The sequence below is a fragment of the Pristiophorus japonicus genome, chromosome 8, assembly GCF_044704955.1.
Source record: "Pristiophorus japonicus isolate sPriJap1 chromosome 8, sPriJap1.hap1, whole genome shotgun sequence".
NCBI lineage: Eukaryota > Metazoa > Chordata > Chondrichthyes > Pristiophoridae > Pristiophorus > Pristiophorus japonicus.
The window spans coordinates 76,876,030-77,020,208 of NC_091984.1; the positions used below are offsets into that span (position 1 = coordinate 76,876,030).

General features: G+C 43.6%; 2 protein-coding genes across 3 annotated transcripts; both read left to right on the forward strand.

Annotated features, from left to right (window-relative positions):
- Nucleotides 1–3,738: 3,738 nt before the first annotated feature.
- LOC139268106 (uncharacterized) lies at nt 3,739–10,156 on the forward strand. Its single transcript, XM_070886123.1, has 5 exons — nt 3,739–3,900; nt 4,819–4,859; nt 7,076–7,150; nt 7,955–8,153; nt 9,438–10,156. The coding sequence occupies exons 1-5, from the start codon at nt 3,834–3,836 to the stop codon at nt 9,896–9,898; spliced, it is 843 nt and encodes a 280-aa protein (XP_070742224.1). The 5' UTR covers nt 3,739–3,833; the 3' UTR covers nt 9,899–10,156.
- Nucleotides 10,157–11,447: 1,291 nt separating this feature from the next.
- On the forward strand, nt 11,448–118,870 carry mysm1 (Myb-like, SWIRM and MPN domains 1). Of its 2 annotated transcripts, none has more exons than XM_070886942.1 (20): nt 11,448–11,518; nt 12,825–12,903; nt 25,475–25,545; nt 27,081–27,158; nt 34,606–34,635; nt 56,107–56,182; nt 69,410–69,508; nt 71,159–71,994; nt 74,305–74,435; nt 77,851–77,957; nt 79,369–79,446; nt 82,222–82,310; nt 83,664–83,718; nt 83,825–83,875; nt 85,967–86,041; nt 86,549–86,737; nt 88,342–88,474; nt 97,927–98,032; nt 108,567–108,624; nt 114,279–118,870. In XM_070886942.1, the coding sequence occupies exons 1-20, from the start codon at nt 11,463–11,465 to the stop codon at nt 114,441–114,443; spliced, it is 2,562 nt and encodes an 853-aa protein (XP_070743043.1). In that variant the 5' UTR covers nt 11,448–11,462; the 3' UTR covers nt 114,444–118,870. The 2 variants fall into 2 exon arrangements, with proteins under 2 accessions (XP_070743043.1, XP_070743044.1); XM_070886943.1 differs by having other exon boundaries at nt 108,570–108,624.
- The last annotated feature ends 25,309 nt before the right edge of the window (nt 118,871–144,179 follow it).

A 144,179-nucleotide genomic window follows, 5' to 3' on the forward strand; every position in this document is an offset into this window, starting at 1 on the left:
AGTGGTGGTTGAATACCATGATTTAGTTAACCTATAATGAAGCCATTACCCAGAAAGTACAATACTTATGGACATCTATACAAAATTATATAGTTTGGGGGAAATAGGCATAAGTTGTGACAATATATTTTATTAAATTTGAATGTAATTCTCACTGACACAAGCAAAAAAAGGGAAACATCAATACAATTTACCATAAAACAGAATAATAAGGTAAGTGGAATAAATAACTAGAACATGGCAGTCTTGTAGTGTTCATGGGAAGGGATATTTAAGTCAAACCTGTGGTGGTCACCTATACATATCTAATTGCAATGCAGCTCAGCAGAAGACCCACTGAAACCCCAGAAAAGAGGCATAAAACACCTTTTACGTCATTTATTGGGGATTTACATAACTTTCCTGCTGAAGTTATGATGGGACAATTCAGAGAATTGCCATGAAGATCCAACCCGTATATATTTTGACATGTAAGATGACCAAACAATCTGATTTAAATAATACCTCAGAAAGACATAAGTCTAATATGGTTAATAAAGTAATGTGAAACAACCTGTTCCTACTAATCCATTCAATATCAAAGTGCCAGAGTGGGTATTGACCTGTACATTGCAAATATATTGATTTTGCCTCTGTTTACATGTATGCCTGTGAAAGCTTGAAAAATAAATACTATAATTTATTACTTGATTGATACAGTATAAGATGTCTGTAAAAATATTCGGAATAAAATGGAATAAAAAGGGTGAATTTAAACTTTGGATACAGCCTGTTGATCTATGTTATATTCATGGAGGGTTTGAATTTCTGTGGGTTTTCACCGCTCATTCATTGTAATTTGGGTAGAAGAGATACTGAAACCCCTAGTGACAGTGGCAATCCAGATCGATGCAGCCTGAAAATATCAGGAAATGTCTCAGAGGGCATTTGTTATTTTGAGGGAGGTAGCAATGACTGCTTCCATAGATGCCCTGAAGAATCCCTCAGGGATTTCAGCATTTAATTCAAACTATTCTGCCTGATCTTATGCAAACCATTAGCCCAACACTAATGGCAGTGACAATACGTTGTCATTAATGCAATCCTCTTCAATGCCAGCATAGAAGGGAGCTTGTGGTCTGGGCCTGGTAGGCATTGGACACACACGTGACATGACACCAGGAGCAAGTCCCTTAAGGATATCGGCATTACTGAGACAAGTACCACCTCATTTATTGAGGGCTATATCGTTACCAACCCAGCCACAAGCCTCACAACCTGATACTGAGGTGGGTTAGCATTATGAGTGAAAAGAGTTTTAGGCACAAAGGGTGATGAGTTACCGTGCTATCAAGCAGCAGTAGCAATAAGGCATAATGAAGGGACAAAATGGTGTACAGATGCACATCTCTCGCAATTCATTTATGTTTATTTTTTTCCAGGGAAGTATTCTGTTATCCCATTTATGTGATGATTAATGCAGCAAACTACACTTCTGAAAATCATTACAGGATTCCCCCAAACCTGTTCAGGCACTGGAAATGGCATTTAAGAATTCAAATGATCTGTTCCACAATGATACTCTGTCCTTGGATGCTGAAAAGGTGACATCTTCCAAGGCTCAAGCAGGTACCCCAATCTCCTCTCAGCCACCCTCTTACATTGCTCTGGTTGAACAGTGCAGATATCCTGCCAAGATTGCCTGCAAATAAATGAATCATGGCTACTACCGAGGTAGCATGCATTGGCATGCATAATGAGCTAAACAGTATCACTCAATATCTCTACATTCATGGAATGAAATCCCTCTGTTGACCTCCATTCCCCCTCTCTTCCCCATCCCCCATTCCCTCGACTCCCTCTCTTTCCAACCCCCCATCCCCAGCTTCCCTCTCTCCAAACCCCATTCCCAAGTTTCACTCTCGCCTCCATTCCCAACCCCCATTCTCTAACTACCTGAATCTCATTCTCTATTCTCCCTCCCGCCATCCCTCGCACACTGTCATTCCCGAGTCTTTCTCTTCCACCTTGGCCCCCCGTGATTATTCCAGGCACAACAGCTGTTTCCAGGAGACCAGCTGATTCCGGCGGGTGGGGGTGGATTATGTCACTGAGCCAAGATTTTCTTGTGCCAGCCGCTGGTGATGTCAGAGTGGCTGGAAATTTAAGGCACAATAATCTCATGGTAGCAGCAGGGCCTGGAGGATCCATGTCCCATTCCAGGGTACCATACCACATCCATCCCAAAAGTTCCATACCCGTTCCGGGAGACCAAGGCCCCATTCAGGGAGATCCATGCCCAATTCTAGAAGATCTATGCCCTATCCTGGGACATTCATGCACATTCTGGGAGATCTATGCCCATTCTGGGAGATCCATGCCCCATTCCTAGAGATCCATGCCCATTCCAGGAGATCCATGCCCATCCTGGGGGGGTTGACGATCCTGCAACTCACTCTATTTTCAGTGTCAGGGCTGTTTTAAAGTTGTCAGGTTTGTCATTTGAGGCACCTGGGCAGCTTTTGCCACTTTTCCCAGTTGGTATGTATGCACTTCAATAACAGAAACCTCAAACTATCATTCAATGCAGCAAATAACTGAACAATAGGCAGTTGCAACCAATCAGCACATGTTCTCAACCCGGCTGGTCTTGCACACCCTCCACTTCGCCATGGCGCACCGGAGGAGGGGGGTCTCCAATGGAGGGTTCTCTATCTGGGAGGCCTCCCTTTATCTATTGGGGACTTGGCCAAGGTTTTAATTCGGTTCATGGACTCCCAGGCTGCCTGCATTTTCTGCGGTCTGAAGGAGTCCGTGTTCCATGTCTCATCATCATCATCATAGGCAGTCCCTCAGAATCGGAGAAGACTTAGCTTCCACTCCTGAAATGAGTTCTTTGGTGGCTGAACAGTCCAATACGAGAGCCACAGACTTTGTCACAGGTGGGACAGATAGTCGTTGAGGGAAGGGGTGGGTGGGACTGGTTTTCCGCACGCTCTTTCCGCTGTCTGCTCTTGATTTCTGCATGCTCTCGCCGTTGAGACTCAAGATGCTCAGCGCCCTGCCGGATGCACTTTCTCCACTTAGGGCGGTCTTTGGCCAGGAACTCCCAGGTGTCAGTGGGGATGTCACACTTTATCAGGGAGGCTTTGAGGGTGTCCTTGTAATGTTTCCGCTGCCCACCTTTGGCTCGTTTGCCGTGAAAGAGCTCCGAGTAGAGCACTTGCTTTGGGAGTCTTGTGTCTGGCATGCGGACCGCGTCTATGTACAATGTGTGAGGTTGCAGCCCCTCTTCCATTATTTGAAGGGGCTGCTCCTCGATTTCTGGCTGCACTTCAGTGCCACGCTCCTGATCTTTGGGCACCCGATGTGGTGGGGAGCAGGCAGGTTGGAAGGCCTCCTCGTAGGACTGCTCCTGAGCCTAGATAAGGGGGCCACTAACCGGTCCAGGCAGAGGGCAGTCGAGGGGGTCGTTCAGCTCGACTGCCTGCCTCTCTTCCACGGCTACGTTCGCGCCCAGGTGTACCTGGAGATGCAGCACGCAGTGTCCACCGGTACGCTCGCGGCCTTTAATTTAATTTGTTATGGTTCGTTTCAAATTTAAGTTAATTTACAGTCGTTATTCGTTGTGCCCCTTTAAAAGGGGGCAGATGCTTGACTTTTAACTGGCACTTGCCGGCCTTTCAAAGAGTCAGAACAACCTGGCACTACTGTCACGTGACAGGAGCGATTGCGGGACGTCACGAGGATTCTGGGAAACAGGAGGAATCGGTGGGCCCGGAGGATCCCGGGACGGTGGAGGACCCGGCGAGCCCGGGAGCGGTTGCCTGATTGGTGGGCTGGGTTTGGCGGTGATGGCCCGCAATGAAGAGAAGCAGCTGGGGAAACTGAACCGGCTGTGGCTGCAGAAGGAGAAGGAGGGTAAAGGATCCTGCTCCTGTATCGCCGCCTGGGACCGTGCTGGGCAGTAACTTGGTCTGTGAACTGCGGCCGGGTGACGAGGAGCTGGCAGTCGCTGCCCGAGATTCCCAAATCCTCACTGGCCGCCAGTCACCGACCGCAGGGCAGCTCCCTCGGCCCGTCACTGTTCGCCCATTATTGCTGGGGTTCCGTTCCTCGACCTCCCTTTTCCCCCTGTGGATCAATGTACAAACCAACTGCAGTGAGCGCCTCCGTGCTGAGTCATTGCTGGCAAAATAACAACTGACAATATCATATAACCTCACAAACTGCAATAAACACGTTAAAAAAACATGATTACAACATTGGAATGTTATTTTTTGGCTCAAATGATGGCTGTAAACCACTCTAACTTCACATAACATCTAAACTGGTTCTAACTCAGATTATTGTTGTCAGTCCTAGACACTTGTAACTACAGAGCATTACTGCAGTAGAAGGGTATGGTATAATTTTAGTGATTGCTGTGCTCACCTTTGCTCGGTGACCTACGTTGACTCCTGGTCCAGCAACACCTCAGTTTTAAAACTTATCCTTGTATTCAAATGCCTCCATGGCTTCGCCCCTCCCTATCTGTAATCTCTAGCCCTTCCAATCTGGCCTCTTGCAATCCCCAATTTTCATTGGCGGCCATGCTTTTAGCTGCCTAGGTCCTCAGCTCTGAAATTCTCTGCCTTTCCTTTTTTTTTAAGAAGCAACTTAAAACCTACCTCTTTGACCAAGCTTTTGGTCACCTGTTCTAGTATCTCTATGTGAAGCCCTTTGACATATTTCACTCTTAAAAGTTGGATTATAAATGCAAGTTATTGTTAGGAAGTAGAGTATTAAATGATTTAGTCATGCACTACAGTTTTTAATCACTATGTTTTTGTGCAATAGAGGGTCGCCTGAGAGAGATTCATCAAAACCGACCCAAACTGGTGAGTATGCACCATTTTTCTGAAGCTGCAGTTATATAATTGATCAACTTCATGTTTGACTGGGAAAGTGAATTCAGACTGCTGTGGTCCAGCTCGTGCAATCACTTCCTGAAAATGCTGAATGTTGGCGTCATACCACTTAACAATAAGACTCAAATACTGGTGGCGATTTCAGTTTTGACACTTGGGATTCTAAATATTAACCTTTTGTTCAGTTTCTCTGCATAGCAGAGATCAGCAACATGGTGCTGGTTGGGGAAGAGGGATGGATGGGGGGGCAGAAGAAGGATGACATTTGCTTTCTGCTACTGTGCCACACCTTTTCTTCTTTTTAGTGTGATCTTTAATCTGTTGGTAGTGTGTTACTATATTACAATGCAGACAAAGAACAATAAACATAGAAACATAGACATAGAAAATAGGAGCAGTAGTAGACCATTCGGCCCTTCGAGTCTGCACCGCCATTCAATATGATCATGGCTGATCCTCTATCTCAACACCATATTCCTGCTTTTTCCCCATACTCCTTGATGCCTTTTGTTTCGAGAAATCTATTTATCTCCCTCTTAAATATATTCAGTGACTTGGCCTCCACAGCTTTCTATAGTAGAGAATTCCACAGGTTCACCACCCTCTGAGTGAAAAAAATTCTCCTCATCTCGGTCCTAAATTTTCTACCCCGTATCCTGAGACTGTGACCCCTTATCCTAGACTTCCCAGCCAGGGGAAACATTCTCCCCGCATCCATTCTATCCAACCCAGTCAGAATTTTATACATTTCAATGAGACCCCCTCTCATTCTTCTAAACTCTAGTGAATACAAACCTAGTCGACCCAATCTCTCCTCATATGACAGTCCTGCCATCCCAGGAATCAGTCTGGTGAACCATTGCTGTACTCCCACTATGACAAGTATATCCTTTCTTAAGTAAGGAGACCAAAACTGCACACAATACTCCAGGTGCGGTCTCACCAAGGCCCTGTATAACTGTATTAAGACATCCTTGCTCCTGTACTCAAATCCTCTTGCAATGAAGGCCAACATACCATTTGCCTTCCGAATTGCTTGCTGCACCTGCATGTTTGCTTTCAATGACTGGTGTACAAGGACACCCAGGTCCCTCTGTACATCGACACTTCCCAAGCCATCACCATGTAAATAATACTTATATTTTTCCTACCAAAGTGGATAACTTCACATTTATCCACGTTATACTGCATCTGCCATGTGTTTGCCCACTCACTTAACCTATCTAAATCGCCTTGCAGCGTCTTTGCATCCTCCTCACAACTCACAATCCCACCTAGTTTTGTGTCGTCAGCAAACTTGGATCAACCTGCCACTGTCCAAGTTTTCTCTGACATCTGGCAGTGCCAAAATAATCTATTTGAGGTTGAGATTGTTGTACAAAATCTTAGATACAGGGAGGTGTTCATGGTTGCATGCAAACTTCTTTGTACATATTTGTAATTTCTGTACAAATGGTCATTTGTTCCAATTTCCACCCTCCACTGAAAGATACAAACTACATTTGTATTCAAAAGCTGAGATGCATACTTCTTTCCTGCTCTTCAAACAAATACAGTGCGAAGAAAGGGAATGAATTTGCATTTATTTATATGACACTTTTCACAACCTCGACATTCCAAAGCACTTCACAACCAGTAAATTATTTTTGAAGTGCAGTCACTGTTGTAATGGTTCTTTTTCTGAACTTGTACAAGAGGTTTTAAAATAAACCATTGGTCTGTCGAGTAAGTACTTGCAGAAAATCTTCAAAAATGGCTGCCACTGGTGCTGCTGAATTGACTAACAGGTTCCTGGTTAGGACACAGTTTTGCTGCAGAATTCACCTCTACCTGCCACAGCAACAGCCAAAGTGATAGTGTATTATTTTTGATAATGCAATTGGTGAAGGGTATAATATTGCTGTTGGTGTTAAAGTTGCAGTGCATTTATTAATTATGATTTAGTAACGAGCTTATAGGTAGGTGTCATTGATTTAATCAAAGTGGCTCAAGTTGTCTGACTTCATGCATTTTAATTCACTGAGAAGTACATTTTCAATGCTGATCCAATATGATGGACTGTCTTAGTATTTTAGCCCTAAAACCAAGTATTTAATGCTTGGAGAAGATGGGTGTTACATGGTAGCTTCTGTTCAGTGATCACTTTACCTTTAGTAGTAATTTGAACCGTCTGTTTTTATTTGTAGTCTTCATTGAATTCAGCTGTTGGAGTTAAAAAATGGATTCCAAGCATCAAGACTGAGATTGAGTATTATCTGCAGGTGAGTTTATGATGTGATCGCTGAAATAATGTTTAATTGCTGGGGGAAATACCCCCCCATCAGTGTCAACTCATCTTGTCATGAAACTTTTGAAAGTATTTAACAAAGTTCATGAATATTTTCATCTTGCCTTAGAATAGAATTCAACTATAATTATTTGTGTTGCTAAGCTGCTCCTTTCGTGGAGCTGGGTCAAGATTTCTGAAGCCTATTTTACATTGGACTGTGAGTTTTTGAGATTTCACTGATGACATTTTTACTTTGGAATTGTGTCTCTGGAGTTTCTTTGTAATGAATGGTGCTGTCGGAATGCAGTATATAGTCAAACTTGTGCTGCAGACTTCTTGCTAAGAATGGGTTGATATTGCCCAAATTCATTCTGAGACCCTTCCAGCCAGCAACAAGATGAGACTTTCAACTCGTCAGTCTGCATTGGATTCAAAACCAACAAAAATCCTGGAAATGAAAGGGTTATCTCCTAAATTGCAGTACCCACTCCTTGTACAATGCAGCCCTTAATAGCTCAAATGAGTCGAATCTAAAGAAAGAAAATGCATGAAAGCAATACTGGTCATTAAACATTTGGTTAAGTAGTATGTTATTTTTGTTTGTCAGGATTCTTTGTTAATTAAGATACATGGGCCTTTGGCATTTATTAAAAAATATATATTTTTCAGATTGTTAAATAGGTAACCTAGGGCGTGCTCATTTTTTGTCTGTCTGGGTAAATGGTTTAATAAGAAATTAAAGTGTTAACAAAAAACAATCATGTAATAAAGAGGAAATGTTTTCACTGCTTTTCAGCAATCACAACTATGCCATTACTCTGAGAGGAAGATAAAGGAATTCCAGGATCATATTGAAGAACTTCAGAAGGAGTATCAGCGTTACTTGTGGAAGCTGCGTCGGTTAGATCCTTCCCACAAGGAGCACCCTTGGAAACCCCGTGCTTACACTCGGAAAAGACCTCCTAACTTAGCAACACAGACCATCAACGAACTGGGTATCAAAAATTAAATCTGGGGTTAATTTGATGTAGATAAGCAGTTGGGCCTTCAGTGCACTGCAACATACAATACAACAGTGCAAATATTATCTTCTATTGCACTCATTAAATTTAAAATCCTCATCCTTATCTTCAAATACTTCATGGTTTTGGTCCACCCTATCTCTGCAACTTCCTCCACCCTTTAATCCTCCACAGACCTAACATGAATCCCTCTTTTTTTTTTTCCCTCAAACATTCCTCCTGACCCCCAAATAATTGCTGGTGTAGCCTTCAGTAACCATGGCCTTTCTCACTGGAACTCCCTCCCTGAATCCTTCTCACCCCATGTTTAAAAACCCACTTAAAGTCCATCTCCCACTAAACTTTAATTTACTCTTAATCGCTCCCCCCTCCCCATCATGGTTTGGTGTCCATTCCTTCCATTATCTAGTTCTGTTTATCTTTCCTTGCTCTCTAGAGTGCCGTGGGACATTATTTTAAATGTAAAATGTGCTATTTGTTGATTAGTCTGTCATTGCTGGCAGAAATTTATAAGAGTTACTTTTAACAAAGCAAGCATAACAGGAAACACATTGGACAAAGTACAATTTATTTTTCCTCAAATAAGCCAAGTGGGAGCACTGAATCCAATCGTGAATGAGCCAGTCGTTCTTTAGAAATCCATTTCCTGTCACTTGAAGGAGCCCTACCTAATTCACTGTAACTAATTGCAAGCCTCTAATTATAGAAAGTAGATTTGTGTCATTCCATTATCTGTTATGAGGCTGTCAAGACCTATGCCAGTTTGTCTCCCAAGTCAGTTTTCCAAGCAATGCCATTATTTAGACAAACACATCTTTAAAAATGATTATTTTAATATTTGGTATCTACAAATATTGTTTTCTCATCTGTTCCACTATCCAATAATGTATCCTCCACTGAGCCTTGGCACTTCATTTAGATTTCCTCAAAATAATTTTTTTAAATGGTCTATGCACAGATTCAGTTTGTATAAATTCCAACTAAATCACTTTATATCAAACCTTGTGTGAAATGCCTTGCTATAAAGTGTTAGGAGAAATTATTTTGCCACAAAAATGAACCAAATAATTCCCTTTTGTGGAAAATTCAGAATGTAGATTATTTTAATTATTGTAATGTTTTTTTTTTCTTTCTATCATCCAATTTTTAAGCTCTGGTTGCCATGCAAATGTTTGTACCTATTTCTATCCAGTAATTCAGATTAATAGCCAGACGCACTAGTGTTCTGTTTTTGTAAATTATGATTGTTATTTACAGGAATATTGCACAATTTGAAACGACAATGCACACCTCTATCAAACAAAACAGAAGATGTAACTCCTGAGTGTGACTCTGATGAGGAATCTGATGAAGGAAGGGAAAGGAGCCACCGAAGCCCACGGATACCAGATGGTGTCCTCTATGACTGTTCAACGGTTAACCCTGATTTTCAGGACCAGCCCCTGACTTTTAATCCTGCTAGAGTTCCACCAAGATTTTCTTTGCACTTAACTCCAAAAAATACATCCGGAGAGGACTCGCACCATATGACCAAAGTTCTTCTGTCTCAGTTACCAAACTTACAAGCTTCATCTTCCTGTGGAACTGCAGCAGAGTTGAACAAAGAGGAAGACACATGTGCCTTAAAGATCAGGGAAGATTCCCAGGGGTCCCTTTTGCAAAGTGAATGCTCTGGAATCCTGGGATTGTCTTGCTATTCTTCAGATGAAGATACATAAGTGACGGGTAGAAGCTAATTCATGTACATAGCTCTTTATGCCTTTTAAGTACTGGAGTTGCTCAATGTATATAGATGCTAAATTTTAAAAATGTATGTTCCTCTATAGCTTTGTGTTGATTTGTATAGAGCTATTGTATAGTTTAATTATTGAATTTCAGTTTCGTACTGAGTAAGGAAACAAAGGTATCCAACACTGACTCTTCCAGTTCTCGTAATTGGTATGAATTTAAATCATTCAGAATAAAATGCTCTTTATTTCAAATGCATTTAGTTATAGTTTCGTTTTTGCCATTAGGGTATAATGCATTTATGAAGGTCATTGGCATCTAATGTCAGGGGAAACTCACTGTTCTGTTTGTGTTTTCACTTCTCTCCCTCCAACTGAACTGGTGGTACCCATGCTGATACAACAACCTCAGTCAGCCTGGGAAATAACTTGTCATTATTGTATTTGGCTTTTTAGGAACAGTTAACACCTTGACTGAAGTGCAGAGTTGAGGGAGATCCAATATGACTCATCTGACAATTTAAAAAATTGGAACTTGGGCAAGCCTCCATGGTTCACTTGTTAATGTGATACCTGAGACTGGCAGGTCCACAGTCCTCATTCATTCACAGACGGTCCCTCGAACGAAGATGACTTGCTTCCACAAGAGTTCAGATGTTTCAATGAAGGACCCGATGTTCCAGTCTTGAACTCCAATTGAGGGGGAGGAAGAGGCCTGTGCATGGATTTTTTTAACGTGTGGTGACTGTCATGTTTGTAACCTTCACATAACTGTAACCTTTATGTAACAACACTGTGCACTGTATACACCTGAGTAATGCACACCTTGACCACAGGGGGTGAACTTGTGGAAGACACTCCTCACCTGGTCATCCAGGTATATAAAGGGAGGTCCCACGCAGGGTCAGCACTTCTTGGTCCTGGGAATAAAGGTTCAGGTCACGTAGTGACCTTGTCTGCAGTACATGCCTCGTGTGATTCTATAGTAAGGTGTAAGGACACTACAGTGACCATTGCACATCAGCCACTACATGGGCTCGACAGAGCTAGGCCTTTATCCAGTGGCAAGGGTTGAACCAGGACGACTGGAGACTTGCTCTGCTGCATGGACCTAGTGTGCGCACACATCGCAGTGTGGGCTGGCCTGTGCTGCCCCTGGGCCCTCTGCTCTTCTGGGCCCCGTACCCTCATTCGCTGCACCTTCACCCACAGTCCTCCAGGGCACTGTTGATTGACCAGTCAGTCTGGCCAGCCTCGTACTCTGACATGGGCTTTTGCAGCTTTTAATACGTTTAAAAAAAACAAATAAAATATTCAGGTATAGTACCAATTAAAAATAAAGTTGAAAGATTGGGATTTTTTGATGGATTCTGGGGTGAAACGGCACATTTTTTTTAAAAATTCTATGAAAGTCCCTAAGTGAGTGAGGTGCGCGGACAAGGCTGCGAGTGCTGCAGTAAACCTGCGCGACGCGGCGGACAGCCTGTCGGGGGCGCCAGGCAAGCGCAGGGAAGTGACGGGCTGATGCCGGAAGGGACGTTGTTGCCGGGGCAATATGGCGGAGGAGGCGGAGGTGGATATTGAAGGAGATGGAGCAGAGCTGAGCCTAGGGTAAGAGGAGGCCGGGGGAGGCGCTGCTCTCCACTCGAACGGTCCGCGGGGACAGGCAGGCGAGAAGCTTCGGCCTGTTTGTAGCCGCTGGCTGGCCGCCTGTGTGTGTGTGTGAATGTGATAGCCGGGGTTCCCGTTTGTTGTGCTCAGTAAACGGCCTGTCACTGCCAGGGTTGTTCAACACAAACCACTGCAAGCAGCGGCTTTTTCACTGTAGGGGAAAACGATGTACGTTGCAAACTAATTCAAATGAATGGATGTGGATTTCATATTTTCAACAGTCAAACCCACAGGAAGAGGTTTGGATTTTCCCAAAGCGTTTCCCGGCCACTGAAGTGTGTAGTCCCTGTTTGTTGTGTACGAACTGCCGCAGCCAATTTGCGCACTGCGAGTTCCTACCAAAAGCAATGATTTAAAATGATGGGATAATCGGTTTCTGGTGCTGGCTGAGGAATAAATATTCACGGGAGAACATCCCTGAGTGCCATGGGATCATTTATATCCACCCGAGAGGGCAGACAGTGCCGCAGTTCATCCGAAAGGCCGCACAGCCGACAGTGCAGGACTGACTTGACAGCTCATGTTTGTGTTCAAGTCCCGGGTCTGGCTTCAACCCGTCTGACTCAGGCAAAAGTGGTATCGCTCAGCCAAGGATAAAGGTCAAGAAAGCAAGCAAGGGAATGAAATAAAGCATAAGTTTCAAGCAAAAAAAAAACCCCTTGTATCACAAAATACATTACTGTCACTGGAAATGTCATTGTTTGGGAACTGAGTTGTGTTCTGTAATTTGAGCCATATTGCAAAGTCTACACACAGATGACCACTGGGATTTCCTGCCAAAAATTGGGTCCAGGGATTCACAACTTTGGATGTAATCGATCACTAACCTCCTCTCCTCCCTGCCCCTGCCGAGATCACTGAACCCCCTTCCCATGATCATCATCACCACCCGCCCCCCAGTTTTGCCCCTGATGTGTACCCACACACCCCTTCGGGTTCTCTACTGCAGCAGCAGGATATCTACCTTCTTCTCGGCTGTGGCCTCTTCTGCAGCGTTCCCAAACAACAGGAAGCTAAGCCTGGCTGGCTTCCGGGCAGGTATCCTGTTTGGGGGGGCGGGGGTGGGGGGAGAAACAGTTGAATCTCCACAGCATTTGGGGAAACCAAGGCTTCTGACCAGAACACCACCTCTCCCCATCCGCTTAAAAATCCGTCCCAGGAAAGATTGGGGTCATTGATTCAGGATTCATTTTTTTAAAATTTGTGGTTCTGAATGAATCAAAAACTGATTTGTTTCTGTTTTAAGTGAGGACACTGGCACAGTTCCTGGTTTCCTGCAGGACCATTACCTGGATTCCTCCTGGAGGAGTAACAATGGCTTTTTGGTAAGTCTTAAAACTCAGCACTGTGGCGGATCGCTTTAAATATATACAAACTTTATAAGTATAAAAATTTAATTTCCTGTGAAGCACCAGTTTGTTTTCAACAAGTGCAACTTTTGACAAACCAAAGTTACCAAATTCAGCAATCCAGCTTGTATGCCAGTCTGAGAGTTGAGAACACCTAGGGCCTGAAATTGGTCGACATACCACCCGAGTACTGCCCAAAAAGGCGATTTTGGTCAAGAAACACCTACATACTGCTCTGCAGAATATTCATCATTGACATACCGCCGAGCGGTATGCATACCATCCGTCGTGCAGGACCGCCCGCATACCGCCCAAAAAGTCCGATTTTCATCGCATACCGCCGACATACCAGTGCATACTGTCCTGGAAAAGGTGGTTTTACACGATGTTAAGTGGGCAGAGTGCACGGAGCCGCCATTTTGGAAATTGGGAACTGTCAGCTGAAGCAGCACCTCTGTATTTCTGAGGTGAACAGGGATTTTACAGTGCAATTTAGAGTCGAAAAGGTATTTTCGTTATTTTTTTTCATCAAAAAATATTATGGAGATTTTTAAAACATGGGGCCTGTACTATCTCAGCCTGTATTGCTGACAACCTGTCTAATGGAGGAACCAGATGTGAGAAGGTTTATTGAACAGAGTTATAAGGGTAATGGAGGAGGTCGCAGACTGATGAAGAAGCGGAGGCCTTACCCCCAAAGGATTTTCAGGGAGAAGCGTTCATACTTGGACTTGACAGATCGACAATGTGTTCGATGGCTGTGCTTCCGAAAAGAAGTGATCAATGAGATTTTTCAGCTCATTAAGGCAGACCTGCAGCACAGTACTAGCAACATTACTGCACTCTCTGTCGAGATGAAGGTGACTGCGGCACTTTCCTTTTATGCATGTGGCTCTATTCAGGCATCAGCTGGGGACATATGCTCTATTTCTCAGTACGTTACTCATCGGTGCATTCGACAGGTAACCGAAGCACTGCATGCACGCCGGATGGAATTTATAAACTTCCCAATGACCAGGGAGGCACAGAGAGAGGGCTTTGGGATTGCATGAATTGCCGGTTTCCCCAAGGTGCAGGGTGCTGTTGACTGTACCCATATTGCCCTGCGAGCACCATTACAGGAAGCGGAGGTGTACCGAAACCGCAAGGGATTTCACTCCCTCAAGGTGCAGCTCATATGCGACCATACACAGCGCATAATGGCAGTGAATGCCAACTTTCCAGGGAGCATCCATGATGCGCACATCTTGCGTGAGAGCACTGTGTCTGACCTGTTTAAGTCTGAGCCACAAGGTAAATGCTGGATGCTGGGGGACAAAGGGTGTGGCCTCGCCACAGGGCTCTTGACCCCCCCTGCAGAACCCTCATGCAGAAGCCGAGCAATGATATAATAAGAGCCATATAGCCACACGTAATACCCTGTATAATCAAAAATACAATTGGAGTGCTGAAGCAGCGCTTTCGATGCTTGGACCACTCAGGAGGCAAGCTGCAATATCACCCTGAGCTGGTTGCTCAGTTCAAAGTGTGTGCTGCATGTTGCATAATTTAGCAATCATGCAGGGACAGGAATTGCCACAGGGGACTGTGGGACCGCCTGAGGAGAGAGTGCAGGGAACGGAGGAGGAAGAAGAGGAAAATGAGGGGGAGGAGGAGCTTTCAGATGAACCCATGACATATCCCCCTCCCCCCCCCAACACCACAGGGGAGGGCACGCGGAGCGTATGCGACTGCAAAATTGTTAAATCAGCAGCTCATAAATGAACGCTTTGCTTGAATGTGGAGAGCTGTGTTTTGGGACCCTGATGACTTACCCCAAAAGTTTGACACTACAAGAGTGCTTAAATTCAATTCAAACATTTATGTAAAAATCTCAAATATACAACAATTTTAAAACTTTGTAAAACTTATAACTATAAAACAACCATAACAACTTTAACAACTTTAACAATTTTAACAAAACCTTTACAACTTTAATAAACTTTTACAAATCAAACCAATTATTCAATGAACAAGTACAACAAAAAGACCTTTTACTGTCCTCGGCCTTGTCCTCGACCGCACGCTACACCACCCTTGGGACTATTCCCCTCCCCCCCCTTTCTTATTACCGCCCTTCCCTTTTCCACTGCCCCTGAGCCCGGACCTCCCCGTGCTGGTACAAAGCCGGCATGCAGTACCACACCCCGAGTGCTGTTGCTGTCGGGGGTCAGACATTGCAGGCGCAATAAATGGGGCCTCAGGAGAAGCTCGTGATGTGGAAGCCGCAGCTTCAGGGCTAGAAGATGATGTCATCTCCCCACCCTCAGGTGCTGTCGACCTGCCTACGATGGGACGGGGGACGGGGGGTCTGTGCCATGTCCCGTTCCCATCAATTGCCACATGGCTTCGACCGCATCGGTGGTCCGCTACATCGCGGTGATCATATGCGACATATCCTCTGACTGCCGCTCTGATAGAGCCACAATGTTTGTGGCTTTCGTAGTCATGGCCTTGAGTAGCTCGCGACCTATGTCAACGCTGGCCTGTGACAAATGCACCATGTCCTGGTACACGCCTACAGAAACCAACCTTTTCTGCACCAACCTCCGTCGCTGTGGCAAAGGCGCTGCAACACTGGGGGTGCCTTGCTGCGCACCGCTTGTTCCCACAGAATCAGAGGAGCTATGGGGGAATCCCCTGAATACAGACTCAGTGGTGGAGGATGTTCCAGCTGTCCCACATGGAGCTGGTGTATCCTCCTCCGTCTCCACCCCCACCTCCACCTCCACTGGCTGCAGGATCAGTGGCTTTTCTTCCTCTTCCTCATCTCTGCTAAGGGTGAAGTCGGGAGAGGGCTGGGTGACGCCTGAGGTGGAAACAGTGGGCCTGTCGTCTGTGTTGGTGTGGCCAGAATCATCTGAGTCTGGAAGTACAAAAAAACATTTTAAAAAGCTTGGCACCAGGGGAGGGGTCAGGGTTACATGAGTACATAGTAAGTGACTTATCGCAATCTTACTTAAATGTCCACCACTGCTGCAGTACTGCATTGCATATCGCAGAGAGACAATACATATATGCATTGCGTTACATGCCCCCAACATTGCAGTACATAACATGAGGCCAACATTACAGTGCAATAAAATTACATTACATTGCATTACATCAGGCCAACATTACAGTACAATAAACTTACATTACATCAGGCCAACATTGCAGTTACATTACATGACATGAGAGGACCACAACACAGACTGGATTGTATTCCACTGAACATTCTGTGTGAGTGGGTCAGCTCCAATGCCAGTGGTGGCACGGTTGCTATCCCTAACCAGGGACAGGGCACGGATCTCAATGTCAGTCAGAGGCCCCTGGGTTGTGAGTCCGCCCCCCCCCCCCCACCAAACCCGTACACCGCTGATCGACTGCTATTGCAAATGTCGTCTTCTGCAGAAAGTAAAGTAAATTGGAGTAAAAATCTTCAATCCGTTTAACATCGCAGATACACAGGGTCACACACACATTAAAAAAAAATACGGCGTTAAAGTGCCGCATCCTGCAGGGTTACGGACCTAGAGCTGGTAATTGGGACTAGACTGGATAACCTTTTATTGGCTGGCGCAGATATAATGGTAAGTACTGCAGGGAATCGAATACAGCCAGGGTGATCTCCTGGACTAGTTTCAATCGCCTGGATGGGTCGGAGAGGAATTTTCCCAGATTTATTTTCTCCCTAAACTGGCCTGGGTTTTTAATCTGGTTTTTGCCTCTCCCAGGAGATCGCATGGCTTCGATTGGGTGGAGTGTAGAATGTTTCAGAATAAGGAGTATCGCAGTTGTGTTAGGCGGACTGGTTAGGCTGGGTGTTCTTTGCCTATCCGCCATTGTTCATTGTTCATGGGTTTATATGTAACCTTTAGGGCCACTGACCGAGGGCTGTGCGGCTCTTTGTCAGCCGGCGTGGACATGATGGGCCGGAATGGTCTCCTGCGCTGTAGATTTCTATGTTTCTATCCTCTTGTCATTGCCTGAAAGCACGAATACATCGCCGTAACCTTAAGATAAATAACATCATCCATGTGACACGGAACCTACATTTACATGGTACATAGCACATGGGGAGGGGGGGGTGGGGTGGGGGTGGTGCGTAAATAAAATCATTACTTTTGCTACCCTCACCAGGTCGTTCCAGCTCTTGCGGCACCTTTCCCCATTGTATACCATGGTACTTTTGGAGGACACAGCCTCCCCAATCTCGTCCATATCCTGTTATACTCCTTGGGGGAGGGGAGGGCTTTCCACGACCACCCTTCGTTAGCTCGGAGTACCTCTATTATATGCCCGAGAAGGGCCGGTAAGTCCATCTCGTCGAAGGCGGGCGCCCTCAACCTCCCGTCCTTTTCAATATTCCTGCATTTTTATTTTTTTTAACATTTCCATTATATTTCTGTTATGATTTTTGCTTTGTAAAATATGTCTTATTCTTCAAACTGTAGAATTATTAGTTGTTAGGAATGTTTTTTAACTCTGCAATCTGTAGCTAACTACCCGTCGACTAGCTTGCTGCTCCTTCTCACAGTCTCTCTCTCGCCTCTTCAAGTCACTGCGCATGCGCTGGTAACCCCTGATCCCCAAAATCACGGGTAAAACGCTTCTGTGAAAAAAACGGGGGGGAAAAATCGCGCATGTGCAGTTCAGTGCCGCACTGTCCACCGAAGAGAAAGTCGATCTGGATCAACTACTAGGTTGCATATCGACCGCCGCAGACTGCTGGCATACCGCCGACATAACGCCGAAAAAATGTTGTCCTCTTCGGTCTCTGCAGTATGTCGGCGGTTTGAAACGATGCACCGCCGGCATACCGGCGAGAAATGGGCGGACCTTATGTATCGACCAATTTCGGGCCCCTAGTTCTTCAGTAGTGTTACAAATTTGGGTCTGCCATAGATAGCCTGTAAGCAGTTTAACTTTTGTGGGAGTTGACTCACAGTGCAATATGCCATATATCTACTTGTTTGAGAGGGTAATTCGAGGAGTGTCTCGTGTTCTTGACCGATAATCATGTCTTTTGCATGTTTGCTGCTTCAATATCTCAAAAGACAGCCTAAGTAAATGCTTGATGAGGCAAAGCCAGTAGTAGTTATTGGACTCACTTAATACAATTTATGCTCCTGTAATAATGCAAAATTAACAACATAACGCACTATCCCACAGCAGTGGGTTGTCTTAATTTAAACAAGATGACTTCTACCTATCTTCCAGCATCACTAACCTCTTCGTCTCAGTGAAAGCACTCACATGTACAAAAACATCCCAATAGTGGATAATCAAGAGGCTATAGGAAGAACGTAATACAATCACTATCACAAATAAAAATAGTACGAGGTAAAATAATGGGACTAAAGGCGGACAAGTCCCCTGGACCTGATGGCCTGCATCCTAGAGTCTTAAAAGAAGTGGCTGCAGAGATAGTGGATGCATTGGTTATAATCTACCAAAATTCCCTGGATTCTGGGGCGGTCCCAACAGATGGAAAACCACAAATGTAACACCCCTATTTAAAAAAGGAGGCAGACAAAAAACAGGAAACTCTAGACCGGTTAGCCTAACATCTCTCATTGGGAAAATGCTGGAGTCCATTATTAAGGAAGCAGTAGCAGGACATTTGGAAAAGCATGATTCAATCAAGCAGAGTCAGCATGGTTTTATGAAAGGGAAATCATGTTTGACAAATTTGCTGGAGTTCTTTGAGGTTGTAATGAGCAGGGTGGATGAGGGGGAACCAGTGGATGTGGTGCATTTGGATTTCCAGAAGGCATTCGATAAGCTGCCACATAAAAGGTTACTGCATAAGATAAAAGCTCACGCGGTTGGGGGTAATATATTAGCATGGATAGAGGATTGGCTAACTAATAGAAAACAGAGTTGGGATAAATGGGTCATTTTCCGGTTGGCAAACAGTGACTAGTGGGGTGTCGCAGGAATCGATGCAGGATCCTCAACTATTTACAATCTATATTAAATGACTTGGACGAAGGGACCGAGTGTAATGTAGCCAAGTTTGCTGATGATGCAAAGATGGGTGGGAAAGCAAGTTGTGAGGAGGACACAAAAAATCTGCAAAGGGATATAGACAGGCTAAGTGAGTGGGCAAAAAATTGGCAGATGGAGTATAATGTGGGAAAATGTGAAGTTTATCCACTTTGGCAGAAATAATAGAAAAGCAAATTATAATTTAAATGGAGAAAAATTGCAAAAGTGCTACAGGACAGAGAGACCTGGGAGGTCCCTCTGCATGAAACACAAAAAGTTAGTATGCAGGTATAGCAAGTAATCAGGAAGGCAAATGGAATGTTGGCCTTTATTGCAAGGGGGATAGAGTATAAAAGTAGAGAAGTCCTGCTACATCTGTACAGGGTATTGGTGAGGCCACAACTGGAGTACTGCGTACAGTTTTGGTCTCCGTATTTAAGAAAAGATATACTTGCATTGGAGGCTGTTCAGAGAAGGTTCACTAGGTTGATTCTGGAGATGAGGGGGTTGACTTATGAGGATAGGTTGAGTAGGTGAGTAGGTTGGACCTATACACATTGGAGTTCAGAAGAATGAGCGGTGATCTTATTGAAACATAAGATAATGAGGGGGCTCGACAAGGTGGATGCAGAGAGGATATTTCCACATCAGGGAAATTAAAACTAGGACATCGTTTCAGAATAAGGGGCTGCCCTTTTAAAACTGAGATGAGAATTTTTTTCTTCTCAAAGGGTTGTAAATCTCTGGAATTCTCTGCCCCAGAAAACTGTGAAGGCTGTGAATATATTTAAGGTGGAGATCGACAGATTTTTGAGCGATAAGGGAGTAAAGGGTTATGGAGAGCGGGCAGGGAAGTGGAGCTGAGTCCTTTATCAGATCAGCCATGATCTTATTGAATGGCGTAGCAGGCTCAAGGAGCCGATTGACCCTTTGTTAACTTATCTAAATACACTATGGGTGCAAAATTCCCCCTCTCAGCACCGGCATTTAAGGCCAGTTTTGGCAGAAAAATGGCGGCGGCCTCACTTATAGCACAGGTCGCACCAGTCGCCATTTTGGGCAGATGAGTAGCGCAGCCATTCCCTGCGTTCAGCAGAACAAGGCAAATGAGGCAGATCGTGATGTCAGTCAGTGTGTAATGCTGATTTGACACACAACCTGCTATTTTGGATATTGTCGCTCAACTGTACGCCCTCTCCAAAGCATGACAAAGCGGTACTTAAAGAGACACGCACAACTTTGAAGTAAGTTGCTTTTTGCTTTTGGAAATTTGCTGTGGAATGTATTTAAGTAGTGGTTTGCTGTAAGACATTTAAAAAGTTGTTAAAGTGTGCAAGGAGTGCTGCTGGACGTTTGTAAGGCGTTGGCTCTGGAAGGTATCTGAGAACACCACTTTCTCCCAGTGTTGGGGGATCTAGTTGCAGTCCCCCTTGGACTGCAGCATGACATGGAGATGGAGCAGAGACAACAGCTGCTGGCAGAGGAGGAAGGGAGGAAGCAGAAGAAGAAGAGGAGGAAGAGCAGAAGGAAGGAAGCTGCCCCTTTCTGGCCAGGATATCCAGGATCGAATCATCTGCTTGTACCAGTGAACGCAACCCCAATTCCCCATTCAACATTTGTCCCACACCTTACCTTCCTCTGTAACTGACCTCTTGGCCACAATGCTGAAATACACGCCACCACAAAGCAAACATTCCTATCCAACTTTATACATCTATCCATAAAAAAAATTAACTAACCATAGAATCATAGAAATTTACAGCACGAAAGGAGGCCATTTTGGCCCATCGCGTCTGCGCCAGCCGACTTAAGAGCTATCCAGCCTAATCCGTCTTTCCAGCTCTTGGTCCATCGCCCTGTAGGTTACAGTACTTTAAGTGCATATCCAAGTATCTTTTAAATGTGGTGAGGGTTTCTGCCTCTACCACCCTTTCAGGCAGTGAGTTCCAGAACCCCACACCCTCTGGGTGAAGAAGTTTTCCTTCATATCTCCTCTAAACCTCCCCCCAATTACTTTAAATCTATGTCCCCTGGTTGCTGATCCCTCTGCCAAGAGAAACAGGTTCTTCCTATCCACTCTGTCCAGGCCCCTCATAATTTTATACACCTCAATCAGGTCTCCCCTCAGTCTCCTCTGTTCCAAAGAAAACAGACCCAGCATCTCCAATCTTTCCTCATAGCCAAAATTCTCCAGTCTTGTAAATCTTCTCCGCACCCTTTCCAGTGTAATCACATCTTTCCTGTAATGTGATGGCCAGAACTGCACACAGTACTCCAGCTGCGACCTAACCAGTGTTTTATACAGTTCAAGCATAAGCTCCTTTCTCTTGTATCCCATGCCTCAACTAATAAAGGCAAGTATTCCATATGCCTTCTTAACCACCTTATCTACCTGGCCTGCTACTTCAGCGATCTGTGAACCTGCACTCCAAGGTCCCTTTGTTCCTCTACACTTTTCAGGGTCATACCATTTAATGTGTATTCCCTTGCCTTGTTCGACCTCCCCAAATGCATTACCTCACACGTATCCAAATTAAATTCCATTTAACACTGTTCTGCCCAATATATTGATATCTTCCTGCAGTCCGTAGCTTTCTTCTTCATTAACCACAGAGTCTATTTTAGTGTCATCTGCAAACTTCTTAATCATACCCCCAACATTTAAGTCCAATTCATTGATATATACCACAAAAAGCAAGTGACCTAGCACCGAGCCTTGTGGAACCCCACTGGATACAGCCTTCTAATCACAAAAACATCCATCAGCCATTACCCTTTGCTTCCTGCCTCCGAACCAATTTTGGATCCAACTTGCCACTTTGCCCTGGATCCCATGGGCTATTACTTTCATGACCAGTCTGTCATGTGGGACCTTATGAAAAGCTTTGGTAAAATCCATTTACACTACATCATACGCACTGCCTCATCGACCCTCCTGGTTATCTCCTTGAAAAATTCAATCAAGTTAATCAGACACGACTTTTCCTTGACAAATCCCATGCTGACTGTCCTTGATTAATCCATGTCTTTCCAAATGAAGATTTATCCTGTTCCTCAGGATTTTTTCCAATAATTTTTCCACCACCGAGGTTAGGCTAACTGACCTGTAATTACTCGGTCTATCTTGTCAAAAACGTATAAGATTATGAGTGGGCTTGACAAGGTGGATGCAGAGAGGATGTTTCCGCTGATGGGGGAGACTAGAACTAGAGGGCATGATCTTAGAATAAGGGGCCGCCCATTTAAAACTGAAATGAGGAGAAATTTCTTCTGGGGGTTGTGGATCTGTGGAATTCGCTGCCTCAGAGAGCTATGGAAGCTGGGACATTGAATAAATTTAAGACAGAAATAGACAGTTTCTTAAACAATAATGGAATATGGGGTTATGGAGAGCGGGCGGGGAAGTGGACCAGAGTTCATGATTGGATCAGCCATGATTGTATTAAATGGTGGAACAGGCTTGAGGGGCCGCCTGGCCTTCTCCTGCTCCTATTTCTTATGCTCTTATATCCCTTTCTCCCTTTTTAAACAAAGGTACAATATTAGCAGTCCTCCAGTTCTCTAGCACCACACCTGTAGTCAGAGCGGCATGATGGTTGGAAAATGGTGGTCAAAGTCTCTGCTCTTACCTCTTTTGCTTCTCTTAACAGCTTGGGATACATTTCATCCGGGCCTGGAGATTTATCCACTTTCAAAGCTGCTAAGCCTCTTCATACTTCCTCTCTCACTATGTTTATCTTGTTTAATCACCCTTGTGCATTCCCTTAGTGCCTGTCTTGTGTGTGCCTTGTGTATTCCTGGTGCTCCTATGCAGTGCTATGGCAGTGGCTGCAGCATGGCTGATGGAAGGCTGCTGACTCTCAGTGGCGGAGACTGCAGATGGCCTTGCAGGACGATTTTGAGGAGCTCTGGACCTAGTAGGCCCGGCTTCGGATTGCATCACCTCTGCATAGGCAACAGCAGTCTGGACAGACTGGATGGCTGTCTGACAGGTAACAGGAAGGGCAGGGGCAGAGTGACAGTGGAGGGAGGATGAATGCTGTCACCCTGAGAGAGGACAGCAAGGCTGTCCTCCACGGATCCGTTGCCACTCCCCCGGGGCAGTGCTTCAGCAATCTTAGTAATCTGCTGGAGTATAGACTGCTGCACTGCTGTAAAACTCTGCAAACCCCTTTCAACACTGGTAAAACCAGCCTTGATGGCAGTTGTCTGTGCTTGCGTGGCAGCAAGCTGAGCTTCCGTTGCAGCTATCGTATTTTGATTGGCTTCTGCTTGTGCTGTAATGGAAGTGGAGACTTTGGCTATCAAATGCGGCATGATGGTTGGGTCCACAAGTGCATTAATGGATCTGCCCACCCCTTCCACACTGGAAAGGATGGGGTCCAGGCTTTGCCCAAAGCCCTGTGCAAGGCTGGAGCTGGACTCCACCATGCTCCTTGACATTGCATTCTGGCAGGCCTGCAAATTCACCAAGTCTTCATCTGAGTCCTGTGCAGCAGAACAAGTGTGCGACCTTGCTGTCCAGGGATCTGGTAGCAACCCACTCGTGCCCGGTGCCTCACCTCGTGCAGAACTATCCTCTAAAGTACACGCAGTGTCAGTATCTGAGCTGGTGACTGAGAGTGTGAAATCGAGTGCCGGCGTTTCGTCTCCTTCACTCTTCTCTCCCTCTTGTTCAACTACTGGCTGGGCAGGCTGGATTTCTTGGGTGTCTGGAATGAGAAAAGCACAAGGGTAGGGTTGTGATGAGGGGAGGGGGGCGGTGGAAACACGAGGTGCAGGCTTACATCATGTGCAGCTTGTAAATCAGAAGAGATTGTGGGATGAGGGGAAGTGGGATGTGAGAAGGAAGATAACGTATGAGGATATCGGCATCTTGTATTCGTTCAGCCCCACCGCTGGCCAGGGGCTCAGCTAAGCCCCTGCCAAGAATGGCCAACACCGTCTCCTCCATGGGTGTGAGGTGATGCAGGCGTGCCTGTCCCCCGTGTTCTGCTGGCACTGGTTATTGCATCTTTTTCTGCAAGAGAAAGGGAAGTGTGTCAGTGAGTGTGGTGTAATGTTTTTTGGTGATGTGACTGTCATGGTTGAATAGCTGGCAGTGTGTTCAAACTGTGAGATGTGGGTGTGAGTCTTACAGCAGTGGTAAGTGTGTGAGGCTGAGGTGAAGCTAGGAATGTGAGGTGTGCTTTGTGTTTGGTAGGTGAGTGATGTGGGTGTGGTGTATTGAGCAGTGTGTGAGGCTCATGTTGCAGTAGGTAGGAGACGGCTTTTGAAGATGCACCCACTGACGACCACGGATCTGAGGTCATGAAGCTTTTTTGGGCATTGGAGCCACATCCGGGGTGATACTACTGGCAGTGACCACCTCGGCGATCTGGTCCCACATCCTTCTTGCAGTGTTTCTGGAGGGAATCCTGACCCCTGTGGGTAGAGGACCTCTCTTCGAGTATTCACCCTCTGCACAAAGATCTTGAGTGCTGCATCCAAGATCCTGGGTGCCCTTTGGCCTGTTGAGCCATTTTGGTTTGTACTGAAACAGTTGAAAAAATGTTGATCACCAGAAGACAGCTCACCTTTAAGAGGTGCAGGCTGCCTTTAAGAGGTGCAGGCTACTTTTAAGTAAAGCTAACCTCGCGTGAACATCATGAAAGTCTGCCCCCTGGTGAGCGCACAGCCAGTCAGCAGCGCGATCACCGCTGGGCTGTGTGCTGCTATAATTCTAATTACCAGGCAGCACGAATTTTACGTGATTCCTGCACCCGTTTTTGGGCCAAATCCAATTTCAACACTATGCTTTTAAAAACCCAACATTAAAAGTAACCCTATTCTTCCAATTTCTTTCTGTGTTCTGTGTTCACCCCCTTAAGTCAGTTCCACCATTCAATTAGATATAGCTGATCTGTAACTTAAATCCATTTACTACATTTGATCCATATCCCTTGATACCCTTACCTAGTGAAAATCTGTTGACCTCAGTCTTCAAAATTTCATTTGACCCAGCATCCCCCCCCCGCTTATGGGCAAGCGAATTCCAGATTTCCACTATTTGTGTGAAAAAGTGCTTCTTGATTTCATTCCTAAATGGCTTATTCTAGATTCTGCTATCAGAGGAAATAGTCTCTCTGTATCTACCTTATCGAATCCTTTTGTCATTGTAAACACCTCAACTAGATCACCCCTCAACCGTCTAAACTTGAGGGAATACAAGCCCAGTTCATGCAACCTGTCCTCATAATTGAACCCTTTAAGCCCTGGGAAAATGGTGAATAGATCCTGAAATGTGATAAACAGCAGAAAGAACTCAGATTTATATTAGCACATTTCGTGATCTCAGGACGTACCAAAGTGCTTTACAGCCAATGAAGTTGTTTTGAAGTGTAATCATTGTTGTAATGTAGGGAAACGCAGATGCCAACTTGCGCACAGCAAGCTCCCACAAACAGTACTGAAATAAATGACCAGATCATTTGGTGTTGGTTGAAGGATAAATTTTCTGAGTGTATTGTGTTTTAATCTATCTTTCTTTTTACAGTCCTGGACTTTGGATAGCACTCTCAGTGAAGAAAATAGAGCAGCAATTGAGAAAATGTTACAGGAAGAAGAGTATCCTTATCATTGGTGACATTGTACAGATTGATTACCACTAAAGTCAGATGTAGTTATGTTTGGAAGTTACTCTTTTTCCTTTAATACAACTACAACCTCTCTGCCTCTCCAATTTCAAACTTTGTATTTCTCTATTTCACCTCTGTACCTAATGATTCTAAATGATTTTAGCCGTCATCGTAAGTTCCCCTCCCCCTAATTTCCCATTCCTCTGCCTCACTTAATTCCACCCAGCATGTCAACTCTGCTTTTCCATGACCACCCTCCTGACCTCAGCATTAAATGTGAGCTTGACATCTCTGAGGTCTACGCCATTGAGCTAGTTATTTCCGAGCCCTTCCTCATCTCTCTTGCTATCCAAAACCCCTCTTCTGCCCCACCCCACTACCATCACCCTGCTCTGCTGGAAAAAATACTATCGGCTCAACCATCTCCAGCTCTCAACTCCCCCTCCTTTGGCCCTCCGTCCAGTAAGATGCTGCCATCTCTGTTGATCTGCTCAACAGCTTGCCACCGCTTTTAATGCTCTCGTGCCATCACAGTTTCCAACCCTGTCGCTTCCCTGTACAAAACCTCACTCTGAGAATCGGTGCAGATGGTGCAATAATGACCCGATCATGTGTTCGGAAATTTGGACTTGATAACCCAAAAAATTGTCTCTTTACCTCTTCAGCCAAATCATCATCTTACTCTAAATTATCTCTGTGAGCAAGGTAATCCCAAACTTCTTTCCTGCATTACAAATTATCTCCTTTAAGCTCCCAAAGTCCTCATATTATTCACTCCTACAAGTTGTTCCACAAAGTAGCCCTACTATGAAATGAAGCTGGAAGCATGTGGAATTTATTCCTTGGACAGATATCCACAGTATATTGGTTGGTTAGCAGCTGGCTTCCTGTCTGTTCATGACAATTTGTCTGTTCTAATGGACAATTTGGCAGTCTCGGTCTCATTTTCTGTTTCTCTCTTTCTTGCCAGTTTTCCCTTTCCTCCTTTTTCTGTAGTGATTGACTCCTTGCTTGTAGTATGGTTCCATGGACACGTTGTCCACCAGTACTTTACTCAAATGATTGTTCTTCGTGTGTAAGTCTGGGTAGTGAGTGTTCTCAGGCAATTCAACCATGGGGGTGGGGGGCGGGGATTGCAACCTGGCCCAATTCTATGCACCCCTCCTCCCATTTCCAACAGGAATTGCTGCATAGCAATCGGGATTGAGCATCCTGGTTAACTTTCTCCTCCCTAACCCAAGAGCATCAAGACTAATTTATCAGCTCTAGGTGGGATTACCTATCTCAGCACAGACTGGGGATTAAATCCGGTACCTTCCTGGGATCATTAACATAGATCTGTGAGGAATTAGTGAACTTTAAAAAAAAATGAACCGTATAGATGCAGACTGATAATCTAATTGTTCAGTGTTGCCACAAATGCAGTTTGTACATGTTGAAGTAGTGATCTTGAACCTCCGAAGCATATTTCTTCATAATGTAACTCATATTTTCCCCTATGTTTATTCCTTAACCATTTGATAGGTATTACCTAACAGGGAAAAAACATTCACAAAGCAGCTGGGCTGATCACCAAGAGAGAGAGAAAATACCTGTGAAAAGGTGAATTGACATGTATAGTAAATAGAGATCGATTTGTTAATATTTAATGCATGTAATGTCTTACTTTTTAAGAAAACTTTAATCAAAACTTTTCTTTTTTAAGCTGCTCAATAAAATGTACCAGAAAAAGTATTTGTATGAATACACATAGGGAGTGGAATTCAGTGCCAAATGGAATTCATTCTGGAGAAGTGTGAGGTAATACATTTGGGGAGGGCTAACAAGGCAAGGTAATACACATTAAATGGTAGGACACTGAAAAATGTAGAGGATTAAAGGAACCTTGGAGTGCATGTCCAGGTATTTTCATAGAATCATAGAAATTTACAGCACAGAAGGAGGCCAGGTAGATAAGGTGGTTAAGAAAGCATACGGAATACTTGCCTTTATTAGTCGAGGCATAGAATACAAGAGGAGGGAGGTTATGCTTGAACTGTATAAAACACTAGTTAGGCCACAGCTAGAGTACTGCGTGCAGTTCTAGTCACCACATTACAGGAAAGATGTGATTGCACTAGAGAGGGTACAGAGGAGATTTACGAGGATGTTGCCTGGACTGGAGAATTTTAGCTATAAGGAAAGATTGGATAGGCTGGGTTTGTTTTCATTGGAACATAGGAGGCTGAGGGGAGACCTTATTGAGGTGTATAAAATTATGAGGGGCCCAGAAAGAATGGGTAGGACGGACCTATTTCCCTTAGCAGAGGGGTCAAGAACCAGAGGTCATAGATTTAAAATTATTGGTAGGAGGTCTAGAGGGGATTTGAGGGGAAATTTCTTCACCCAGAGGGTGGGGAAAGTCTGTAACTCATGCCTGAAAGGTTGGTGGAGGCAGAAACCCTCACCATTTAAAAAGTGCACTTGAAGTGCCGTAACCTACAGGGCTACAGACCATTCCTTTCTAGCGTAAAAACACAAAAGGAAAAGTGGCCCAACCATGGCTAACAAAAGAAATTAAGGATAGTATTAGATCCAACGAGGAGTTATACAAAGTTGCTAGAAAAAGTAGCAAGCCTGAGAATTGGGAGCAGTTTAGAATTCAGCAAAAAAGGACCAAGAGATTGATTAAGAGGGGAAAAATAGAGTATGAGAGTAAACTTGCAAGGAACATAAAAACCGACTGCAAAAGTTTCTACAAGTATGTAAAAAGAAAAAGATTAGTGGAGACAAATGTAGGTCCTTTCCAGACAGAAAACAGGAGAATTTGTAATGGGAGACAAGGAAATGGCAGAACAATTAAATAAATACCTCGGTTCTGTCTTCACGGAAGAGGACACAAATAACGTCCCAGAAATGCTAGGGAGCCAAGGGTCTAATGAGCAAGAGAAATTAAAGGAAATGATAATTAGCAAGAAAATACTATCGGCTCAACCATCTCCTGGTCCAGGGGGGCTAGAAAGCGGTCGGGAAATCCCCAGGGTCTGAGTAGTATTTGGAATCACTGTTTCCCGCCCACAACCAGCCAGATGGAGAGGCTGGCTGGCTGTTGGGTGGATAGCCCTGCAGCACCAGGCTGCAGAGAGCAGGGAGGGATTGGGGCCGGAGGGTGAACGGGGTCCGGAGCGGGGAGGCTGGAGGGTTGTTCGGAGGGGGGAGGCTGGTGGTTGATTGGAGTCTGGAGTGGGGAGGTTCGGAGGCTGGGGGATTGGGGCCCGGAGGGGGGAGGTCGGAAGGCCGGAAAGGGGATCGGGGCCCAGAAGGGGGAGGACGCATCATGGAGGCGGAGAAGGTCAGAGGCCTTTTGGGGGTGGGGGTTGATCAGAAGCCTCGTGGGGGAGGTCGAGGGGCAAATCGGAAGGGTGTTCAATCACAGGGGCGTTGGCAAGGCAGGACCGCTGGATCCAGCAGGTAAGTGGAAAGGCACTTGCCTCCTGGATCCAGCAGTCCTTGCCTTCCTTTAGCTGGCGGGGTTCCCTGAGGCCTGGGAAAACCAGCCAGCCAGAGTTAAATTAAAATGGTGGATCACCATGAGGCAAGGGGCCTCATTATAATGTTTAAATATGAGACAAACCTCCTGGGAGTGGGTTGACTGCCCCCCCACCCTTCCCTCCGTTCCACCTCCATTAAAACCGGAAGTGGGCAGGTTGGGGTCGGGATTCAGTTTTTTAACTTTTTAATCTCCCACCCGACCCCAACCCACCCGATTTTTCAAAGGGAATTTTAACCCCCAAAATGACTCCATTGGTTTTAGTTCTGTAAAACCATTGCATTGAACTCTCTTCCGATTTTGACGTATTGCTCACGTAAATTTAATGTGTGGGCACTAACTAGAGTTGAAAAAATGTATTCCATCAACAAGCCTGGGACAAGGTACTTTATAGCTTTGAATTTGTAAGCAACACAAATATATGTATCCATCCATCTCCCGTTGCTTATTATTTATTCTGTACAACAATTGTGGTTTTATACTGTTCTTTCTTACTTTATTAACTTACTAGTAATCTATATGTTAATGTTTCATTTGATGTCATTGGAATTTCCTTTATATTCCTGTTAAAGTTTTATATTTTGGGGGCAAGGGTAAAAACTTAATTTGTGTAAGCTTTTAAAACAAAATTAAAAATGGACTTTGTGACCAAGGGTTAAGAAAAAACTGATGTGGAAAAGATCATGTCCTTTTAGTGTGACTGTAAATTATTTAATTAGTACTTGCTGTTGCTTCCTGTAACTGAACATTTTCTTCTAAGTTAAAATTGTTCCGTTACTTGTGCAAGCAGCAGAATGTTAGGCTCACTGCGCACCGGAATGTTTATTAAGAAATCAAACTTTGGATTTAGGCAACAACCTCTTATATGGGCAACATATTCCACTAAGGTCAGGATTTAACAGAAGGGGAAATTACTATAAGCTGAACTGAATGGCTAAAGTTGAATATTTACTGGCATCCTTGTAATCGTGGAGCTGTCACCAGTTAAAAATTCAGTAGCTGGTGGCGCAAACAATGGGAACTGTTTACTCAGACCAGCCACATAAATAAGCTCAAATCTTGTCTAGTGAACAAGAGGAATTAAAGGAAATGATTATTAGTAAGAAAATAGTGCTGGAGAAACGAATGGGACTGAAGGCCAATAAATCCCCAGGGCCTGATGATCTGCATCCCAGAGTCCAGAGTACTAAAAGAGGTGGCCATGAAAATAGTAGATGCATTGGTTGTCATCTTCCAAAATTCTATAGATTATGGAACAGTTCCTGCAGATTGGAGGGTGGCAAATGTAACTGCACTATTTAAAAAAGGAGCGAGAGAGAAAATGGGAAACTACAGACCGGTTAGCCGAACATCAGTAGTAGGGAAAATGCTAGACTTTATTATAAAGGATGTGATAACGGCACAATTAGATAATATTAACGGGATTAAACAAAGTCAACATGGATTTATGAAAGGAAAATCATGTTTGACAAACCGACTGGAGTTTTTTAAGGATGTAACTGATGGAATAGATAAAGGAGAACCAGTGGATGTAGTGTATTTGGATTTTCAGAAGGCCTTGATAAAGTCCCACAGAAGAGGTTAGTGTGCAAAATTAAAGCACAGAGAATTGGGGGTAATGTATTGGCATGGATTGAAAATTGGTTAACTGACAGGAAACAGAGAGTAGGAATAAACAGGTCTTTTTTGGGGTGGCGGGCAGTAACTAGTGGGGTACCACAGGGATCAGTGCTTCGGCCCCAGCTATTCACAATATATATAAATGATTTGTATGAGGAAACCAAATGTAATATTTCCAAGTTTGCTGATGACACAAAACTAGGTGGGATTGTGAGTTGTGAGGAGGATGCAAAGACGCTGCAAGGCGTCTTTGTACACCAGTCATTGAAAGCAAACCTGCAGGTGCAGCAAGCAATTAGGAAGGCAAAGGGTATGTTGGCCTTCATTGCAAGAGGATTTAAGTACAGGAGCAATGATGTCTTACTGCAGTTATACAGGGCCTTGGTGAGACTGCACCTGGATATTGTGTGCAGTTTTGGTCTCCTTACCTAAGAAAGGATATATCAAAAGGCTTTTGACAAGGCCCTACACAAGAGATTGGTGTGCAAAATCAAAGCACATGGTATTGGGGGAACTGGTTGGCAGACAGGAAGCAGAGAGTCGGGATAAACGGGTCCTTTTCAGAATGGCAGGCAGTGACTGGTGGGGTGCCGCAGAGCTCAGTGCTGGGACCCTAGCTATTTACAATATACATTAATGATTTAGATGAAGGAATTGAGTGTAATATCTCCAAGTTTGCAGATGACACTAAGCTGGGTGGCGGTGTGAGCTGTGAGGAGGACGTTAAGAGGCTGCAGGGTAACTTGGACAGGTTAGGTGAGTGGGCAGATGCAGTATAATGTGGATAAATGTGAGGTTATCCACTTTGGTGGCAAAAACACGAAGGCAGAATATTATCTGAATGGCGGCAGATTAGTAAAAGGGGAAGCGCAGCGAGACCTGGGTGTCATGGTACATCAGTCATTGAAAGTTGGCATGCAGGTACAGCAGGCGGTGAAGAAAGCAAATGGCATGTTGGCCTTCATAGCTAGGGGATTTGAGTATAGGAGCAGGGAGGTCTTACTGCAGTTGTACAGGGCCTTGGTGAGGCCTCACCTGGAATATTGTGTTCAGCTTTGGTCTCCTACTCTGAGGAAGGAAGTTCTTGCTATTGAGGGAGTGCAGCGAAGGTTCACCAGACTGATTCGCGGGATAGCTGGACTGACATATGAGGAGAGACTGGATCAACTGGGCCTTTATATACTGGAGTTTAGAAGGATGAGAGGGGATCTCATAGAAACTTATAAGGTTCTGACGGGACTGGACAGATGCGGGAAGAATGTTCTCGATGTTGGGTAAGTCCAGAACCAGGGGACACAGTCTTAGGATAAGGGGTAGGCCATTTCGGACTGAGATGAGGAGAAACTTCTTCATTCAGAGTTGTTAACCTTTGGAATTCCCTACCGCAAAGAGTTATTGATGCCAGTTCATTGGATATAATTCAAAAGGGAGTTAGATATGGCCCTTACGGCTAAAGGGATCAAGGGGTATGGAGAGAAAGCAGGAAAGGGGTACTGAGGGAAGGATCAGCCATGATCTTATTAAATGGTGGTGCAGGCTCGAAGGGCCGAATGGCCTACTCCTGCACCTATTTTCTATGTTTCTATACTTGCCATAGAGGGAGTACAGCGAAGGTTCACCAGACTGATTCCTGGGATGGCAGGATTGTCGTATGAGGAGAGATTGGGTCGACTAGGCCTGTATTCACGAGAGTTTAGAAGAATGAGAGGGGATCTCATTGAAACGTATAAAATTCTGACTGGGTAGGATAGAATGGATTCGGGGAGGATGTTTCCCCTGGCTGGGAAGTCTAGAATAAGGGGTCACAGTCTCAGGATACCAGGTAGGAAATTTAGAACCGAGATGAGGAGAATTTTTTCACTCAGAGGGTGGTGAGCCTGTGGAATTCTCTACCACAGAAGGCTGTAGAGGCCAAGTCACTGAATATATTTAAGAGGGAGATAAATAGATTTCTAGAAACAAAAGGCATCAAGGAGTTTGGAGAAAAAGCGGGAATATGGTGTTGAAATAGAGCATCAGCCATGATCATATTGAATGGCGGTGCAGACTCGAAGGGCTTACTACTGCTATTTTCTATGTTTCTATCTCTCTCTCTTCAACTGAGTGCTGCTAGTGAGAGGATGAAAATAGAGATTTCGCCAGCAGATTAGTGAGCTACTTAAATACAGGTATTTCTTTCCCACCTCCTCCGACTTTATATGGATGTGTACTGCACTTTAAAACGCTTCAAAAGTGTTTATTTTCCTATGCAAAAGTAGTGTTCTACTTTATACCCATATCAAATAAACTAAAAAAAAAACCAAAAGCACTTTACTGAAAACTATAAAATTCATACAAACAAGATTAACACTGTGGCAGTAAGGTTCAAAAGGAATGAGTCATGACATTGAAACTTCCATGAAACTGCAGCGTCAGTTTACATTTTGCAGTTTGTTCTTGCAGTGTTAAAGACTTAGGGGTCGAAATTGATCAAAGGCAAGTTCCGCCCATTTACCATCAAAAAGACCACTGAGATCCTGACGGTACGTTGGGCGGAACTTTGGTCAAAAAAGGAGGAAAAAAAGCACCCGACGGCAAAAATGAACGTTACACGCCGATTCTGGGCGATAGGGAGGATTCTGGGCGGCAATTGTAATCCTGGAGAAAGTTATGCCGAGGCTGGAGTCGGGTCTAGGGAGGGCGGAATGCACAAAAGAAAATGTTCAAAAAACAAAAAATCACAAAACCTTTACTTGCAGGTCTTCATACTTCATCATAGGCAGTCCCTTGAAATCGAGGAAGACTTGCTTCACTCTAAAAGTGAATTCTCAGGTGACTGTACAGTCCAAACCGGGAATTACAGTCTCTGTCACAGGTGGGACAGACAGTCGTCGAAGGAAAGGGTAGGTGGGACTGGTTTGCCGCACGCTCCTTCCGCTGTCTGCACTTGATTTCTGCATACTCTCGGCGACAAGACTCGAGGCTCTCGGCGCCCTCCCGGATGCTCTTCCTCCACTTAGGGCGGTCTTTGGCCAGGGACTCCCAGGTGTTGGTGGGGATGTTGCACCCCATCAAGGAGGCCTTGAGGGTGTCCATGAAACGTTTCCTCTGCCCACCTGGGGCTCGCCTGCCATGTAGGAGCTCCGAGCAGAGTGCTTGCTTTGGGAGTCTTGTGCCGGGCACGCGGACAATTTGGCCCACCCAACGGAGCTGGTCAGGTGTGGTCAGTGCTTCTTCATATTAGGCTCGTCATATCTACCAGCCAGGTAAGACCTGCTTCCATGCGGCAGTCTTTTCTCTGGCGGGCGGGAGCGGGCGAGAGGATTATTTTTGGCATTGCACGCCAGCGGATACTCCCCAGCGGTTCTTCCAAACCGCCGGCATGAGGGCCTCACTAATCTCCCATGGAGGGGAGAGCGCCGAAAAAATGAGGAAATCGCTGAGAAAACTCAGCAGCTGCCGGCGGTAGGACCATCAATTTCGGCCCCATAGTCTTACAGTTTAGGAGAAGCATTTAGCTAGGCTGCACAATAACAGATCATCAGAGTTTGTGTGCACAGAGTGGCAGATTGCACAGGTAAGACACATAAGAATGGTGCTGAGTGGAGGCCATCCAGTTTTGCAGAGCAAAGAGTAATACATTCAATACTGCTTTCACCCACCTTGTTGTTTAAGAGCTCACAGGAAGGGAGGAGGTCTGTTAAATTATCACCAGTTAAATTATGGATTTTTGATCTAAAAACATGTTAATATTTTATTAGGAAAATAACACCAATTGCAACTGAAATGTTGATTGTTACGGAAATAATAAATGCTGTACTTAATTGTGAACCTAATAACGTACTGCTTTATTTTCTTGCTGCACATGCTCTTTATTTTCTTCTCGGTACACATTAACTTTTATTCCTATTTTTATCACAGTATTCGTCAGAGGAAAACTGTGAAAAGCCGGTATGTATGGTTTGATCTACTTAATATATTTATTTAAAAGCTCCGTTCTACGCAAAGCGATCAACTAGTAATATATTAAAAAATCTTACTTCAGCTTGCATTTCTTGTCAAATGTGTTAATTTATATAACCGTTCTTTTGATGAGAATTTTTCTTCTATAATGTCCAATTCTGGGCACCACACTTTAGGAAGGATGTGAAGGCTTTGGAGAGGGTACAGAAAAGAGTTACTGGAATTGTTCCAGGGATGAGCGATTATAGTTAGTTGAGAAGCTGGGGTTGTTCTCCTTAGCGCAGAGCAGGTTAAGAGGAGATTTGATAGCAGTGTTTAAAATTGTGAAGGGTTTCGATAGATTAATAAAGAGAAGCTATTTCCAATAGCCGAAGGGTCGATAACCAGAGATTCAAATTGATTGGCAAGAGAACCAGAGGCGACATGAGGAAAAGCTTTTTTGTGCAATGAGTGTTAGGATTTGGAATGCACTGCCTGATAAGGTGATAGATACAGATTCAATAGTAGCCTTCAATAAGACATTGGATAAATATTTGAACGGAAAAGATATGGGGAAAGAGTGGGGAAGTGGGATTAAATGGATTGCTCTTTGAAAGAAGCAGTGCATAATTGTTGGGCCGAATGGCCGCCTCCTATACTATTCTATGATTCTAAATTCCTAATTCTCAAGTCATTGCTATTATAAATGTTTATCTGTGAGTATTTCACCTAAATGTTTTGTCTAGTATAATACGTATGGTAAATATTACTTGATCTCCCGTAGCATTGTACATGGGGAATCAAGAACAACTGTTGTTCTAATGAGAAGCCGGGTTCATGGTTGGAGTTAATTGAACATGGGGTCACGGACGTAATTCAGTCCTCAATTTAAAAATGTGTCTATGGACATATAAATTCACAATGGGAAATTTGACAGGAAATGCAAGCAAATGTAAGAATTTTAATATATTACTAGTCAATTGCCTATGGCATTGCACACCTGAAGTCGCAACCAAATGTAGACTTTTGGGGAAATGGGGTTAGAGACGGAATGCATAGATGTACTTCCATCTTCATTTTAAAGTCACATATGCTACTTTTATTTTCATTATAAATTCCCACGCCCACACTTATAATGGAAATTGCCTATGTAAACTTGTCATGCTGACATTATACCATCCTGCCAGTGATGGCACTTCAGTGGGAGGGGGAGTTGGGAGAGGAGAAGTGAGAGGGATGGAGCAGGAGGTTGGGGAAAGGTAGAGGAGCAGAAGAGGGAAGGGGAGAATACAGGGGTTGAACTTATAGTTCATAAGGGAAGAAGTGAAGATGGAATAATTTTAACTCTCACTGCTCCTTCAAAATTCCTCCCTGTCTTCCTCTTCTCTCCCTCTCTTCCTTTCTCCCCTTATATCTCTTCCCTTCTCCATCTTAATTCTGACTTCGCCCCTTCTCCTGCCTTCTCCTGTTCTCTCTACTATCTCCTTCCCTTTCCCTTTTCCCTTCTCCTTTTCCCTCCCCCTTTCCTCGTAGGGTATATGTATGTTTAGCATTTGATCTGGCCGCATGCATAGCACTACACATTTTTGTTAACACTGGCCCAATCTCCCAGCACATCTAGATTTGCTTGTCGTAGTTGAGCATCCTCTACAGGCCTAACTCTCACATATATCTTGGTATCGTCCACAAACTTGTGGATCATTTCCCAAACACCTACACCTAGATTATTAATTAAAATAGTAAATAACAAAGGTCCTAACATCAATCCCTGTGGGTCACTACTAGAAACCAATCTCCAAGCAGATCCATTTACAACCACTTTCTGCCTACGGGCTCTCAGCCAAGTCTCAATCCATTGCAGCAGATTACCACTAATTCCACAAAATTGTATCTTGTAGAGAAAATCTTATCAAAAGTCTACTGGAAGTCCAGGTAGACAATGTTCCTCATCCACCAGGCCGGTGACTTCTTCAAAACATTTAATTAAATTGGTAAGGTACGACCTTCTTTCCCAGAAGCCATGTTGGGTTTCTCTGCCCTTAACTGTCTAAGTGGCCATATAGTGCATCCCTAATGATTCTCTCGAGCATCTTACCTATTACTTATGTTGAGCTAATGGGCCTATAGTTACCTGGTTCTGCTTTATCCCCCTTTTTCAAGATATCAACCTCTTGTAGTGACCAAGTGCCTTGAAGTTATTAGTGGGCGGGAGCGAATAGTAGTACAGTTAAACCAATGCAAATAATGAAAGGATCTGTTTCTTTCCTGAGTTGCTGATAATCCTTCTTTCCAGTTACAAACTCTCTCATTAGCTTTTCCATGAGCACAGACATGGTGATACTCATACTTTTAGCTACAGTGAATATAATGGACAAGAAAGTAGTACAGATTGAACCTCCCTTATCCGGAAGCACCCCTCGTCTGGAACCATTCCCGGCCACCGGGTGGCGCATGCGCAGAACTCCGACATGAACAAATTGAAACATAGAAACATAGAAAATAGGTGCAGGAGCAGGCCATTCAGCCCTTCGCGCCTGCACGACCATTCAATAAGATCATGGCTGATCATTCACCTCAGTACCCCTTTCCTGCTTTTTCTCCATACCCCTTGATCCCTTTAGCCATAAGGACCATATCTAACTCCCTTTTGAATATATCTAACGAACTGGCATCAACAACTCTGCGGTTGAGAATTCCACAGGTTAACAACTCTCTGAATGAAGAAGTTTCTCCTCATCTCGGTCCTAAATGGCTTACCCCTTATCCTTAGACTGTGTTCCCTGTTTCTGGACTTCCCCAACATCGGGAACACTCTTCCTGCATCTAACCTGTCCAGTCCCGTCAAAATTTTATGTTTCTATGAGATCCCCTCTCATTCTTTTCAACTCTAGTGAATACAGGCCCAATCGATCCAGTCTCTCCTCATATGACAGTCCAGCCATCCCGGGAATCAGTCTGGTGAACCTTCGTTGTACTCCCTCAATAGCAAGAACGACCTTCCTCAGATTAGGAGACCAAAACTGAACACAATGTTCTAGGGTGAGGCCTCACCAAGGCCCTGTACAACTGCAGTAAGACCTCCCTGCTCCTATACTCAAAACCCCTAGCTATGAAGGCCAACATGCCATTTGCCTTCTTCACTGCCTGCTGTACCGACATGCCAACTTTCAATGACTGATGTACCATGACACCCAGGTCTCGTTGCACCTCCCCTTTTACTAATATGCCGCCATTCAGATAATATTCTGTCTTCAAGTTTTTGCCTCCAAAGTGGATAACCTCACATTTATCCACATTATACTGCATCTGCCATGCATTTGCCCACTCACCTAATCTGTCCTAGTCACCCTGCAGCCTCTTAGCATCCTCCTCACAGCTCACACTGCCACCCAGCTTAGTGTCATCTGCAAACTTGGTGATATTACACTCAATTCCTTCATCTAAATCATTGATGTATATTGTAAATAGCTGGGGTCCCAGCACTGAGCCCTGCAGCACCCCACTAGTCACTGCCTGCCATTCTGAAAAGGACCCGTTTATTCCGACTCTCTGCTTCCTGTCTGCCAACCAGTTCTCTATCCACGTCAATACATTACCCCCCAATATCATGTGCTTTAATTTTGCACACCAATCTCTTGTGTGGGGCCTTGTCAAAAGCTTTTTGAAAATCCAAATACACCACATCCACTGGTTCTCCCTTGTCCACTCTACTAGTTACAGCCTCAAAAAATTCTAGAAGATTTGTCAAGCATGATTTCCCTTTCATAAATTCATGCTGACTTGGACCGATCCTGTCACTGCTTTACAAATGCGCTGCTATTTCATCTTTAATAATTGATTCCAACATTTTCCCCACTACTGATGTCAGGCTAACCGGTCTATAATTCCCCATTTTCTCTCTCCTTTTTTAAAAAGTGGTGTTACATTAGTTACCCTCCAGTCCATAGGAACTGATTCAGAGTCGATAGACTGTTGGAAAATGATCATCAATGCATCCACTATTTCTCGGGTCACTTCCTTAAGTACTCTGGGATGCAGACTATCAGGCCCTGGGGATTTATCGGCCATCAATTTCCCTAACGCAATTTTCTGAATACTAAGGATTTCCTTCAGTTCCTCCTTCTCGCTAGACCCTGGGTCACCTAGTATTTCCAGAAAGTTATTTGTGTCTTTTTTCGTGAAGACAGAACCAAAGTATTTGTTCAATTGGTCTGCCATTTCTTTGTTCCCCATTATAAATTCATCTGATTCTGACTGCAAGGGACCTACGTTTGTCTTCACTAATCTTTTTCCCTTCACATATCTATAGAAGCTTTTGCAGTCAGTTTTTATGTTCCCAGCAAGCTTCCTCTCGTACTCTATTTTCCCCCTCGCTGCCGACTCTCACAATCGTTGGCCTGACCCCGCAATCCACCGCCCGCCCGCCGCAGTGATCTCTCTGCCGCACTCCCAGTCTCAAGCCAACTAGCCCCGATATCCCTTGCTCAGTACCTGTACCATCCAATTTAACGTGATCACCCCTCGCCAGGAAAAATCCCTTATCCGGAACAGGCCAGGTTCCGAGGGTTCCAGAAAAGGGAAGTTCAACCTTTATTCAATAAGGGAAAGAACACTTGGGTTCATCAATCTCTTCACTTTTTAGTTCTGCTTAAAATGGTAGCATTGTCTTGTAGTAAAAATTAAACACTCCTTGCACATCACTTGACTGTAAACATGGAAAAGCAATCCATGGTGCACTGATGCCACTCTCGCTGATTGCTTCCAAGCCACTGAATTAACTTTCTTTAAAAACAATGAAGTGTTGCAGTAATTCATAACAGAACAGATAAACATCTGCTGCTATGCATAGTTACCATTAGTGTTCAATTTGGCAAACTTTCAGCAGGGCTTTCAGAATGGCCTATTCCCCATTGCTTCAGAATGTTAGCTAATTTAGGCTATCTGATATAACATACTCAATATTGGACACTTAACAGTTCCATGCTCACTGACCGTAATCTGACCCAATCCCCATATTTTAACCATCACTGGAACTGTATGTTATCTGATTTGTGTCAAACATAAATGCAACAAGATCAGACCTGATTTTTCTCACGTACAACAGCAACAAAAAAGTTTTAAAAATAAGCCTCCGGTGATGTGGAGTACTGCTGATTTACCACTAAACAAAACGTGAAAATAATATGATTCCCATATGTCGCATTTTCAGAGAATTGGCTTCAATTCCAAACACTAGCTTCTTTTACATCTATGATTGCAATCTGAAAATAAAATTAGGGAAGTCAACAATTTTAAATCTGTCCTTCATCTTACCATGAAGTCGGTTTTAAGGAAGTGAACGTATGGGTGGGAAAGAGGCAATATTAAATATCAATTAAATGAAATGGCACCCAATTGTTCTGGGTATTAAAATTTAATGCCACATTTGGCTTTTTTGTAGAAATACGAGCGGGGGAAGTAGAGTAAACCTGCGTTGTTTACATTTGTGCTCAATGTGTTAATCATGTATGACAAACAGCTAACCTAACTGCTGCACAGTTTGTGGAAAGAAGCTATGCCATTTATACCGTCTCATGGTCTTGAAAATATAATCTGTATTTTACACGAATAAATCACCAAATTAACTAGTATTTGAAAGATACAAAAGCTTCCACTAATCAGCAAAGGACACAATAGTTTGCAGGCCTCAATAAAATTCAAATGCTGTTAACCATGCAATGAAATGCTTTTTAATTTATGAATTACTGCTGCAATGGACGAAACGAAACAAAAGAACAAATGCAAAATTAAACTGGCAGGAACTATTCATTTATTTTCTCTTCACAATTTTAAATGAGAATAATTTGAAAGAAAATTTATCTTGCTTTCTCATAAACAGTGGAACTAATTCTCCATGAAAACATGGGACATAGAATCATAGAAATTTACAGCACGGAAGGAGGCAATTTTGGCCCATTGTGTACGCGCCAGCCAACAAAGAGCTATCCAGCCTAATCCCACTTTCCAGCTCTTGGTCCGTGGCCCTGTAGGTTACGGCACTTCAAGTGTACATTCAAGCACTTTTTAAATGTGGTGAGGATTTCTGCCTCTACCACCCTTTCAGGCAATGAGTTACAGACCCCCATCACCCTCTGGTGAAAATATGTACCCTCGCATCCCCTCTAAACCTCCTACCAATTACCTTAAATCTATGCCCCTGGTTGTTGCCCCCTCTGCTAAGGGAACGAGGTCTGTCCTAGGCCCCTCATAATTTGATACACCTCAATAAGGTCTCCCCTCAGCCTCCTCTGTTCCCAAGAAAACAAACCCAGCCTATCGAATCTTTCCTCATAGCTAAAATTCTCCAGTCCAGGCAACATCCTCGCAAATCTCCTCTGTACCCACTCGAGTGCAATCACATCTTTCCTGTAATATGGTGACCAGAACTGCACTCTAGCTGTGGCCTAACTAGTGTTTTATACAGTTCAAGCATAACCTCCCTGCTCTTGTATTCAATGCTCGGCTAATAAAGGCAAGTATTCGGTATGCCTTCTTAACCATCTTTTCGACCTGATCTGTCACCTTCAGGGCTCTGTGGACATGCAGTCCAAGGTCCCTTTGTTCCTGTACACTTCTCAGTGTCCTACCATTTAATGTGTATTCACTTCCTTGTTAGCTGTCCCTAAATGTATTACCTCACACTTTTCCGGATTAAATTCCATTCGCCACTGTTCTGCTCACCTGACCAGTTCATTGATATCTTCCTGTAGTCTGCAGCTTTCTTATTCATTATCAACCGCACAGCCAATTTTTGTATCATCTGCAAACTTCTTAATCATACCCCCTACATTCAGGTCTAAATCATTGATATATACCACAAAAAGCAAGAGACCTTAGTACTAAGCCCTGCGGGATCCACTCGAAACAGCCTTCCAGTCGCAAAAACACCCAACACCATTTCCCTTTGCTTCTTGCCTCTGAGCCAATTTTGGATCCAACTTGCCACATTGCCTCGTGACCAGTCTGCCATGTGGGACCTCATCAAAAGCATTACTAAAATCCATATACACTACATCATACGCACTATCCTCATTGACCCTCTATGCTACCTCCTCAAAAAATTCAACAAGTTAGTCAGACATGACCCTTTAACAAATCCATGCTGACTGTTCTTGATTAATCCGTGTCTTTCTAAATGAAGATTTATCCTGTCCCTCAGAATTTTTTCCAATAACTTTCCCACCACCGAAGTTAGGCTGACTGGCCTGTCATTACTCGGTCTATCCCTTTCTCCCTTTTTAAACAAAGGTACAATGTTAGCAGTCCTCCGGCACCACACCTGTAATTAGGATTGGAAAATGATAGTCTGAGCCGCTGCTATTTCCTCTTTTGCTTCCCTTAACATTTCATCCGGTCCTGGGGATTTATCCACTTTCAAAGCTGCTAAAACCCAAAATACTTCCTCTCTCACTATGTTTATTTCACCTGAAATTTCAGATTCCATCTCCCTGATTGCAATGTCTGCAACGCCCCTCTCATTTGTGAAAACAGACACAAAGTATTCATTAAGAACCATACCCACGTCTTCCGCCTCCACGCACAGATTACCTTTATGGTCTCTAATAGGCCCTACTCTTTCTTTAGTTATCCTCTTGCTCTTAATGTATTTATAAAACATCCATGGGTTTTCCTTGATTTTTACGTGACAAAATGTTTTCATGCTCTCTCTTTGCTTTCCTAATTTCATTTTTAATTGCACCCCTGCACTTTCCATACTCCTCTCGAGTTTCTGCAGTATTGAGCCCGTGATCATAAGCCTCCCTTTTTTTCTTTATCCTACCCTGTATGTGCCTCGACATCCAGGGGGCTCTAGATTTGTTAGTCCCACTCTTTTTCTTTAAGGGAACATAATTGCTGTGAACCCTCAAGATTTCCTCCTTGAATGCCTCCCACTGCTCTGACACTGATTTAGTAGCTGTTTCTGAAGCTGAAGTAGCTGCTTCCAGTCCACTTTGGCTAAATCACATCTCAGCTTATTAAAATTGGCTTTACCCCAATTTCAAATTTTTATTCCTGGTCCTTTTTCGTAACTACCCTAAATCTAACTGAATCATGATCACTAGCACCAAAATACTCTTCCACTGATACCCCTTCCACCTGCCCAGCTTCATTCCCTAAAACTAAGTCCAGAACTGCCCCCGCTCCCTTGTTGGGCTTGCTGCAGACTGGCTAAAAAAGTTCTCCTGAATGCATAGGAATTCTGCACTCTCTATACCTTTCAATCTAATTCTATCCCAGTTAATATTAGGGTAGTTGAAATCCCCTACAATTACTGCCCTATAGTTTTTGCACCTCAGAAATTTGCCGACATATTTGCTCTTCTATCTCCCTCTGCCTGGGGGTCTATAGTACACTCCCAGCAGTGTGATTGCCCCTTTTTTGTTCTTCAATTCAACCCATATGGCCTCATTTGATGATGCTGCTAACATATCATCCCTTCTCACAGCTGTAATTGTTTCTTTAATCAATACTGCGACACCCCTTCTTTTTTTTAACCCTCTCTCTATCCCGTCTGACAACCCTGTAACCAGGAATGTTAAGCTGCCATACCTGCCCTTCTTTCAGCCATGTCTCAGTAATAGCTATAATATCATACTCCCAACTGTCTATCTTTGCTCATCTGCCTTATTCCCTAGACTCCTTGCATTGAAGTGCTAACATTTAGCACTGCCAAACTCCCTTATTGTCTATTTTCTAGCTTTTGTTTCATCTGCCTTCCAAATTCACTTTCTAACTTTCTGCTTTCAAATTCCAGCTTTGCTTTTCCCCGCCCTTCCGAATCACTTCCAGGTTCCCATCCCTGTGCTAAACTAGTTTAAACCCTCCAACAGCACTAGCAAACGCACCCGTGAGGATATTGCTCCCGGCTCTGTTGAGGTGCAACCAGTCCGACTTGTACAGGTCCCACCTTCCCTAGAAACGGTCCCAATGCCTCAGGGATCTAAAGCCCTCCCTACCGTACCATCTCTCCAGCCACGTATTCATTGGCTCTGTCCTCCTATTTTTGTACTCACTAGCACGTGATACCAGGAGTAATCCGTAGATTACTACCTTTTGAGGTCCTGCTTTTTAATCTCTCTCCTAGCTCCCTAAAATCTGCTTGCAGGATTTCCCCACTCTTTCTACCTATGTTGTTGGTACTGATATGGATCACGAGCTCTGGCTGTTCACTCTCCCTCCCAGAATGTCCTGCAGCCGCTCAGTGACATCCTTGACCATGGCACCAGGGAGGCAACATATCATCCTGCAGTCACGTCTGCGGCTGCAGAAACACCTGTCTTCTTCCCTAACTTATCATCATCATAGGCAGTCCCTCGGAATCGAGGAAGACTTGCTTCCACTCTTAATATGAGTTTTTAGGTGGCTGAACGGTCCAATACAAGAACCACAGACTCTGTCACAGTTGGGGCAGATAGTCGTTGAGGGAAGGGGTGGGTGGGACTGGTTTGTCGCATGCTCTTTCCGCTGCCTGCGCTTGTTTTCTGCATGCTCTTGGTGATGAGACTCGAGGAGCTCAGCATCTCCCCGGCTGCACTTCCTCCACTTAGGGCGGTCTCTGGCCAGGGACTCCCAGGTGTCAGTGGGGATGGTGCACTTTATCAGGCTTTGAGGGTGTCCTTGTAACATTTCCTCTGCCCACTTTTGGCTCGTTTGCCGTGAAGGAGTTCCAAGTAGAGTGCTTGCTTTGGGAGTCTTGTGTCTGGCATGCAGACTATGTGGCCTGCCCAGCGGAGCTGATCAAGTGTGGTCAGTGCTTCAATGCTGGGGATGTTGGCCTGGTCGAGGACGCTGATGTTGGTGCATCTGTCCTCCCAGGGGATTTGTCGGATCTTGCGGAGACATTGTTGGTGGTATCTGTCCAGCGACTTGAGGTGTCTGCTGTACATGTTCGATGTCACTGAGCCATACAGGAAGGCGGGTATTACTACAGCCCTGTAGACCATGAGCTTGGTGGCAGCTTTGAGGGTCTGGTGTTCAAACACTCTTTTCCTCAGACGGCCGAAGGCTGCACTGGCGCACTGGAGGTAGTGTTGAATCTCGTCATCAATGTCTGCTCTTGTTGATAAGAGGCTCCCGATGTATGGGAAATGGTCTACGTTGTCCAGGGCTGCACCGTGGATCTTCATGACGGGGGGACAGTGCTGTGCGGCGAGGACAGGCTGGTGGAGGACCTTTGTCTTATGGATGTTTCGCGTAAGACCCATGCTTTCGTACGCCTCAGTAAAAACGTCGACTATGTCCTGGAGTTCAGCCTCTGTATGTGCGCAGACGTAGGCGTCGTCCGCGTACTGTATTTCGACAACAGAGGTTGTGGTGGACTTGGACCTGTCCTGGAGATGGCGAAGGTTGATCAGGTTTCCCACTGGTTCTGTAGTTTAATTCCACTCTAGCGGGGAGCTTGTTGACTGTGAGCTGGAGCATGGCAGCAAGGAAGATTGAGAAGAGGGTTGGAGCGATGATGCAGCCCTGTTTGACACCAGTCCGGACGTGGATTGGGTCTGTAATGGACCCGTTGGTAAGGATTATGGCCTGCATGTCGTCGTGGAGCAGGCGGAGCATGGCGACGAACTTTTGGGGGCATCTGAAGCGGAGAAGGACACTCCATAGACTCTCGGGCTTGACAATGTCAAAGGCCTTTGTACGGTCGAAGAATGCCATGTATAAGGGCTGGCACTGTTTCCTGCAATTTTCCTGCAGCTGTCACACTGCAAAAATCATGTCCGTTGTGCCCCGTAGGGGACGAGATCCGCACCGCGACTCCGGGAGAAGCTCCTCGGCCACTGGGAGAAGACGGCCCTAACAATCACATCCTCCACCACTATTGCTCTTCCACTCTCCTTTCTCCCTCTCCCCCCTCCCCCCCCCCCCCCCCCCCCTCCCCCCCCAGTGCAGCTGAGCCACTGTGCTGCCGTGGACTTGGCTCTGACTGCACTCCCCAGAGGAACCAGCGCCCTCACCAGTACTCAGAACAATGTACTGGTTGGAGAGCGAGATGCACCCAGGATACTCCTGCACTACCTGCCTGGTCCTCTTCTGTCTGACGGTCACCCATTCCCTCTCTGCTTGCACACTCTTAAGCTGAAGGGTGACCACCTCCAAAAACATGCTATCTATGAAGTTCTCAGCCTCGCGGATGCCAGTGACTCCAGCTGCCGCTCATGCTCCGAAACACGGATCCCGAGCTGCCATAGCTAGCAGCACTTACTGCACATGTGGTCGTCCAGGCTACAAGAAGTGTCCAGGACTTCTTACATGCCACAGGATGTGCACTCCACAGGACTGAGCTGCCCTGCCATGCTTCTATTTACTAGATTAATTAACTAAAGTTTTTAGTATACCCCTCTGCCCTTAGTTAAAGAATGCAAGACAAATGGACAAAAAGAAAGTGATACTCACCAGCCCCGAATCTGAATGGCAAAGAAAGACGATGTGACCTTTACCAACCAATCAGTTACCAGCTATCCTGTGACATCACTCCTTGTGTTTTTTTCCCCCTCGCCCCTGCTGCTCTGTCCCCACTCTCGGGCCTCCTTTTAGCCGCCTCGAATCTCACGTGTGCAGCATTAAAATATCATTTGATTTTGCACCAGGTTTACTATTAAGATATCTCTATAAAAATACAGCTGTGTAAAGATACTTCTGCGGCTGCAGAGCAGCCATCTGGCAGGGACAGGGACAGAAGCATTGGGCCTAGAATGGCTGGGTGCTGGCCAGCGGGGGTAGGGAATAGCGATGCAGGATAGTGCGAGCATGAAGTAGCAGCGACTGAGGCCAGTGGGAGGAGGCAGCAGGCCAAAACCAGTACATATATTCCATAACAGCTGCTTTAAAAACTGACAATGGGCTTGGGTAGTGAACAGCTGGGAACAGGCCCGAAGCTTTAAAGGAGGGGGGACGGGGAGGGCTGGAATGAAGTAGACTGACTAAATGGGAACCTCGGCAGCAAGATGAAACACTGATTAGGAGACACACTATTCCCATAATGGAGCAGGCGAGAGGACACCCTGGAATGCAACTGTAAAACATTTAATTTATAGATAAAAAATCCCCACAATATTTAAAGTTTAAAATTTAGTTAAAGATTAAGTTGCCTGAGCAAAAAAAATCACTCAAAACAAAACGGTAGTGGAGATTTTGGGAAAAGTTCACAAATTTGCATGGCCAGTCAGTGACCAAATGATGTAATTATAGTGTGACAAGTTTACATATGTGAATTCCATTTTTAGTATGGACAAAGTTGACAGTATGATAAACGTGACAACAGGAAGTCAAGTAATTCAGACAGGAAATTTGTGTATGTGTAAGATTTTATTCATAGATAGATATATAAAACTACTTTCATGGTCGCTTATTAGGTTTTTATACTTAATAGGACTGTACCAGAATCCAATTGGTATAATTGCATACTTCTGAACTCTTTAAATTGCTTTATTACTGAAAATGCAATAACTTTTATTTAAATTAGATTTGAAATATACCATGCGTTTATTTTAACAGTATGGAGAGAGTAAAAAATCTGTTCATAACTCAAAGGAGTCATTCACAGCATAGAAAACAGAAAATGTTTTAAGGCAGAATTTAAAAAATGTTTTTATAACTTTCCCATATGATCTAGCACATCACAAAGTAAAAATAGAAATATGCCTTAAATAGTTTAATTACATTGTACCATTTCCAACAGCAGGCCACACTGCAGTCATTCTTTACATCCATGTTTGTTAGTCATTTCAAAAAGCTTTACTTGAGTTGTAGTTGACACCAATCCAAGGATTGTCCACTTTGGCATTGACCCAATTTCTGACTTACAATAGCAGTTTTATTGCTGAAATAAAATTATTGGCTGAGTTATTGCTGAAATTGAGGTGCCCTGGAGATAGTGTCAGGATCACTTGCATGTCTAAACTTTTGGAACAATTCAATCCTGGGAAGTTCAAAAGCTGGAGCCATCAGCAGAAACTTAGGTGCACAATAACTTGTATTTAAAAAGTGTCTTTAAAATAAAGAAATGTCCCAAGGCACTTCTCAAATAGACGTATGACAATGGATGCCGAGACGGGAAGAGATCAGAGGAGTGACCAAAAGCTTGGTCAAAGAGTTGGGTTTTGCTTGTTAAATGTGGAGAGAGAAGTGGATATGTTTGGCAAAGGAGATCCAGAGAGAAGAACAGTAGTTAAAGGCTATGCTACTGAGGGTGTGGGGCGGGGCGGGGCGGGCGAGGGTGTGGAGATGCACAGAAGGCCTAAGTCAGAGGAACAGGATATTTGGAGGGGAATATAGCTCTGGAGAAATTGTAGAGATAGAGGCACTAGAGGGAATTTATAGATGAGAGGATTTTAAATTGAATGCACTGGGGGATGGGGCCAATCTAGGTCAGCACGGATGGGGTGATGGTTGAGCAGAACTTATGTGATATGCTAGACCATATGGGAAAGTTTATAAAAACATTTTTTTTAATTGTCTTAAAACATTTTCTGTTTTTTTTTAATGCTTTGAATTACTCTGAGTTATTAAATAGATTTTCTACTATCCCCAATCTGATGGTTGTGGGACAGGGTACCTGTGGCAGAGTCTTGAAGTTGAAGTTTATGGAGGATAGAGGCCAACAAAGTGCATTGGAAGAATCAGATCTGGAGGTGATAAAAGAGTTCAGTAGCAGAAAGGATGAAGTAGAGTTGGAGATGGAAATAAGCCTTAATGATGGACAAGATAAGGTGTTTAAAGCTCAGCTTGGGTTCAAACATGATGCCTAGATTATGAGCAGTTTGTTTCAGCTTGAAAGTGGCTGGGGTGGGAGATGGAGTCAGTGGCAAGGGAGTGGAGTTTATGGGAAATTAAGTTGATGGCAAGATGGAGCTTGAGGAAGTTCAATCTGACAGCACAGAGGCAGTTGAGGGGTCAAAAGAAGTGTTATAGAGAGGTCGAGCTGGATGTCATCAGCATACATACGAAAGCTGACCCTGTGGATGATGCCTGTGAGGTGTAACTTGTAGATTAGAAGGAGAAGGAGGCCTAGGATAGATCTTTGGAAAACTCCAGAGTTGATGGTGGGGAAGGGAAGAGAAGATATTGTTGGAGATGTGCAACAAGTAGGAATGGAATCATGCAACAAAAAAAGCTATTGGACTGTAGTTTCGAGGGCTGAACAGCAATAGCTCGGATATTTTATCTGGTTCACCAGATGTGTCTTTCACACTCTGACCTACGTCATCATGCATTATTTTGAAAATGGATAAATCCCCCGGATGAAATGTATCCCAGGCTATTAAGAGAAGCAAAAGAGGAAATAGCAGAGACTCTGACCATCATTTTCCAATCCGCTCTGGCTACAGGTACGGTACCAGAGGACTGGAGGACTGCTAATGTCGTACCTTTGTTTAAAAAGGGAGAAAGGGATAGACCAAATAATTACAGGCCAGTCAGCCTAACCTTGATGGTGGGAAAATTATTGGAAAAAAATCCTGAAGGACAGGATAAATCTTCATTTGGAAAGACATGGATTAATCAAGGATAGTCAGCATGGATTTGTCAAGGGAAGGTCGTGTCTGATTAACTTGCTTGAATTTTTCGAGGAGATAACCAGGATGGTCGATGCGGACAGTGTGTATGATGTAGTGTATATGGATTTTAGCAAAGCTTTTGATAAGGTCCCACATGGCCGACTGGTCATGAAAGTAATAGCCCATGGGATCCAGGGCAAAGTGTCAAGTTGGATCCAAAATTGGCTCAGAGGCAGGAAGCAAAGGGTAATGTTGATGGGTGTTTTTGTGACTGGAAGGCTGTATCCAGTGGAATTCCACAGGGCTCAGTGCTAGATCCCTTGCATTTTGTGGTATATATCAATGATTTGGACTTAAATGTTGGGGGTATGATTAAGAAGTTTGCAGATGACACTAAAATAGACTGTGTGGTTGATAATGAAGAAGAAAGCCGTGGACTGCAGGAAGATAGCAATGTACTGGTCAGATGGGCAGAACAGTGGCAAATGGAATTCAATCCGGATAAGTGTGAGGTCTAACAAGGTAAGAGAATACACATTAAATGGTAAGGCACTGAAAAGTGTAGAGGAACAAAGGGACCTTGCAGTGCAGGTCCACAGATCCCTGAAGGTAGCAGGCCATGTAGTTATGGTTGTTAAGAGGCATATGGAATACTAGCCTTTATAAGTTGAGACATGGAATACAAGAGCAAAGAGGTTCGGCCGCAGCTGGAGTACTATGTTCAGTTCTGGTCACCACATTACAGGAAAGATGTGATTACACTGGAAAGGGTGCGGAGAAGGTTTACAAGAATATTGCCTGGACTGGAGAATTTTGGCTATGAGGAAAGATTGGAGATACTGGGTCTGTTTTCTTTGGAACAGAGGAGGCTAAGGGGAGACCTGATTGAGGTCTATAAAATTATGAGGGGCCTGAATAGAGTGGATAGGAAGGACCTGTTTCCCTTGGTAGAGGAGTCAACAACCAGGGGGCATAGATTTAAAGTAATTGGGGGGAGGTTTAAAGGAGAAATGAAGGGAAATTTCTTCACCCAGAGGGTGGTGGGGTTCTGGAACTCATTGCCTAAAAGGGTGGTAGAGGCAGAAACCCTCACCACATTTAAAAGATACTTGGAAGTGCCGTAACCTACAGGGCTACGGACCAAGAGCTGGAAAGAGGGATTAGGCTGGATAGCTCTTGCCGGCATGGACACAATGGGCCGAAATGGCCTCCCTCTGTGCTGTACATTTCTATGATTCTTCGGCTGTCTGAGGAAAAGAGTGTTTGAAGACCAGACCCTCAAAGCTGCCACCAAGCTCATGGTCTACAGGGCTGTAGTAATACCCGCCTTCCTGTATGGCTCAGTGACATCGATCATATACAGCAGATACCTCAAGCCGCTGGACAGATACCACCAACGATGTCTCCGCAAGATCCTACAAATCCCCTGGGAGGACAGATGCATCAACATCAGCGTCCTCGACCAGGCCAACATCCCCAGCATTGAAGCACTTGATCAGCTCCACTGGGCAGGCTACATTGTTCGCATGCCTGACACAAGACTCCCAAAGTAAGCACTCGACTTGGAACTCCTTCATGGCAAACGAGCCAAAGGTGGGCAGAGGAAATGTTACAAGGACCCCCTCAAAGCCTCCCTGATAAAGTGCAACATCCCCACTGACACCTGGGAGTCCCTGGCCAGAGACCGCCCTAAGTGGAGAAAGTGCAGCCGGGGGCATGCTGAGCTCCTCGAGTCTCATCACCAAGAGCATGCAGAAAACAAGCGCAGGCAGCGGAAAGAGCATGCGACAAACCAGTCCCACCCACCCCTTTCCTCAACGACTATCTGCCCCACCTGTGACAGAGTCTGTGGTTCTTGTATTGGACCGTTCAGCCACCTAAGAACTCATATTAAGAGTGGAAGCAAGTCTTCCTCGATTCCGAGGGACTGCCTATGATGATGATAAGTTAGGGAAGAAGACAGGTGTTTCTGCGGCCGCAGACGTGACTGCAGGATGATATGTTTCCTCCCTGGTGCCATGGTCAAGGATGTCACTGAGCGGCTGCAGGACATTCTGAGGAGGGAGGGTGAACAGCCAGAGCTCGTGATCCATATCAGTACCAACAACATAGGTAGAAAGAGTGGGGAAATCCTGCAGGCAGATTTTAGGGAGCTAGGAGAGAGATTAAAAAGCAGGACCTCAAAAGGTAGTAATCTACGGATTACTCCTGGTGTCACGTGCTAGTGAGTACAAAAATAGGAGGACAGAGCAAATGAATACGTGGCTGGAGAGATGGTACGGTAGGGAGGGCTTTAGATTCCTGAGGCATTGGGACCGTTTCTAGGGAAGGTGGGACCTGTACAAGTCGGACTGGTTGCACCTCAACAGAGCTGGGAGCAATATCCTCACGGGTGCATTTGCTAGTGCTGTTGGAGGGTTTAAACTAGTTTAGCACGGGGATGGGAACCTGGAAGTGATTCGGAAGAGCGGGGGAAAGCAAAGCTGGAATTCGAAAGCAGAAAGTTAGAAAGTGAATTTGGAAGGCAGATGAAACAAAAGCTAGAAAATAGACAATAAGGGAGTTTGGCAGTGCTAAATGGTAGCACTTCAATGCAAGGAGTCTAGGGAATAAGGCAGATGAGCAAAGATAGACAATTGGGAGTATGATATTATAGCTATTACTGAGACATGGCTGAAAGAAGGGCAGGTATGGCAGCTTAACATTCCTGGTTACAGGGTTGTCAGACGGGATAGAGAGGGGGTTAAAAAAAAGAAGGGGTGTCGCAGTATTGATTAAAGAAACAATTACAGCTGTGAGAAGGGATGATATGTTAGAAGCATCATCAAATGAGGCCATATGGGTTGAATTGAAGAACAAAAAAGGGGCAATCACACTGCTGGGAGTGTACTATAGACCCCCAGGCAGAGGGAGATAGAAGAGCAAATCTGTCGGCAAATTTCTGAGGTGCAAAAACTTTAGGGCAGTAATTGTAGGGGATTTCAACTACCCTAATATTAACTGGGATAGAATTAGATTGAAAGGTATAGAGAGTGCAGAATTCCTATGCATTCAGGAGAACTTTTTTAGCCAGTCTGTAGCAAGCTCAACAAGGGAACGGGCAGTTCTGGACTTAGTTTTAGGGAATGAAGCTGGGCAGGTAGAAGGGGTATCAGTGGAAGAGTATTTTGGTGCTAGTGATCATGATTCAGTTAGATTTAGGGTAGTTACAAAAAAGGACCAGGAATAAAAATTTGAAATTGGGGTAAAGCCAATTTTAATAAGCTGAGATGTGATTTAGCCAAAGTGGACTGGAAGCAGCTACTTCAGCTTCAGAAACAGCTACTAAATCAGTGTCAGAGCAGTGGGAGGCATTCAAGGAGGAGATCTTGAGGGTTCACAGCAATTATGTTCCCTTAAAGAAAAAGAGTGGGACTAACAAATCTAGAGCCCCCTGGATGTCGAGGCACATACAGGGTAGGATAAAGAAAAAAAGGGAGGCTTATGATCACGGGCTCAATACTGCAGAAACTCGAGAGGAGTATGGAAAGTGCAGGGGTGCAATTAAAAATGAAATTAGGAAAGCAAAGAGAGAGCATGAAAACATTTTGTCACGTAAAAATCAAAGAAAACCCATGGATGTTTTATAAATACAATAAGAGCAAGAAGATAACTAAAGAAAGAGTAGGGCCTATTAGAGACCATAAAGGTAATCTGTGCGTGGAGGCGGAAGACGTGGGTATGGTTCTTAATGAATACTTTGTGTCTGTTTTCACAAATGAGAGGGGCGTTGCAGACATTGCAATCAGGGAGACGGAGTCTGAAATTTCAGATGAAATAAACATAGTGAGAGAGGAAGTAGTAAGGGTTTTAGCAGCTTTGAAAGTGGATAAATCCCCAGGACCGGATGAAATGTATCTCAGGCTGTTAAGGGAAGCAAAAGAGGAAATAGCAGCGGCTCAGACTATCATTTTCCAATCCTAATTACAGGTGTGGTGCCGGAGGACTGCTAACATTGTACCTTTGTTTAAAAAGGGAGAAAGGGATAGACCGAGTAATGACATGTCAGTCAGCCTAACTTCGGTGGTGAGAAAGTTATTGGAAAAAATTCTGAGGGACAGGATAAATCTTCATTTAGAAAGACACGGATTAATCAAGAACAGTCAGCATGGATTTGTTAAAGGGTCATGTCTGACTAACTTGTTGAATTTTTTGAGGAGGTAACATAGAGGGTCAATGAGGATAGTGCGTATGATGTAGTGTATATGGATTTTAGTAAGGCTTTTGATAAGGTCCCACATGGCAGACTGGTCACGATGCAGTGTGGCAAGTTGGATCCAAAATTGGCTCAGAGGCAAGAAGCAAAGGGAAATGGTGTTGGGTGTTTTTGCGACTGGAAGGCTGTTTCGAGTGGATCCCGCAGGGCTTAGTACTAAGGTCTCTTGCTTTTGTGGTATATATCAATGATTTAGACCTGAATGTAGGGGGTATGATTAAGAAGTTTGCAGATGATACAAAAATTGGCTGTGTGGTTGATAATGAATAAGAAAGCTGCAGACTACAGGAAGATATCAATGAACTGGTCAGGTGAGCAGAACAGTGGCGAATGGAATTTAATCCGGAAAAGTGTGAGGTAATACATTTAGGGACAGCTAACAAGGAAGTGAAGACACATTAAATAGTAGGACACTGAGAAGTGTACAGGAACAAAGGGACCTTGGAGTGCATGTCCACAGAGCCCTGAAGGTGACAGATGGTTAAGAAGGCATACCGAATACTTGCCTTTATTAGCCGAGCATTGAATACAAGAGCAGGGAGGTTATGCTTGAACTGTATAAAACACTAGTTAGGCCACAGCTAGAGTGCAGTTCTGGTCGCCATATTACAGGAAAGATGTGATTGCACTCGAGTGGGTACAGAGGAGATTTGCGAGGATGTTGTCTGGACTGGAGAATTTTAGCTATGAGGAAAGATTCGGTAGGCTGGGTTTGTTTTCTTGGGAACAGAGGAGGCTGTGGGGAGACCTTATTGAGGTGTATAAAATTATAAGGGGCCTAGATAGAGTGGATAGGACAGACCTACTTTCCTTAGCAGAGGGGGCAACAACCAGGGGCATAGATTTAAGGTAATTGGTCGGAGGTTTAGAGGGGATGCGAGGGTACATTTTTTCACCAGAGGTTGATGGGGGTCTGTAACTCATTGCCTGAAAGGGTGGTAGAGGCAGACCCCTCACCACATTTAAAAGATACTTGGAAGTGCCGTAACCTACAGGGCTACGGACCAAGAGCTGGAAAGTGGGATTAGGCTGGATAGCTCTTGCCGGCGTGGACACAATGGGCCGAAATGGCCTCCCTCTGAGCTGTACATTTCTATGATTCTATGATTCTATGATTATTGTAATCAGAATTGGGAACAGATGTGAGTTTGTGAGATATATAGGGCCCAAGTTTCCACATGATTTGCGCCTGATTTTTCGGAGCAACTGGTGGAGAATGGACTATCTTAGAAATCGCAATTCTCCACATTTTTTTTTCTGCAGTTCTAGTCAGTTAGAACAGTTTCACTTTGGAACAGAATTTTTTCTTCAAAAGGGGGCGTGTCCGGTCACTGACGCCTGATTTCAAAGTTTCCAGTGAAAACGTACTCCAAACTAACTTAGAATGAAGCAAGTGAAGATTTTTGTAACTCATTGTAACTGAAAAAACCTTGTCTACACACTAAAAAATCAGGCGCAGGTTTCAAATTAGGCATCCAGAACGAGGTTGTTTGGGGGGGGGGGGGGGGGGAAGGGAAGTAATTAAATTCTATAATAAATCCTTATTTATACTTATACAAATATTATACAAATAAATACAACCTGAATAAAAATTTATAAGCAAAGAAAAGATTAAATAAACCATCTTCCTACCTGTGTGAAAGTGCTTCAGCCAGGGAGAATGCTGCAGGAAGCCTCACAAGTTGAGGCAGCCGTTCGTTCCCGACGGCAGTGGGGGAGGAGGCAGCCGTTCCCGACGGCGGGCGGCGGGGGGGGGGAGGGAGGGAGTGCGGGCCCGACCGACTGACCGACCGCAGCGGGGGGGGAGGAAGCCGTTCCCGACGGCGGGCGGGCGGGAGGAGGGAGGGAGTGCGGGACCGACCGACCGAACGCAGCGGGGGGGGGGGAGGAAGCCGTTCCTGACGGCGGGCGGGGGGGGGGAAGGAGACAGTGAGAAGGCTGCAGGAAGCCTCAGAAATTGAGCAGCCATTCCCCGACGGCAGGGGAGGGCGGGGAGGCCATCGGGAAACGGCTGCCTCAACTTCTGAGGCTTCCTGCAGCCTTCTCACTGCTGCAAGAAGCGTCAGTGCTGATGTGCTGATCATGGAAGGGCAATGTGGTTTTATTAAAAAATGTTCAAAATTGAACAGCTACAAAGAACTACAAAAATGGCCGAGTGCCAATGTTTCCTTCACACTGCGCGTGCGCGAACGCTCCAACGCGCACGCGCAGGGTTGCCGGCAGGAAAAAAACTAATTTAAATGGTACCCGCCCCCTCCCACTTACAAAATCGGCGCAAGTGGTAGGCTCCGTCCCCCTGGGCGCCACGCCAAGCAGACATGGATCTGCAGGGCGCTCCAGAATCGCGCTTTTTTTTCCGGCGCCGTTTTCGGCGCGAAAAACGGGCACCCATCTCGGAGAGGCGCCCGTTTTTTATCGTGTGGAAACTTGGGCCCATTGGATGGACATTGGAAATATATTCCTTTTTTGCATTATCTGTCATCCCTAAAGGAACAGTGTATTTTATTTTACTGACTGAAAGATTCTCAAGAACTGCATTATTTACAATTTTAAAAATTTGTTTCAAATGCCACAAAGAATGACGTAATTACATTTAAAAAAGTTAACCTATTTTAACCTTTGTGTAATAATAAAAACAACTTGTTCCTTAAAGGTGAATCTAGTTCATAACTTCAATTTGTGCCCTAGGACTCCTGCGACAGCAAGCAATTCTTGGCCAGCACGATGGACACCAAAGGAGAAAGACCTTTTTGAGCAAGGGCTGGTAAGAGATTGAAGGGACAATTCATCAAAATGGTTATTCTTACCCAGCTTCGATTCTGGCCTGTGTTGAGTTGGCTGGCCTCCAGGGCAGCAACTGGGTCCTACTATTGACAACAATAACTCTGGAATTAGGAGCAGAAAATTCAACCAGGGTTCTTGGTCATGATCACTGTCCAGTAACTCTTGCTGACAAGTGCATGTATGTGGACCTTGTGTGAGAGCATGTTTTGGCTTGGCTGTGATAGAAACATAAAAACATAGAAAATAGGTGCAGGAGTCGGCCATTCGGCCCTTCGAGCCTGCACCTCCATTCAATAAGATCATGGCTGATCATTCCCTCAGTACTCCTTTCCTGCTTTCTCGCCATGCCCCTTGATCCCCTTAGCCATAAGGGCCATACCTAACTCCCTCTTGAATATATCCAATGAACTGGCATCAACAACTCTCTGCGGCAGGGAATTCCACAGGTTAACCATTCTCTGAGTGAAGAAGTTTCTCCTCCTTTCAGTCCTAAATCCTAAGACTATGTCCCCTGGTTCTGGACTTCCCCAACATTGGGAACATTCTTCCCGCATCTAACCTGTCCAGTCCCGTCAGAATCTTATACGTTTCTATGAGATCCCCTCTCATCCTTCTAAACTCCAGTGAATAAAGGTCCAGTTGATCCAGTCTCTCCTCAAATGACAGCCCAGCCATCCCTGGAATCAGTCTGGTGAACCTTCGCTGCACTCCCTCAATAGCAAGAACGTCCTTCCTCAGATTAGGAGACCAAAACTGAACACAATATTCCAGGTGAGGCCTCATTAAGGCACTGTACAACTGCAGTAAGACCTCCCTGCTCCTATACTCAAATCCCCTAGCTATGAAGGCCAACATACCATTTGCCTTCTTCACCACCTGCTATACCTGCATGCCAACTTTCAACGACTGATGAACCATGACACCCAGGTCACATTGCACCTCCCCTTTTCCTAATCTGCTGCCATTCTGATAATATTCTGCCTTCGTGTTTTTGCCCAAAATGAATAACCTCACAATTATCCACATTATACTGCATCTGCCATGCATTTGCCCACTCACCTAAACTGTCCAAGTCACCCAGCAGCCTCTTAGCGTCCCCCTCACAGCTCACACTGCCACCCAGTTTAGTGTCATCTGCAAACTTGGAGATATTACACTCTATTCCTTCATCCAAATCATTAATGCATATTGTAAAGAGCTGAGGTCCCAGCACTGAGCCCTGCGGCACTCCACTAGTCACTGCCTGCCATTCTGAGAAGGACCCGTTTATCCCGACTCTCTGCTTCCTGTCTGCCAACCAGTTCTCTATCCAAGTCAGTACATTACCCCCAATACCATGCACTTTAATTTTGCACACCAATCTCTTGTGTGAGACCTTGTCAAAAGCCTTTTGAAAGTCCAAATCCACCACATCCACTGGTTTTCCCTTGTCCACTCTACTAGTTACATCCTCAAAAAATTCCATAAGCTTCGTCAAGCATCATTTCCCTTTCATAAATCCATGCTGACTTGGACCGATCCTGTCACTGCTTTTCAAATGCACTGCTATTTCATCCTTAATGATTGATTCCACCATTTTGCCCACTACTGATGTCAGGCTAACCGGTCTATAATTACCCGTTTTCTCTCACCCTCCTTTTTTAAAAAGTGGTGCTACATTAGCTACCCTCCAGTCCATAGGAACTGATCCAGAGTCGATAGACTGTTGGAAAATGATCACCAATGCATCCACTACTTCTATGGCCACTTCCTTAAGTACTCTGGGATGCAGACTATCAGGCCCCAGGGATTTATCAGTCTTCAATCCCATCAATTTCCCTAACACAATTTCCCTCCTAATAAGGATATCCTTCAGTTCCTCCTTCTCACTAGACCCACTGTCCCCTAGTACATTCGGAAGGTTATTCGTGTCTTCCTTCGTGAAGACAAAACCGAAGTATTTGTTCAATTGGTCTGCCATTTCTTTCTTCCCCATTATAAATTCACCTGAATCCGACTGCAAGGGACCTACGTTTGTCTTTACTGATCTTTTTCTCTTCAAATATTTATAGAAGCTTTTGCAGTCAGCTTTTATGTTCCCTGCAAGTTTCCTCTCGTACTCTATTTTCCCCCTCTTAATTAAACCCTTAGCCCTCCTCTGTTGAATTCTAAATTTCTCCCAGTCCTCAGGTTTGTTACTTTTTCTAGCCAATTTATAAGCCTCTTCCTTGGCTTTAACACTAGCCTTAATTTCCCTTGTTAGCCACGGTTGAGCCACCTTCCCCGTTTTATTTTTACTCCAGACAGGGATGTACAATTGCTGAAGTTCATCCATGTGATCTTTAAATGTTTGCCATTGCGTATCCACCGTCAACCCTTTAAGTATCCTTTGCCAGTCTATTCTAGCCAATTCACGCATCATACCGTCGAAGTTACCTTTCCTTAAGTTCAGGAGCCTAGTTTCCAAATTAACTGTGTCACTCTCCATCTTAATAAAGAATTCTACCATATTATGGTCACTCTTCCCCAAGGGGCCTCGCACAACAAGATTGCTAATTAGTCCCTTTTCATTACACATCACCCAGTATAGGATGGCCAGCTCTCTAGTTGGTTCCTTGACATATTGATCGAGAAAACCATCCCTAATACACTCCAGGTAATCCTCCTCCACCGCATTACTACCAGTTTGGTTAGCCCAATCAATATGTAGATTAAAGTCGCCCATGATAACTGCTGTACCTTTATTGCACACAACCCTGTCACCAACCTCACTACTACTGTTTGGTGGTCTGTATACAACTCCCACAAGCATTTTCTGCCCTTTGGTATTCCGCAGCTCCACCCATACCGATTTCACATCATCCAAGCTAATGTCCCTCCTTACTATTGCATTATTTTCCTCTTTAACCAGCAACGCCACCCCACCTCCTTTTCCTCTCTGCCTATCCTTCCTAAATGTTGAATACCCCTGGATGTTGAGTTCCCAGCCTTGGTCACCGTGGAGCCTTGTCTCCATGATGCCAATTACATCATATCCGTTAACTGCTGTCTGCTCAGTTAATTCGTCCACTTTATTCCGAATACTCCTCGCATTGAGGCAAAGAGCCTTCAGGCTTGTCTTTTTAACACACTTTGCCCCTTTAGAATTTTGCTGTAATGTGGCCGTTTTGTTTTTTGCCTTGGGTTTCTCTGCCCTCCACTTTTACTATTCTCCTTTCTATCGTTTGGTTCTGCCTCCATTTTATTTCCCTCTGTCTCCCTGCATAGGTTCCCATCCCCCTGCCATGTTAGTTTAACTCCTCCCCAACAGAACTAGCAAACACTCCCTCCCAGGACATTGGTTCCGGTCCTGCCCAAGTGCAGACTGTCCGGTTTGTACTGGTCCCACCTCCCCCAGACCGGTTCCAATGTCCCAGGAATTTGAATCCCTCCCTTTTGCACCACTCCTCAAGCCACGTATTCATCTGAGCTATCCCCCGATTCCTACTCTGACTAGCACGTGGCACTGGTAGCAATCCTTAGATTACTACTTTTGAGGTACTACTTTTTAATTTAGCACCTAGCTCCCTAAATTTGTCTCGTTAGACCTCATCCCGTTTTTTAACTATATCGTTGGTACCTATGTGCACCACGACAACTGGCTGTTCACCCTTCCTTTTCAGAATGTCCTGCACCCGCTCCGAGACACCCTTGACCCTTGCACCAGGGAGACAACATACTATCCTGGAGTCTCAGTTGTGGCTGCAGAAACGCCTATCTATTCTCCTTACAATCGAATCCCCTATCACTATAGCTCTCCCACTCTTTTTCCTGCCCTCCTGGGCAGCAGAGCCACCCACGGTGTCATGAACTTGGCTGCTGCACAGAGAGTGGAGAGCACCAGTTCCAACTGTCACAGGAGCATCCAGTCGTGTCCCGGTAACTGCCCCCAAAGGAAGTGGAGTGTGGGAAATTGCACTCCGCTTGCATTGAGGGGTGGTAAGGCCAATTCTGCAGCAGGAGCAGGACTTCCACACTGGGGCTAAAATTCCCCGCCCCAGAAGGTTACCGCCCCCAAGATGGGAGCCTGTGTGGGGAGGCAGAGGGAAGTTGAGGGGAGATGGGGGCGGGGGATGGAGGGGAAAGTGGTGGAGGTGGGGGATGGAGAAACCCAGGGCGGGGAACAGGAGGGGCCACATTGCAGCGGAGGTCTGGGGGGGGCGAAGTGTGTTGGAGGGGCGGGCCTGGGGGCTCTGTGCCTCAGTGCGGGGAGTGTTCAGAGTGGGGTGGACGGGTTGACTGCGCAGATGGCGTTTGGTGGATGTGGTGTGGTTGGCATCGTGGGGGCGTGGCTCCGGGGTGGCCGGGGCTGGGGCTTGACATCCGGGGGTGTTCTGTATTTGGGAAGGATTCTGACGGGATGGAACGGGTTGGGTGCGGAGGGAGTGTTCCCGGTGTTGGGTGGGTCCGGAGCCGGGTTGTGGGGGCACGCTCGGGATGGGGGGTAGGCTGTTTGGGGCTGGGATTGGGAGAGACTTCTTCACTCGGGGAGTTGTTGATGCCAGTTCATTGGGTGTGCTCAGGAGGGAGTTGAATGTGGTCCTTGCGGCTGGGGGGGTGTGGAGGGGGCGTGGTGGGGGAGGTGCTGGGGTGGGTGATGCGCCATGATCTTGTTGAATGGCGGTGCAGGCTCGAAGGGCCGAATGGCCTACTCCTGCACCTATTTTCTATGTTTCTATGCTGCTGCCCTCCCCTGATGAGTCATCCCCCTCAACAGTACCCAAAGCGGTGTATCTGTTTTGCAGGGGGATGACCGCAAGGGACCCCTGCACTACCTTCCTTCCATTGCTCTTCCTATTTGGTCACCTATTTACTATCTGGCTGTGTACCGTTTACCTGCAGTGAGACCAACTCGCTAAACGTGCTATTCACGTCATTCTCAGCATCGTACATGCTCCAGAGTGAATCCACCCGCAGCTCCAGTGCCGCAATGCGGTCCGTCAGGAGCTGGAGGCGGATGCACTTCCCGCACACGTGGTCGTCAGGGACACCGGAAGCGTCCCTGACTTCCCACATAGTACAGGAGGAGCATAACACGTGTCCGAGCTGTCCTGCCATGACTTAACCCTTAGATTAACTTAAATTGGCAACAACAATGCTAAATGTTACTTACTGATAAAGAAAAAGAAAAACTACTTACCAATCACTTACCCCCTTGGCTGTGATGTCACCTTTCATTTTCTTTCTACTTCTTTTTGCCTTCCTGCTGCAGCTGCACCGGTAGGCCTCTCCGACTTCCCGGACTTTTATAGGCCGTCTCCTTGACGCACCCGCTCGATGCTCTTTATGCTTTAATAACCTGACACTCCCTGTCCAGACCTGTGCATTAGGAATTGGCAATGTACTGGAGGGCTGTCAGCACCAATGAAACCATATTAGCAAGCGACAGTGATCTCAGGAGAATAGAGAAAATTGGCCAGAGAAAGTTCATTTCCAATATTTGTAGGACAAGATGTTTGTTGTAGCCGAATTTTTGCAGAAATTATTCTGTATTACACAATGTGCTACACGTAACATCTAAATTTTGTTTGTGTTGCAAAGAATGTGCAGGAGTTGAGAAAGAAAAAGCGTCACTAGGATTAATTTTCCATGTTTTCATTCATGCAAAAATTAGGTCAATAGATTTTTTTTGATTGACAAAACGTGGGTGCAACAGCAGGTTAGCATTCTGTCCTTGGGGTTGAATCCATCTAGGTTCACTGAATAAAAATATCTCTCCATCAGATATAGAGGTCCTGCATGAAATTCGTGTGAAGCATCTCATGCCAGTTCAGAACGGCTGTAAGTGCACAACACAAAACGGTTCTCAAATTGGCTCTAAATTGACAGTGTTATATATTGAGACCACAAGTATTGCTTGTGTGGGAAAAGGTGCAGCAGAGAATGATCTTCAGAAACTGAAGTTAAGGCTCAGTTGCTGAGGGAGATTTTCTTTTAACCCATGCTCTACCTAACTTGGGAGTGTTTAATGTAAGTTCCATTCCCCAACAGTAGTATCTCAGTAATATATATAAAATGGCCCAGAATTTCCTTGAAAGCTATGCCCTCATAGTGGCGAATCTACATCTTGAGGACCGTTAGACAATCCAAAAGAAAGGAAATTATAGTGTAACTGACTTACGCTGCTCCATAATTTCTTGGGACTTGTACGCCGCTCCGCAGCTACCCTCACCAAAAACTTTAGGAAGTTCATTATCATAGCTCCACCGGTGCCAACTATACCAATGGCAATCACAAATTTCTTCAATTAACCCCGCTGCCACATAAGACTAGAAAATAATAGCACTGGTGGACTCTGATAGCGCCATGAGTTATTGATTTTAATAGTCCATTATTGTATCACTACTTGCTTTAAACAGTCTGTTTTATATAAGCTCAGAGGTGCAAGAAATAAATGTGCATACCTTTTTAATTAAGTTTTCAAAATTGAACTCTCTGCACTCGGTAGACATTCTGATATAACCTTGTTACAGGCGAAACTGCCTGAGGCACAGGCGCTGCTGCCTCCTTCTATTTCACACAACCACTCGCATTTCTAGATCATTTCAGAAAGCATTTTAATTGTCAATTTTTGTGTTACCATCTAAAATATCAATTTGAACACAATCTACTACAATTTAATAAATATAGGATGACTGCACAATATATTGGATCATCAATGTAGTCCGTACATTTTTGTAATATTCGCTTTGTCAATTTCAGGTTAGGTTCATAAATCAACTGGAGGTCCAAATCTATTAGTAACTTTATTACTTTAATAACAAGTAACATTTAATAGAAAACAAAATACTGTGATTAAGTGTGGGTTTCAAAAGGTTTTTTGTCATATAAATGTTAATATGCGCCAATCATACTCAAGATTTTACTCCAAATTATATTTCATTTTCAATGCTAATTATAGCCTTAATGACCAATAAAGGGTCTAGAAAAGTGTTTTTCCGATGTCCCTGCAGGACATGCAGTGCTAAAGTAATGGCAGAGCAATCCACAGTGATCCTATCAACTCTGACCCTCCCAAAGTGTCGATACTGTTATAGGGCTCAATTTTCCACATGGGTGATTTTTGGCGCAGTTGAAGAGGTACGTACGATTTTTTTTAGTGGCCCAAATGCGCCATGAAAAAAAAATCCAAGTTTTGACGGAATTAACTTGAATTTGGAGCAGCACAGATTGGCTTTAAGGCCTGCGGCAAAAACTGATGTTGCTAGGGTAACAAGGGATGCTCAGAAGGGCTGAGGTTAGAAACTGAAAAAGGGCTGAGGCTGGGCTGGAAACTGAAGCCGCTGACTTCCCAGGCCGAAAGGACCCAGCACCAGTGCAGGGTCGGCCCAGGAAAGCAACGGGCCGGTGCGGGGTCCTTTCGGCCTGGGATGGCAGCGGGCCAGCTCGCACCTATCCCGGGCCGAAATGACTCATCCTCCCCACCTACCTGCCCTGTCTTCAGCCTCCCGGTCTCTTCCCCCGCACCCAGCCCTGGCCGAAGGGCTTGCCAGTGCGTTCTCCCACCCCTAGCCCAGGTCTCCTCCCTCCCGGTCCCCACACCTAACTATACCTGAAAGGCTTCCCCCCCACCACCTCTCCCTCCCCCCACCTCTCTCTTCCTCCCCCCACCTCTCTCTTCCTCCCCCACCTCTCTCTTCCTCCCCCCACCTCTCTCTTCCTCCCCCCACCTCTCTCTTCCTCCCCAACCTCTCTCTTCCTCCCCCACCTCCCTCTCACCTTTCCAGCTGCTGCTGTCTGGGCATCTGCTGCACTTACCTGCGCCGATTTCCTTACCTATGCCGATTTCTTTAACTCTCCGCAAGGGTTTTCTCGAGTGGCCACATATGCTAACCTAAGTAGAAATGGAGTAACTATTAGCTGGCCAAAGTTGCCTAAATGGTCAGAATTGGAGTAGGTGGCTGGTAACGCCCCCTTTTGAGCAAAAAAAACCTTTAAAAATACGTAACTATGTCAGTTACGCTGGTGCAAATTGATTGGGGAAACTGGGGATTTTTAGGTTAGGCCAGAAAAAACAACCTACTTTAAAAAAAAGAGCAAATACTGGGGAAAATTGAGCACATAATGAGTAAATATTGTCAGTGTATTGGAGCAGTCATTACTAAAAAATAACATTTATTGATAATTCAAACAAGCTATCTTTTTCTCATATCGTGTCTGGTTTGACACAGTTTTAAAGCACCTTATTACTGTTATTTGCCTGAGAACAATATAGATGAATCCATCGCATTAATGCAATGTATTTCTGAATTAATAATAGAATGTCAATTTTTTGTCTTGCACAAATCTTTTTCTTTCTATTTCATTTTTATAACAAATTTCTCTTGTTAACGTTGAAGGCTTTGGTCACATTTATGGAAAATTAGTTTCGTCAATGACCCATGAAAGATAAAAGTAAATTCCTCCTCTGAAATTTGTGCCTATTTAGACCATTGTTCTTGCATTACTCAGGAAATCTGCAGCTTTGCCCCAAAACAACTTTCCAAATTTCAAATGACTAGAAATGCACAATTTTTTAGTGAAAAATCTATTTTCACCTCAGATCCAGAAAATATCTGAGTTATGCTTAAATGAGAGCGTGAGAGTTATATGTTTTTCTAAAATTGATTGCAGAGTTCTTTAACATGAATTTTAAGTGTTTTTATCTGCCAGTGCACATCTCCAGCAAATACTATTTTGAGTTGTAGGCATCAGGGAAATGAAGTGGTGAGTGCGGCCATATTAGAGCTGAAGGTGAGTCACATTAGAGTAGGGGCCAGCCTGTATTCATACAGGCTGCAGACTCTTAATTGTCTTTTAGGCTGCCCAATCTTTTAGACTGCCCATAGCACAACACAAAAGCATCAACCGAACTATACTTCAGTTTATTACAACAATATGATTTAACCCCAAACTCAGAAGTGTTTCACTCTCCTTTGGTAACTGTGTTTCATAAGAACATTAAAAACATAAGAAATAGGAGTAGGAGAAGGCCATACGGCCCTTTGAGCCTGCTCTGCCATTTAATACGATCATGGCCGATCCGATCATGGACTCAGGTCCACATCCCTGCCCACTCTCCATAACCTCTTATTCCCTTATCGTTTAAGAAACTGTCTATTTCTGTCTTAAATTTATTCAATGTCCCAGCTTCCACAGCTCTCTGAGACAGCGAATTCCACAGATCCACAGCCCTCAGAGAGAAGAAATTTCTCCTCATCTCAGTTTTAAATGGGCGGCCCCTTATTCTAAGATTATGTCCTCTAGTTCTAGTCTCCCCTATCAGCGGAAACATCCTCTCTGCATCCACCTTGTCAAACCCCCTCATAATCTTACACATTTCGATAAGATCACCTCTCATTCTTCTGAATTCCAATGAGTAGAGGTCCAACTTACTCAACCTTTCCTCAAAAGCCAACCTCCTCATAAGTCAACCCCCTCATCTCCGGAATCACCTTGTGAACCTTCTCTGAACTGTCTCCAAAGCAAGTATATCCTTTCGGAAATATGGAAACCAAAACTGCACACAGTATTCCAGGTGTGGCCTCACCAATGCCCTGTACAACTGTAGCAAGACTTCCCTGCTTTTATACTCCATCCCCTTTGCAATAAAGGCCAAGATTCCATTGGCCTTCCTGATCACTTGCTGTACCTGCATACTAACCTTTTGTGTTTCATGCACAAGTACCCCCAGGTCCCGCTGTACTGCAGCACTTTGCAATCTTTCTCCATTTAAATAAAAACTTGTTCTTTTATCTTTTTCTGCCAAAGTGCATGACCTCACACTTTCCAACATTATACTCCATCTGCCAAATTTTTGCCCACTCACTTAGCCTGTCTGTCCTTTTGCAGATTTTGTGTGTTCTCCTCACTATCACTAGGGGGGTAGTGCTGGACAGGCTAATGTATCTCAAGGTAGACAAGTCCCCTGGTCCTGATGAAATGCATCCCAGGGTATTAAAAGAGATGGCGGAAGTTATAGCAGATGCATTCGTTATAATCTACCAAAATTCTCTGGACTCTGGGGAGGTACCATCAGATTGGAAAGCAGCTAATGTAACGCCTCTGTTTAAAAAAGGGGCAGACAAAAGGCAGGTAACTATAGGCCGGTTAGTTTAACATCTGTAGTGGGGAAAATGCTTGAAGCTATCATTAAGGAAGAAATAGCGGGACACCTAGATAGGAATAGTGCAATCAAGCAGACGCAACATGGATTCATGAAGGGGAAATCATGTTTAACTAATTTACTGGAATTCTTTGAGGATATAATGAGCATGGTGGATAGAGGTGTACCGATGGATGTGGTGTATTTAGATTTCCAAAAGGCATTCGATAAGGTGCCATACAAAAGGTTACTGCAGAAGATAAAGGTACGCGGAGTCAGAGGAAATGTATTAGCATGGATCGAGAATTGGCTGGCTAACAGAAAGCAGAGAGTCGGGATAAATGGGTCCTTTTCGGTTTGGAAATCAGTGGTTAGTGGTGTGCCACAGGGATCAGTGCTGGGACCACAACTGTTTACAATATACATAGATGACCTGGAAGAGGGGACAGAGTGTAGTGTAACAAAATTTGCAGATGACACAAAGATTAGTGGGAAAGCGGGTTATGTAGAGGACACAGAGACTGCAAATAGATTTAGATAGGTTACGCGAATAGGCGAAGGTTTGGTAGATGGAATACAATGTTGGAAAATGTGAGGTCATCCACCTTGGGAAAGAAAAACAGTAAAAGGGAATATTATTTGAATGGGGAGAAATTACAACATGCTGCGGTGCAGAGGGACCTGGGGGTCCTTGTGCATGAATCCCAAAAAGTTAGTTTACAGGTGCAGCAGGTAATCAGGAAGGCGAATGGAATGTTGGCCGTCGTTGCGAGAGGGATGGAATACAAAAGCAGGAAGGTCCTGCTGCAACTGTACAGGGTATTGATGAGGCCGCACCTGGAGTACTGCGTGTAGTTTTGGTCACCTTACTTAAGGAAGGATATACTAGCTTTGGAGGGGGTACAGAGACGATTCACTAGGCTGATTCTGGAGATGAGGGGGTTACCTTATGATGATAGATTGAGTAGACTGGGTCTTTACTCGTTGGAGTTCAGAAGGATGAGGGGTGATCTTATAGAAACATTTAAAATAATGAAAGGGATAGACAAGATAGAAGCAGAGAGGTTGTTTCCACTGGTCGAGGCGACTAGAACTAGGGGGCACAGCCTCAAAATACGGGGGCGCCAATGTAAAACCGAGTTGAGAAGGAATTTCTTCTCCCAGAGGGTTGTGAATCTGTGGAATTCTCTGCCCAGGGAAGCAGTTGAGGCTAGCTCATTGAATGTATTCAAATCACACATAGATAGATTTTTAACCAATAAGGGAATTAAGGGTTATGGGGAGCAGGCGGGTAAGTGGAGCTGAGTCCACGGCCAGATCAGCCATGATCTTGTTGAGTGGTGGAGCAGGCTCAAGGGGCTAGATGGCCTACTCCTGTTCCTAATTCTTATGTTCTTATGTTCCTCACACATTGCTTTTCCTCCCATCTTTGTATCGTTGGCAAACTTGGCTATGTTGCACTCAGTCTCTTCCTCCAAGTCGTTAATAATATAGATTGTAAATAGTTGGGGTCCCAGCACTGATCCCTGCGGCACCCCACTGGTTACTGATTGCCAATCTGAGAATGAACCATTTATCCCTACTCTCTGTTTTCTGTCTGTTAGCCAATCTTCTATCCATGCTAATATATCACCCCCAACTCCATGATCTTTTATCTTGTGCAGTATCCTTTTATGTGGCACCTTGTCAAATACCTTCTGGAAGTCCAAATACACTACATCCACTGGTTCCTCTTTATCCACCCTGTTCGTTATATCCTCACAGAATTTTAGCAAATTTGTCAAACATGACTTACCCTTCATAAATCCATGCTGGCTCTGCCTGACCGAATTTTGCTTTTCCAAATATCCTGCTACTGCTTCTTTAATAATGGACTCCAACATCTTCCCAACCACAGATGTTAGGTCACCTGGTCTATAGTTTCCTGCTTTTTGTCTGCCTCCTTTTTTAAATAGGAGCGTTACATTTGCAGTTTTCCAATCTGCCGGGACCTCCCCAGAATCCAGGGAATTTTGGTAAATTACAACCGATGCATCCACAATCCCTGCCGCTACGTCTCTTAAGACCCTAGGATTCAGGCCATCAGGTCCAGGGGATTTATCCGCCTTTAAGTCCCATTATCTTACTGAGTACCACCTCCTTAGTGATTGTGATTATTTTAAGTTCCTCCACCCCAATAATCCCTTGACTAACCACTGCTGGAATATTATTAGTGTCCTCTACCATAAAGACTGATACAAAATATTTGTTCAGAGTTTCTGCCATCTCCATGTCCCCCATTACTAATTCCCCGGTCTCGTCCTCCAAGGGACCAACATTTACTTTAGCCACTCTTTTCCTTTTTATATACCTATAGAAGCTCTTGCTCTCTGTTTTTATATTTCATGCTAGTTTACTTTCATAGTCTATCTTCCCTTTCTTTTTTTAGTCATTCTTTGTTGGCTTTTAAATGCTCCCCAATCTTCTGTCCTCCCACTGGTTTTGGCCACATTGTATGCCCTTGTTTTTAATTGGATACCGTCCTTTATTTCTTTAGTTAGCCACGGATGGCTATCTTTTCTCTTACGCCCTTTCCTCCTCATTGAAATATATTTTTCTTGAAAGTTGTGAAATATCTCCTTTAATGTACACCACTGTTCATCAACCGTCCTACACTTTAATCTATTTTCCCAGTCCACTTTAGCCAACTCAGCCCTCGTGTGTGTGTTTTCTTCCATTTCCCACATAGCTGTCTTTTGTATAATTTAACATGACTGGCACTAAATTACGTTGTCAAGTTTGTGCTAGTCATATTAAATTATTGGCATTTCTGTACTGAAAATTCACTTCCAATAGGATCACTGTTCAGTCTGGCCAGAATAATTCTTATCGTACCTTTACAGATGACACAGAGAGAAGGCTTTTATTCCATCAGTCCTACCTGGATATGCCATTATCCCAGAGTGAAAGAACAGTGTGCTAACCTATCGTGCTATCCTGTCACTCCTTATTATGAACGATGAAAACTGTTGTAGTAGCCTAAGCTCTGTAGTGCAATTTTTGTTGGATGTGCTTTTAGTGGTATATTAAGCATGAGCTATAAAATCTAATTTGTTTTACTTTCAGGCCCAATTTGGTCGAAGGTGGACAAAGATTGCAAAGCTAATTGAATCACGGACAGTGCTGCAGGTGAAAAGTTATGCCAGACAATATTTTAAGAGCAAGGTGAGCTTGGGCAAAGGTAATTTTTATTTTTTAACCTCTATTATTGGGTCCTCCTCTCCTAGAGGTATCGAGTTTGGCTGGGGTACTATCTCATGAATGTAGCAGCCTTCAAAGGTGCCTTGTCCCCATGGCTATTCTCCATGTATGAGTCTAGCGTGTGGGCTTACTTACAAAATCATGGAGGCATCAAACTGGGCCATATTTGTTCCATCTAATAACCTCATACAGGATCGTTGGATCGTCGGAACCCTAATTTACTGCTTTCCGCCCTAGTGTGGATCTGGAGCAGCCAGTTGTAGCACCTCCAACTGCTGCCACAGCTGAGAGCAACTAGCAAAAAATGGGCTGGAACATGGGACTACTGATCTGTATGACTTACTACCACACTAAGCCGTACATTTACCAGCTAAGTTATTGCAAGAGCTCCACAGGCACTGTATCAGGAAAGTGGTTTTACAACCAGCATGACTGTTTCAAAGACGAATTTGGATCTTAGTAACACTTTGTGAAGATGGCCCGGCCGGCTCCATGGCATTAGGTTATATCTGGTAGTTTAAAACAAGGACTTCTGGGTTTCCCGACCAAACTCCTCTCTCCAGGCTACGCAAGCAGCCCGTGTCAATATCGGGTTCATAAACGCTATATCGGGGGTATTCACTAACTTTTTCTTGAGCAGCTTCTTCCTCGGTAGCTGCTTTTGTGGATCCTTTCACACATTGCACCTCAGAATGATGGGGCATAGGTCTGTGCTACAATTCCCCACACTATATGCTCTTGAGTTCAAATGTTTCACAGTGGGAACTTGCCAAGTGGAGGCCAGGTAATACCCCACAGCTTGGAGGTTCAGAGATGTACCATCATAGATAGTCCCTCGAAATGAGGATGACTTGCTTCCACGCTGAAAAGGGATGAGTTCACAGGTGTTTCAATGAAGGACCTAATATTCCAGGTCCGGAACTAAATCCTGAAGGGTGGAAGATGCCTGTGCGTGGATTTATTTAATGGGTGATGGCCATTGCACACCAGCCACCATACGGACTTGACAGAGCTAGGTCAGAGATAAGGTAAGTCAGAGATGTACAGAGAAGCAGAGTCACCAGAGTTAAGGGGATGCCTATAATGGTCTTCAGACTCATTATAAATACCTCTATTTAGTGTTCAATCTAGACTAAAGCTCACAATAACATATATTTCGTAGAACTCTATATTTAAGGATCTTGCCAACATGTTGTAATCTAAATGTTATAGGGCACTGTGCTCCCGAGACTGATACTTGCTCTCGGAGTCCAAGTCTGCCTAGCTGATGGATTAAATTGGCCAATTTGTACACAAGTCTGCAGCCTGATAAAGCAGTGGCAATCAAATTTGTCTCAACTACAGTAGTTCTTAGATAAATTACATACATATTTTCCAAAAAGTGAGATGCCCACATTTCCACAGGGCAACGAGTTGGAATAGGTTAAAGTACAAAGAAACCTGATCAGTGCATTTGTTACCATGATTTTGAGATAACTGAGTATATGAAGATTGTAGTTGCAAGTGATTATAAGTGCAAGCTGTTGAGAGAGTGGACATTAGTGGGGAGTATTTGTGTAAAAGACTAGAACTTTGTGTCATTCATGCAAAATTTGTATTTTAAAAATTTCACAGGCAAGAAATGAAAAACCTGTGGAAGAGACAAGTATCTGGACTGCCAAAACAACATTTGTTTCTGGAAATGGAGCCAGCCTTTTGAAGATAGGACCAGAGCCCTACAGCACTACATCATCACAAGGTCAGGTTTATCCCACTGTCAATACTGTTAAGATTGAGCATATGTCTGACGATGAAGATGTGGATGTCATGGATGAAACAGATAGTGACAGTGATGGCCTTCAGGAGCAGAAAGGAACAGAAACTCAATCTGATTCAAAGACTGATGAATCCGAGGTGAATACCTATGGTTACTGTGTTTCTGGAGTAGATGAATCTCTGGTTATTTCTCCCACTTCTACTGTGACTTTGCAAAAGTGTTTACAGATATCAGACATACAGGAAGTATCCAAGCCCAATGAGACAACTAGTAGTAACATTGATAATGTGAAGTCCATGATTGATAACAGTCAAGAAAATGAAACATCAGTCAAAGCAGCCAAAGCAGACTTCGTAGGCTACAGCAAGTGTACACGTCTTATGGAGACAAGTGAAAGATTAGTAGTGCAAATACCAGATTTTCTAGAGTTTAAGCAATTAGAAGAAAAGGGGGAAATCCAGAATGATATCTGTGCATACAGTTTGCCAGAATCAGTTTGTGAAATGGAAGTGGACGAAGAGAACTGTGATAGTGAAGAAGGGGAGGTACTGAAACCCCCTGCACAAGAGGTAGTATTGGACAAAAACATGATCACAGAAGACGAGAAACAAGCTATCCCCGAATTCTTTGAAGGGCGATCATCAAAAACACCAGAACGTTTTCTGAAAATTCGCAACTATATCCTGGATCAGTGGTAAGAAAAAGCAGTGTTTTAAACCCATTTACAAAATGCTTTGACAACATACCTGATAAAGTATTCACATTTTAAGATGATTGCTTATTTTGTTATCTCTCTGAAGATTCTGCATCCAAATCAAAAGTATAGTTGGAATTTGGTTTTGAATTATTTCACTGTGGATCAGCTGGGATTCTATAGTTCTAGGTATTTAAATAATGTTATTTTATAGCTTGATCAGAAATGTTTTCCAGATCTCTTTGAAACAAATATGCATATTTTGATTTTTTTTAAAAGATAACTTTGTGGTTAAGTGTCATCAGATAGGTACTTACCCATATCCTTCATATCATCAGATAGGTACTTACCCATATCCTTCATATCATCAGATAGGTACTTACCCATATCTTTCATATCATCAGATAGGTACTTACCCATATCTTTCATATCATCAGATAGGTACTTACCCATATCCTTCATATCATCAGATAGGTACTTACCCATATCCTTCATATCATCAGATAGGTACTTACCCATATCCTTCACATCAACTTGGTTAAAAAAAAGAATGAGGAGAAAAATCTTTCACGAAGCTTCCATTTCTGCCATTCTCCATGAGCACACCAGGGTAATGTCAACTGGTCAAATCCACTCTGCAGAACAGTACTCCCATTGGAAAAATTTTATTTGAATCCTCTTATTTTTTTTCTCAGTTGCGATTTCCTGGGTCATGCACCTGCAGGCAAACTGGTCCAAACCTTTACCAGTCCTGTTCTGAAGCAGGTCAGTAGGCAGTTGGGAGAGTGGCCTGTTGATGTTTTTGTCTTCTTTCATCTCCTTCCCCTGTCTTGCCTACCAGCCTGGCCTCCACTCAGTGTTTCCCCATAGAAACAAGGTGGAAATTGTCAACTTTGTGACATGGTGGAGGGGGAGAGACAGAGAGAGCCTGTCTATCACCGCTGTGTGATACTCAGTATTGTGCTAATGCTGCAGTGCGCTTTGCTGATTTCCCATTCATTTAGTCTTAGTAAATATCATTCTGTTTTACTTGTTGTATTTACCTGTAGATCTACTTTCTCCTTATAAAAGGTAATTTGATGCACTAAGGATTCAAATAATAACTATTCTGCCCCCTTTTTCAATCGATCTTTATAAACCTCGGGTTCCTCTTGGCCACGACACAATGTTCTCTGACTGAGAGGGCAGGCAGGCTACCTTTGCCCAGATGTTACTGTTTACCCACAGTGCAGCTTAATTTATTTTTAATTTCCCATCTCCAGAGAAGTGGGGCCTGTTTGTTTAGCACCTCCTAGGCAGATCGCCAAAGATTGGGGATACATATACACCTTGTGAGGAATCAGCAGGTGGGGGAAACCCTTGTTATACTATTCTGTGAACATGTTCCTACCTGGGCTGTGCTCCTCCCCAATTATTTTTGTTACCAGCTTGGTACTTGCATTTTTCAGGCTAATCTTTCTGGAATATTGGCCCGAAAATGGCGGCCTCTCCGGGTGTGTACGAAGTGCGCGCACACCTAAAGAGGCCTCGCAAATGCCGGTTCTCGGCGCGTAATGCACATGCACCGAGAACCGGCTTTTGCGATCTGTCAAAATTTGTTTCGTGGGCGGCGATTTAGGCTGTTTGCCCAACTCTTGCTCAGAGAATGTCCTTAAAATCCTTATGCCTGGTAAAAGAAGGTGTATTTACCAGCATAAGAGTTTTAAAATGTAGAAAATTAAATGTCACTACTTATTTTTATATTAAAAATCCTGTCTATGGAGTAAGTTTATTTTTAACACTATTAAAACATTTTTTAAATCAAAAAGAATCTTTTTTCTCAAACATTTAATTTAATGCAATTACTATTAATTTACAAAAAGTGAAGTGTTTTTTTTATATTTGTGTTTTATTTGATCTTGGGAGTATTCTCATTGATAGTAATAGGAGCTCCCATTACCTTGAATGAGAATACTACATTGTGATTGGTGGTCCAGGCCCACGTGATCCCAGGATATGCATGTTCCGTACCTGGACTACGAAATTAGGCCTCGGAGTGCAATCCTACGTTCCTCCGGGACCACCAGGTGTTTTTGTTAGAAACATTTTGGTCAAAGGCGTTCGCCCACAGGAAGCCTCCGACCGCAACATTCCTACCTCCCCCAATATATAATAGAACGTGCCCTCTCAAATGTGCAACTTGCAGCAGCTAATAATTTATCATATTTGACACATCCGGCTTTTTTTTAAACACTGTCTCCAGTGTCCCAGTAACTAAGATACCTGCCAGTTCCAGGTTGCAATATGATAGCTCATGCTTTGTTCCTGCAGGGAGAAGTGTAAACCCAAATACCTAAATAAAACATCAGTGCGTCCAGGGCTGAAAAACTGTGGCGATGTGAATTGCATTGGACGGATACACACATACCTGGAATTAATTGGAGCTATAAATTTTGGTTGTGGTGAGCTTGTTACATATTTCATTTGGAAGATAAAGATTTTCTTACAGCAATGGGCATTAATCTGTGGAGAAAATTCCATGTGTAAAACAAGTATTATGAGAGCTAGTTTTGACATCCTTTCTATAACCATTTGGCACCATTTCAATAGTTAAAATGTTTTCAAAATGTCAGAGATTTTTGGTAGTCTGAACAACTGATTTGTTTCTCCTTTCCTCTTGTTAATTTTGTCTTTCCCTTCATATGTTCCATTCATTTTTTTTATACCTTTCCACTTCTATTACTTTCAGACACAGAAAATCCTTCTGTCTGGATGTCAGAGCTATCCTATCTGATGCTTCCTTTGGGTGGAGCTGTAACTCCTTTTTAGACATGTTCTTGCAGCGGTATTGAACTGTGCAGAAATGATGCACTGCAATTCTGCACAATGTACTGTGTCAGGCATTGGGTACTACTTTACAGATTACAAAGGGGACTGTGAAAAATTAAAAACAGCAAATGGTGAAAGTCTGAAATAAAAACAGAAAATACTGGAACTGTAGAATTGAGCTATGACGAACTGTCACACCTAAAACATTACCATTATTTTTCTCTTTGATATTGGAAAACAAGGGTGCTTCTCCTGTACTAGCCCTCAACATAAAATTGATCCTTGAAATATGGTAGATCACTTTTTACATGGTCACACGATGCAATATGCCCTTGACGGCCTCAGACTGCCTGGTGAGCTGGACTGGAGTTGCCAAATATAAAGCCATAACTGGCAGCTCCGAGCTATGGGGCTGTTCGTCAATTGAACTGCAAAGCCCCACTCCTCACAAGACTGACTCAAGTTCTACAGAGTTTCTCTTTGCTCTTAAAAGGTAATTCAAGCAAAAATCCAAAATGCCCACCTAAATTTGCATGTTGTATTATTCATCCATGACTTTTCTTCTACAATTTAAACTAGTTATGTGACGGTCTTTTCAATTCCTCTCATGCTGTGTTATCAGTTGTTACCAGCTGCTTCTTTCTTGATTCCAGCAGCTCAGGAATCACCATGTTCCACATAGCATTTGACCACTTTTATTTGCGTAAGACCTTATAACCCTCGATCCTGTTCCTAATTAGATATCTATCAGACTCTTTTAAAATGTGTTAACTGACACTATTAAAAGGTGTTGCTAAATATTTATTCAATGTATCTGCTATTCTGAGTTTCGGAAGAATTTTTAAAAATAGAGGTTTGATAATTTTATACTCATGCTCTATAATTGCTCAACTTAAATCTGCTTGTTATTAATACCTATTTCTCTCAGCATGTCCCACCTCAAAGCAAAAATGGCAGTTTGAGGCTTGCTTCTAACACCTGCTGAGTTACATTGACAAAATATAGTACTTTAATAGTTAATCAATCAAAACATTATATAGAACCTAAATCCTCAGTCACCCGAGTGTCATCAGAAATAGGATCTTCACAGCTGACTGATGCACCATCTAGGTGCTCAGCTATAACATCTCCTATAAATATTTGCTGTTTTTACAACAGTTTCACCGGTTTTTCTCCCCATCCTTCTCACCTGAAGGAATTGTATCCTTGCTGGGGTATGGTTCCATGGTATATTAATACCATGCCCAAGTAACTATTATTTATATATGGACCTTGACAGTGTTGGCATACTATTTGACCTGGGGAGCATCTTAGCTAACATTCTCACCTAATATCCAAATTTAGATGACAATTGGGAATAGGAATCCTGGCTAGCATTAATCCCTCCTCTCAGTGGTGGGGAAAATGTTGGAATCAATTATTAAGGATGAAATAGCAGCGCATTTGGAAAGCAGTGACAGGATCGGTCCAAGTCAACATGGATTTATGAAAGGGAAATCATGCTTGACAAATCTTCTGGAGTTTTTTGAGGATGTAACTAGTAGAGTGGACCAGTGGATGTGGTGTATTTTGACTTTCAAAAGGCTTTTGACAAGGTCCCACACAAGAGATTGGTGTGCAAGATTAAAGCACATGGTATTTGGGGTAATGTACTGATGTGGATAGAGAACTGGTTGGCAGACAGGAAGCAGAGAGTCGGGATAAACGGGTCCTTTTCAGAATGGCAGGCAGTGTCTGGTGGGGTGTCGCAGGGCTCAGTGCTGGGACCCCAGCTATTTACAATATACATTAATGATTTAGATGAAGGAATTGAGTGTAATATCTCCAAGTTTGCAGATGACACTAAACTGGGTGGCGGTATGAGCTGTGAGGAGGACGCTAAGAGGCTGCAGGGTTACTTGGACAGATTAGGTGAGTGGGCAAATGCATGGCAGATGCAGTATAATGTGGATAAATGTGAGGTTATCCACTTTGGGGGCAAAAACTCGAAGGTAAAATATTATCTGAATGGCGGCAGATTAGGAAAAGGGGAGGTGCAACGAGACCTGGGTGTCATGGTACATCAGTCATTGAAAGTTGGCATGCAGGTACAGCAGGCGGTGAAGAAGGCAAATGGTATGTTGGTCTTCATAGCTAGGGGTTTCGAGTATAGGAGCAGGGAGGTCTTACTGCAGTTGTACAGGACCTTGGTGAGGCCTCACCTGGAATATTGTGTTCAGTTTTGGTCTCCTAATCTGAGGAAGGACATTCTTGCTATTGAGGAAGTACAGTGAAGGTTCACCAGACTGATTCCCGGGATGGTTGGGCTGACATATGAGGAGAGACTGGTTCGACTGGATCTTTATTCACTGGGGTATAGAAGGATGAGAGGGGATCTCAAAGAAACATATAAAATTCTGACGGGACTGGACAGGTTAGATGTTGGAAGAATGTTCCCAATGCTGGGGAAGTCCAGAACCGGGGACACAGTCTTAAGGATAAGGGGTAAGCCATTTAGTTCTGAGATGAGGAGAAACTTCTTCACTCAGAGAGTTGTTATCCTGGAATTCCCTACCGCAGAGAATTGTTGATGCCAGTTCATTGGACATATTCAAGAGGGAGTTAGATATGGCCCTTACGGCTAAAGGGATCAAGAGGTATGGAGAGAAAACAGAAAAGGGGTACTGAGGTGAATGATCAGCCATGATATTATTGAATGGTGGTGCAGGCTCGAAGGGCCGAGTGGCGTACTCCTGTACCTATTTTCTATGTTTCTATTCACTGGCACCGAGCCTAATTGTATGTGTGGGTGGGGGTGGGTCTTATTGTTTGAAACAGCATTATAAGCTGATCCTATTTCGCTGGCAGTAGAGAGATCCATTTTGTCCATTGCATCCATAAAAATGGAGTATAGATCTGAAGAGGTAAATTTAACAAGTCGTTTCTGCTACCTGTTGACATTGTCTTGGGAGGTTTCACACTGATCAAAATTTGAACTTAGCTTTATAGGATTCTACTGTATGGCTGATGGGTTCTTGGTAACATTTACTTAGTCCTTTGCTTCCACAGAACAGGCAGTATATAATCGACCACGACCTGCAGACCGAACACGTAATAAAGAGGAAGGGAAGGACAGTGTACAGACGTACTTGCTTGCTCAACGATTGCAGTCCATGGTAGGTTGAATATATGTGGTGATTGCAGTACAACCTGTAGTAGCCTTCTGCACCACAAATGCTAAGATGAAATAGAGTTATAAAATAACTTTTCATAGAATCATAGAATTTTACATCATCAAAGCCATTCAGTCCATTGACCCCCCCCCCCCCCCCCACCGCCATGCCCACATAGTGCTTGATAATTCCATGGTAAGCTAGATACACTAACCTACCAACCTAGAAAAAGTTTAGAGCAAAAAGTGTAATTCATGGGTAGTTAGGTAGGTCTAGTATGGAGCAGTAGACTCCTGACCCAAGAGTTAGGAGTTTGAACTTGAGAGATGTTTTAACGTGCCTGGAACATCTTGGGTCTTTTCTGACCTGGCCCCTTCCTGTGAAGACTAGAATCGTATAAATCAGAGACAGAAGGATACCAATTGGCCTATTGTGCCAAGCAAGCTCGTCAGTTGGAGTTATCTCTGCTAATCCCATTCTTCTGCCCTTTCCCCATATATTTTACATTCTTCCTTTTCAAATAGTTATCCAGTTAACTTTTAAATAAAATCTTTTCCACAAGTGTCAGATGTGGTAAAACATTCCATATTCTATAAACTTTCTCCATGAAAGTTATTTATTCTAACTTACCCCTTTGTTGTTCTTGTGATAACCCTGAGTTTGTAAACCTTTGTTACTGATTTGCCAACCAATGGAAAACCATCTCAAAACCTTTCATAGTTTTGAGAATGCGGCTTAGGTTTCCCCCTTAATCGTCTCTATTCCAATGAAAAGAGACACAGGTTATAGTTATAGCAATGGCTTGAAAACTATCATTCCTATCTTTTCCTCTGCTCCAATGCCTTTTCTCGGTATCTCATTAGGCTCGAGGGGACGCATGGCCTAATCCTGCTAATTTTTATAATGAGATATCTGGAACTACCCCCAATACTCCTGCAGTGGCCTAACAACTGTCTTGTACAAATTAAACATTGCTTTTTTCTTTTATGTAAAGCACCACTAGGATAAAACACAGAATCCCATTTATTATGGTCTTCTACCCACATTATAACTTTGAATCTATTTACTTGACCTGCCAGATGTCTTAGTTCCTTCATTCTGAGACCAAACTGTTTAGGGTATACCTCTTCTGACTGATCTATTTCTAGTCCCAGCCTGTGTAGAAATATCTAATTGGCAAATTACATAGTAGTCTTGATAGCAGGTTGTGAGGGTTTGTGCCTTAGACTGCCCTGTTGTCTCAGCTAAAGGAAAAAGGCTACTGTGGAGATTAAAATCATAGGTTCTGGGAAAGTACATACTTATCCATAAACCATCAGCAAATATTTTACACATTCTTTTGTAAATGATTGTAACATGCACAGGTAATGGTTTGGATAGAATTTTATCTACTGCCAGTTCTTATTTGTTATAGCGTACCAGAAGACGACGTGTGCGAGACCCTTGGGGGAACTGGCGTGATGCAAAGGATCTGGAGGGGCAAACATTTGAGGTACTTGGATAGAGAAGTCTTGCATAGAATTAACAGCACACTTGTCTTAAAAAATATTTTCCCACCAGAGATTGTGGTGCATTTTAGCATTAACATGGTAGTTATTTACAGTGTTCTATAACAACAATACAAAATGGAAAAATAAACGTACTTGTCACAACTGTAATTTGAAGGAGATAATAAGCAAGTTCAGAGGAGGTATCTAAATCAACCCAGTTTAGAGAAATGTATTTAGTATTGAAAACGGTGAATGATGTTGGAAAATCGGACAATGAATGGGAGGAGGAAATTCCATGAACATCCCTGTTACAAAGTGAGCTCTACTGCAGATAACTTCTCAGATTCAGTGGCATCAGTTGTTCCCGCAAACAGTTTGACATCTTATTTTTATCGAAGTTGACTTAAACTGCCCTATATCCAACTTAAGTTGGGGGATGTAACAAAAGAATCCCCTTATGACCAGAACTAGATATTCGTGTCTTTTGCACGTGTACTTCTTCAACTCTCTGAAGGCGGATCAAGCAGACACTTGGTAAGATCAGGCTTGATTTGAATCACTAAGCTATTTTATTTCAGTGAGTGAACATACAGAGCAACAGATATGATCAGATTCACTTAGTTGAATCAGTAGAGCTTGGCTTTGCACAGTAATACAAAAATCATGAAAATGTCACACTTTATTAGGGCTTTGTCCCGAATAATATCCCAGCTGCAATGCTGAAGAGCTGGACACCACACTAATTGGCCCCTAGTCAAACTATTATACTTGACAATTTGGAAAATTGTCAATGTATGTCCTATCCACAAAAAGCAGGATAAATCTAACTCAACCAATTACCTGCCTCCTATCATCAGCAAAGTGATAAGACGATTTAATCAATAGTGCCATCAGATGACATCTACTCACCAAAACTCAGTTTGGGTTCTGCCAGAACCACTCAGCTCCTGATCTTGTTAGAACCATGATCCAAACATGATTCTAGAGCTGAATGCCAGAGGAGAGGTGAGAGTAGCTGCCCTCAACATCAAGGCAGTGTTCGACTAAGTATGATATCAAGGAGCCCCAGCAGAACTAGGATCAATGGAAGCTATTCAATAGCTGAAGTCATACCAGACAGAGACAGGAAGACGGTTGTGATTGTCAGAGGCCAATTATCGCAGCCCAGGACAGTGGTACTGTAGTTCCTCTGGGCACTACTTGGCCTAACGATCTTCAGCTGCTTCATTAATGAACTTCCTTGTTATAAGGTTAGGAGTGAGGCTATTTGCCGATAATTCTATGATGTTGAGCTCCATTCACAATTCCTCTGATATGGAGCAGCCCGTACCAGCCTACAGCACGACCTGGACAACATCTAGGCTTGGGCTGACAAGTGGCAGGTAAGATTCATGCCACACAGCTGTTGGGGAATGACTGCTTCCAGAAAGAAAAGACCCAACCATCTCCGGCTTCAATGGCACCACCATCGCTAAATGCCCCACTATTAACATTCTGGATGTCACTATTGACCAGAAGCTTAACTAGGCCAGCCACATCAATACCATTGCTACAGAAGCAGGGCAAAGAACAGATTATTTTACCCTTCTGTGAAGCGTGATGTTTATGGTGAATGCTCGGGAAAAGTAAAAGTCATAACTTGTAAGGATTGAAGCAGAAACTGCAATTTAAATGCAATATTTAAGATTGTGATAATCTGATGTTTGAACCAATGTGTAAGTAAAAACAGACAGAAGAAGCACTTTCACGGGGAATCCTTTTGAATTTCAAACCTAGTTTATCTTGATTCATGCTGTCTGTGTGTGTGTGTGTGTTCTAGATTCATTGTCATTGCAGGTTGATGATGCCTAAGTGAGCTCTATTGTTTCTAAATCCACCCTGCAGATTTTCTGTAGTTTAAGTTTTTGCCTAGTTCCTGGTATTTTGATCCAAATAAATCTGAAGATGAAGCTGAAGGAGTTTGTAAGGGTGATTTGTAGATTGGGAGGGCTACGGAGAAGCAAGCCTGGATTTCAAAGCTGGAAATGCACATTAGATCGATCAGCAAATTGAAATTATTAGTGTGGGAAATGTGAACTAAATGTGAAAGTTTAATGCATTTGTTTCAAGAATATTTACTGAGTCAGCTCCTAATTCATTCAGTAAATAAGGCAATCCAATCGGAATTCAGTAACGTGAATATTAAGTGCGAAGCTTGAACAATCTTGAAGATTGTGTGTTCATCTGAACCTCTTGATTCGATTGCTGTTGATTTATTTGATGTGTGTTTTAGTCTTTATGCAGTCTCAGGTGATTTAGGAACATGTCTTCCGCAGCATTGCCAGGTTATTTTCATGAGTGAATTATCATATCTTCACTGAGCAGTATACGGTAATAGTCTTCAGACGTGGGGAGAGTGGGGGCAAACTCTCAAAGTTTTCTTATGGCGAGGGTAAAACTCCCTCTCTTCAAATTTACTTTCTGCTCTTTCTCATAGCCAGGCAGGCAGTGTTCTCCAGGCCTCCATCAGTGGTACTCTGAAATGGTATATGATAGCTGCTGGGCTGACTGTCCCTCCCATTTTAACTTCCTTTCCTGTTGAAGAATACCCAGCAACTGCTCAACATTTCCCCCAGTAGTAACACAACCAAGATCAGGATGTAGGGAACTCGGGGCGCCAACCGGCATGCCATATGTTGGCCATTGGTGCTCCAGCTCCCCACCGGGCTGCCTGTCAAACTACAAACATCTAACATCAGATATCACTGGATAACTGAATATTTTTTGTGAATTTTTAGCATCTCACAGCAGAAGAACTGGCCAGGAGGCACGAGGAAGAGTTGAACAAACCTCCAAAGCCAGCAAGAGGCCCACGCCTGTCAAAGAGGTATAAACTCTTCAAGCATTACAGTTGAATGTGTTTTTAAATCACATCACTGAGAAACTGATTTGAGATAACCTAATTGTAATATTTGCTTTTTACGTTAAACTTACCTTTGGGTTCCAGTTATGCAGAGGTGCAGGAATGTGCCACATCCTAAGGTTAATCTTAATTAGCTATGTGTGTTGCTAGTTGTGGAGGATAGAGGCCACTCCAGGTCTCTGCATGTATACTTTTGCTACATTAATATTTTCAAGGCACGCAGAAGCAAAAATTGCATAAACTGCTCAAAATTATTTTTGGTGTTTTCTTGTAAGTTTGGAAGAAGATTTCTAGGGTTGCAAGTGGCTTTGTGACTGGGATCCAGTTGCTGTGGTCAGTTAGGAAATATTTAAAAGTCTTAGGACTCTCGTACGTGTGGTGGAGACTGTTTAAAATTAGAAAGAATTTTTCACTTTTAACCACAGCATACCTTTACTGGGATCGAAGCAAAGCTATATGCAATCATGACAAGTGCACGAATTTTTGTTTCTAAACTGTTTTATGCCAGAAAATTGCAGCTATTTTTGTCAGAATGCTTGAAATGAAACAATATAAGATAATAAACAATAGGACCAATTTTTAACTCCCTCTGCCTGGTGGAAACCAGGAGGTAGCAGAATTAAAATCATAGTGGCGGACTTGCAGCCTTATTTCCCGACCACAGCTATATTCCCCGGTATTTTCATGGGCAGCTGATGCGCCTGCCTGATTCGGACGGAAGTCTCATGAATTGATACAAATCTGGATTCTATGAAGTACATGAGAATGCAATGCCGTTTTAATGGCCTACTGGGTGGAGTATCCATGGAGGATGCTCCACTCAGTAAAAAAAAAATGGCAGTGCAGCAGAAGATGCCCAAATAGTTACATGTTTCGTTTTCTTGTGGGGCCACAAAAGCAGGACTGCTCCTCCGGGTTGCACGAGAATAATGTGAGTTTCTGCCCCAGGCTTCCCCATGATCGCAACACCCGCCCCCGGAATCTACCTGTATCCTGGCCCAGAGTTGGCAAACTGCATCGGGATGGTCATTAGGGATGTGCAGCTATCCGCATGTATGTTAATGAAGCCCAGCCCTTGAGATGGCCAGACCTCCCACATGAGAGATTGGGCGACCGACTGGCTGCTCAATAACTAAAATCCGCCCTGGTATCTGTTAACTTTTCCCCTTGGCTGATATACAGAAAGCCAGAACTTTTTAAAGCAGTGTAGAAACAAACCACTGACCAAATTCGGGCTTTTATTTAAATGGTGTTTTCTCTCCTATTGTTTATGTTCCTGTCTTCGTTAATTTGATTATTTTGCCTCATTCTCCTTAGCTCTCTTGACCCTTTCCAGCTGATCCCATGCCACTGCTTCAGTGAAGAGAAACCGGTATGAGTTTTATCTGTCGATTTCAGATAAAGATGATGCTTCTAATTTGTTGTATTTATTTTTAAAATTCTTGTATACCTGTTGGTAAATGGTGTTTTCATTTCAGGAGCCATTTCAAGTGAAGGTATCAGCGGAGGCATTGCTGGTGATGGATATGGTAAGCAAAAAGGACAGTTATGTTAATCATTTTGGACTGAATTATTTTCACCATGCAGCGTATGTATACATTGCTGTTAACGTGATATTATGTAACATTGTAATGAAAATTATATTGCACAGATTAATAGCAGAATCTTAGCATTATTGCAACAAGTGCTTAATAAATACAACAGGTCTTTGAAAAACTTCATTATGTTCATGTAAAAAATATGCAAATGTCAGTATCCTAAAATTCAGTGTAATGCAAAATAAATTCCTCAAATCTTAATTACATTTTTTATACTGCAATATTTAGAAAAATGCTTTTAATCTGTTAAATTTCAACCCATCTACATTAATTAGTTAATGGAAAATCTGGTGTGTTAATTGTGTCGAGGTTGGTAAAGAAATGCCATAGAGTAATATCTTAAAAATTGAATTCAATGTGTATCATCTTAATATACAAAATGTAATTCTTCATTAAGTAATGCATTTTGGGAACCAAAATAAAGTATGAAACTCTTCAAAAATCAAATTGTAAGTATGTAAAGTGCATGGGAGCGAAGCACAAGTTGTGAAATGTGCATTAAGCAACTTGGTCCTCTCAGCAACACTTCAAATATGTTCCTCTTCAAAATTAGTGCCAAATGTTGATGGTGCTTGTGAGTAGATTGTGTTGTTGAATGTACCACAAGCCAGTGACTGTATATTTGTGCACTCTATTCTTAGTAGAAGGGATACAGCAGAATTTAATTACAGAAAAAGGTGTCTTACAAAGGCTTTATACGGTAAACTCATTCTGACTACAGGAGCTCTGAGTTCAAAATACACTCATTGAAATGGCACATTAATTTCAATGGCAGACTACTTAGGTGCACAATTCAGTTGAGTATACTTTTAGTTGGTAAAATCAAAGTGCATTGCTTAAGCATTGAGCATTACCTGGGCAGAACACAGAAAAGAAAATATGTGATGGGGAGGATTGCACAGTTCGTTCATTTCAATGGAAGGAAAATCAAGCAAGTTCTGTTACAGATGGTATTTATAATGCAATTTCTGTAATTTGAAATGCTTTGCTCAAGCATGCAATTGTTTGGTGTAACAAGGAAGATGGAAAGCTAACATGGAACAATATACGGTATGTACAAAGCACTTAAAATTACAGAAATTGCATTATAAATACCATCTGTAACAGAACTTGCTTGATTTTCCTTCCATTGAAATGAACGAACTGTGCAATCCTCCCCATCACACATTTTCTTTTCTGTGCTCTGCCCAGTTAATGCTCAACGCCTAGGTGGTTAAGATGAAAATCTACCCCTTGGTTTCTTGTAATTAGTGTAACAAGTTCACTGTTGAGAAAAAAACAAATGATGAAAACAATCCCCTACCCACCCAACCCCCATGGTCTGCGGTCTCTTTGTAGACTCTTTGCAGGTCGATTCATTGGGTAAAGGATTCTTAAGATGTAAAGTGAGTCGCAAAGTTATTTGGATAATAATGCAAATAGACAGCCTCTTCTAAAAATGTAAAATCTAGAGTCAAATCCAGGTTGGCTTGTTCCATGCAAAATATATGATGTGCATTGGGCTTTCTGTATTGAATCTTCTACAGGGTTTTAAAAATTAATTTTGTTACAACCTTGTAGCAACCTTCCCTCACCCCCCAATTCAGATTTTGTGTTCTTTTAAGTTTTGCTTTTACCCATTTAAAGCAGTATTGAGCTTAAGACAATCCTGTGATTAACAAGAAGTAATTAATTCTCCACTCATCCCCCTTGTATCGCCTCAGTGATGTGTATTGTGTATGAATTTGTAATGTTAGGAATTGCATGCACAAACCTGTGGCTTGCAAGTCCATGTAGTGACTTATTAGACCACGAACGTTCAGGAAAGCCTCTACAAAAAATGCCTGCTTATGGAAGAATGAGTGCACACAAAATAAAAGAAAAGAAAATTCTATTGGCATTACTAGGTAATTGTATCAGTTATACATTACTGGCACACTATTTCTGCAACTTGGTTTAACAGCAATACTGTAGGTGCATGTTAATTTGTTAAACTAATGTTTTTTTCTTTATGTTAGAAGTAATCTTCTTTACTCTGTTTAGCATGCCCATGTATCCATGGCAGAAGTGATTGGTCTATTAGGTGGGCGATATTGCTCAGGAAAGAGAGTATTAGAGGTAAGCATGATTTTGGATTAGGTTTTAACGTCCTCTGTTTTCCCTCTTCCCTTCCCTTCATTATCAGGGAAAGAAGTTAGGTGTTCAGCAATGTTCCTCCTAACCCAGTCGTAAGGTCCCGCGCAGGCTGCCCACCAACTCAGGCTGCTGGAAGAGATACCATGCAGCAAATTTAAAGGGACCGTGCAAAAAAAAATTAGGGAACATTGGTGTTTAGGGTCTTTTTTTAATTTAGTGCATAATTTTACAACAGTATTAACAGACTTTTAAAAGACCATTAAAATTGGCACAAGAAACTGAATGGATACGTTTAATAATCTGTTACTCGGATTTTGAACAATGTGTGGCAAATGAATGAAAAACATTTAACTGATGGCTAAAATAGAAATGTTAAATTAATGGAGATTGATAGCGATAGGGAAACACTGTTCTGATGACAAGAAAATGATTTTGACATCTTTGTGAAAAATGTTCTAAGTAAAGTAAGAAATTATTTCCTGTTTACAGATCTGTGTTGCAGAGCCATGTAACAGCCTAAGCACAGGATTACAGTGTGAGATGGACCCAGTGTCACAAACACAGGCATCAGAAGCTCTGGCTGGAAGAGGGTACAGCATTGTTGGATGGTACCATTCACATCCAGCATTTGATCCTAATCCATCCTTAAGGGACATTGACACCCAGGCTAAATACCAGGTACAAACTCAGCAAAAGTCCAGTATTTAAAAAAATGTACCACCCATGCCTCAAAGATTTAAAGAGAAACAGTTTAAATAAATTTTTCATGTATGTTTAGCTACTGGCTATGAAAACACAATTATGCAATGAGTTCTCGTTTGCCCTGAATAGGCATCATAAGATAAACCTGTTTCTCAGGTTTATGTATTGTGTATTTTCTTTGATATTAATGGGGAAAGAAAGTTTAGGGAGAGTACTTTTTGTTCCATTACTTCTCTCATTTTTGATGATTCTGGTACTATATTTTTTTTGTCTGTAAACCTGTTTCTCAGGTTTAGCAATTCAATAACTACTCTATACTGAAAAAGCTAGAGAAGCAATAATTAGGATGTACTGAATTTAGTAATTTGCAAAAAAACTCTGAGCACATATTTACCCATTCCATAGTTTAGTGGCACAGTATTTTTGAGGATTTGTTGGGGATTCTGATCAATTATAAGAAAACAAATCTCAGCATCCAACAATATTACTATACAATAAGGTATTCTGAAATGTGACCAGAGTTGGAAGCACTGCTAGTTTTTCCTTCGCCTGCTCCATTAGGTAAACAGCTCAAGTTAGATTTTCAAACGAAGTGATGCTTGGGGAGTTGGCATAGCTCCAGCGAATCATCTCCGCCATTCTGGCATTTTTTGGGTAGGTGTATTATACGCAAATGATGGGAGTGCATTGATGTACTTGTGCCTTAGCAACACCTGGCCCAAGGGATCGTTGACGCATCGAAAATCAAAGCAGGCTCCACAGAAGACATTACAATTCCAAACTTACTTCAGGGATTGTTTAAAAGTTAGTGCATGAGTACTTAGAATACCCCATATCAGTTAAATGCAGTAAATGGAATATAAAACATGCACACAATTGGCTTGGGAATGATGGTAGAGGATAAAAGCACAATGAAATGAGGACTAAATTACTGGCTTCGACATGCCAAGTTCATCTTTGACATCCAGCATTACTATGGGTACCAGAGGGGTCATTTAAATTTTAAAGAGATAGAGAGCCAGTGCAATCTATCGTTGGGTGATCAATTGAACAGCCAAAGGCAATGTCACATTTTATTTAATGATTTAATTCCTGAAGCCCGCTACAGCCATTTTCTACTCCTTCTTCAGGCACAGACCATGATGCCAACCAAAAATATTCAAATGATCCTGACTCCTGAAAATTGGCCACGGTCAAGAGACCATCCTTACAATAGGCATAACCCATGCCGACTGCACTTCCGCCAATGTAACAGTCAAGAAAAACATCTAGCCTCTTCGGTGTTAAGCCTGATAATCTTCTGAGATAAGTTATTTGCCATCTTGAGATAGCCTGAGATGTGAATATACAGCAAGACTAAGATTCAAACTCAGGTTTGTGGTTCATAGTGCAATGTGCTATGTTATACCACTAGTTGCCTTGTACAAAAATACTTTACAATGAAGGTTTCTACAATCATTATTATGTGCAGGGCTTTTCCCGAATATCCTACATAGTGTGTCATGGTTTGTATGAAAGACATCATTGCTCTCATTTGTTTACTATGCACAAGTCTAATTACAGGTTTCTATGCATTTCAGAATTACTTTTCACGTGGAGGAGCTCAGTTCGTTGGGATGATCATTAGTCCGTACAATAGTAGTAACTCCTTGCCTTATTCCCAGGTCACGTGTCTTATAGTTAGTGAAGAACTCAGCGTAGACGGCCGCTTCCGTAAGTATGGATAGTTGAGAACTTTCCGCAGGATTTTCAGGCAAGCAAGACAATATTTGCCCTACCCCTCCTGCTCTTCCTCCTCCTCCGCTGCCATCACCACCCCGGAATATTTCAAATCTGAACTTCACACATACACCTGAATTTCCATGCTTCCATGAACATGCCTATTGACTTGCTAACAGGAACATAGGAACAGGAGTAGGCCATATAGCTCCTTGAGCCTGTTCCGACATTCAATGAGATCATGGCTGATCTGTGACCTGACTCCATATACCCACCTTTGTCCCATATGTGAGGTCAACCACCTTGGGAATAAAAAACACAGTAAAAGGGAATATTATTTGAATGGGGAGAAATTACAACATGCTGAGGTGCAGAGGGACCTGGGGGTCCTTGTACATGAATCCCAAAAAGTTAGTTTTCAGGTGCAGCAGGTAATCAGGAAGGCGAATGGAATGTTGGCCTTCATTGCGAGAGGGATGGAGTACAAAAGCAGGGAGGTCTTGCTGCAACTTTACAGGGTATTGGTGAGGCCGCACCTGGAGTACTGCGTGCTGTTTTGGTCACCTTACTTAAGGAGGATATACTAGCTTTGGAGGGGATACAGAGACGATTCACTAGGCTGATTCCGGAGATGAGGGGGTTACCTATGATGATAGATTGAGTAGACTGGGTCTTTACTCGTTGGAGTTCAGAAGGATGAGGGGTGATCTTATAGAAACATTTAAAATAATGAAAGGGATAGACAAGATAGAGGCAGAGAGATTGTTTCCACTGGTCGGGGAGACTAGAACTAGGGGGCACAGCCTCAAAATAAGGGGGAGCCAATTTAAAACCGAGTTGAGAAGGAATTTCTTCTCCCAGAGGGTTGTGGAATTCTCTGCCCAAGAAAGCAGTTGAGGCTAGCTCATTGAATGTATTCAAATCACAGCTCGATAGATTTTTAACCAATAAGGGAATTAAGGGTTATGGGGAGCGGACGGGTAAGTGGAGCTGAGTCCACGGCTAGATCAGCCATGATCTTGTTGAATGGCGGAGCAGGCTCGAGGGGCTAGATGGCCTACTCCTTTTCCTAATTCTTATGTTCTTATCCCTTAATACCTTTGGTGAACAAAAATCTATCAATCTCAGATTTAAAATTAACAATTGACCTAGCATCAATTGCCATTTGCCAAAAAGAGTTCCAAATTTCTACCACTCTTTGCGTGCAGAAATGTTTCCTAACTTCACTCCTGAAAGTCCTTTGTGTATTTTTTAGACAATGGCCCCCTAGTCCTAGACTCCCCATCCCATGGAAATAGTTTCTCTCTGTCTATCCTTTCAGTTCTACTTAATATCTTGAAAATTTTGGTCAAATCACCCTTGACCGTCTAAATTCCAGGGAATACAACCTTGTTTTTATACTCTCGCCTTGTAATTTAATTCCTGGATATCATTCTGGTAAATCTACACTGCACTTCCTCCAAGGCCAATATATCCTTCCTAAGGTGTGGTGCCTAGAACTGCTCACAATACTCCAGGTATGGTCTAACCAGGGCTTTGTATAGCTGCAACATAATTTCTAACCCCTTGTATTCTAGTCCTCCAAAAGGGGCAAAATGTGTTAAAAAGACAAGCCTGAAGGCTCTGTGCCTCAATGCGAGAAGTTTTCGGAATAAGGTGGACGAATTAACTACGCAGATAGCAGTTAACGGATATGATGTAATTAGCATCCCGGAGACATGGCTCCAGAGTGACCAAGGCTGGGAACTCAACATCCAGGGGTACTCAACATTTAGGAAGGATAGACAGAAAGGAAAAGGAGGCGGGGTGGCGTTGCTGGTTAAAGAGGAAATTAATGCAATAATAAGGAGGGACATTAGCCTGGATGATGTGGAATCGGTATGGGTGGAGCTGCGGAATACCAAAGGGCAGAAAACACTAGTGGGTGTTGTGTACAGACCACCAAACAGTAGTAGTGAGGTTGGGGACAGCATCAAACAAGGAATAAGGGATGTGTGCAATAAAGGTACAGCAGTTATCATGGGCGACTTTAATCTACATATTGATTGGGCTAACCAAACTGGTAGCAATGCGGTGGAGGAAGATTTACTGGAGTGTATTAGGGATGGTTTTCTATTCCAATATATCGAGGAACCAACTAGAGAGCTGGCCATCCTAGACGGGGTGATGTGTAATCAGAAGGGACTAATTAGCAATCTTGTTGTGCGAGGCCCCTTGGGGAAGAGTGACCATAATATGGTAGAATTCTTCATTAAGATGGAGAGTGACACAGTTAATTCGGAAACTAGGGTTCTGAACTTAAGAAAAGGTAATTTCGACAGTATGAGGGGTGAATTGGTTAGAATAGACTGGCAAAGGACACTTAAAGGGTTGACGGTGGATAGACAATGGCAAACATTTAAAGATCACATGGATGAACTTCAGCAATTGTACATCCCTGTCTGGAGTAAAAAATAAAACAGGGAAGGTGGCTCAACCGTGGCTAACACGAGAAATTAAGGATAGTGTTAAAACCAAGGAAGAGGCATATAAATTGGCTAGAAAAAACAACAAAGCTGAGGACTGGGAGAAATTTAGAATTCAACAGAGGAGGAATAAGGGTTTAATTAAGAGGGGGAAAATAGAGTACAAGAGGAAGCTTCCAGGGAACATAAAAACTGACTGCAAAAGCTTCTATAAATATGTAAAGAGAAAAAGATTAGTGAAGACAAACATAGGTCCCTTGCAGTCGGATTCAGGTGAATTTATAATGGGGAACAAAGAAATGGCAGACCAATTGAACAAATATTTTGGTTCCGTCTTCACGAAGGAAGACACAAATAACCTTCCGAATGTACTCGGGGATAGTGGGTCTAGTGAGAAGGAGGAACTGAAGGATCGCCTTATTAGGCGGGAAATTGTGTTAGGGAAATTGATGGGATTGAAGGCCGATAAATCCCCGGGGCCTGATAGTCTGCATCCCAGAGTACTTAAGGAAGTGGCCCTAGAAATAGTGAATGAATTAGTGATCATTTTCCAACAGTCTATCAACTCTGGATCAGTTCCTATGGACTGGAGGGTAGCTAATGTAACACCACTTTTTAAAAAAGGAGGGAGAGAAAACGGGTAATTATAGACCGGTTAGCCTGACATCAGTAGTGGGGAAAGTGTTGGAATCAATCATTAAGGATGAAATAGCAGCGCATTTGGAAAGCAGTGACAGGATCGGTCCAAGTCAGCATGGATTTATGAAAGGGAAATCATACTTGACGAATCTCCTGGAATTTTTTGAGGATGTAACTGGCAGAGTGGACAAGGGAGAACCAGTGGATATGGTGTATTTCGACATTCAGAAGGCTTTTGACAATGTCCCGCACAAGAGATTGGTGTGCAAGATTAAAGCACTTGGGGTAATGTACTGATGTGGATAGAGAACTGGTTGGCAGACAGGAAGCAGAGAGTCAGGATAAACTGGTCCTTTTCAGAATGGCAGGCAGTGTCTGGTGGGGTGCCGCAGGGCTCAGTGCTGGGACCCCAGCTATTTACAATATACATTAATGATTTAGATGAAGGAATTGAGTGTAATATCTCCAAGTTTGCAGATGACACTAAACTTGCGTGGTGGTATGAGCTGTGAGCAGGACGCTAAGAGGCTGCAGGCTGACTTGGACAGGTTAGGTCTGTGGGCAAATGCATGGCAGATGCAGTATAATGTGAATAAATGTGAGGTTATCCACTTTGGGGACAAAAACTCGAAGGTAGAATATTATCTGAATGGCGGCAGATTAGGAAAAGGGGAGGTGCAACGAGACCTGGGTGTCATGGTTCATCAATCATTGAAAGTTGGCATGCAGGTACAGCAGGCGGTGAAGAAGGCAAATGGTATGTTGGCCTTCATAGCTGGGGGATTTGAGTATAAGAACAGGGAGGTCTTACTGCAGTTGTACAGGGCCTTAGTGAGGCCTCACCTGGAATATCGTGTTCAGTTTTGGTCTCCTAATCTGAGGAAGGACGTTCTTGCTATTGAGGGAGTGCAGCGAAGGTTCACCAGACTGATCCAGGGATGGCTGGACTGTCACATGAGGAGAGACTGGATCAACTGGGCCTTTATTCACTGGAGTTTAGAAGGATGAGAGGGGATCTCATAGAAACGTATAAGATTCTGATGGGACTGGACAGGTTAGATGCGGGAAGAATGTTCCCGATGTTGTGGAAGTCCAGAACCAGGGGATATAGTCTTAGGATAAGGGGTAGGCCATTTAGGACTGAGATGAGGAGAAATTTCTTCACTCAGAGAGTTGTTAACCTGTGGAATTCCCTGCCGCAGAGAGTTGTTGATGCCAGTTCATTGGATATATTCAAGAGGGAGTTAGATATGGCCCTTATGGCTAAAGAGATCAAGGGGTATGGAGAGAAAGCAGGAAACTGGTACTGAGGGAATGATCAGCCATGATCTTATTGAATGGTGGTGCAGGCTCGAAGAGCCGAATGGCCTCCTACTGCACCTATTTTCTATGTTTCCTCGATAAGAAGGCCAGCATTCCCTGAGCCTTTTTGATTATTTTCTGTACCCGTCCATGACATTTTAATGATCTACGTACTGGATCCCCAAGTCTCTTTGGACCTTCGCTGTCTTTTCAACATTTAAACAGCACTCTCTTCCATCCTTTTTAGGTCTAAAGTCGATGACCTCACATTTGCCTACATTGAAATCCATTTGCCACAGTTTTACCCATTGGCTTAATCTATTAATATCTCTTTGCAATTTTATGCTTCCATCTACACTGTTGACATTGTTGCCTATCTTTGTGTCATTGGCAAACTTGGATATGCGGCTTTCTATCCCATCATCGAAGTTGCTAATAAATATGGTGCAGAGTTGAGGCCCCAACACGGATCCTTGTGGGACACCACTAGTCACATCCTGCCAATTAGAGTGCCTGCCTGTTATCCTCACTCTCTGTCTCCTGCCACTCAAACAATTTCCTATGCTATCATTAAGGAAGAAATAGCGGGACATCTAGATAGGAATAGTGCAATCAAGCAGACGCAACATGGATTCATGAAGGGGAAATCATGTTTAACTAATTTACTGGAATTCTTTGAGGATATAACGAGCATGGTGGATAGAGGTGTACCGATGGATGTGGTGTATTTAGATTTCCAAAAGGCATTCGATAAGGTGCCACACAAAAGGTTACTGCAAAAGATAAAGGTACGTGGAGTCAGAGGAAATGTATTCGCATGGATCGAGAATTGGCTGGCTAACAGAAAGCAGAGAGTCGGGATAAATGGGTCCTTTTCGGGTTGGAAATCAGTGGTTAGTGGTGTGCCACAGGGATCGATGCTGGGACCACAACTGTTTACAATATACATAGATGACCTGGAAGAGGGGACAGAGTGTAGCGTAACAAAATTTGCAGATGACACAAAGATTAGTGGGAAAGCGGGTTGTGTAGAAGACACAGAGAGGCTGCAAAGAGATTTCGCTAGGTTAAGCGAATGGGCTAAGGTTTGGCAGATGGAATACAATGTCGGAAAATGTGAGGTCATCCACCTTGGGGGGAAAAAAAACAGTAAAAGGGAATATTATTTGAATGGGGAGAAATTACAACATGCTGCGGTGCAGAGGGACCTGGGGGTCCTTGTGCATGAAACTCTTTTGGAGTCCTTGTGCATGAAACTCTTTTTGGAGTTTATCTGAAAAACATAAAACAGTAATCGGTGCCACCCGACCTGGATGACACACCAGACATTTACAAGGCCCCTTTTTTTTCTTTTTTTTTTGTGTTTTTCTTTTTTTTTGGTTTTTTTTTGGGCACTAAAATCAAATTTTTTCCTCCAGTGCCCCCTATAAAAGGGGAGGGGGACACTAAAAGCACCAGCAATTAAAACAAATTAAACTTTAAAACGTAAATCAAATTAAAATTTGGTTGCCGGGCGTGATGATGCACTCCAGTCCCTCCGGTGCCCACCTCTCGCGGAAGGCCGCGAGCGTACCGGTGGACACCGCGTGCTCCATCTCCAAGGACACCCTGGACCGGATGTAAGAGCGGAAGAGAGGCATCCTTGTGCATGAATCCCAAAAAGTTAGTTTGCAGGTGCAGCAGGTAATCAGGAGGGCGAATGGAATGTTGGCCTTCATTGCGAGAGGGATGGAGTACAAAAGCAGGGAGGTCCTGCTGCAACTGTACAGAGTATTGGTGAGGCCGCACCTGGAGTACTGTGTGCAGTTTTGGTCACCTTACTTAAGGAAGGATATACTAGCTTTGGAGGGGGTACAGAGACGATTTACTAGGCTGATTCCGGAGATGAGGGGGTTACCTTATGATGATAGATTGAGTAGACTGGGTCTTTACTCGTTGGAGTTCAGAAGGATGAGGGGTGATCTTATAGAAACATTTAAAATAATGAAAGGGATAGACAAGATAGAGGCAGAGAGGTTGTTTCCACTGGTCAGGGAGACTAGAACTAGGGGGCAAAATAAGGGGGAGCCAATTTAAAACGGAGTTGAGAAGGAATTTCTTCTCCCAGAGGGTTGTGAATCTGTGGAATTCTCTGCCCAAGGAAGCAGTTGAGGCTAGCTCATTGAATGTATTCAAATCACAGATGGATAGATTTTTAACCAATAAGGGAATTAAGGGTTATGGGGAGCGGGCGGATAAATGGAGCTGAGTCCACGGCCAGATCAGCCATGATCTTTTTGAATGGCGGAGCAGGCTCGAGGGGCTAGATGGCCTACTCCTGTGCCTAATTCTTATGTTCGAACCAGGTCAATAATTTGCCTTCAAATCCATTAGATTCAACTTTAGCTATCAGTCTCTTATGAGGGACTTTATATGGAAGTCCATATAAATAACATCCCTAGATATTGCCTACTGTCCACTACTTTAGTCACCTTTTTTTTTAAATCAGGTTTGTCAGGCATTACCTTTTACAAATCCATGCTGGCTCTCTCTGACCAGATGAAAATTTTCAAGGTGTTCAGTACCTCTATCCTTAATTATAGACTCCAGTAATTTCCCAACACAGATGTTCGGCTAATTGATCTATTATTCCCTGGTTTTCCACTCTCGCCTTTCGTAAATAGCGGAGTGACATGTGCAATTTTCCAAGCTAAGGAATGGTTCCTGAATCGAGAAAATTTTGGAAGATTATAGTTGGAGCATCTGCAATGTTCTCACCTACTTCCTTTAAAATCTGGGATAGAGGTTTTGGGCATTTGTCACACTTTAGTACCATTATTTTCTTCATTATTGTTTTTTCGCTTAGGTTAATTTTAGTAAGATTCCATCCCTGATTTAATATTTGTTTCCTTGGGTTATCTAGCATGTTATCCTCTTCCTCTACTGTAAATACTGATGCAAAGTACTTATTCAACATTTCTGCCATTTCCTTATTTTCATTTACAATGGGGCAGAAATTCCTCTCAAGGACTTCCCGCGGGCAAAACACTAAATAATAGACATAAAATGCGCACTTACCTGAAGCTGCTGTGCCTGCTCGAGATCCCGGTCCACAGGCCTCCTCTCCCTGTGTGTGCGCAGGAGTCAAGTGTGCCTGGACACCCAATCACAGGTAAGTAAGTATTTTCTCATTCATAGTTATAGGAGATTCGTAACTTATGAATCTCCTATTACTATGAATGAGAAGAACCCCAAAACGCACAAACACTACATAAAACTTTTTTTTTTAAAAACACCTCACACAATACACTAATAGAAATTAAAGTTGTTATACATGTTTTTTTAAAGAAAAAAAATTACCGATTTTTAAAAAAATGTTAGGGTTAGGGTTTAAAATAACATTACATGAGTGGGCGGGGTTTTAACATTAAAAAAATGTTTTTAAAATTTTATTTTAACCATGTTTTTTATAGGTTTTTAAACTCTTACACCTGAAAGTAGGCTATGCGCCTGCTTTTTTAGGTGCAAGATTTTTGAGGACATTTGCTGGGCAAGATATGCATAAATCCCACAATCTTGCCTGTGCAAATATCCTCGCTCCCGAGATGTCTACGATCTGTCAAGCTCCAACTTGACAGATCGGAAAAGCCAGTTTTCAGTGCATGCGCATTGTGCGCTGAAAACTGGCTTTTCCAATGTCTTCCCGGGTCTGTAGAAACTTCGTAAGGGCCCGGGACATCAGAATTTCTAATTATCACTGCTAGCAGTTTTCAAGGGGCCCACATTAGTCCTGACCACCCTCTTTTTTTCCTAATATAATTGTAAAAACATTTTTGTTGATTTTGATATGCCTTGCAAGTTTGTTTTCATACTCCTTTTTGTAGCTCTTACATTTTATTGTTCTTTGTATCTCTCCCACTTGCCAGGATCTGCGCTTTTGTTTCCATTTTTGTATGCTTTTTCTTTTAGTCATCCATGGTTTTTGTTGGCAAGTAGAGCTCTTTCCCCTTAGGCGTATAAACTGGTCTTTTTTTGAACATCTCCCACTGATCTTCTGTCATTTTACCCATTAACATATATTCCCAGTTTACTGTGGACAGTCTCTCTCTATCTGATCACATGGACATCAACCTGACCTAAATCTAGAATCTTATTAGCTGTTTCACGTTTCTCCGTTTCAAACACTACATTGAACTTTTATCAGATTAGATAAATGTTCACGTATCGTTAGGCTGTTAACTAAATCTGGCTTGTTACTCGTTATTAAATCTAATATGGCCTGCCCCCTTGTTGGTTCTCTGACATTGTTGTCGAAAACTATCCTGAACACACTGACATGAGTTAGTCTGCTTATCCCAATCTTTATCAAAGTTAGAATCCCCCAATAAAAACCACTCTGCCGTTGCTACATGCTTGTTTGATCTCCGCATTTATACATTCTACAACTTCACAGCTGCTATCAGGGGACCTATGCACAACTTCCATTACAATCTTAAATCCTTTTCTAGTTCTTAATTATACCCATAAAGTCTCTACTGCCTGCTTGCACCCTTTCTCATCATTGAAGTGATTTCATTCTTAATCACTAAGGCTACTCCTCCCCCTCTACCATTTTTCATATCTTTCCTGTAGACCTTATAACCTGGTATATTTTGTTAACAGTCCTTGACTGTCTTGTAGCCATATCTCAGTAATGGCTATCATATCATGCCCTCCAAGTTGAATTTGCATCTGCAATTCATTCAATTTATTCCTTATACTCCATGCTTTTGTATAATGAACACTTATTTGGGCCACACATCCTAATCTGTTCTTCTGCTCTCCTATTTTACTCGCACATTGCCTGATGTCTGATATTTACTCAATCACTAATACTATTCTAGCTGTATCTATTTTTGTAGATTTTGTTTATGGATCTATGTTTCAGTCAGTGTAGTTATCAAAGCATGTGTTCTACCCCAGTTTAATTTAAGCAAAATTCTTCACTAGAAGTTTTCCGATAAAGTTTGCAGATGTGTTAAATGTGAAGTAGTTTTTGACCCTGTGTTTCTTTTAATATAGGACTTCCATATAAGTGTGAGTTGAAGCAATTGAATGAAGAGCCTCTATGGGTGCAAATGATGGATAAAGCACGCTGGATAATGGAGAAGTACAAACTATCCCTTAGGCAAGTAATAAAATACAGATTGTTGATTTAGGGAAGGAATCTAATCGCCCAACTGTAGAGCTGTGCCAACTCCGTTTATTGTCCTGCTTCTAGATTGGCTGTAGTTGCTGGCTGTCAAATTGACTGACGCCTCACCCTTAGTGCAGCAAAATGATTTACAACTGGGGTATTCCATTCTATAATATATCACTTTTCTCTTTTCTGTGCACCTTCCAAATTCAGCAACATGCTCAACCAAGCTATCTCTTTCACTCTGAAACTACCAGTGCCTATATCCTTATATCCAGATATGTAGAGGCATTGTATTGTGTGTTGCTCCCTCCACTGGTTTAACCTTTATCTGTTCAGTACCATTGAACATCTATGCTGCTTTTCTTCTCATTCAGTTTTGGGGTTTGTTATGCACAAACTAGCTCGTTGATGAACATTTAGTTAGCTAATTTTGAGGTTGTTTATTTTCTGACACCTGGGAGTCCCTGGCCAAAGACCGCCTAGTGGAGGAAGTGCATCCGGGAGGGCGCTGAGCTACTCAAGTCTTGTCGAGAGCATGCAGAAATCCAGCGCAGGCAGCGGAAAAACCGTGTGACAAACCTGTCCCACCCACCCCTTCCCTCAATGACTATCTGTCCCACCTGTGACAGAGACTGTGGTTCTCGTATTGGACTGTACAGCCACAAAAGAACTCACTTCAGGAGTGGAAGCAAGTCTTCCTCGATTCTAAGGGACTGCCTATGATGATGATGTTTATTTCTGATGGTTGTGTAGACCAATATTTATGAATTTAATTGGCTAAAATGAAGTTTAATGTGTACCGCATAGCCAGTAAAAACTGAAATAAACTGTTCAATGTGCATTCATACTATGTCACAGAAACAGTCACAGATTCATGCTGCCTCTTGGATCAAATCAACATAATCTACCACTGAGTCAGGGAAGTATAATGATCACCAGTTAGTTACAGAAGGCCATTTGGCCATCCAGTGATCCTAAAGTCCCTCTATTTCAGCATCCGATTGCTTCTTAAAAGTTTCTAGGATTTTCACTTCCACCACTCTTCCTGGAAGTTGATTGCATACACTAATCACTCTGTGACATTATCAGTCCTAAATTTGAACTTTTGCTAGTTTGAACCTGTGTCCTTTTGTCCTATACTTGTAATTTATTGAAATAATATTCCAGATTTACTTTGTCCATATCCTCTAAAAGATCAGCTCTTAAGCCTCTACTTTCTAGCCTACAAAGTCTTAAGCCCCTCCTATCATTTCTCATAGCACAGCCCTTCAATATTAAGGATTAACCTTGTAACTTCTTTGCACTCCCCTAAGTGCTTGAATGTTACCCTTTTGTCTTAGTAACCAGAAATGATTGCAGTACTTAAGTGCCAGTCTGGTCAAGCCACGGTACAATTTGGTCATTACTTCCTCTGACTTGTATTGTACTGTTCTGGCTATGTAGGTCAACATTCTATTGACTTTGTTGATCACTGCTCTTCATTGACTGGACATGTTTAGCATTGAGTCCACTAAGATACTTTTAACTGTTTCTTTTGGCTTCATCCTTGGCTATTTTAACACCATTCATGGAGTACATTTTTTGCTATTGTTTTTTTCCTATGTGCAGTCCACTTGGGTTGACCCTTCCAAGCAGGTTGGTCAGACAGAATCGTCCTCTTTTTGAATGAGCACTTGTTAGCCTGTTTCCGGTTTATTGGTATCTCTCCAGTGTTCAATTATTCCCTCATAATGATTGTCGGTGCCTACAAATATCCGTCCAGTCTCTCTCGGCACTCTACAATACATAACTTCTATCTCTGTGGATTTAGCCTGGAAAGACCTAGTTCATTAATATTGAAGTCCTTGGTTTTACTTGGGCTAACTCTGCTTGGGCAGGGGATGTTGCTCATGACTTCCTTTGTGAATATTTGGAGGAAGTAATCATTTGGAATATTTTTGTCCTCCGTTTCAAGCCCGCGGTTTTGTCGCCTCTTTTCTGACTGCTCTCTCGCTGCTGTTGTACTGTAATAATTTTTACTATTGCAGTTACTCTCCATTGCTATATTTTGTTCCTAGGTCTCTCGTTGCTCTTCTAATAATTTTAGCATTTCTTTTATATTCATCTCAATGACCCGTTTCTCCTGCAGGACTTGTAGAGGTCGTTTTCCTCTTCATTTCATTTTTAATTTGATAATCCATTTAATCGAAACTTGTTAATTTTAGGAATGTATTTACCATGAATGTCCAGTATTATTCCTTAAAAAGTGTTCTCTGACCAAAGAGTCATTAATCTACCTATTCTAATTAATTTGTCTCATTTCCTTTATTTCTTTGCATTTACCCCTTTTAAAGTATAAACCTAACACCTGGCCCTGGGTATTTTTGACTTCCCTTGATTCGGAGTGCTGAACATCAGGTGGGGAGAGAAGTGCTCTGTAACAGCAATTATCTCTCAATTTAATGAGGATCAAAACAAGTTGTGCAGTGGGGAATTGTGGAGTTCAGAATTCAGAGGAAAATCTTAGTAACTCATTCATAACTTCTCCAATTTTGAATTATTACCTCTTTCTTCTTTGTAACAAAATCTGTGTTCCGCAGTTCCCCACTGAGTACCCTATATTTATAGCACAAATGTGGCCCGCAGAGTAGTTAATTTTAACCACAGGGGCACTCTTAAATAAATGATTCTGTCAAATGTACAAGACATGTAGTCAGGATACATGCAGTGTCTACGATCAATTGAAACAATCGACCAGCCCACCCACCTGCTGTATTTAAAGATTCAGTATTTGCAGACTTCAAATTCTCACATCTGTCTTGTAGAAGCCACAATCTGTTCAATCTTTCCCAATAGCTGTAAAATCTCAGTTCTGGTACCATCCTTGTAATCTATTTTTGCACTTTCTCCAGTGCTTCTATGACCTTTTTATAGTATGGAGACCAGAACTGTGCACATTATACAAAATGTGGCTTGACCAAGGTCCTATACAAGTTTAACATAACGTCACTACTTTTGAATTCTATACTCCTAAAAATAAATCCCAATGCTTTTATTTTAGCATTTTTAATTGTTTTGCTGACCAGTGATGTTGCTTTTAATGATTTGTTCCCTGTATCCCTAGATCCCTTTGCTCTTCTACTTCATTCAGTTTCTTATTTTCTAATGGTAGGTGATGTTTCTATTTTTCCTACCAAAGTACATCACCTCATATTTATCTCTGTTAAATTTATTTGCCACTTAACTACCCAGTCTGCAAGTTTTCTAATGTCTTATTGGATTGACTAACCATGGTGTGTTACAATGGCACAATTTGGATGGGCTGCAGAGAAGGTGGTTGGGATGGCGAAATTTCACTTTTAGATGAAGTCTCAAAGCCTGCCTAGGAATTGATCCAAATTGCTCGGAAGTGGAAATAATAAATGCAGCATACTATTATTTGGAAATCAGCCAATCCATAGCACAATGATGTTTTCGTAGCTGTCTCATCATGGAAAAAATGTCAGATAAAATCATTTTCAAGAATAAATACCACCTATTACCTAATTTCCTTAGATGGCATCTTTCATTCCGGTGTCATAGTGAGATTTTCAATCCAATCCACTAATGATTTTTGGTGTGCACTATAAAGTTGTCAGTGTGGGTCTGCCAACATGATTATAACAGTTGCTGGTGTGAAGCTAGATTTTTATTTTTTGCACAAAAAGTTCTGGGCTTACAGCCTTTTAATATTTCATCAGTTCTTCATAAATCAATAGAAGCTTACCCACAATCGGAGGCTTCTAAGCAGCATATATGTTTGAGCATGTGCATGCAGAACATGTCAATCCCACTCCATTATGATGCAAGTAAGAAGAGTATCCACGCCTTTCTACTCCACAGATGCTGCTGGGTACAAAACCACAGCAGCATGAGTCTCGCGTTAGCCATGTGGAGTCAAGCATCAGAATATAGGACATGCAACATAAAGTTTAATAGCTTTTTGTAAAAGTCATGTAATCATTGAAATGATGCAACTAAATGTTGTCACCTAAATATTCCAAAGGTTTGACAGAAAACCATTTTTCACATATTTCATAGTTAGTTGATTTTCAACAAAATAGAAGGCATTTCATTGTAACTTCATTCTAACCACACAAATCACAAAATATGTGACCTGTGCTCTGCTATGAATGCCGATTCCAATCAACTTCAATGTAGTGCAGTGATGTTGCAATTTTACTAACCACTCATCCAATAAGCAGGATCCTGCTAAGGTCACTGAAGAGAAACCTGTTAGGGAAGAGCAGCAGCCCTTTATATCAGTGGTTGATGCATCATTGGAGCAGTCAAGAGCTGCTGTAGTGATAAATTATAATGTGGAATATTGTGTAACTAAAGATGCCATTAGAGAGATAAAATTAGATAAGTAGATTATGCTCATCTGCAAGGACACACAATTACTCAAAACAATACTAAATCACTTTTCCTTTAGCTAGTCTGTCACCAATCATGGTTGAAAAAGTTTCTCTGGAGAGAGCATTATACTGAGTTGGCATCCAACCCTCTGGGGCATAGTAGGGATCCATCCATCTGTATGGAGGTTGGACAAGCTAGTCAAATGTGCTGCACAAATATGCATTAATGAATCAGTTCACTGGATGGATGTAGACTCTGCACTGCTTCACCGAGCTAGTAGAACTGCAGGTATGGACAATATTCATGTCAAATTCCTAAAAGCTGTTCCAGGTAGGAAGATTCTTGTGAGGACTACATGGGGCAGATTGTAGCTTTATACAAAATCCCTGAATGTAGTAAGGGTTGAGGGAGTCCCACATTTTCATCTGCTTTTGTAAGGTTTTCAGTCTCGTGCCTTGAGCCCTCGTGAAAAAACTCGCGACTGAAATCTGGGATGTTGCACTCCTGCTCCAAGATTCTTGTAAGAATAATTTAAAGATTCTCTGAGCATATTTGTCTCAAAAGAGGAGTGAGGGTGCCCCTATCATATATCCTTTTTGGTATTTTCATCAGTTGTGTTTTGATGGAATTATAAGGGAGGTTTTAAGGTGTCTTTCCAGGCAGGTTTGCAGCACTTCTTTTTGCAATAGATCTCTGAATTGTTGATTCATATCATTACACGGAATTTATCACACAGAAACAGGCCATTTGGTCCAACTAGTCTGTGCCAGTGTTGATGCTACACACGAGCCATTGGTACCTGGAGGCTCTGATGGATGCCAATTATAATTATGACACATTTCTTCAGGACTTCAAGGGGCAAGGGTCACTGTGGTCTTTTGCATCTTCCTTCAATGTCACAATTCTTGGTTCAGAGCTTCAAGGCATGCAAGAAAAGGTTTGTTTTTGCACTGTGCAAAATCCAGGACTTAACTGGGAGGTGAATTTGTTGCAAAAAATGTTGCAGGGAAGGGCTTGGCCCACACCACTTTGACATTCACCATCTCTGGGGGAGGTCATCTTCATGATAGGGCTATGTCTATTTTCTATGTTCCTTTATATGAGGACCTGATTAAGCAGTTGATGATGTGTAAGTAGATGTCATTCGTATAGCTAACGAGGAAGTTCTAAAGCTTGGGATTTTGGCTCCTGGATATGAAAACAAAGGCTTATGTATCCAGGGATTGGTGCCTATCTGGATTGAATTGCAGAGGGGCAAGCAGTTATTGCTGAAACTCTAGCCCTCCACCTGCTGAAACCATCAATCAGTGCAATAAAGGGAAATACTGTAGCATTGGTTCTCCAACCCACGTTGCTTCATGAGCACTGACCACTGCTGGGATTGTGGGACACTATGGTGTCTTCCCAAGATATCGTCATGAGGATGTTGGCACTTTATAGAGAGTTTTGTTGCTTCCCATATCACTTGGGAGAAATCATAGAATAGTACAGCACAGAATAGTACGGCCCATTGAGTCTGCACCGGCACTTTTGAAGAGCAATCCAGTTAGTCCCACTCCCGTCCTCTTTTCCCATATCCCTGCAATTTTTTTCTCCTTCGCGTATTTATCCAATTCGCTTTTGAAGGCTCCTATTGAATCTGTATCCACCACCCTATTAGGCAGTGCATTCCAAATGTTTTTCCTCATGTCGCCTCTTGTTCTTTTTTCAATCACCTTATATCTGTGCCTTCTGGTTATTGATCCTTCAGCCATTGGAAACAGTTTCTCTTTATTTACTCTATCTAAACCCTTCATGATTTTAAACACCACTATCAAATCTCCTCTTAGCTTTCTCTGCTCCAAGGAGAACAATCCCAGCTTCTCTGGTCTATCCACATAACTATTCCCTCATCTCTGGAACCCTTCTAGTAAATCTCTTCTGTACCCTCTCCAAAGCCTTCACGTTCATCAGAAAGTGTGGTGCCCAGAATTGGGCACAGTACTACAGTTGGGGCCAAACTAGAGTTTTATATACGTTTAGCATAACCTGTCCTGGTACCTGCAGTCTGTCCAGTGAGGGCTAAAGGCAAGCATTTGTCAGTTGGCTAATAGTAAATGACTATCCTCAGAGGAAGTTGGATAACCATAGCCTCTTTGTCGTCAGTTATGAAGTAATAAGTCTGGTGATAGGAAATGTATTAATTTAATACCTGAACCAAACAGATCTGCAGTACTGTAAGAAAGAACTTGTATTTATATAGTACCTTTCACGACCTCAGGATATCCCATAGTGCTTCATGGCAAGTTAAATACTTTTTAAAGGAAAACATGGTATCCAATTTGCGCACACCACATCTGACAAACAGCACTGAGATAAATGAGCAGATAATCTGTTTGTAATGTTGGTTGAGTGATAAATACTGGCAAGACACCAGGAAAGTTCCCATTAGTCACTTTCTTCCTTGACGTTCATAGAAACATAGAAAATAGGTGCAGGAGTAGGCCATTCGGCCCTTCGAGCCTGCACCACCATTCCATAAGATCATGGTTGATTATTCACCTCAGTATCCCTTTCCTGCTTTCCCTCCATACCCCTTGATCCCTTTAGCCATAAGAGCCATATCTAACTCCCTCTTGAATATATCTAACGAACTGGCCTCAACAACTCTGCGGTAGAGAATTCCACAGGTTCACAACTCTCTGAGTGAAGAAGTTTCTCCTCATCTAGGTCCTAAATGGCTTACCCCTTACCCCTTATCCTTAGACTGTGACCCCTGGTTCTGGACTTCCCCAACATCGGGAACATTCTTCCTGCATCTAACCTGTCCAGTTCCATCAGAATTTTATATGTTTCTATGAGATCCCCTCTCATTCTTCTAAACTCCAGTGAATACAGGCCCAGTTGATCCAGTCTCTCCTCATATGTCAGTCCTGCCATCCCGGGAATCAGTCTGGTGAACCTTTGCTGCACTCCCTCAATAGCAAGAACGTCCTTCCTCAGATTAGGAGACCAAAACTGAACACAATATTCCAGGTGAGGCCTCACCAAGGCCCTCTCCAACTGCAGTAAGACCTCCCTGCTCCTATACTCAAATCCCTTAGCTATGAAGGCCAACATGCCATTTGCCTTCTTCACCGCTTGCTGTACCTGCATGCCAACTTTCAATGACTGACGTACCATGACACCCAGATCTTGTTGCACTTCCCTTTTTTCCTAATCTGCCGCCATTCAGATAATATCCTGCCTTCACATTTTTGCCACCAAAGTGGATAACCTCACATTTATCCACATTATACTGCATCTGCCATGCATTTGCCCACTTCAGAAGCAGTAGAATAGGATTCTGTAGTTTGCACAGATTGGAGGTTGTCCCAAATTCAATGATTGACTACCTATGTTGCCCTGCAGGCTCTTTGTCACAACACAACCGAGTACATGAATTTTAATGGGTTCCACTCCATTAATCTCTAACTGGTGTATGATAAGCAAGATTGCATCATGCAGGTCTGTGCCCATTTCCTGGTACAGGTATGACGTCTGAAATCCAGAAACCTTGGGACCGAGGCCGTTCCGGATTCCGGGTATTTCCGGATTTCGGAATGTCTTTGCCCGAGCCGAGGTAGTAGAGTAGGGGAGGGGGGCGGGGTCGGTCGGGCCGCCGGAAGGTGTCAGTTGGGCCGAGACCAGGCGGGGCAGGGGGCTGAGGTCAGGCTGAGGCCAGGGGACGTCGGTCGGGCCGCAGGGGTCGGCTGGTGGTCGAGCTGAGATGGGGGGAGGTCAGGTGGTTTGAGGCTGGGGGAGGTTGTGCAGGAGGCCAGGGGAGGTCGGGCAGCCGAAAGCCGGATCGGGCAGGTCGGAAGAGGTCGGGCGGCCAGAAGCCGGGGAAGGTTGGGCTGGAGGTCGGGTGGCCAGAAGCCAGGGGAGGTCAGAGGGCCAAGGCGGGGTAGGTCGGGTGGCTGGGGGTCGGGCCGGAGGTCGGGTGGCCGGAAGCCAGGGGAGGTCGGATGGCCAAGGCGGGGATAGGTCAGGTGGCTGGAGGTGAGGCCAGGGGAGGTTAGGCGGCCGAGGCGGGGGAGTCCGGATTTCGGAACATTTTCCGGTTTCCGGACGGCCCCGCCACTGTTCGGTCCGGATTCCGGAACTTCGGATTTTGGACGTCGCACCTGTAGCTGCATGTTGCTTTTTATATTACGTCAATCGTCCATCACCCCACTGTTTGCCCTGCATAGCAAGTTGTTATGCTTGAAGATAAAGGCTATCCCTTCACACTTGGCTTATCACTTCTTAGAAATCCATGCCCAACTATGGAACTCCACTAAAGTAAGATCATTGGCTCAACTCGAGCCCCCATCAAACACGTGTGGAATCTTCAAACAATGATTCAAATACCTAGACAAGCTGGTGGCTTTCTGCAATACGCCCCATAAAGTGTGTCCTGTATAATTGTATTGTGCTGTATGCTACATAACTTTGCTCTGCTACTGGAACATCACATAGAGTCACTATTAGAAGAGGACGGTCAGCATGATGAAGGAGAGGACACTCTATGTCCCTCTTGTGTGCCAGCTTCTCCTGCAGGAAGAGTGGAAGTGCACTGCTGCAAGTCCTTAAGAATCTCTCAATTGGCAAGCTGCCGATGGAGAGCACATTTTTGAAAACAATGGATTTGGTCAGCCGAATGGCACTTCCTTGTTCTGTACTTCCATATATTCTTTAACAAGAACACCATTTAATCTTTTTACTGTTTTGTGCACTTTTCATACCAACAAAACAGGATATTTTTTTTTTTTTTAAGTCATCTGTTTACGAGATAAATATGGTCTGAATCACACACGGAAAGTAATTTATATGAATAACATTGATATCCTTACCCCGGGCTTTCTAATCTTCTTTCTGCAGCTGTTCATTTAGCTTGCTAGCCATCTGACCTGATCCAAAGAGCAATTTCCCTCACTGACTAATAATCAATCTTTTGGTTTTCCAGGAAAATTAGTGACCAACCTTGCAACTTTAGAATGGTTTCTTCTGTTTTCAGTAATCCTAGATTTGAAAGTAGTCTGTGGCCTTTCAGCTTTCACCTTGTAGACTGGTAGACCATGGATTTTATTTCCACAAATACGATACCAGCAAAAATGTAGCTAAATTTGCTTTTCTAACAACCTTTTATGTCTCTTGACATGCATAATAAATAATGAATGAGAATGTATTGTGATTCTAGAACAGTTGAAAGCGCAAGGAACAAAAAAATGTGCTGTATTTGCATGTCTATTTTCATTGAACCTTTTCTTGGAACTTCAAATGGCTATTTTTTTCTAGTGGAAAGCTCTGCTGTTTATGTTTTCTGCAAAGTATTTAATGTAGCTGCTGGCTCAGTGAGTTTATCTAGAATTGAGCCACATAGATCAGGAAAACTTAATTCCCTGGAAATGTTCCATCTACTTTTTTCGTGCGCGGTCCCTTTAAATTTGCTGCGTGGCCGCTGCACGGTATCTTTACCAATAGCAACAGCTGGTGAGTGGCCTGCGCAGGACACCCCGATCGCTGCGTGGCCACGCCCCCTCGCACCTTGGGGGAAATATTGATCCCTGATCTCTGCTTAGTTAGCTGCTCTCAATTGAGGTAATGATAGGGGAACTATAATTAGCCTCCGTCATGGAGAACAAAGTCAGCCAGGGTTCCTTCTCCTGATTGCTTGCTAGTCACACCACAGTCAGATACCTTGGTAACTCTCTTAGTCAAGGTTCACGGATGGATAATATAATTTTGGGTGTGGCAACCATGGAACTGTACCCCTCCGAGGAATTGATGCCAGTAGGGAGGTGGTTGCAAATTGGAGAGAGATAAAATACACACATACTATATAGCTAAATTGTTTGGCTGTTGTGCTATAAAATTTTACTTAAAAGGGTAAAAAATGCTGGAAATGCACAAACAGCTTGATTAGCATCTGAAAAAAGAAAGTTGCAGTAATGTTCCAGCTATAATCTTTCATATGTGTTTAACTTTTGAATTCACTAGAAATAAATCATGTTTTCTTGACAGCCTGCGGTGTATTAATAATTAGGGTACTACTTAATATACTCAGTAGAATATAATGGCCTTCGAAATGTTTAAGTAAAAACGATTCGAATTATTGACTGGTTTCGTTCTCTTCTGTTAACAGTAGTGTCCCAATGCTCCGCATGTTTCACAGAGATTCCAATTTGACATGTTTACAGAAGGTAGGTTTATGAGAGGTGGTGTACTATTATCCTGTTGTATGTGCAAGATTGTATTCATAGTGTAAATGGAGATAACGCAGTATCTGAAATTTAAAAGAATGTTAAGGATTTGTTCTGGTTAGTGGAAAGATTAATACAAATGCCCTGAAATGAGCTTTCGACCACATATCTGCAGCATAGCTAAGACCGCCTATTTCCACCTCCATAACCTCACCTGTCTCCGCCCTTGCCTTAGCTCATCTGCTGCTGAAGCCCTCATCCATGCCTTTGTTACCTCTAGACTTGACTATTCCAATGCACTCCTGGCTGGCCTCTCACATTCTACCCTACATAAACTAGAGGTGATCCAAAACTTGGCTGCCCATATCCCGCTCACCCATCACTCCTGTGCTCGCTGACCTACATTGGCTTCCAGTTAAACAACGGCTCGATTTCAAAATTCTCATCCTTATTTTCAAATCTCTCATGGCCTCGCCCCTCCCTATCTCTGTAATCTCCTCCAGCCCACAACCCCCCGTGATGTCTGCGCTCCTCCAATTCTGCCCTCTTGAGCATCCCTGATTATAATCACTCAACCATTGGTGGCTATGCTTTCTGTTGCCTAGGCCCCAAGCTCTGGAACTCCCTGCCTAAATCTCTCCGCCTCTCTACCTCGCTTTCCTTCTTCAAGATGTCTCTTTGACCAAGCTTTTGGTCACCTGTGTTAATTTCTACTTATGCAGCTCGGTGTCAAATTTCTATCTCCAGATACTCCTGTGAAGCACCTTGGGACGTTTCACTACATTAAATGTGCTATATAAATACAGGTTGTTGTTATTGGTAAATGGTTAGAAGATTTTTTTTAAATAATAAACTCAAAGCTGCAAAGATTACTCAGGCATTTAATAAGATTCCCATGGCATCTTTTAGCGTGAAAGCAAGTCATCTTCGACTCCGGGGGACAGCCTAAGAAGAAGGGAAGAAATATAACAACACATTATAATCATTCCATAAGTTCAGAAGTAGAATAACAACATTTTATGCACACACGAATAATGCCATATCAGGCCTTTTCATTTAGAACTAGTATCCAAGAAAGTGTCTTTCACAACCTCAGGCTATCCAAAGTGCTTCACAGCCAATGAAGTGCCTTTGACCAGAAGTTCATCCAACATAGAAGAAATATTGTGAGGTGCTTTACAGAGTACAGAGATGCTGAGCCATGGTTTGAGAGATGAGAATTGAATGAAAGCTTTTGTTTATATGTGTTTTATGAAAACTTCTAAAGGCAATGAGAGAGGAAAACACAGGGGTTTAGGAAAGGAAATCCAGAGAGTAGGGTCCAGGTAACTGAAAACTTATCCACTATTGCTGGGGCGGAGGGAGAAGTTTTGCACAAAAGGCCAGATTCAGAAGACTGAAGGGAGCAGGAGCTGAGGTTTGGGGAAGTTCAGAAGTAGAATAGAGAGGGAGTGAAAATGAGGACAAGAATTTTATAGTCAAGGTGTTGGAATAGAACAGTGAGGTTGGGAGTGATGGACACATAGGAACAGGAGTAGGCCATTCAGCCCCTTGTACCTGTTCCACCATGCAATTAAATTCTGACTGCTCTGTATCTTAACTTTATTTTACCCGCCTTGGTTCCATATCCCCTAATACTCTTACCTAACAAAAATCTATCAATCTCAGTTTTGAAATTTTCAGTTGACCTAGCCTCAGCAGCTTATTAGGAGAGAGTTTTCTAGATTTCCACTACCCGTTGTGTGAAGCAGTGCTTCCTGGCATCACCAATGAATGGGAAGCTCTACTTTCAAGGTTATACCCCCTTGTTCTGAACTCCTCACCAGAGGAAATAGCTTCTCACTATCTACCCTATCATATCCTTAAACACCTCAATTCGATCACCCCTTAATCTTCTATACTCGAGGGAATACAAGCCTATCTGTGCAACTTGTCCTCATAATGTAACTTTTTTAGCCCTGGTATTAGGTGAATCTGCACTGCATCTATAATCACTGCATCCCCTCCAAGACCAATATATCCTTCCTGAGGGGTGGTGCCCAGAACTGAATGTACTCCAGATGCAGTCTAACCAGAGCTTTATGTAACTATAGCATAACTTCCACCCCTTTGTATTCTAGCCCCTTTAAGGCTAGTAGAAATGAAAGGAGCTAATGGGAATCCAATTTGTAGTAGAGTTGTAACCATACATATTGACAATCCATGTTTTGGGCTCTGGGTCCATACATTATCATTTGCTGATGAGCGTCAGTGCAGAGCGGGCCCTTCTATAAGGAATATGAGTCGGAGTAGGCCATTCAGCCCCTCGACCCTGCTCTGCCATTCAATAAGAGCATGGATGATCTGATCCTGGCCTCAACCACACTTTTCTGCACTATCCCAATATTCCTGAATTCCCTTAATATCCAAAAATCTATCGATCTCTGTCTTGAATATACTCAAAGACTCTGCCTCCTCAGCCCTCTGGGGTAGAGAATTCCAAAGATTCACAACCCACTGAAGAAATTTAACCTCATCTCAGTCCTAAATGGCTAATCCCTCCATCCCAGGAATTAGTCTGGTGAACCTTTGTTGCACTTCCTCTATAGGCAAGTATATTGTTTCTTCGGTAGGGAAACCAAAACTGTACACAATATTCCCCTAATATAATTGCAGTAAGATGTCTTTACTCATACTCAAATCCTCTTGTAATAAAGGCCAACATACCACTTGCTTTCTTAATTGCTTGCTGTACTTGCATGTTACAAGGACACCCAGGTTCCTCTGAACACCAACATTTCCCAATCTCTCACCATTTCAAAAAAAAATATTCTGCTTTTCTATTTTTCCTACCAAAATGGTTAACTTCACATTTCTCCACATTATATTCCATTTGCTATGTTCTTGCCCATTCACTGAGCCTGTCTATACGCCCTTGAAACCTCTTTGCATCCTCCTCACAACTTACATTCCCACCTAGCTTTGTATCATCAGCAAACTTGGATATATTACATTTGGTCCCCTCATCCAAATCATTGATATATATTGTGAATAGCTGAGGCCCAAGCACTGATCCTTGCGGCACCCCAAAGGTTACAGCCTGCCGACCCGAAAATGACCCGTTTATTCCTACTCTCTGTTTTCTGACCGTTAACCAATCCTCAATCTATACTAGTATATTACCCCCAATCCCATGAGCCCTAATTTTGTTTAATGATCTCTTGTATGGCACCTTATCAAATGCCTTCTGAAAATCCAAATACACCACATCACTGGTTCCCTTTTATCTAATTTGTTACAATCTCAAAAAGCTCTAACAGATTTGTCAAACATGATTTCCTTTTCATAAATCTGTGTTAACTCTGCCCACTCTTATTCTTTTCTAAGTGCTCTGTTACCATGTCCTTAATAGATTCTAGCATTTTCCCTACTCAAATTGTAATAAAGGCCAACATACCACTTGCTTTCTTAATTGCCTGATGTCAGGCTAACTGGTCTGTCGATTCCCGTTTTTTTCTCTCCCTTCTTTCTTAAATAGTGGGGTTACATTTGCTACATCTCTGCGCCTTGGGACGTTTTACTATGTAAGGTGCTACGTAAATACATCACTCTTATAAATAATGGAAATAGTTCCAGCCCTTGCACACATTAGATAAAACTTCTGATGAAAACAGAAGTTCCCACCTACAGCATGCAGTTTTTAGAGTCAGGGGGCATGGTGGTCAATGAAGGGGAGAGAAAGGGTGAGTGATACTTTGAGAAGAGGAGATTGTTGGGAGTGGTGCTTTGGGTCAGAGAAAGGAAAGTACCAATATTAACAGGACTTGGTAGGCTAGCAATAACTGAGGGGGAATAAAGAAAGAATGTCAGCATAAACTTTGAGGGTGGGGGGTGGTGCCTGGCGGAGTGACAGCTTGAATTGAAGTGGTTGAGCGGGGTGGGGAAGTGCACCACTTTGAACTGCGGGCAGTGGTGGCTTAAATGTGGGAGGGGTGGAAGAATAGTACCAGCTTGACATGGATTGGAGTAGCAGTAGAGTGCCAGGTTGAATCGGGGGGGGGGGGGGGGTGGTGGGGGGGGAGGGTGATGAGGATGAGAAATAGCTTAAACAGGGAGTGGAAGAAGTTTGCAGGTTGAGTTGAGTAAGGTTGAGGAAAAGAATGTCAATTTGAATTGAGGCAGGAGATGCAAAAGAGTGCTATTATGAATTAGGAAGGTTAGAGGAGAAGAGAATGTCTCCCAAAGAGTGAGGAGTTCCGGGAGTGCGAGTTGGATGTGGGAGTGTGACTATTGAGTTAACATCTGGGAAGAGAGAATCTCAACCAGACCATTCTCACATTTGGCATCCTATTTGACCGAGTGAACTTCCGACCCCATAACCTCTCCATCACCAAAATGACGTACTTCCACCTCCATCATCATCATCATAGGCAGTCCCTCGGAATCGAGGAAGACTTGCTTCCACTCTAAAAATGAGTCCTTAGGTGGCTGAACAGTCTAATATGAGAAACGGAGTGGAAGATGTCTGTGCGTGAGTTCTTTTAACGTGGGATGGCCGTTGCACACCGGCTATCACACCGGCTTAGCTGAGCAAGATCTTGGTCCAGTGGCAAGGGGGTCCAAGACCACTGGAGACCAGGCACTGCTATATGAGCCTGGTTGCCTCCACCTCCATAACATCGCCTGTCACCACCCCTGCCTCAACTCATCCATGCCTTTGTTACATCTAGACTTGTCTATTCCAATGCACTCCTGCCTAGTCTCCTACCTTGTACTCTCCGTAAACTTGAGCTCATCCAAAATCCACTACCCATATCCTAACTTGCATCAAGTCCTATTTACACATCACCCCTGTGCTCGCTGACCGACGTTGGCTCCCGATCCTCTGTGATTTCTATGTTCCTCCAATTCTGGCCTCTTGCGCATCCCTGATTATTATTGCTCTACCATTTGATGGTCAAGCCTTCAGCTGCCTAGGCCCTAAGCTCTGGAATTCACTCCATAATCCTCTCCGCCTCTTTACCTCTCTCTCCTCCTTTAAATTGCTATTTCACCAAGCTCTAGGTCTCCTGCCTTAATATCTCATGTGGCTCGTTGTCAAATTTTGTTCGATAACACTCTTGTGAAGTGCCTTGTGATGTTTTTACTGTGTTAAAGGCGCTATATAAATGCAAGTTACTGTTGGTTCGCCTGTTGGTCTAAATTTTACAAATCTATCCATTATGAAGTACAAAAATGTTTAAAGCTAACCTGAATATAATTTAAAATATTAAAATTAAAAAGTTTCTGTTTTCAATCTTTGGGCTTTGGGCTTTCAAACAATTTTGGTTTTTTTTCTTCCCCAAAATACAGTGAAGGAATGTTGTGTGCTCTTACAGTTTAAGCTGAAAAACCTATTTTTTTTCACATGTTATAGGCTTATAATAGGACCATTCTTGAGCATTCAGTTTTTTGGGGGCTGTGTCGCCGTTTTATTTTAGCTTTATCCTCGCTTTCTAGTTTGGTATGTACGTGTAACACAAATGGTATGATATCTTGGAATGCAGTAGTGAGGATTCACTTTACCTAATTATTGGATTAAGTCGGTATTTAAAATACACCTATCACTTGTGTTATTTGTGAAGTTTTAAAATCTTTCAATAACACTTTTAGCCTCTCTCTTTGTTGTACTGTAGCTGCTTGAATCCATGAGGAAAACATTGGAAAATCAATGGAATGCTGCAGTCACTGAAGAGTTCCTGACCCAGATTGAGGATTTGTTCCTTGCTGGTTATAATGTTGAAGACAGGAACAATAAATTTGAAAGTATTGCTGAGCTTCCAGTAGAACCAGCCAATTAATTTGTTCTGCATGTATTTGCAAGATATCTTTGTCTGATGTTTCACTTTCAAAAAATAAACTTTGCACTGAAAAATCTAATGACACTGTCAGAAGGGTCACCAGAAATTGTGCAGTAGGAATTTTCAGTACAATTCGGCTAGTTTTTGAAGGAAATTAAATATGAGAAACTCTGGATTAGTTAAAGAGGAAGAAAAGTCTAGGAGATTTTTTGCCCAAGTACTCCCCTTTTAATAGAATAAAATAATGACCTTTATTGGGAATTTCTTTGACTTTTTTCTTAAAGCATGCAATTTTCTTGCTGTCATGGAGACACTTGAGTGAGGTCATTCCAGTGAAATCAGTTATGGGGACCATTGAGGAGTGGCTCAATTGGAAACAACAGATGCTATGATTTCAAACTGGTTTGAGTGCCTCTCTGAAATTGCTTGACCTTGGGATGTCAGCTGGGAAATCTGCATCCTAGCCTGTAGTATGATTTCTCAGGGTTGACTAGCTTTCACATTTTGATGTTGAGCCTACTGCTGTGAGATGTTCCCAGTTATTAACTGGAGCGTCATAGCAGGGAGGAATTTGCACAACAAGGGTCTCTGTCGCATCAAAGATTATTGTTTTTCAAAAAAAATTGGACTAATTCCTGGTAAAACCATTATTCTTTAATAAGGATAAGTATTTTAAACTGAGAGTACTCCCATGAGTCTCCCCCCCCCCCCCCCCTTTAATTAGATAGTACAGCTGAAATGCAATTGCAAAACAAAAGTTTACAAAGCAAAGTTGGACTGAGAGTTGCCCTGGTATGCTCTAAACAGTTACATTGCTTCTTTCAGTCCAAGACAGAAGGTACTATTTTGAGACATAATGTGTAACATTTGGACTTATGAGCCTCAGGCTTTAGCTTATACTGTGGCATGTGGATTCTGCTACTGAAATCTGGAGTGTTAGCAGATGAACAGGTTTCATTTCCATTCTAAATGCACTGATCTGAAGTGGCAGCTATCTGCTTATTCAGGACTGACCACCATTTCTTCCCACATCCTTAAAAACAAATACAAGCAGTTGTGATGCTCTCATTTTTTTCTTCCTGCTTGGGGAAGAATGAAGAATAACATCTGAGATAATGTTAAAATAAAAATTAAAGTTTTAAGTTGGAATTAAGGAAACAATAAATTTTACAGACAGTATGCACATTGTTTGATACTGAAGCCAGGTGGTTGATATATGTTTGGGCCAATTTATGGATGGCCCCTGGAGTTAAAACTCTTGCTATTTATTGCAATATGAACAAAACCACATTCACTATGTAAAATATCCAGTATAGTGAATAACGTTGTGGTTGTATTTGTTCTGTGGGCAAGAGAGCGTTCCCTGGAATTGTAGGATGTTTTTTAGATTCAAAACTGCTATGCCATAGTTGTTCGGATGTATGCAGTTTTTTAAAACCTGGTGGGTCTTACTGCTCTACCTACAGTGACATTATTCATTAGTGGACACATGTACTGGCTGCATAATTTCTTGGTAAAGCTACAGTAATTCTGTCACAGTAGTTAATCAAGCTGTCTGATAGCAGTGACTTATGCATTCCAGTTGTTAACACAGACATCTGCTGCCTTTGCAAAACCAGCTCCACCAAAAATTGAAGATGATGTGACTACAAAACAAGTGACATAAAGACTGTTTGGGGATTCTGGAGTTTAATTCCCTCATTATTTTGGAATATCTTTGGATTCCTGATGCTGATGAGTTTTAATTTGCATTCCAACACTGGGCCTTATCAGTATTTAGGAGCAGGAAGATCGGCAATCCCTGTTTACTTCATTGGCAGCCAAAGGAAATAGATTCTTCAAATATATCATTTGTGTTCAGCTATGGCTGGAGAACCACCGTGGTAGGTCTCCACGTGGCTGCTTTTGGACTGGAACAGCTTGGAATATTGCTCCAAAAAGAAAATGATGACACTTTTTAAAGGTAGTATTTTTGGAGGTAGCATGTGCCCTTTGTTCGAACCATAGCAAACAAGTTGCAGTGATAAAGTCTAAATGTTTATTTGGTCAAATAAGTTGCCTCTGCATCTAGAATTCTATAAATTTGTCACAAAAGAATAGCAGAAATGGATCCATTGTGGAAAAGTCATGTTTCAAAGCTGGAATGCTACAAGTAAACCTGGTACATGTAATAGATGAGTGCGGCACTGTATTTTTTATCTCTCCTGTGCTAGCAACTATCGAAATATCACTCAATTGGTTTTCTCCAGGCTTCTTGTAAAATTAATTTCTGAAATCCAAAGAAACATTAAGTGCAAGAAAGAGAAAATGAAAACTCTTTATTCATAAGGCTAACTTTGTTGCAGAGCATGAGTCTTCTACGTTTTGAATTCAAAATATATCAGCATATTATACTAGCAATATAAATCAGTATTCCTCTCAATGTAAGACTTTTTGAAAGGTCAGATTAAACAGAAAATATTTTTACTGACATATTTCCGCTGTTCAGGCCACGACCCCAGACAAGATCCCCATTGAGGAGGTCGGTATGCCTCTTCACATTTGGTGCACTGAACTGCGATGATGTGCTGATCTCAGAGTCCGAGGTCGCAGGAACTTACAACATTGGGATACTTGATTCTGCCCCGTCCACGTCACTAGCCTCGTAAGGAGGGTGGAAGCTGCACTTTGTACCAGACCTCACAGGTACTCCCAGCAATGGCTGGGAACCAGCAGTTCTGAATCCATACTATTTTCCAGCCCTTCTGCTAAACTTACGGTGGGAGTGTGCTGGAAGGTCGGAGGAATTTCAGCCCATATATGTGTATCTGCTAAATGGTAGTTTGAAACTAGCTGATAGAAGTCAGGCTGTTCAAAGGAATCAAAGAATGCCCATATAAGTTTAAGATAATGAAGCTTTAGCATAAAACTTTATTGTATATAAATGTGTATAAACTTTGTGATTTAAAAATGACTTATTTATATTCCCTTTTGCTGACATGATGTAAATAGTGCTAATTGAACAGGAAATATAAAACTGAATTCTTTCATGTCAAATACATTCTGCAAAAAACACTTAAAAAATCAAAATGACTGCCACAAATGTTTAATGAAATAGTTTAATTTACATATGCATTTGATTCACAGCGACTTACAGCTAACAGTGGCAGACTCCATTTATTCCACTTGATGAAACAATCAATAAAATAAAAGCTTCCATCTATTGATAGGTTGTTTTGCATAATGTAGTCTGTGACAATCTCAGTTCAAAAACCATATAAGCAATTCAAGCTATGCACTTGTGGTATATGACTTTAGAAATGTGATTGTGTTATAGTCTTATAACAACCCCAAGCCCATCTGTTAATCTATTCAGTATTTGAAAGTACAGAATTTAGATTAGCAAAAGCTGTATATTCAAACTTAATTGAGGTCAGTCGGGGCTGATCGAGAATATGGTCATGAGATGATTCAACAACCTTCAAAGGCTACTGTTGATTAATGGCAGTTCACAGCCAGTTAGTTAGACCCAGTCCCAGCTTCTTGGCCCTTTGGGAATCATGCACTAGTAGTCTCCAAGCACAAATCTAGGATAAATAAGACAGTATCCTGAAGCTTATTTAGGAAAAGTGCAAAGAGAATGGAAAAATGGAACAAGACCCAAGAAATCTACATTTCAAAAAAACCCTTGCAAATTACATGAGGCAAGATACTTGCCAAAGTATTTGGTCACAGCATGAGCCTATCTAGATCCAAGGATCACAATCAAAGCAACAGCACATTCTCGACTGCTGTTTGACCCAGGCAGCAATTTATGAGAGCTCTTATGAAACAGAAAAAATGGTGTTGTAGATCAAATAGCAGCTGAGACTGCAATCATATGTTTGTGCTTCAAACTATGCTGAATGACATGTTCTATGGACATTGTCCCACATACATTTATTCCTTGTCAACTTCTCTAAGTTTTTGGTTAGAGAAGTTACTGCGCAATGTTTGTGGGTTTTAGTTAAAGTCAAGATAAATTGAATGTGTTGACAATATTGACTGCATGGTTATGCACTGTAACCTTTCTAGAATAATATCAACATTATTTTTCATTTGTTAAAAAATTACTTGTATGTCAATTTGTGAGGTTAAAAAAAGTCAAAAGTATGTACAGTATGTGATCACACTTGTATATGGTGCTTTTTGACTTCAAAAAAGTAGTTTAATCTAGCTTGTTATGTCTTCATGTGTAAAGTTTTTGAGTTGAAATTTTGAAATACAAGATTAATAAATGATCAGTTTTGTACAGTATTAATGTAGTTCCACCTATGTGGTTCATATATTTTGTATCAAACCACAATAACTGCCAATGGACAATGTTGTCCGTATATATTGTCTTATCTGTACTGTGGTAACTTGTAACTAAAAATAAGATGAGTGAAATTAAAAATAGTTTGATCATTTTTATACTGTTGGTATTAAGTTTTGTTTACAGAACTAATTACAAGTTCTTACAAAAACATGATGGGCTGAATGTGCTGGAGTGGGACATCTCGCGGTGTCCCCAGTTAGACCATTTCTTGCACCCTTCAGTCCCAAATCTTTTTGTGCTGTAAGTTGCTGAAATAAACAGGAGAGATTGAGAAGGAGGGTGAATTACGAGTGTGTGAATTTAATGTTGAATCACCAGAAAGAGAAATAAAAAGAGGGAAAGAAAGATTGGATTAAGAGGATAAAGGGGAAAGAAAAAGTAAGACAAAGACTAAAAATTTGACTTTTTTTAAATCTCCAACAATTTACTGCCTGAAGGAATGAGACTCCACACATTAATTGTTCACTTTCTGGGCCAAAGAGATTTATTGGCAGTCATTAACAATTATCACATTGCTAAAAGGGTACTTGCGTTATTAATTACTAGACAATTTTCTGTGGCAAGTTTAATGGGCAGTTAATATGCAAAAAGAAACTGGGAAGGTTAAGTGCGGGATACTGTTTCCATGAATCTAACCAGCACAGCAATTGTGGCTATTTGCAATTCACGGGCTTTATTTGTCACATGTTGCTGGTTGATTTGCACTTTAATAATGGTGTGCATTATTCACACACTGTTAATTTTTAAGCAAATTCAGGCCCTCTGTTTTAATACTATTTGAATTGCCTTCCCTTTCATTTAAGAACGTAGCATCCTTGTGCAGTGTCAGAGCTAAAGAAAAACTAAAAAACAGAAACACGGGACTGTAGAGGATCTGAAAAAACTGTGGCCTAGAAATTCGGTATCGCCCATTTTGAGTCGGTAAGTGTAGTGCCTTGTAAAAGTTAACGGCACCTTCGCGAAATTCGGTTTCAGCGCCCAAGAGAGAAATGGATAAGTGAATCAGTCGCACAATTCGCTTCGGGTGTGAAGCTGAAAATCGTTGCAATAAGTTCCCAGAGCGAATGTGGATGAGGCGATGGTCATCAGACAATCCAGCACCAGCCGCTTAAAGGGGATGGAAGATGACACTGCACAGACGCAGTTTCACCATCGCAGTCTGATCAGAGCGGCAACAAGGCTGAGGGTGGAGCTCGGCAGCTTTTCCAAAGCATCCCTGGAGGCTTTGATGGAGGCAATGGGATGTCCTGCAGCCAGAGAGTGGCAGGAGGCCACCGCCTAGAGTTTTCAGACGATTGTGGAGGGAGGTGGCTCAGCACGTGTTGGCAAGAAGCACATTGCCCAGAACTGCAACACAACGTCGCAAGAAGTTGAACGACCTCACTCAGGTTGTCAGGGTAAGTACCCTTTCTATTATTCTTACAATGCTTAGGGCGTGAAGCTGAAAATCGTTGCAATAAATTCCCAGAGCGAATGTGGATGAGGCGATGGTCGTCAGACATTCCAGCACCAGCTGCTTAAAGAGGATGCAAGATGACTGCACAGGCGCAGTTTCACCATCGCAGTCTGCAGAGCAGCAACAGGGCACCATAATATGAACCTCACTGTCTCTCACAATGTACAGTCTGTGCAGTAACTCCTCCTTTACTATGTGTACCAGGCCATGGTCTTCATTGCTGAAGAGAGCTGCAAAGTTCCACCTCAGTTCAACAGCCATACCCTGGGCCTCTATGTGTAGCTCTCCTTCTTGTCCCCTACTCAACCCCATTCCTTCTCTTGCTACCTTTTCGCTCTTTATATGCGTTTACAAAACTTTAGCCTTACCCTTAATCTTAGCTGGCAGCCACCAAATCCCACCATTTACACAGCCACTCTGCGCAGCTACTGAGCCAAATGGACATCTGCACACTTCCACACAGTAGCAGCTATTCAACTCTACAAGACACATGTGGCAGATGATTAGCTACACGCTTACTCAGACCTGTGTGTTATTGCAGGCGAAACTTGCTCACAACAGGTGACAACAAATGCGGACCGGAGGAGGGGAGCCTGACCTCCACACCCTCACGGAGGTGGAAGAGCAAGTGTCCGTCCTCATGGGTGCACAAGTTGGTGCGGTAGCGGTCGGGGAAGCCGAGCCCACTGGGGACAGTGATGGTATGTTCACCCCCTTTCCGAGAGCATGCAGAAGGCAAGTGCAGGCAGCGGAAGGAGCATGCAGCAAACCAGTCCCACCCGCCCTTTCCTTCAACGACTGTCTATCCCACCTGTGACAGAGACTGTAATTCCCGTATTGGACTGTTCAGTCACCTAAGAACTCATTTTTGGAGTGGAAGCAAGTCTTCCTCGATTTTGAGGGACTGCCTATGATGATAGAGGAGACCATTTACCCCTGAAACCACATGCCTTTTCCACTTTACATGTAAATGTCCTATATCACCTCATTCCTCTCTTCCTGCCTCCTCCCCTGCTGCGAACCACACTTCTATCACTTCGTGTTTACAGATAATGAGCCAGAAGTGTAACAGCCTGTCCATGAGCCATCCACCTCCAAAAACAGCAGAGATGAGGAGGAAGACAATGACAGCTCTGCGCCAGTCCGGCATGATCCATCTGCTGCCGACAGTGGGGATACCACCTTGGTGGAGGAGCTGATATTCCTGCGATTTGACAAGCCTGATGTTCCTGGACCCAGTGGCCTGCAGCAACGCCGAGCGCGAAGGGAAGCTCGGGGGTCAACTCATCGGAGGGTGAGTCAGCGCCTGAGTCCTGCTGAGCGTGACTCCGATTTGGACTGGACTTGGAGAGTATGGCGACAGAGTCTCGGACTGTACCGCGAGCTAATAGGTGCGTTGGCAAGGGTCCCTCACAGCATGGATGCACTTGCTGTGAGGTTAGGGGAGGCCACCTCAAGCATTGCCTGTGCCTCTGAGCATTCCATCGAGCCCATCCTTGGCAAGTACCAAAGGATGTTGGAGCCAATGACCGACCGTAGGGAACCAGAGGTGATGGCGCATGCCATGGCTGACGTGGCAGCAGCTAATACAGCATAGGCCGAAGCAACGCAAGACCTTTGTGACGTGATGCAGTCACTGATTGGTGGCATCAATTCTCAGTCTGCTGCATTGCAGACTCAGTCTGATCTCCTGCAGATTCAGATTGATGCCATACAAGCACTGACTGCTGCAATCCTCTCTGGATTCCCCACAATCCAACGGGGAACTCACGGTGCTGAAGCAGGTCAGCAATCTGTGCTCTAGTAGATTGCCCTGGATGCTGAGGCTCTGCCCCGGGGGAATGGCAGTGTGTCAATGGAAATGGAAGGTGCTGTGCTCTCTCACGATGACAGCTTTCTGGCTCCCACCACTGCCACTCCACCTTTGCACCTGCGCGATTTGCCCACCCATCCCAGACTACTGCCACCCATGCTGAGATGGCGCAGTCCACAGCTGGGCCAGGGCAAGCTGCTAGGCCATCTGCAGTCTCTGCCTCACAGACAGAGCAGCCTTCAAGCAGCCTTGCTGTAGGCACTGTGGCCACATAAGAACATAAGAAATAGGAACAGGAATAGGCCATACGGCCCCTCGAGCGTGCTCCGCCATTCAATAAAATCTTGGCTAATCTGATCATGGACTCGGCTCCACTTCCCTGCCCGCTCCCCATAACCCCTTATCCCCTTATCGTTTAAGAAACTCTATTTCTGCCTTAAATTTATTCAATGTCCCAGCTTCCACAGCTCTCTGAGGCAGCGAATTCTACAGATTTACAACCCTCAGAGAAGAAATTCCTCTTCATCTGTTTTAAATGGGAGGCCCCTTATTCTAAGATTATGCCCTCTAGTTGTAGTCTCCCCCATCAGTGGAAACATCCTCTCTGCATCCACTTTGTCAAGCCCCCTCATAATCTTGTACGTTTTGATAAGATCACCTCTCATTCTTCTGAATTCCAATGAGTAGAGGTCCAACCTACTCAACCTTTCCTCATAAGTCAACCCCGTCATCCCCGGAACCAACCTAGTGAACCTTCTCTGAACTGCCTCCAAAGCAAGTATATCCTTTCATAAATATGGAAACCAAAATTGCACGCAGTATTCCAGGTGTGGCCTCACCAATACCTTGAATAGCTGTAGCAAGACATCCCTGCTTTTATACTCCATCTCCTTTGCAATAAAGGCCAAGATACCATTGGCCTTTCTGATCACTTGTTGTACCTGCATACTAGCCTTTTGTGTTTCATGCACAAGTACCCCCAGGTCCCGCTGTACTGCAGCACTTTGCAATCTTTCTCCATTTAAATAATAACTTGCTCTTTGATTTTTCTGCCAAAGTGCATGCTCTCACACTTTCCAACATTATACTCCATCTGCCAAATTTTTGCCCACTTACTTAGCCTGTCTCTGTCCTTTTGCAGATTTTTTGTGTCCTCCTCACACATTGCTTTTCCTCCCATCTTTGTATCGTCAGCAAACTTGGCTACGTTATACTCAGTCCTTTCTTCCAAGTCGTTAATGTAGATTGTAAATAGTTGGGGTCCAAGCACTGATCCCTGCGGCACCCCACTAGTTACTGGTTGCCAACCCGAGAATGAACCATTTATCCCGACTCTCTGTTCTGTTAGTTAGCCAATATTACCCCCAACCCTGTGAACTTTTATCTTGTGCAGTAACCTTTTATGTGGCATCTTGTCAAATGCCTTCTGGAAGTCCAAATACACTACATCCACTGGTTCCCCTTTATCCACCCTGTTCGGTACATCCTCAAAGAACTCCAGCAAATTTGTCAAACGTTACTTCCCCTTCATAAATCCACATTAAGGAGGAGCATTAGGCGTGGGAGGGGGGAAAAGGGAAGGGGTGGGAAATATGTGAATAAGTCCCAGTAAGGACTTTTCCAACCATGGCCAGATGTCCACACCTTGTAAATATAATTGTACCTATTTTGTTGTCTGTTATTTATGGAAGGGTCTTGGCATAATATGGTTCATGGGAGCTGCTGGTCTTGCATTTCAGATGCAGCAGTGAGCAGCAAATTGCGACATGCTGCAGATGTCCCCTGCTGTAGCCTGGAAGGAGCTAGAGGCATAGAAACTTGAGCGCCACAGTGACCTTTACTGCGACGGACAGTGAAGTCCTGGTCCCGATATCAGCCTCTAGGCTGTTGGCAATGGAATAGCTCGGTGACGATCTCCTTGCAGAACCACAACCTTCTACCACACTGCTCCTCAGACATGTCTAGGTCTGAGAACTGCTCCCGATAAACCCATGGGGGTGAGGGGGGTTCGGCCTCCTGTCCTGACGTCTACGTGGTCTCCTCATTCGTGTCCCCACATTCCCAATCTCTCTCCTCTGTAGTCGGCGCCTATCAATTGCTTGGAAGAGGCAAAGTTGGCTTGCTAGCACTGCACCCATCTAAATGCACACCGAAAATCGCTACTTAACTGTAACTTTGAAGACAATCTGCCGCAGCAATCTAAGAGGTACACGCACTGTGCTTTGTGGAAACGTAGCACTCACTATGACTGCTGAGTAACTCGGTTGCTCATCCCTTTAAATACCCTCCTGGCATCACTCAAAGAAGCTCGGACTGCCTGCTTTCTCTGGCGTATTCAGCAGCTGTGGGTAAGTGAGACGCACAAACCGAATTTCCCATCTGGTGCGCTACCGGGTCATTGCACACGTACTGACATCATAATCTGGCTGGCATTAGAGAGCAAGGCGCTAACGTTTAGCGCTGCCAGTAAAAGTGAACCGAATTTCGTGGGCGCTGCTAAAATCTCCGCAACCGGGCGTTAAGCCAGGAGCGATGCTTTACCATCACTCCAGGGCACTAACTGGAGGCAATACCGAACCGAATTTCGCGCCCGATGGACCTGAAATTGCAATCCTGGTACAAGTAGTTTTTGTACTGTGTTGCCTTTGCAAACTGTCCACCGCCCCACACACCCCCCACTCCCCCCTCCCCGTCCTCGTGCAGAAGGACACTGATCCTCTAAAATTTGCACTCCAAGTCATTATAATAATTGTAAGTAACTGCCTATGCAGCATTGCCCTTGTGTAGGGAGCTAGTAACATCCTGCCAATCAGAGTATCATAGAATGGTTACAGCACAGAAGGAGGCCATTCGGCCCGTCGTGTCCATGCTGGTGCTCTAAGAGTACTTCAGCTAATCCCATTACCCCGCCCTTTTCCCATAGCCCTGCAAATGTTTTTCCTTCACGTACTTATCCAATTCTTTTTTGAGTCTGCCTCTACCACCCTCTCAGGCAGTGCATTCAGATCCTAACCCCTCGCTGCGTAAACATTTTTTTCCTCATGTCGCCTTTGGTTCTGCCAATCACCTTAAATCTGTGATTCTCGACCCTACGCCAATGGGAACAGTTTCTCTCTATCTACTCTGTCTAGACCCCTCTTTATTTTCTTTATCCCTACTCTCTGTATCCGACCTCCCAGCCCTTGTCACAAGGTTACCTTCAATTCACTTTTATCAGTGTACCTAAATAAAAAGCACCACATTTTTCTCCCTCTGCACCACACTTGTATCTATCACTTCAGCACAGGGGAATGCAATTTCAGGTGCAGTTTAAAACCATCTGTCTGGCTCTAGTTTGTCTTCAACGTACCTTGTTGTTGATGTGCAATAACTAAATCTGGCACATGTGCTTCATAAAACCTTGAGAACACCAGAGGGTAGAATTGTAAGTGCACCCATTTTGGGGCACAGGGTACTTCCCTGTGCCTTAATTTTTTTTTCCAAAAATATACTTTATTCACGTAAAATTTTCATAATATATTGGAAAATAGTTCAGTAGCTTGCGGTCAGCAATTCCATACAATTCGTTTGGCTGCTGACAGCAGTTCCATACAATGCACTAGCGTGCATTTCATTTCAAGGTACAGTTTAGTACAATCCGTAAATCACGTTACATGTAGTACCGTGCAAATAAGGGTATTACATGGAGCAGATGAGAACAGGTTTACATTACATTCCAGGATACATTTCAATACCGATCATGAATCACGTTACATGTAGCACTATGCAGATGAAAGCAGTACACGGAACGGATGAGAATACATTTACATTTCTTTACAAGTTACTAAACAGTGCAGAGACTTTCATTATACATGGCACAACACAGGTGTTTTTCAGTACATGGTGCTCTATGTATACAAGCAGATTAACAAGTACAGCGCGAGGGGTGTCTGATACCATCCCCTGGGTTTACCGTGGCAGAAGGGCCTTAAACTGTGGCTCTTCCCCGTCGTGCCTTTGCAGCGACTGCACCAACCTTTAGTGCGTCCCTCAACACGTACTCCTGGACCTTGAATTGCACCACTCTGCAAATCTCGACCGTGGACATCTCCTTGCTCTGGAAGACCAGTAAGTTTTGGGAAGACCAAAGTGCGTCTTTCACTGAGTTGATGGCTCTCCAGCAACAGATGATGTCTGTCTCGGTGTGCGTCCCTGGGCACAGTCCACAGAGCACAGAGTCCTGTGTTACGGGGCTGCTTGGGATGAACCTCGACAGCAACCACTGCTTCTCCTTCCAGACCTGCCTTGCAAAGGGACAATCCCGAAGGAGATGGATGACAGTCTCGTCTGCACCACAGCCCACTTGGGGGCAGAGTGCCGTGTCTCTGAAACCCCAGCTGTGCATGAAGGATCTGACGGGTAGGGCCCTTCTCACCGCCAACCAAGCTATGTCTTGGTGCTTGTGTGAAAGCACTGGCGATGAGACATTCTGCCAAACGAGTTCGACAGTCTGCTCGGGGAACTGCCCGACAGGATCCATCATCTCCTTCTTCTGTAGGGTGTCCAGGACCTTGCATGCCGACCACTGCTTTATGGCCTTATGGTCAAAGGTGTTTTCCATGAAGGACAGGTGGTGAGGCATGGTCCAACTGGTTGGAGCATTCCACGGCAGCCTGGCCAGACCCATCCTTCGCAACACCGGGGAAAAGTAGAATCTCAGCACGTAGTGACACTTGGTGTTTGTTTACGAAGGGTCTATGCACAGCTTGATGCAGCCGCGCACAAAAGTGGCCATCAGGATGAGGGCCACGTTTGGAACGTCCTTTCCTCTCTTGTCCAGAGATTTGTACATCGTGTCTCTGTGGACACGGTCCATTTTCAATCTCCAGACGAAATGGAAGACTGTTCGGCTGACTGCCACGGCACAGGAACGGGGTATGGGCCAGACCTGCGCCACGTACAACAACAATGAGAACACCTCACTCCTGATGACCAGGTTCTTTCCTGCAATGGAGAGGGAGCGCAGCTTCTACCATCCCAGTTTATGTTTGGCTTTAGCGATACGCTCCTTCCAGTTTTTGGCGCATGCCCCGTCCGCTCCGAACCATATTCCCAACACCTTCAGGTAATCTGACTTCACGGTGAAGGGAATAAAGGATCGGTAGGCCCAACTTCCAAAGAACATGGCCTCGCTTTTGCTGCGATTAACCTTCGCCCCCGAGGCCAGTTCAAACTGGTCGCAGATTGTGAGCAATCCGCGGACCGATTGTGGATCCGAGCAAAAGTCGGCGCTGTCGTCCATGTACAGGGAGGTCTTGACCTGAGCGCCTCCGCTGCCTGGGATTTTCACCCCCTAATGCCCGCATCCTTCCTGATGGACTCGGCAAAGGGCTCGATACAGCACACAAACAAGACAGAGAGGGAACAGCCTTGCCTGACTCCAGACCTGATTGGAAAGCTTTCAGTTTCCCACCCGTTGATTAGAACTGTGCTACTGATGTCTGTGTAGAGTAGTTGGATCCAATTGTGGATACCCTCCCAAAACCCCTTGGCGAGCACGTCCATCAGGTACGTGTGCGATATCCTGTCAAAGGCCTTCTCCTGGTCCAAGCTGATTAAACAGCCCGAGGCGCCCCAGATATTGGGTCTCGGGTCTCATTTCAATGCAACAAAAAGAGTAAACCAAGATTGGGCCATCCTGTTAGTGTCACAGCAGCCTTCACATCAGTGGGGGGGTCAGGTGATAGAAGGCCAGGAGGGGGGAGGGGTGGCCTCAATCTTTAAATGTGGGATTTGGGTAAGTACATTTTAAAAATGTAAATTTTCTAGTAGCAGTGAATTGCATGGACTGGTTTTATTGAGTGCAGGGCAAATTAATCTTGGAGTGGGGGCCTCAAGCAGGTCTCTTATTTGCATATGCAAAGGGTCTATTGCCTGTTTCAGATGTGGGCACTGTCCAACAACTTTTTTTCCTTCACTAATGTGGCGGGCACTGCACTTCAGGCCAGAAATGTGCACACACTTCCTGCCCTCCATATTGAGGTCTTGGTAGGCCAGAAAAAAACAATACATGGTGTAAGATTTTGATTTGCCTGCTGCAGAGCAGTGCTAAGGACAAGTTCCTGATGACATCCAAAAAATCCAGGGATCTTTTCGGTGTCTTAAGCTTTCACTTTGCTGCTAATGCTAAGGACTACCAAAATAATCATCCAATATAATTATCAGTAGCGTCTATGTTGCCAAGAAAGAGAGTATTAATCCAGTGAGGACTGATTTCAATTCTATTGAATCAATAATGTGCTGCCTGGTATCATGCTAAGGATTTCTGATTCAATATATTATTTTATCTATAAATAGATCTGACTGAATCTACAGTGATGTATTAGCATGTCATTTTTCCATCTTCTGAAATGATGAGAAAATGTGTTGGGCAGCTCACATATATTCCAGTTAGTGATTTTCTGCAACTTGGGGTTAATAGTTAGAACTGGGCTATGTTAACCTAATCCATCAGACAATAAAGATGCAGGCTTCAGGAGGCACTCTTGGGCTTCTCGGATGTGCTGTCCAGCCATGAACACACGAAATCTGTTGATGGAAAAACTCAAACTAACAGAGCCATCAAAGTTAAGACAAGTTAGCTGTTGGTTGGATTCACAGAATACAGGAAGAAGCTGCGGGTTTTAAATTCTTCCTGTTGATAATTTAGCGAGAAAGTTGAGCTAAGTGCAGAATTTAAAAGACTTAAAAGAAACAAGATTTTCAATGGCTATGGAGGAAGTCAGGACACAGCAATTCAGCCATTGCAATATGAGAGGAATGGAGGAACTTCATGAGTGTGGAGTGGAATCATCAGCAATAAGGATAGGTTGCTGAGGAAGGTAAAGGTCGAAATAGAGGAGGCTCTGGCCATAATCTTCCAATCCTCCTTAGATATGGGGGTGGTACCAGAGGACTGGAGGATTGCAAATGATACATCCCTGTTCAAAAAATGGAAGAGGAATCAACCCAGCAACTACAGGCCAGTCAGCCTAACGTTGGTGGTGGGCAAACCTTTACAGACAATAACCTGAGTTAATAACTGTTAGCGTTAGTGTTTTCTTAGAAGAATCACTCAACACTCAGGGTCGGTTCCAATGCTGAAGCAGCTTTTATTACGCTCAGCGGGAAGGAAAAACTCAGGACCGTATCCAGGTTTCTCTCCACAGAACAAAGAGTTACATGTACCTTTATATGTTTTACAACAGTTACAAAAACAGCTTACTGCAGTTACACAGCTCATCACGGCTGGACACAAGCCAATCACAACGATTATAGATTACATATAGGTTCTTTAATCCAATAGAATTCTCCTAGTAACCAGGGAACCATTGTCAATTTGGGTTGATCGATGACTTTATATGTTCTCTCCCTAGTTCTTTCATCTGGGAGAAATAATTGGTTTGTAGCCTGGTTTACAGCAAATGGTTTCCCTCTTATCTTTCTTCCTGGGGAATTAATTGGTTTATGGCCTTGTTCACAGGAGATGGCTTCCTTCTTATCTCTGCCTTCCCAGGCATTCCTACAGTGGGCCTCACAGGGTTATTGCTCGGTCAGTGAACGTTCAACAGTTCACAGCTTGACTACCTGGTTTCCCATCATGCCTGGGCAGCCATTTTATGTGTGTGTCCATTTAAGCTTATGTGAGTTTTAAATATCCAGCAGGTGCCTAATGCCTAAGTCTATATATATCTACTCTCTACAACAATTCCCCCCTTTCGGTAAAGGGACTAGTCCTAGTCCCCTTTTAACCGACCGTACTGCCTTTATCTGATATTTGTGCACTGCCCGGTACTCCTTGCCTCAACGTGCTGGCCAGTCACGCGGTTTCAGGAGTCCCGGTTGCTTAGATCAAATTAACAAAGGCTATCTCCTCCCGTCCCCTTATCAAACAGGCTTGTTTAATATCCAGGGAACGGTGATTGGTCCGTTTCCGCCGTTTGTGGCGCCTGCATACCTGGCAGGCCATCACGCCCCATGTTATTGCTAAGATTAATTGTATCCCGACCAGTGTGTGTGAAATAATTCGGATCCATGGGTGGATGTTCACATTTATTCCCCAGTCCCAGACTTTTCTCCACCAACTCTGACTTTGTAAGTCTACCTCGGTATCTTCTTCCAGTTCTTTGATTTTAGTTTGTATCTGGTGATAGAGTTTTACGGATTGCCCCACTCTGAGCCTTAACTCCCGTAATACCTCGGTTAGATGTGGGATAGGGACCTGCTCTGGCTCGTCATAATCCTGCAAATGATCATGGAGCTGATCAGTTACTTCAATAACTTCGGACTTCCGGCGCCTAACCTGGGTGAAATGTGCTTGCCCGATCGCGACAGGTCGTAGTGGTGTGAAGCAAAAGTTGGGCTGCGGTATAGGGCACTGTAGGTCATTATACTGGTATGAACGCTCTGTGGTAGAGACGCAGTATCTTCCCCTCCCTCCGTAGCCCGCCCTCGCGAAGTGCATGTGTGCGGGCACTATTTCTAGTACACACCCGTCGGTTCGGTTAAACCCGCACTCGTCTAGTTCCCCTCGGCCCACCGGGTGAGGGCATACTGTGATTTCCCCCCTTTGCTTGCAATCTGCTAGGGAAATCCCGGTAAGTATGTTGTTTCGACGAACGGCAGAGGTGGTGGTTAGGTAGTAGCGTATGGAGACATTTTCCCGTATTACTCCGATATTCTCTAGTTGGTATAAGGGGAACGGCCCTGAGTCCGGCGTTGCTATAGGGATCAACAGGACTATCCCTATCCCGGTAGTCCTACCCATCTGGCAATCTAGAATTGCGGGGTATACTCGGGTCAGTCCCTTCAGAGTACAATTATTCAGTGTCCCCCTTTGGTTCGCCAACTGAGCTAAATGTGAACTGTCTATCCAATCGGGTACTTCCCCGCGTTGGATCTGGTCGAGGTTGTGGCGGATCTGTCCCACCATCCACAGACCATAAGCATGACAGAGTTGCCCCTGTCTTTGCTTTATTGTATCTTCTTGTTCTCTATCAATGAGGTGATTGATGGTTTTAGCGTGAGCTTCCAGGACTGAGATGCCATCCAACTGGATTTCGACACCCTCCTTTCCTAGGTTGGCCTGGTCTTCCTGGTTTTGCTCCACCCTCTCCAATAACCCCTTCATCACCCCTTTAAGCTGTTCTACCCTCTCATTTAGCCCTTGTATGTCTATCGAGTTAACTACGGAGGTTCCTGTATTGAAAACGGTAGCAACATCATTTACTATTTCCCTCTTCACCCTGGGTGCTAACCCCTGTCCCCGGAACTTACTGGCACCCATGGCATCGGCAGCCTGCTGCATTACAACTTTACTTAATACATTGTACATCTTCCTTGACTGTTCGGTACAATATTCCGGCATCTGGATGCCTGAAATATTGATCAGAACAGGCACAAATTCATGTTTAACATTATCATACAACAGTTCCCCCTCGTTGTACATTACAATCCCATTTTCTGGTCCCTTAGTAGTTATTGCTGGGATTGTCCCGGAGGCGCGCAAATTATGCCGAAAGTGCATTCATCGGGCCCTTTGACATCCCTCCGTTTAATGCAGCTGCTCCTTATACCCGTGGAGCACTGTACACATACCCGGTCCTTATTAGGATTCACTTGTAACCATGCATTAAAATAAGTTCTGTCCTTGCTCCAATCCTTAGTCGCTGGAACACATATTCCGTCCGTCAAATTGAACAACACTCCATAGTTCATGTAATTGTTTATTTCCAGCGTGCTCGGCTGTCCGTCGGTGTTGCCCAGGGTACGTGCATGTCGCAGGGCTATCCATATTACGAGTAGCGTCGTCCGTATTCCCATCTCGGTAAGTATTATCTGTAATTTTAAACAGACGGCCTGGTCGTCACCAGGGGTTAAAGTTTTTTTTTCCTATGAGTGTCCCGGTCACCCTGCAAAATCAGAAGCACAGGGTTACAATTGAATCATTTCGAATTGAATCTGTGGGGCGTTCGCCCGTGTCTTTACCCACTTAAATATTACCCAAACTCCTATTAACATTAAAGCTAAAGCTATTCCTCCGAACACCCCTTCCGAAAGGGTGTCTAACCACTCCTGGTACTTTACAGCATACCATTCCGTCTCGTCTAGGCGTATCACCCTTGGTTCGGCCATTATTCTTTTGGGTTATACCTTTTTAGTTGTGACCAGTGCTTCCACCGGCCTTTCCCTTTCATGTCGACACATGCACACGTGTCGCTTGTCAAAATGATGTCATACGGTCCGGTCCACCTCGGGGCAAACCCCGTCCTGCCTGGAGTGACCTGTACTAATACTTTGTCGCCTACCTGTGGGAGGGATGCGCGGCCTTCCCGTTGTTTTGGGTCTCCAAGTCCCGTAGGGCCTGTTGCTCTACCACCTCTTTCCTTAGTTCCTTTAGCTGTGAATCTAATTGTTTTACATATTGTTTAATCCGATCTCGAAGAGGCCCCATTTCCTCCCCCCCTGTTATGATCCCTTCAGGAAGTCTCATGGCCCTTCCTGTCATTAATTCAAAGGGGGTCAGTCCTGTGGTTCGGTTAGGGGTAGCCCTAAGTCTCATTAATATGCAGGGCAAAATATCTACCCATCCCTTCCCGGTCTCTGTTATAGCTTTGGCAATTGCTGTCTTAAGGGTACGGTTCATTCGCTCCACCATTCCTGAGCTCTGGGGGTGGTACGGGATGTGGAACCGTTGTCGGATTCCAAGCAGACCGCATGCCCGCTTCATGACCTGTCCTGTGAAGTGCGTCCCCTGGTCCGAGTCAATTTGAAGGGGCACTTTCCACCGTGGGATTATGTCGAATGCGATAATCTGCGCTACCGTGGATGCTCCGCAATCCCGGGTGGGAAAAACCTCAACCCACCTGGTAAACTGATCTACAATAACCAGGCAGTATTTCTTTCCCCGACTGGTGGGTAGGGGTCCTGTGAAATCAATTTGTAGATTCTCCCACGGGCCCCTGGGACGTGTCTGATGTGCCATTCTGACCTTTACGGGTCTGCCTGGATTATGCTGTGCACATACTATACAGCGCTGGCAATGTTTGGCTACGTCTCGCCCTACCCCGGCCCACCACCAGTCTTTGAGCAGACGGCTCAGCATTCCGTCTCACCCAGTGTGGTCCGGCTCATGGTGTAGCCGGAGTAGTTCGGTCTGGATTGAAGACGGGGCGACTACTTGTAATCCCTTCCTCCATACCCCGTCCTCCCCAATGCTGGCCCCCTTGCTTTCCCATTGTGACCGTTCCTCCGAGCTACTTTCTTCCTGTATCTTACGGACACTTAGCTCTCCTGGTCCTATCACGGCCACTTTAATTATCTGGGGCTCATCTTCTTCTGCCGCGCTCCTAGCTGCTTGATCTGCCAGCATGTTTCCCCGTTGTTCCCTGGTCTCTACCTTTTGATGTGCCTTGATCTTTATTACTGCTGCCGTCGTAGGCCTTTTAACGGCTTCGACCAGCTCCCGAACTATATTCTCGTGTTTAATGTGTCCCCCCCCCCGAGGTTATATATCCACGTCTACTCCACGCTATCATATAATCGTGTACTACCCCGAATGCATACCGGCTGTCAGTATAAACATTTACACGCTTCCCCTCTGCCCATTTGAGGGCTTCGGTCAGCGCTACCAACTCCGCCACTTGGGCGGACACTGTTCCTTCCAGTGCCCCTCGCAGGAGGGTGACACCATCCTGATCTACCACGCCCCACCCGGTGCGGAATCTTCCGTCGACATATCGTCGGGACCCATCAACGTAAAGGGTTAAATCGGGGTCCCTCAGAGGTTCGTCGGCTATTCCCCCTTCTGTTCCTTCGTCTATCTCAGTCTTGCAGCTATGGGGTTCACCTTCGGTTACTATTCCCTCCGCGGGATTAAAGCCTATATCTCTAATTATTTGTATGGACTGATCTTTGGGTAATAGTACTGCCTCCCAGGTAGCTCGTCGCGCATCTGACACTGTTTTTAACCTCCCGGTATTTAGCAATTCCACTATGGTGTGCTTCGTGTGTAAAATTATCTGCCCCGACATTGTGACTGGTTCGCATATCCTGGCAGCCCAAGCGGCACAATCGAGGGCAGCCACACACCGATGGAGTCCCTTCACTACCGGGGACTCTTGTGTTGAGTAATACGCTACTGGTCTCATTACCCCCCCTTTCTCCTGGGTTATGATGGCGCTATAAAAACCTCCATCGAGATCGTAATGTACATGGAACAGCTTTGTCATATCCGGTAGCTTCAGCGCTGGGGCTGCCACCAATTCGGCTTTTAATTTCCCATAGGCTTCCTCTTGCTCCGATCCCCAGTCTACCTGCTCTGTTCCTGGTTTTCCTCCCTTCACTAGTCGCTGAATGGGTTCGGCTATGTTCGCAAATTGAGGAATGAAATTCCTGCAATAGTTGAACAAACCCATCACCCGCCGCACTGCCCGGACTGTAGTTGGTCGGGGCATATCAACGATGGCTGTCTTTCGGTCTGTCGGAAGAGTCTTTTTTTTTTTTTTTTTTCCTGACTGATATCGTGTCCCAGATGTCGAACCGTGGCTTGTCCGATCTGCGCCTTTTTTTTGGATTTATTTTAAACCCTGCCTTATCTAGAGTCCTTAGGACCATGGCTACGGCCCCTAAATGCTCTCGGTCACTTGATGAGGCTATTAGGATGTCGTCCACGTACTGAAGGATTGTACTATTATACGGGGTTAGGTTACATGATTCCAAAGCGTTACTCATGACTCGGTGGAAAATGTTCGGGCTGTTATGGAATCCCTGAGGGAGTCGGGTCCATGTGTATTGTCTATCTCTGGATGTAAATGCGAATCTCTCCTGAGACTCCGGGTCCAGCGGGATTGACCAAAATCCGTTAGCGATATCTAAGACGGTGAAAATCCTATGTTCCGGATTCAGACCGTTGAAGATAGTCGCTGGGCTGGCCACAATCGGGTGTTCCCTGGATGTAACTTTATTCAGGGCTGTGTAATCTATCGTTAGTCGGTAGCTTTCATCCGGCTTTTTAACTGGCCACATCGGGGAGTTTGTGACTGACACGGTCTGTCGTAGTATGCCCTGTTCTACCAGGGCTTGTATTATCCCCTCAGTGGCCCGCATGGCCTCTGGTTTAATAGGGTACTGCTTGTGGGGAGGGTGTACCGGTCCCGTGACCTTCTCCGGTGTCATGTCCACAAGTCCGCAGTCCTGTTTGCTTTTTGCCCAAACTCCCGGGATAGCCTGACACAGTAATCCCAACATCCCGTCCTTAGACCAGTCTCTCTTCAGAGTATCCGTTTTACCTAATGTGGCTATGTTCTTTACTAGTGCCCATTTCCTGGCCACTTTATCCTTATACCCTTTCGTACCTTTCCAGGTTACCCGTTTTCGCTGCGCATCCACTATTGTTCCTAATTCGCGGAGTAGGTCCATCCCTAGTATAGTTCCCTCTGAGTTTTTTTTCTATTAAGAAATCCAAATTAATAATGTTCAGTATAAAACGGCTGTCAATGGAAAGGGTTAACTCCTTTCCAGGTTTGTAAGAAGACCTGATGTCATTACGTGACTTCACGTAATCATCTGAAAAAAAAAGTCTTTGTGCCTTCAAAACTGGCTTCGAAATTAGAAATCCGTTAAAAACAGCATAAATCATTAGAGTAAATTCCAATGTTTTCTTAACTTCTAATTCAAGTACTTGCCAAAGAATTTTTTTTTTTAATTGTTTTAAAACAAGACCACACATACAATAGCGATTTTGTTTACTGAAATTCAATTCTGTTTTTTTTTTATTTCTCTCTTTCTCCTCGTTATCTTCAAAACCCTCCTGCTTGTTTAGACTGTTCGGGACATTTTTGATAAACACTGTCCATTTTAGAAATCTTTTCAAACTGCATTGAAACTTTTGAAAATTCGAATCCATGTAGAGTGTTTTTTACTTATTCCAATTATTTTTTTTTTTCTCTTCTAATTAAACCAATATCTTTTTCACAGCAAACATCAACTAGTATCTTTATTTAAAACTTTTTTTTTTAGAAGCTCTTTTTTTTTTTAAAGCATTCTTTATCTCATTCCGAGACTAAATTTATGTCTTTCAACCCAATCAATCATTGCATGTTTTCTTTCGGCAAGTAAGTGAGCATGTCAAATAAATATTTTGCTCAACAAACCTATTCTTTATTTGTTTATTCTCCTAGCTCCGTAACTTATCATCCGAATAAATCCACACCTGCGTTTCTAACTTAAATGTCTTAAAACTTCCCACATACAGGACAACATTACAAAGGGTTTAAAAAAAAAGACTTTCACTCTGTTTCTAAAATAAACAGACACTTGCATTCCTCTTCCAACCAGGCTTTCGGAACATGAAAACATAAAACAAAAATTCATTCTGCAGTCAAAAATCACACAGACACTTCTCACTCAACGATCAGACATTTACAACAGTCTCTCTTCTTGTTTTGGCCGGCTCTATTTTTGGATCCATGACCTTTCAGGGAATTCGTAGTTTTATCTAAATAATTCCTCACATAACTAATTCCTGAGGATTCCACCCTGCTTTAATCATTTTTTCAATTAGCTTCTTTTGTTTTTCCGCCAGGTGGCGGGTAAGCGACCCTTCTGGTCCCCACTCGAGTTTACTTGTTTTCATGGCCATTCCTGGGTAGGACTGGTATCGTTAGGAATCTACTCTCAGCGGTCCGCTTTCTTTCTAGCGCGACTTGTAGTAAACTGTCTCTTGGCTACTGTCAGGTCACAAGTTCTGCTGTTACACAAACTTATACAATTCTTAAAAACGCGTTTAAGCAATTCCCGCAGTGCTCTACGTATCCTTAACGACTACCTACCACCGCTCAGCCCGTTGGTCCGACCCTGTTCACAGGTTTGGATTCCGTTAGCCGCTGTACACTGCTTGGTTCTATCCCGGGGTATTTCAAATTACACGACTGGGTCCGGAAGATGTCTCTCGGTATCACGATCTCACGGTCTAAGTGTGTTCCCTACGCCTACTTGGTTCCTGGCCGTCACGTGGGACAAAAGTCCTCTTAATTCAGGCTCAGGCTAGGCGTTTGAGATATTAGACCGTCTCCTCATGTCGATCAACCAGCTTCCACCTTCCGCACCCTTTATACTTGTTTTTTATACTCACCCGGGTTTTTTCCAAGGGCGTCCAGCGACTCCGGGAAATCCCGTCGACTACGCCATTGTTAGCGTTAGTGTTTTCTTAGAAGAATCACTCAACACTCAGGGTCGGTTCCAATGCTGAAGCAGCTTTTATTACGCTCAGCGGGAAGGAAAAACTCAGGACCGTATCCAGGTTTCTCTCCACAGAACAAAGAATTACATGTACCTTTATATGTTTTACAACAGTTACAAAAACAGCTTACTGCAGTTACACAGCTCATCACGGCTGGACACAAGCCAATCACAACGATTATAGATTACATATAGGTTCTTTAATCCAATAGAATTCTCCTAGTAACCAGGGAACCATTGTCAATTTGGGTTGATCGATGACTTTATATGTTCTCTCCCTAGTTCTTTCATCTGGGAGAAATAATTGGTTTGTAGCCTGGTTTACAGCAAATGGTTTCCCTCTTATCTTTCTTCCTGGGGAATTAATTGGTTTATGGCCTTGTTCACAGGAGATGGCTTCCTTCTTATCTCTGCCTTCCCAGGCATTCCTACAGTGGGCCTCACAGGGTTATTGCTCGGTCAGTGAACGTTCAACAGTTCACAGCTTGACTACCTGGTTTCCCATCATGCCTGGGCAGCCATTTTATGTGTGTGTCCATTTAAGCTTATGTGAGTTTTAAATATCCAGCAGGTGCCTAATGCCTAAGTCTATATATATCTACTCTCTACAACAATAACTGAAAGCTAGCACGGATTTGTTAAAGGAAAATCGTGTTTAACTAACATGATTAGGGTTATTTGATGAAGTAATGGAGAGGGTTCATGTTGTGTATGTGGTATTTTAAAAAGGCGTTGATAAAATATCTCAAAATAGACCTATTAGCAAAATTGAAGCCCATGAGATTAAAGGGCCAGTGGCAATGTGGATATGGAATTGGCTAAAGGGCAGAACGTGTCCTTTTCAGAATGGCAGGCAGTGACTAGTGGAGTACCGCAGGGCTCAGTGTTGGGACCCAGCTCTTTACAATATACATTAACGATTTAGATGAAGGAATTGAGTGTAATATCTCCAAGTTTGCAGATGACACTAAACTGGGTGGTGGTGTGAGCTGTAAGGAGGACGCTAAGAGACTGCAGGGTGACTTGGACAGGTTAGGTGAGTGGGCAAATGCATGGCAGATGCAATATAATGTGGATAAATGTGAGGTTATCCATGTTGGGGGCAAAAACACAAAGGCAGAATATTATCTGGGTGGCGGCAGATTAGGAAAAGGGGAGATGCAACAAGACCTAGGTGTCATGGTTCATCAGTCATTGAAAGTGGTCATGCAGGTACAGCAGGTGGTGAAGAAGGCAAATGTGATGTTGGCCTTCATAGCTAGGGGATTTGAGTATAGGAGCAGGGAGGTCTTACTCCAGTTGTACAGGGCCTTGGTGAGGCCCCACCTGGAATATTGTGTTCAGTTTTGGTCTCCTAATCTGAGGAAGGACGTTCTTGCTATTGAGAGAGAGTGTAGTGAAGGTTCACCAGACTGATTCCAGGGATGGCTGGACTGTCATATGAGGAGAGACTGAGTCAATTGGGCCTTTATTCACTGGGGTTTAGAAGGATGAGAGGGGATCTCATAGAAACGTATAAGATTCTGATGGGACTGGACACGTTAGATGCAGGAAGAATGTTCCCGATGTTGGGGAAGTCCAGAACCAGGGGACATAGTCTTAGGATAAGGGGTAGGCCATTTAGGACTGAGATGAGGAGAAACTTCTTCACTCAGAGAGTTGTTAACTTATGGAATTCCCTGCCGCAGAGAGTTGTTGATGCCAGATCATTGGATATATTCAAGAGGGAGTTAGATATGGCTCTTACGGCTAAAGAGATCAAGGGGTATGGAGAGAAAGCAGGAAAGGGGTACTGAGGGAATGATCAGCCATGATCTTATTGAATGGCGGTGCAGGCTCGAAGGGCCGAATGTCCTGCTCCTGCACCTATTTTCTATGTTTCTATGAAAGCAGAGAGGGTGAATGGTAGTTTTTCAGACTGGAGGTAAGTATACAGTAGCATTCCCCAAGGGTCGATATTAGGACCACTCCTGTTTTTGATATATATTAATGACCTATACTTGAGTATACAGAGCATAATTTCAAAGTTTGCCGATGGCACAGAACGCAGAAATGTTGTAAACAGTGCGGAGGATAGCAGTAGACTTCAGGAGGGCATAGACAGACTGGTGAAATATGCAGACACATGGCAGATGAAATTTAACAGAGAAATATTAAGTGTTGCATTTTGGTAGGAGGAAAGAGGAGAGGCAATATAAATTAAATGGTACAATTTTAAACGGATTGAGGGATCAGAAAGACCTGCGGGTGTATGTATACAATTCTTTGAAGGTGACAGGACAAATTGGCAAGGCTGTTTAAAAAAAACATGCAGGATCCTTGGCTTTTGTCATGTAGGTAGACCATGTATACTAACTGTATAGTCACATAAGGTGTGCCACCAGAGGGCACTGCAGTGGGAGACCTGAGGGTCACCTATTTAGGTGTGCAGAGGCCAGTATAAAAGGCTGCCCACTATGCTTGTGCCTCACTCTGAAGTTACAATAAATGGGACTAAGGTCACAACAGCTCAAGGACAATACTAGACCTCGTGGAGTCATTCATAAGAGTTTTAAAGACATAACAGCTTTATTCATCATCATAATAGGCAGTCCCTCGGAACCGAGGATGACTTGCTTCCACACTAAAAATGAGTTCTTAGGTGACTGAAGAGTCCAATGCGGGACCTACAGTCTCTGTCACAGGTGAGACAAACAGTGGTTAAAGGAACGGTGGGTGGGGTGCCTGGGTTGCCGCGCGCTCCTTCCGCTGTCGACGCTTGGCTTCAGCTCGCTCTCGGCAAAAAGACTCGAGGTGTTCAGCGCCGTCCCAGATGCTTTTCCTCCACTTTGGACGGTCTTGGGCCAAGGATTCCCAGGTGTCGGTGGCGATGTTACATTTTTTCAAGGAGGCTTTGAAGGTGTCCTTGAAGCTTTTCCTCTGCCCAGCTGGAGCTTGCTTGCCATGTCGGAGCTCCGAGTAGAGCGCTTGTTTTGGGAGTCTTGTGTCAGGCATGCGGACGATGTGGCCCATTCAGCGGAGCTGTTCGAGCGTGGTCAATGCTTCGATGCTGGGTATATTGGCCTGAGCGAGGACACTGACATTGGTGCACCTATCCTGCCAGTGGATTTGCCGGATCTTGCAGAGGCAGCGTTGGTGGTACTTCTCCAGTGTTTTGAGGTGTCTCCTGTAGATAGTCCATGTCTCTGAGCCATATAGATGGGCGGGTATCACCACTGCTCTGTAGACCACGAGCTTGGTACCGGGTTTGAAGTCCTGGTCTTTAAACACTCTCTTCCTCAGGCGACCGAAGGCTGCACTGTCACACTGAAGGTGATGTTGGACCTTGTCGTCGATGTCTGCTCTTGTTGACAGTAGGCTCCCAAGGTATGGAAAATGGTCCATGTTGTCCAAGGCCTTGCTGTGGATTTTGCTGTGTGGCGGGGGCAGATTGGTAGAGGACCTTTGTCTTACGGATGTTTAGTGTAAGGCCCATGCTTTCGTATGCCTCGGTGAAGGTGTTGACGATGGCTTGGAGCACAGCCTCCGCAGGCGGCGACTGCATACAGTAGTTCGATGACAGAGGATGGGACAAACTTAGAGCTAGCCTGGAGGCGGCGGAGATTGAATAGATTCCAGTTTGTCCTGTAATTCAGCTCCACTCCAGCGGGAGCTTGCTGAGGCTGAGATGTAGCATTGTAGCAAGGAAGATTGAGAAGAGTGTTGGTGCGATGACACAGCCTTGCTTGACCCCAGTCCGAACATGGAATAGGTCTGTGGTGGGTCCGTTGGTCAGGATCACGGCTTGCATATCATTGTGGAGCAGACGGAGGATGGTAACAAACTTTTGAGGGCAGCCGAATCTGAGGAGGACACTCCATAATCCCTCACGGTTAACCGTGTCGAAGGCTTTTGTGAGGTCAAAGAAGGCCATGTACAAGGATTGGTGCTGTTCCCTGCATTTCTCTTGTATCTGCCGCGTGGTGAAGATCCTGTCCATTGTGCCCCTTAGTGGACGGAATCCACATTGCGACTCTGGGAGGAGCTCTTCAGCCACAGGGAGAAGGCAATTCAGGAGAATTCTTGCGTTGACTTTCCCGATGGTCGACAGCAGGGAGATTCCTCTGTAGTTACTGCAGTCGGACTTGTCACTTTTCTTGAAGATGGTCACGATTACAGCGTCTCAGATCTCCTGGCATGATCTCCTCCTTCCAGATAAGAGAATTGAGGTCATGGATCCGCACCAGTAGTGCTTCTCTGCTGTGTTTAAGTGCTTCGGCGGGGATTCCATCTGTTCCTGATGACTTGTTGTTCTTCAGTTGTCGGATGGCCTTTTCAACCTCGAGCCGGGCTAGGTTTGTGCTGAGATGGTGGTGGGTGGCATGCTGCGGGATAGAGTCGAGGACACTCAGGTCATGTCAAGGACAAGTTCTTGGTTGAGGAGATCCTCGAAGTGCTCCTTCCAGCAGGCACTGACTGCCTTTCTGTCCTTGATGAGCACCTCTCCGTTCTTGGCCAGTAGTGGGGTAGGGCCTTGGGTGCTTGGGCCGTAGGTGGTCTTGACTGCGCTGAAGAATCCTTACACGTCGTGTTTGTCGGCTAGCTGTTGGATTTCTTGAGCTTTCTCCACCCATTATTACTGAGGCAAAGTGTACAAAAGCAAGGAATTTATGCTAAACCTTTATAAAATACTGGTTAGGCCAAAGCTGGAGTATTGTGTTCAATTTAGGCACCGCACTTTAGGAAGGATGTGAAGGCCTTAGAAAGGGTGCAGAGGAGATTTACTAGAATGATACCAGAGATGAAAGAGAGACTGGAGAAGCTGAGAGTGTTCACCTTGGAGCAAAGAAGATTAAGGGGAGATTTAATAGAGGTGTTCAAAATAATAAATGATTTTGATAAGAGCAAATAAGGAGAAACTGTTTGCAACAACTTGTATTTCTATAGCGCCTTTAACGTAGGGAAACATCCCAAGGTACTTCACAGGAGTATTATGAGAGAAAAAATTTGACACTGAGCCACATAACTAGAAATTATTGCAGGTGACCAAAAGCTTGGTCAAAGAGATATGTCTTGAAGGAGGAAAGAGAGCTAGAGAGACGGAAGGGTTTAGGCAGGGAGTTCCAGAACTTGGGGCCGAGGCAACAGAAGGCACAGCTACCAATGGTTGAGCGATTATAATCAGGGATACTCAAGAGGGCAAAATTAGAGGAGCACAGACATCTTAGGGGGAGAGGAGGGTTGTGAGACTGGAGGAGATTACAGAGATAGGGAGGGGTGAGGCCATGGAGGGATTTGAAAATAAGGTTGAGAATTTTGAAATCGAGGCTTTTAAAGGCAGAAGGTCAGTAACCAGAGGACGCAAATTTAAGGTAATTGGCAAAAGAACCAGAGGCAAAATGAGGAGATTTTTCTTTTAGGCAATGAGTTGTTTTGCTCTGGAATGCATTGCCTGAAAGGATGGTGGAAGCAGATTTAATAGTAACTTTCAAAAGGGAATTAGATAAATACTTGAAGGAAAAAAATTGCAGGGTTATGTGAACAGAGTAGGGAAGTGGTATTAATTTGGATAGCTCTTTCAAAGAGCCAGCACAGGCATGGAGAACCGAATGGCCTCCTTCAGTGCTGTATCTTTCTATGATTCTATAAGGAGTGAAAAAGGTAATTGAGAACACCCATACTCTGGCCAATCTATTGCTGTTTGCAACATCTAGTTTACATTCATTCCCGCTTTGCTTTTTGTTTGACAATATCAAGGTAATGATAAACGAGATTAATCAAATTGTTCAGGAATACAGTTACTAAGGTCCATAACAAATCCTTAAGGCCAAGGCAAACTGTTGGTGTTGCAGAAGAGGTTCTGTTGCAGGGTCACAGCCTAGTGGTTTTCATTATATAAAGTTTCATATATTTTTGTTTGGTTTTTCCTCCCTTCTCAATCAACATCACATAAGTCATTTAATTGGTCATTTATCTCTTTGCTGTTTGTGGGATCTTGCTTTGCGCACATTGCTATTTTAACATACTTAATTAACTGTGAAGCATTTTAGGATGTACATTTATCGAATAACTAGTGGATGAGGTGTATTTGGATAACCAGTGGATGTGGTATATTTGGACTTCCAGAAGGCATTTGACAAGGTGCCACATAAAAGGACACCTGGAAATCCCTGGCCCAAGACAGCACAAAGTGAAGGAGAAGCATCCGGAAAGGCGCCGAACAACTCGAGTCTCTTCGCCGGGAGCACGCGGAAGCCAAGCGCAAACAGCGGAAGGAGCGCACGACAACCCAAGCACTCCTCCCACCCGTCCCTTCAACCAGCACCTGCCTCACCTATGACAGAGACTGTAGATCCCGCAGTCACCTGAGAACTCATTAGTGTGGAAGCAAATCATCCTCGACTCCGAGGGATTGCTCAAGTTTTAAGACGTAAAAGGTTACTGCACAAGATAAAAGTTCACGGGGTTGGGTTAATATATTAGCATGGATAGAGGACTGGCTAACTAACCGAAAACAGAGAGTCAGGATAAATGGTTCATTCTCGGGTTAGTAATCAGTAACGAGTGGCGTGCCGCACGATCAGTGCTGGGATCCCAACTATTTACAATCTACATTAACGACTTGGAAGAAGGGGCTGAGTGTAACGTAGCCAAGTTTGCTGACGATACAAAAATGGGAGGAAATGAAATGTGTGAAGAGGACACAAAAAACCTGCAATAAGACACAGACAGGCTAAGCAAGTGGGCAAAAATTTGGCAGATGGAGTACAATGTTGGAAAGTGTGAGTTATGAACTTTGGCAGAAAAAATTGAAGAGCAAGTTATTATTTAAATGGAGAAACATTACAAAGTGCTGCAGTACAGCGGGATCTGGGGATACTTGTGCATGAAACA

Coding starts and splice junctions, on each gene's coding strand:
- LOC139268106 (XM_070886123.1), top strand. CDS start 3,834: ATGGCCCGCAATGAAGAGAAGCAGCTGGGGAAACTGAACCGGCTGTGG. Junction 3,901..4,818: donor GCTGCAGAAGGAGAAGGAGG/GTAAAGGATCCT, acceptor TTTGTGCAATAG/AGGGTCGCCTGAGAGAGATT. Junction 4,860..7,075: donor ATCAAAACCGACCCAAACTG/GTGAGTATGCAC, acceptor TTTTATTTGTAG/TCTTCATTGAATTCAGCTGT.
- mysm1 (XM_070886942.1), top strand. CDS start 11,463: ATGGCGGAGGAGGCGGAGGTGGATATTGAAGGAGATGGAGCAGAGCTG. Junction 71,995..74,304: donor AACTATATCCTGGATCAGTG/GTAAGAAAAAGC, acceptor TTGTTCCTGCAG/GGAGAAGTGTAAACCCAAAT. Junction 108,625..114,278: donor ATTTGACATGTTTACAGAAG/GTAGGTTTATGA, acceptor GTTGTACTGTAG/CTGCTTGAATCCATGAGGAA.